Genomic DNA, 144,179 nt, shown 5'->3' on the forward strand with positions numbered 1-144,179 from the left:
TGGGAGGTTAACTGAGTACAGGAGGTTTCGATTCCCACCTCAGGCATCCTCAAAGTGGTTTTCCATGACTTCCCACTTCTCCTCCAGGCAAATGCCGGGATGGTTCCTAACTTAAGGCCATGGCCGCTTCCTTCCCTTTTTCTTGTCTATCCCTTCTGATCTTCCTATCCCCCACACAAGGCCTATGTTCAGCACAGCAGGTGAGACCGCCTTGGCGAGGTACTGGTCCTCCTTCCAAGTTGTATCCCCGACCCAAAGTCTCACGCTCCAGGACACTGCCCTTGAGGCGGTAGAGGTGGGAACCCTTGCCGAGTCCAATGGAAAAACCAATCCTGGAGGTTAAACGGATTATGAAAAAAGAAAGAAATAATATTACTTTGTTTACTAACTACTTTTTACAGTCTTTGGACACACCAAGGTGCCAGAATTTTGCCCCGCAGGAGTTCTTTTACATGCCAGTAAATCTACAGACATGGAGAGGACCTTCAAATACTACCGAATTGAGCCAGAGTCGAACCTGCCAACTTGGGCTCAGATAGCCAGTGCCTCAAGAGTATCAACCTTTCAGCCCAGCTTAAGCAATACATTTTTGCAACAAATGGTCTGTAAAGGAATAATAGCTGAGCCACTTCAAACAGTTTAAGGTCACCATACTACACACAATTAATAAACAGGTAATATAGTATACTAAATAATGCATCATTTAATCACTTAAACACAAAATTTAAACACATTATCTTCTCTTATATTATAATTTCAGAAATAAAGTACTGTATGTACAGTAATCTACATTCAATTAGGTATTTGTTCTGCATAATGAATGAATAATAATTTTTGCATAAAATAAAATTCAACATTTTTGCTAAATTTGATCCAGACTAATCCAGACTAAATGGGGCCAAACAAAGAAGGTTCCACTGTAACTACAGACTCCTACGCCAACTGCTAAACATCATGAAGACCAAACTTCTCCAACAGTCCACCGCAAAGAAACAGAGAAGAGCCGAACAACACGTGACTGCTACAGCAGTCCACTAGCCGTATCGCTCCTTCGTGACCACTGGAGAAATCCACAGGAGTGAAAAGATTATAAATAGACCATCCTTTGTTCAGTCATTTAATAAAAAAGGTTTTCAGTGATACCAGACTGTTTTCATATATATATTTTGTTAGATATGTCAAATACTGCAGCACAAGTACAGGATGTTCTGTCTAGCACTAACATGTTGTAGCACCAAATTTGGTGAGAACTTAACAGCTTCTGATTCATACATTTTTGCCACAAAAGCTATTCTTTGTTAAAATACTGTTGTTGACAACTTGAATGAGATTATTCTTAATCTTTAGAGGGAGTAGCAAGTACATACTTAAACTTTGACTTCACTGATTCCCATTGGAGGAGATAATATTGAACAGTATTATCCAATAGAGTCTTTAAATGAGCAAACTTGTTTGAAATGTCTGTTCACAAACTGATATTGAAGTCTGGAACAATATTCATTCTTTTGAGACATCTCAATGCAAAACAAGGTCTATGTAATAGGACAACGTTAATGGTCCCAAGAGCTGAAACAAAATTTGATTGTAGCAGAAGTACTGATTAGTTCATCAACAGGTGAAACAGTTTTTATTCTGCATACTGATCTAGCATTTACCAGTAACAATCTTCCTTTTACATTAAGAAGACAACTTCCTGTAAAATTTGCATTTGCAATGACCATCAATAAATCACACGGTCAAACTCTGGCAGCTACCTTCCTCAACTAGTGTATGGTCTCAGACAGTTTTATATAACATTGTGAAGGGGTCAATGTTTTGATGATGTGAAAGTTCAAATTACCCATGGACTAGACTACGGTAGATTACTTCCTCATTCAGATGAAATATTAAAAAAACTTGTATAAAGAATCTTTTCAACATACAGTAGATAACCCTTTTGCATAACTGATGCATCCCAAGAAAAAAATGTCAAAAAACATTACTTAAAATTGGTTAAAAATGGAATGGAAAAAGCTCTTTCTGTGTTAGGAAGACCTACACCCAATTGTGTACTTTTGGTCTCCAGTTAAAGAAATAGCAAGAACATCTTTTTGAGAAAAAAAAAAAAGATTAACCACCTAATCAATACAATATTACAATCTATAATGATTATTTATCAAAGAAAAGTGGATATGTTTCGGGTCTTGGAGCCATCATCAGCACACAAACACTTAAATAAGATTAATTGTGTACACACACTTTTGAAAGAAAGATCAAGCATTTACCAGTAATAATCCTCCTTTCAAATGTGTTCATGTGCTTTAATCTTGTTTAAGAGGATGCGTGCTGATGATGGCTCCAAGAGCCAAAACATCTCCACGTTTGTTTGATAAATAATATTTTTAGATTATAATATTGTGTACTGATAAGACAGCTAATATATATAAGCACGATTACCTGTAAAGAACATTTTTGCCTAGAGCCTGTTGCATTTTTCCATGCAATGAGCTTTAATGCTTATTGTATATAAATGTTGTTTTAAAAAGGTACAACAGTTTGAATTTTCCTGAATTAGTGTGGGCCATGAAAAATGTCAGTATTTTGTAATACTACTGCTTTTTATAAATGTTTGTTAATTTGATCTTTGAATATTATTATTATTATTATTATTTTCTATCATTCTGTTTCTTATTTACTAGAAATCAAGTCTAATTATAGCTTATAAGCTCCAGGCAAAAAAACCTGAAAGGAAACTTAAGATTAATTCCTTTAACTGAAAATATATTTTTTATCCTTTTATCCTGAGTGTGTGTGTATCTCCAGAGAGATATTACACATAGTTTTAGTTCCAAAATGTCACTGAGGAGGAAACAAAACAATGTACTTACATGACAACCATTTAAATACAACACATTCAATACAATTCATAATCATAAATAACATATGAAAATTTGTTACACTTAAAATGTATATGAATGCAAAACACAATATTCATTGACATCGGTCATTCTTGATAGCAGTACTGAGGTCATTGAAGTAGGGGTGCATCATTGCATCTTCTGCAGGCATCCTTAAAGCAGGGTTACACACCAGCAAGCGCTGGAACAGCACAATACAAAGTAGGAAGATTTTGCCATTATGATAACTAAGAACTAAGTCATAATGATATTACAAGATATTGTACATGCCATAATACAAAATAGAGAGTACAATAATTCCATCTACCACTTCCAAAGCGAACAACAACAACAACAACAACAACAACAACAACAACAACAACAACAACAACAACAACAACACCAACAACAACAACAACAACAACAACAACAACAACAACAACAACAACAAAGGTTGGGATTATGATACTTTTATGAAGTACATACATATACACTGTAACTGAATTACCTGAATTACAGATAGCTGCCATTTTGGCAAAATGGCACAATGGCCAGCCCAACGAATGGCATGGCATGTGACAGTGAAGTCGTCTGGGCCATGTGAGTAACAGCTGACCACAGGATGGGTAAGACACGACGACTCAGCATAACTGATCATGGCTAAATTGTCAGTGCCTGATATATGGGCCATTTCATCTCCACAATCATGCAGGTACTGGGATTTTCATGGGCCATCATGTCATGGCGGTACCGTGAGTATGTGGATTCCGGCAAAACTACTTGCTTTTATGTATAATTTCTTCCTGACAAGGGTCACCGTCAGCTAGCTCAGATGGCAAGATGAGCCACATTGCAGCAGATCACTAGCAAATTCAATGCTGGACAACTTCAAAGCATGAGCAGCCGTACCATCAAGAACCATCTCCTCGCAATGGGATAGAGAAGCTCCCATTCCGCAGCCGTACTTCTGCTCACCTCAACGTTGTCATAAGACAATGGGCAATGGAGCACCAATACTGGAAGCTTGTAGCATGTAAAAAGGTTGCCTGAGCAGACGAGTCAAGGTTCCAGATGGTACACACTAGAGATTGGCAATGGCCAGGATTCTTAACCTGAAACGTTAGCTCATCCTATGTACACGACAGCTTCATGCTTCCTGTAGAAAATGCTGGAGTAGTTATGCAACACTACTATGCCAGTATTTTTGAGCTTGGATATCTAGAAGTCGAGAGTGTTTCTTCCGATCAGCCAGTGTTTGTCTTTGTTGTCAGTGGATATGGAACATAAGTAATCCTGTTCCAAGAGTGAGCAGTACAAAGAGAATTCCTACAAGATTATCAAATGGCATTGGAGAACAAAGAACAGATTAAAGCAAAACATTAAATGAGAATATTTACATTTTATGAAATGTTTCAAATATACACTAACAGTTTAAGTACAAACTGTGGATCATCTGACAACTTTCTTTCCTTTTACAAATGCTTTATGTCGCACCAACACAAATAGGTCTTATGGCGATTATTGGATAGGAAAAGGCTAGGAGTGGGAAGGAAGAGACCGTGGCCTTGATTAAGGTACAGCTCCACCATTTGCCTGATGTGCAAATGGGAAGCAAAGGAAAACCATCTTTAGGGCTGCTGACAGTGGGGCTTGAACCTACCATTTCCCGAATGCAAGCTGATAGCTACGTGACCCAAATCGCACAGCCACTTGCTCGGTCCTCTGACAACGAAGTCCACTGCGTTATGTTCAGCGCCTAGAATGTTTTGCCATATTAATGTACAAAAGTAATTGAATTCATCTCTCAGTAGACACACTTGTGCCAAATTCAGACCTTCGATGGTACCCAATGAAGCCAAGGACAACATTTTGAAGGCATGTTTACTTTTCTGTACCCTCAATTTAAGACCTTTTGAAATTGTGGAGGGGAAAGGCTTCATTATTCTGAGCTGCTCAGACTGGGAACCATGTATGGAGTTGTAGCTACTGAGCCCATACTACCATCAACAAGTACAGTTTTGCATCAAAACCATAACTTAACCTGAGAAGGGCAACTAAATGAGGCTATTCTTAAGAAACAGTGCTGTTTTACGACAGATATGTGGACTGACAAATACACGGTATGATTATCTGGCAGTTACGTCCCACCACATAGATGTCAGTTGGGCTTTTGAAAAAAAAAAAAAAAAGTGCTTTTTTATGGTTAAATTTCATGAATACAGAACTTAAACAGGGTTAAATATTAGAGATGAATTAGGAACCACCATGGGATGGCATAATATTCATAAGAATAAACTGGAGAATATAATCTTTGTTTCAGACCAAGGGGCAAATATTAAATCATGATCCTCTCATTACAGAAGGCCATCCTGTTCTGCCCACTGCATCAATACAATTCTAAAGCGCATACTGTATTTGAGAGCCTTAAAGATATGTATTTGACTATGGAATGCACGACTCATTTGAAAAAGGGTGATTAGATAACAAAATTAAAATCAACTATAAACATACAGAGACCAGGTGCAATAGCCATGTTAAAATGGTGGAGTCATTTAATGATCAATAAGACTTATTCAAATGTCAAATAACTATTCCTTTAATTGAAATGTTTTTATTTCCATCATTCATTTCCTAGTAAGATATAAATACATACACTGCCGGCCAAAAGTTTCCACATAAGTATTGAACTGTTAAAGAATGGACTGAGAAAAAGAAAACAACATACCTATGCAAGAAATTGACAAATATATACTCTTAAACTAATATTTTAAACTATGTTTTACATTACATCTGAGCAAGAAATAGACAATATGTACACATTTACTCCCACAGATCATCAGAACACATCACTCTCTTCTCATCAAATAAACCCCCCTTTGCTGCAAGTACACTTTTAACTATTCTCGGCATTCTCAGAACAAGTTGTTCTAACAATGAAGCAGGTATACTTTGCCAGGCATTCTGCAAGACGTCCCACAGCTTTTCTGATGAAGTAGGACACACTTTTCGAACTTGCCGATCCAACTCCTCCCACAGCAGCTCAATTGGATTTAAGTCCGAGGATTGGGGGAGGGGCATTCCATTAAAGAAAATTCCCCAGAGTTTTGTTTATTTTGCAAATAATTCATGCAATAGTGGGATGTGTGTTTGGGGCCAATGTCTTGTTTAAACCTGTGTCCAATAAGTTGCTGTCCAGATGGAAGAGCATAACGAGATACGATGGAATGGTAGCTGTTTCTGTCCAGTGTTCCTTGAATTTGGTGCAGTGTACCAACTCCACTGAATGTGAAACAACCCCAAACCATCACAGAGCCCCCTCCTCCATGTTTCACTGTAGGTGTTAGGATGCATTTTTTCGGATGCTGAACGTCAAACATAAACTCGTCGCCATTGCCCGAAAACCTTCAAAACTTGGTTACAGTAATATAATCTGCCATTAAACAATCGTTAAACATATCCGTGCAGGTACATATGTTTTGTCCGGCAGCGTATATTAGAACATGTTTCAGTCTGTGAGACCTCCTTCAACTAATGCAATAATATGAGTATTTCATTAGTTATATTTATTATTATATTTATTTCATTAAATAAACGTATTATTTCATTTGCTGAAGGAGGTCTCACAGAATGAAACATACATATATATGTATGTATTTATATGTTACTAAGCACTGAATGGTGGAAATATAAAACAAACTAAATGAATAATTATTTTATTAGTTAAAGACAAAACATGATATTCATCAATTGCATATTCAAATGTTACCAGGCACCAAAAAGAAAGGATCAATAATGGAAGACTTCAATCAAGGCCTTGCCCAAAGGGTGATTTATGAGACCTTTAAAGGTCAAAGAGACTGAGACCACTTAAACTAGAAGTGACAATGACACAAGAAAAGAGCAACATTTCTGTGGCCACCTTCGCGTCATTTTAAAATGTTATCGTCTGAAGAGAAAGTAGTAGTTTGTTTTAATGTCAGAGAAGATATTTCAGAAGTTAAATGTTAACAGCCTAAATAAGACATAAAAGAACTGTAAAACTTTAACTATATAACTCATATATCAACAGTAATTTTCAGAAAATGAGACAGAAAAACCATCAGAGAAAAAGTCTGATTGACCTTGAATTTGACGAGTGTATTCCAGCTCCTGTCAGAAGCAATAGTTCCCAGATCTATTTTTGCAGCCATTGCCATTAATACTGCAGAAAAAAAGTTATTTCCTGGTGGGGAAAATATGAACATGGGTACTCAAAGTTAGTAAGCTTACCAAAAGAGTTCTGAGCATTCCAGCCACCAGACGTTCAAGCAAAATAAACTTAGTAAGGCAGGTAATGTTGTACAAGAGAGAAGAATGTGATTACGTCTGGAAGTCTTTTATTGTCCATAATAAGGAAGTGAAGCGGCTTTGTCATACAGAAAAGAGTGTTCACCAAACAAAATACCGGGATTGACTGACTATATATTGCCACGCATATTGTACGTCTATGACCGCTTTGCACAATATATTGCACAACTATCAATATTATCTCCACACGATTCTATTTATTGTGCAAACCTGATTGTTGTACAATAATTTGTACAGGTTGCTATCGGAAGGGATCTGGTATTTCTTTTCACATGTGAGTAGAAATTGAACTGTTATAATTTACCATAATCGAGAACTAAACAGGTTTAGGGTGGTTGATTCAGAGAACGCATGGACATGAAATTTAGAATATTTAGGCTGCTTCTTGGTTTTTTTTTTTTTTTTGTTTGTTTTTTTTTTTTTTTTTTGCCTTTTTCCAATTCATCGGAGATAATTGTTTAGAACTAAACAGTTGTTCTGAAAAAGGCTACATATTTTTCACACAAACTGTGTTGCGGTATTACAAATTTGATAAACCTGGGCCTAGAATCCGTAAGATATGATTGATACAACTTGATAAAACTTTTTAATATTAGGGTAAGGTATTGATTCAAATGATCAATTATCTGAAAAATGATTTATTAGTATCGTACGTCTTCATTTCTCCAATTTTTCCCATTTGCTTTATAATAAAAGAGTACAATTGTTAATACGCTATTCCAGAAAAATCTGACAATATAAAGTCTAAATAAAGCTCATTACAATCTTTTCAATCCTAGTCTGCAGTAGAAAACGCTAATCAAAATAACTGTTCACTATGATACTAATCCTTTTATTTGCAAGTGCTTTACTTCCAGTTTCATCTATTTTCTTTCTGGTGTAAATCATGGTGTTCATATTAGAGAAAAATTAGAACGCATTTTCAATTTTTATGTTCTCGGATAATTTTGATTCAGAATGAGCTTGTAAAAGCAGTAATATTTACGATAATATTATGAGAAGGGTTTTACATCTTCAATGATAACATTCTTACTTAAGCCTAACCAGGCGAGTTGGCCGTGCGGTTAGGACCGTGCAGCTGTAAGCTGCATCCGGGATATAGTGGGTTCGAACCCCCACTGTCAGCAGCCCTAAAGATGGTTTTCCGTGGATTCCCATTTTCACACCAGGCACATGCTGGGGCTGACTTTAAGGCCACGGGCTCTTCCTTCCCATTCCTAGGCTTTTCCTATCCCATCGTCGTGATAAGACCTATCTGTGTCGGTGCGACGTAAAATAAATTGGAAAAAATAAAACTTAAGCTTAAACCACGCAGAGAAACTCAAACTAACCCTAGACATTCATTTCATTTTAAGAAATACATGATAGAAGACTAGCACCAGTGTAACAAATATCAGGCAGCATTTACCTAAATCCAAATCGCACAATAATGATAACTTCTGCTCATCCAATGACGTCATTTCATATCCAGAACAAACCAAACCAAACCAAACCAAACCCCATGGCAGAACAGGCCCAAAAGGCCATGGCCTAACAAGCGACCGCTGCTCAGCCTGAAGGCCTGCAGATTACGAGGTGTCATGTGGTCAGCACGGCGAATCCTCTCAGCCGTTATGTCACCGTTCAGATAGCTCCGCAATTGTAATCACATAGGCTGAGTGGACCTCGAACCAGCACTCAGATCCAGATACAAACCTCTGACCTGGCCGGGGATTGAACCTGGGGCCTCCGGATAAGAAGTAGACACGCTACCCCTACACCCCAGAGCCGGCATTTCATATTCAGAAAATGATAAAACACGTATCTGATTACAATAGAAAGATTTCTGCAGTCATTTACTTTTTAAACAATGTGTTCAGCGAATTGAGTAAAATTTGCTGTATACCTAATGACTTATCAGAGAGGAATCATAAGCTATACCTTTCATAGAAAAATTTTATTTCACTGGTTTCCTTTTTTGATGATATTGAAGATTATTGTTATCGGTACAGGAGTTTGTATATATTTAATTTATGTGTTCTCCAGTCTGCTGAGAGACAGGCAAGTTTTATCTCACAATATGTAATCATACTTAAGTTGTAGACTGCTTTTTGAACATGTCTTCTTATTTTCAATAAAGCTAAATTGTAGAGTCTAGGTTTCTCAAGAGACAGATCGTCACGTGATCCTCATCCTTTGAGTCTGGACCTCTTGCCATACATACAACGTCCAAACACATCAGTTACAAACATGACCCTAATATTTAAGTGAGCGACTTGATCATTTTTGAGGTAGCGCTAGTGTTTTTTTTGTAGTAGTGTATTTTTCAGCCTTTTTATTCAGTCTGCTAAAGTGTTTCTTTTTTAGGTGCACCACCGATGGGCTATCCAAAGGATTTGTGTAGATTGCTCAGTTTTTTAACAGAAATACAATATATTATTTTAATATTACCACAGTCTTCATATTATGTATATTTATTGCATGTGTACACAGTAGTCGGTGGAGGCTGTCATTAATTTTGTAGGGCGGATATTTTCATGTGTGCGAAATTTAAGTTAAAGCACAAATTCCATACGATCTCCATGTCAAGCTGAGGAGCGCCCACAACATGGTGGTACGCGCATGAACATGTCTTACCCAGTCACACGCTTCTGCGCAGCCAGCGGTGTGGGGCCTTGGTTTGGAATGATATAGTACAAGGATATGGCATGAAAATTAGTATAAAAAAGAGTGAGGTGCTTATAACCCGAAAGAAGGATAGATCAACAACTGGAGAAATGATTGGTGGGGAACCACTGAAGAAGGTGAGCTTCAAGTACCCAAGTACCTAGGCAGCTTTGCACTGAAAAATAGAAGGAACAATAAGGAAATAAAGTGAGCGGGCTAGACGAGCAGAAACGTTCCACAAAAATGTTAGAAGCTCAGTGAGGAGTACAGTTATCACCCAGAACTTCAAAAGAGGGATAAACCACACATACGACAAGTTTCTCTTATCAGTCGGACAGTGGGTGTGCAGTGCCTGCTTGCCATTGATTATTACCACTCCCTACTCCGTGCATGGCAACAAGCACGGAACTCTCCTCCCTTTGTCTGTGCATAATATAAGATGTTGAAAATATTTTCCTCCTACATCCACACATCTTTGCTGCTGTATCAGGATGATGATAATGATTGTTGTTTAAAGGGGCCTAACATCGAAGGTCAGCAGCCCCTATGCTGTGTTAGGAAATCCAAATTAACATGCATTAGTTAGTCTTCCATAATTGAGGTTATTTCTCTCCTGATATGTTTCCTAGCTCTCCATGCTGAGCTCTTCTAAACCCTGGTTTCCTGTTCAAGACGTTGTAGGATTTTGTTGGCATATGTTCTAATTTATCTGCAATTTTGTTTACTTTTTCCTCACTATTATGATTTTTTTTTTTCACCCGTCATTTCTTATTGAGTCAATTTGTTACAATTTATGAACTTCATTATTAAGTGTCCGCATTGACGCTATCTAATTAAAACCGAGAAATTAGAATCGACAATGGTGAAAATCAGATCAAAAATTAGATGTATGGCTTTTCAGGCATTTGCTCTATTAACCAGCATTTTGTCTTAGGTCTGACACTAGACTCGTCAGAGTGGGATGTGTCAGACCCTACCCACTTATGCTGGGGTGTATGCAGGTGAACTTATCAGAAGCCTCTTATGTGGCACAGTCTCACAACTGCATACGGGAGATAAAACTCCACAATGGAATTAATGCCCGCCTAGCAATTCCAAATGGTAATTCTAAATTCCCATGGAGGGAATTAGATATTTTTCCACCAATAGAGCATATCAAAAATCAGATCAAAAATTAGATGTATGTAGATGTATGTAGATGTATACATCTAATTTTTGATCTGATTTTTGATATGCTCTATTGATGGAAAAATATCTAATTCCCTCCATGGGAATTTATAATTACCAAATGGTGAAAATGATCCTCCTTCACAATAGAGCCTCTTAATGATACAGATCCAGTAATTCCTCAGTAATGATAGTTTACAATAAAGTGTACAATTATAAACTAATATATTAATATAATTTAACTCACCAAATTGTTAAAACATATCAATAACGTGATGTTCACACTAATTATTATCTACAGCACTAGAATATATTAGTACAAGGAGAAGGATAAAATTAAGCCTCTAATATAAAATAATGACATATTGATGGATAATAGATTTTGTGCATACATTTTACATGATAAAAGCTCCAAACTGGAAATGTGGTATATACATGCAGTGGAAGATGTTGTAAATAAACTATAACATTTATTTGTATTGAAAAGGTGGACCCTTTTAAGTTTCCTATCTTCCATTCTCAGTTCAATACGGACAAAAATGAAATTCTTAGATTTAAATATACATGCAGTCTCAGAACAGAATTCCCTACTTTTCTGTCTTCAGAAAAAAAATAATGTGAGAAATATAATATACCTGCAACAAGTCTCTTCCTTTGGAATTAAGTTTTGGTACAACCTGTGTGAAAGACATGCTTGGGTGATACATAGGAAAGGCTTTGTAATCTGGAAGTGTACTGATTCCAGGCCATGTTTCCTCACTAGGTGTTCCCAGAAGTTTAAAGATTCTTTTCAATTGATCATCCACATCTGACCCTGGAAACAATGGTCGCCCAGCATTTGCTAATTCTGGAAAAGATAATATGATCCATATTATAGAAAGTTCACAACAAATTAACACAAGACTGATGCATATTGACTAACTTAGATACAATATTCAACCAATTTTACTGGATCCTGCCAGCTAAGTCACCATTTAAGTTTCAAGCTCTGGAAAACTGTTTAAACACAATAAATACATTTATTACAAACTGTTTATATATATATAAGAGAGAGAGAGAGAGAGAGAGAGAGAGAGAGAGAGAGAGAGAGCAATTTACATATTATTCAGTCAATTATGATAGTATTATGCCAGAATTAATTTCTTATATTCTAATGTTAATTTCTGGGTTATAATAATTAAGGCATTTTGGGAATTTAAATGCCAAAACTATGTACACTGACTGACAGAGCAAATGCAACACCAAGAAGGAGTGGTCAGAACTTTATGCCAATTGCAGGGTAGACTGACGTCACTGAGGTATGCTCATGATGTGAAATGTGCCGCTGTGCTGCGCACGTAGCGAACGATAAATGGGACACGGCGTTGGCGAATGGCCCACTTCGTACCGTGATTTCTCAGCCGACAGTCATTGTAGAATGTGTTGTCGTGTGCCACAGGACACGTGTATAGCTAAGAATGCCAGGCCGCCGTCAACGGAGGCATTTCCAGCAGACAGACGACTTTACGAGGGGTATGGTGATCGGGCTGAGAAGGGCAGGTTGGTCGCTTCGTCAAATCGCAGCCGATACCCATAGGGATGTGTCCACGGTGCAGTGCCTGTGGCGAAGATGGTTGGCGCAGGGACACGTGGCACGTGCGAGGGGTCCAGGCGCAGCCCGAGTGATGTCAGCACGCGAGGATCGGCGCATCCGCCGCCAAGCGGTGGCAGCCCCGCACGCCACGTCAACCGCCATTCTTCAGCATGTGCAAGACACCCTGGCTGTTCCAATATTGACCAGAACAATTTCCCGTCAATTGGTTGAAGGAGGCCTGCACTCCCGGCGTCCGCTCAGAAGACTACTATTGACTCCACAGCATAGACGAGCACGCCTGGCATGGTGCCGGGCTAGAGCGACTTGGATGAGGGAATGGCGGAACGTCGTGTTCTCCGATGAGTCACGCTTCTGTTCTGTCAGTGATAGTCACCGCAGACGAGTGTGGCGTCGGCGTGGAGAAATGTCAAATCCGGCAGTAACTGTGGAACGCCCTACCGCTAGACAACGCGGCATCATGGTTTGGAGCGCTATTGCGTATGATTCCACGTCACCTCTAGTGCGTATTCAAGGCACGTTAAATGCCCACCGCTACGTGCAGCATGTGCTGCGGCCGGTGGCACTCCCGTACCTTCAGGGGCTGCCCAATGCTCTGTTTCAGCAGGATAATGCCCGCCCACACACTGCTCGCATCTCCCAACAGGCTCTACGAGGTGTACAGATGCTTCCGTGGCCAGCGTACTCTCCGGATCTCTCACCAATCAAACACGTGTGGGATCTCATTGGACGCCGTTTGCAAACTCTGCCCCAGGCTCGTACGGACGACCAACTGTGGCAAATGGTTGACAGAGAATGGAGAACCATCCCTCAGGACACCATCCGCACTCTTATTGACTCTGTACCTCGACGTGTTTCTGCGTGCATCGCCGCTCGCGGTGGTCCTACATCCTACTGAGTCGATGCCGTGCGCATTGTGTAACCTGCATATCGGTTTGAAATAAACATCAATTATTCATCCATGCCGTCTCTGTTTTTTCCCCAACTTTCATCCCTTTCGAACCACTCCTCCTTGGTGTTGCATTGTCACTGTCAGTCAGTGTATATGCATGGGAAGAAGCAGACAGCCATTTTCTGAGACATTTCAAACCAGCCTACTTATGTACAAAAGAATGGCTGTATTCTTGGGTAAAACCATGGCCAAGAATATCCTGGTAAACACATTCAACTGCATGTGCACTGAGATGAAAAGAGAAGTAGTTAGGGAAAGGTGAATACCACAGAACGGAAATTTGAAGGCCTGGGTTTATCCAAGTAACTGGTTAGAATGATGTGGATTGACAGAACAGAATGGAAATTTCTATCTGAGTACGGTCAAATAGGCTAATAACAAGAAGTATACGAGGACATACAAAACTAGGAAGCATTAATCTGGGGGGATTATTCTGATTCAGAAGACTCATGATGTTTGTCATTTGGTTATGAATTCTGTGGATATTCATTCTGTTATTCAGTGAACTGTCATGCTGTTACTCATTTGCTGTGGACCAGGATTGTGGTCAGTCTGACATGCTGCCAGTCCTATAATGGTGAAGTTCGAGTGATTATATTTTATTGTGCCAGTGAAGGTCTGACTCCTTGGCTGAATGGTCAGCGTTGAGACCTTCGGTTCACAGAGTCCCGAGTTTGATTCCTGGCTGGGCCGGATATTTTAATTGTCTGATTAATTCTTCTGGCTCAGGGACTGGGTGTTTGTGTTTGTCCCAACACTTTCCTCTTCACATTCATACAACATACCGTACTACACTACCAACCACACAGAAACACGCAGTAGTGATTACATCAATCCATATAGGGATGGAGTCAGGAGGGGCATCAGGTCGTAAAACATGGTCAAATACACACGTGTAACACACTTTGCACCCGCAACCCCACAGATGTGGTAAAAGGAAGAAGAAGTATTAAGAATGAAGGATGGTCTATGGACTTTGCCTCAATTCGGTCACAGTATTAGAAGTATCACACACAAACTATATGCCAGTCTATCGGGATATGTGGAAAGAGCTCGACATACACTATGTGATCAAAAGTATCTGGACACCCCCAAAAAAATACATTTTTCATCTTAGGTGCATTGTGGTGCCACCTATTGCCAAGTACTCCATAGCAGCGACCTCAGTAGTCATTAGACATCGTCAGAGAGCAGAATGGAGCGTTCCGCGGAACTCACGGACTTCGAACGAGGTGAGGTCCACTGTTTCTGATGTGATAATGAAGCGGAAACGTGAAGGGGCACGTACAGCACGAAAGCATACAGGCCGACCTCGTCTGTTGACTGTCAGAGACCGCCGACAGTTGAAAAGGGTCATCAAGTGTAATAGGCAGCCATCTATCCAGACCATCACACAGGAATTCCAAACTGCATCAGGATCCACTCCAAGTACTATGACAGTTCGGCGGGAGGTGAGAAAATGTGGATTTCATGGTCGAGCGGCTGCCCATAAGGCACACATCATGCAGGTCAATACCAAACAACGCCTCGCTTGGTGTAAGGAGCGTAAACATTGGATGATTGAACAGTGGAAAAACGTATATGAGTGACGAATCACAGTACACAATGTGGCAATCCGATGGCAGGGTGTGGGTAGGGCGAATGCCCGGTGAACATCATCTGCCAGCGTGTGTAGTGCCAACGGTAAAATTCGGATGCAGTGGTGTTATGGTGTGGTCATGCTTTTCATGGAGGGGGCTTGCACCACCTGTTATTTTGCATAGCACTATCACTGCACAGGCCTACATTGATGTTTTAAGCACCTTCTTGCTTCCCACTGTTGAAGAGCATTTCGGGGATGGCGAATGCACCTGTTCATAATGCACGGCCTGTGGCGGAGTGGTTACACGACAATAACATCCCTGTCATGGACTGGCCTGCACAGAGTCCCGACCTGAATCCTATAGAATACCTTTGAGATGTTTTGGAATGCCGGCTTCGTGCCAGGCCTCACCGACCGGCATCGCTATCTCTCCTCAGTGCAGCACTCCGTGAAGAATGGGCTGCCATTCCCCAAGCAACCTTCCAGCACCTGATTGAACGTATGTTGCGAGAGTGGAAGCTGTCATCAAGACTAAGGGTGGGCCAACACCATATTGAATTCCAGCATTACTGATAAGGCACCACAAATTAGTACGTCATATTCAGCCAGGTATCCGGATACTTTTGATCACATAGTGTATATCATCAAGTGCATCAGGTTGGATGGCACTTCACATCAGCAGTGGCTATGCTTATCATGAATGGAAAAGTGGTACCTGCCACTACACAAGAGAGGATGGTGAGAATAACATAGCAAGAGTTTGGGGATGTGCTGTCACAAGGAGGTCAAACCTAGGACAGCTCTGGAGTTACCGGAGGTGAAGCTTCAAATCCAGTCATGGAGGCAGCAATCTACTGAAGTGAGTAACTACCCATTACAAAGGTGGGAAGTAAATGGAAATCAATGTGTGTTGAAAGTGTAAATTCTAATTGGTAAAATGTTGATGTGTTTTTGTCTTTTCTTGATAATATATCCAGCTGTTAGAGTCAAACAGTTAATTAAAATTACTTATGGTAGCCTTCTTAGCATGTTTCTACCATTTTCTAATGTTTGCAGGGGGTATTAGGTAATGCCCAGTCAACAAAGTACCACTTTTGCAGCTTCTATGGACACGGCCTGAGATGAACCTTTTATGCCATTAATTATACTTATCATTATTTGTTTTCTAAATTGAGGGATAATATGGTGACCTCTGCCACCCACTTACCTGCACTTTCAGCAAATTATATAAATTATTACTATTATTATCATAATTTATTTACTTGTTTTAGATTTTATTTCACTGCAGGTCACCAAGTGATAATTACCATATTTTCTCACATAATTAACGCCCTTGCATAATTTACGCATCCCAATATTTTGGAGTCCAAAAAGCAAAGCAAAGCAAAGTCACCTCCGTACAGGCCATGAAGGCCCTTGGAGGAGTGGAAGGTAAAGGCTTCCACCATTGTTAACCTCGGCCCGTGATGGGGGTAGAGTGGTTAGCTCTACGCGCGGCCGCCTTTGCCCCCCGGAATTAACCTGGTACTCATTTTTGGTGTAGGCTGAGTGAACCTCAGGGCCATATGCACCTCGGGAAGTGGAAATCTCGTTTCTTAAATTTTACGACTTCCTGACAGGGATTCGAACCCATGTCCTTCCGGGCGAACCGAGCACGCCTTTACAGCCTCAGCCAGGCAGCCCCTATTTTGGGGTCCAAAGTGGATAAAAAGTGGAAATAAAGATGTCAGCTACTCAGGTAGCAGACTTCCTATTGTAAAACCGGGCATTCCAAATACTGCGCAACGTGCTGATATCAACTAGTAGGATGTACTACAGCACTAGTTTACCGAGTTCACTGAGTGACTAATGATGCTCTATTCTAGTCTGGTACAAACATATTTTACGAGTGTTTTGGGTATGGTACATGCGTTTTCCATGATCTCAAAATTGTTTGTTAATCCACAATGAGGAAGTATTCAAGTAACACTGCATCATATAAACTCAAGGTGATCAGTTACGCCAAAACATGTAACGTGCGCTACTGGCGGAAACAGAAACGTGTACTTCAAGCACACTATAATTTTACGCAAAATAATGATAACTGCAAATGAATTGAACCAATCCTCTGTATATTATATTTGATGCATCTTTTAAATGTAAATAAATTGTAAATAATTTTTTAAATATCTGAATTCCTTGAATAATTTATGGTCAATTCCAGGCATCGCATGTTTACATTTGTACATATCTTTTTAACATATATGTGAAACTTGCCATCTAAACAAATTGAGATTTATGCATAATAACGTCTAGATGATACTTAACAACCTCCACAAATTTCATTGTTGTAAACCTGACATATGCGATTTTATCAAATTTTAAACGTAGCGATCGGTGTTTACATGAAACAGACTTTTGACTTTACATATCTTTAAGTTTTTTTCTAAATTCTGCAAACTGTGGCAACTTTTATTGATAATGTGAAGATATTGTTTACAAAAGGGACAAATGTACATTTTGCAAAAAAAAAAAACAACAAATGTGTAAGTTGCGTAATGTCTGCGTAATATAGATAAAGGCGATCGTCGCATGTTTACTTGACAGCGTCGTGGGATTACAGACACGAATCAGTGCTATGGTAACATGGCATGAGGGGCTAATAAATCTTAAACTCCGCATCAAATATGATCACTAAATGATAAAATGCATATTTAATATCACAGTAAGTAATAATAAAAAAAAGGGGTGTGATGACGCAGCAGTCAACCTGCCTGGAACCATCAAGACGGACTGGGTTCGAGTCCTGATTAATGCATGTGTGATTTTCGAGGTGAAAGTCGCATCCGGAGGTTTGGGTTTTGTGTAAAAAATGAGGTCCTGTGGCTTATGATCCTGAGATTACCGGTCACATAAAACTACAAGCTTCATTCCTCCTCCTCCTATTAATAATAATAATAATAATAATAATAATAATAATAATAATAATAAGGTATATAACTACAGATACTGGTAATGACATGTGGCCTACTTAATAAAGTTAAGTGTTTTTATGAATTGTCACACATTTATTTAACACTAATTATAGTGAATGTAAAATGAACTAACATATTTAAAAACAACTAAACATTCAACGCTTAAGTAGCCTACAGTTTGAATGAAAGCTTGGTCAGAAAAAATATAATAAAATTAAAAAACAACACTTTTTTCATTCTGCTTCTAGTATAGACTCATCAAAATACCACTTCCCAAGAGTAAAATGAGTCACCGGCAATTTTTTACGATTTCACTTACATTTAAAAAGCACTCGTCTTTAGTCGGTGGTTCACAAAACAGTTCAGCTTCATCGTTGCACTTGCGAAAATTGGTTACAAAATAAATATCACCATTATTTTCAGTTATGATACAAACATAATATTTCGAATGTTTCTTTCCACTGCATTTTCCAAGTACGAAGTCACCCACTTTAAAAGCAGTATCACAGGGCGGATTTTTGTCATCTGCTTCGATCTTGTAGTCTGGGTGTAGAGAGTGTGTGGTAGTAGTTTCAGAATAATATTTTCTTGTCTGAACTATATATTTTTGAATGGCTACATATAATGAATATCATGTGTTCCTGGTAGAGCACAGAAATGTACTTTGGTTGAATTCCACAAAAAGAAGACCGACCAACTGCGTGATGTGGATATTCTTGTTTAAAACCTTCGTATGTGTTCTGCATTGTGACGCACATGACCCATTTGTTTATTAAAATTTTTCTCCAGAACTGTCCTTTACGGAGATAAAATCTCTTGCTCGAGGAGATGGCCAACTGATATCATCCGGATTGAGAAATATAAAACTTCTTGATTTGGAAGTGAAGACTTCCTGCGCTTGCCGGAGGTAGATGAACTTACACCAAATTTTACACTCAGCACAGAAATAACTTCCCGTTTCTTCCGCGAAAGCACTGGTAAAACGTGCTCCGAACGCTTTACAGCTTTTCCCAATGTTTGTTTGCATTTATAACCAGACGTTAGCGTACTCTGCTCTGCAATCGATGTTGATGGTTGTGTTGTTGGACTTGTAGAACAGGAAGTAACTGTTGATAACCCCTGAAGTTTTTTTCTGAGCTCTATGTTTCTTCACTGATTCTTGTACCTGTTGGCGGTGTACACGTAACTGGGCAGGTGTTATCTTTCTTCTCGCAATACCATTTACAACGTTCCTTATGAGTATTATTAAAGATCACCTCAGTGTGAACACGGATTGCTATTCTAAATTACGTCCTTTACAAGTGAGTGTGACGCAGAAACTGAATCTGCAGGCAGCGCGTTGTGGCAGCAGGGAACTTCCTGGTCGCCTGCTCGCAAGAACACCGTAAACACACAACGTACTTTACTATTAGCTTCGTAAGAATCCACCTGAAATTTTAAATGAATGATATAGCAGCTTGAAAGAATGTGCAGTATTGGCTTTGCATACGAAGTTTAATTGCAATTTTCGTCTACAGAAACTTTTATACCTTTATCGTTGTGTGTTTAAACAGCCTGCAGCAATAAATTTGTTGCTTTATTATACCTTATATAAACTGTTAATAACCTAAATAAGTACTTTACTGTGAAGAGAAAGAGCATTAGAATTAACATTTACTATAATTATTTTCATAACTTTTCATCAAAATAAACAGGAATTCCGAAAACTATTGAGAAATATCAAATTAATGTTGCCTCTACATAAAGGTTTAATTAAGCACACAATTAAAAACTGAAAGACACCAATAAATTAATACATATCATAATATTAATAAAATGTCATGTTTTATCTATCATAAAAACAAATTGTTGAGGTTTATTTTTTTTGCTAGTTGCTTTACATCGCACTGACACAGATAGGTCGTGTGGTGACGATGTGATAGGAAAGGGCTAGGAGTGGAAGGGAGCGGCCGTAGCCATAATAAATTGAGGTACAGCCCTAGCGTTTGCCTGGTGTGAAAATGGGAAACCATGGAAAACCATCTTCAGGGCTGCCGACAGTGGGGTTCGAACCCACTATCTCCCAGATGCAAGCTCACAGCTGTGCGCCCCTAACCGCACGGCCAACTTGCCCGGTTTGTTGAGTTTTATTTTAAACATTACTTTTTCCATCTTGGGTGGACTATTCTCTGGAATCAGCCTTATGCATCCGAAGTTTTCGCCTGTATTTTCGTCAAGAAAGCGTGTTAATTATGCGAGAAAATACACTACATTTAGTTATGATACAAGTATAAATATCATTATTATTATTAACCAGCTGAAGTCCGAATTTATTTTGAACATGTTTGACCCCTGTGACTGAATATTTCTTATGACCGTTGTTCACGGTCAAATTTTTCACCAAATTTATTGAACAACTCATTGTACAATAATGAGTGACTCTTGCTAATGGTCAAATTTTACGGAACACCTGATTTGATAAAACATTTTGTCAAATCATGGTCAAATAGAGCAAGTCCTATTTTCATTAAATTATTTGATACAACAGCCAATTAGAGCAGTGTATGAGATGAAGTAGTGATCTGGTAGCGGGTCTGTGAAGCTCAAGTTGTAAACGAACATGTCAGGCTGGACGAAAGAAGCAGTTGAAATTTTAATTGAAGAGTATAGGAAACATGCGTGTTTATATGCAGGTAAGTCTCCACTGTATCATAACAGGAATGCTAGGGGAGATGCGGAGGCCAAAATTATGCAGGCACTATGTGAAGTCCAGCCAAACACGGATTCTTTAGAAGTGAAGTCCAAGATCAATGGCCTACGAACACAATTCAACAAGGAAAGGTTAGTGCAGTGTTCATCCTTCACTTTATTTCACGATCTGGGAGACGATTGTTCCTTTATTGTAGTTTGTAGTTAGTACTCAGCCTGTGATAAATTATTTGAATGATCTATGTTCTATCTCAAGTTCAGTCTAGCCATTCATAAATAGGCCTATGTTCTTTAAGCAGCAGTAACTAGGTAGGCCTACTGCAGTATGTGTTTTAATGGATTAACATTATGATTTCAGAAATAAAGTTAACAAACTGAACAGTGGAATGAGCTCCGATGATGTATACAGGCCATCATTTGTGTGGTATGACAGACTGATGTTTCTTGCTGACCACATCATGTCAAAAAGTAGCAAATCTAAACTTGACATCTCACAGCTCAGTGAAGATGGATTTATTGAGTCTACAGTCATGGTAAGTGCACTGAATAAGAAGTATATTAATTATTTTATGAAATAAATAACTTGCATTCTAATAATCATTACAATAAAATATCCTATAAAAGTAAAGCAGCATAATTTAAGAAGCAAGTTAGAAAAGTAAGTAGACCTAAATAAAGAAACCTTTCTGAAATATTGTTTATTTAAGAGAACGAAATCACTAATGCTTGGTTCTAAGGTTGCTATTGTATAAGCTGTTCATTAAAATAAATTAGAAGTTCCAGTGCAAGCAACACTTGTAACTGTTTCATGTGAGAAGAAAGGTAGGGGGACTTTAATTTTGGTGCTCCTTAATCATACTGGCGATGCTAGTGATGTTAATTAGTTGAAGTAAAAATTGGCATATGTAATTGTAGGAATAATTTGGTTACCAAGTTCAAACACCTGCATTAGTGAGCTGCATGTCACTTAGATCTATTCAGATTGTGAAATAATACTTTATTATATTTACATATACTATCAGACTAACTAACAAAAGTGAAACAAGACAGGAAATAATGAAATCAAAGAAGTGTTTGTTCTGCCTTCACATTCGGTAGCTATTCACACAGTGTTCTTGCCACTTCACTTGCCCTCTTCCACTGAAATAATCTTTAAAATTATTTCTTATGTTCAGAGGTATTTGAGCTGCTTTGTTTTCACTCTACCTCTCAATTCCTTCCATTGACTGACTGTTCCTCCAGTTTCCATGCTGCAGCCTTCCTTCATTTATATTTTCCTGATCTGTGCTGCTCGGACACATGTAAACTGCTTTGTTCTCTTCCACAAGGAAGTTATGCAAAGCACAGGTGACTTGAACAATAGCTTCATCTTTGTCCACTGAGAGGTTTATTTTACTTCAAAGAACTCTAAATACATTAGCCATAATACCAAAGGCATTTTCCACAACACACCTTTCCCTTCTCTACCTGCAATTGAAAATTTTTTGCTCCATTGTCAATCCTCTTTTGGGAAAGGGTTTCATGATATTTGTGGACTTTTCTTGCTATTCTAGGTCCAACTAACTGGAGCAACTTTTCGAAGTTCCTTTCACTCACTCTCAAGAAATTCCTGTACGATTCAGTGTCCTCTAACCTCAATTAATTCTGGACTAAAGATAACAATCCCCTTCCATCATCCCTTCCGGTCCACCACCTTCTAGCTCTCCTCTTCCTACTGTTTTTTTCTTTTAATAATTGCACATGCAACTATTGCAACTAATTAACTTTAGTAATATTTCAGAATCTAAATTGAATATGCAATGAGGAATAATTGTTCCTTTATTGTAGTTAGTACTCAGCCAGTTGACCTGTGATAAATGATTTAAATGGTTATGTTGCATAACGAGTTCAGTCTAGCTTTTCATAAAAAGGGCCTATGTTGTTTAAGCAGCAGTAACCACATACTGTTTTCATGGTTTAACATTATGATTTCAGAAACAAAGTTACCAAGCTAAAAAGCAGAATGAGCTCTGATGACATATACAGGCCATCATTTATGTGGTACAACAGATTGTTTCTTGCTGACCACATCATGCCAAGAAGCAGCAAATCAAACCTAAACATGTCACAAATCACTGAGAATGGGTGTATTGAGTCTGCGGTCATGGAATGCGTACTCTTTTAGTATATTAAATACTTAAATAAATAAATAAGTAATAAATAACTTGCATTCTGATCATCATCATAAAATGTCTATGAAAATGAAGCACCATAACTGAACTGAAAGTATAAGAAATATTGTGTGAAATGTTTTATACTTAAATGAAGTCACCGTGATTCTACCGGTGCTAATTTTGTAATTGTATAAGTTATTCAATATAATGAGAATTTTTACTAAAGCAACAGGTGTAGAGTTTAATACGAGAAGAAGTATACTGTGAAATTAATCATGGTACTTCTTATTCATATTGGTCCCTACTTTTGATAGTGATGCTAAAGATTACAAGTGAAAAATGCTCTATGCAGTTGTAGGAATAATCTGGTTACTCAGTTAAAACACTTGCATTACTGAGTTGCATATCATTGAGGTCTATTGTTTCTAATAAATATAAGGCACATTCAAGTTGTGAATTATGCATTAGTATATTTACATAGATTATGAGACTAATTAACAATACAAAAACAAAACAAGTATTCCTGGTAGTGAAATCAAAAGTAAGATTTTGTTCTGCCTTCAAAACCGGTAGCTATTCACACAGCGTTCTTGCCACTTCACTTGTCCTACTCCACTGAAATAACCTTTAAAATTATTTCTAATGTTCAGTGGTACTTGAGCTGCTCTGTTTCAACTTCGTCTCTCAATTCCCTCCAGTGACTGGCTATTTCTCCAGTTTCCATGCTGCAGTCTTCCTTCATTTGTGTTTTCTTCATCAGTGCTATTGAGAGGCATGTAAAGTGATTTTATTTTCTTCCAGAAGGAAGTTATGCAAAACACAGGTGGCTTGAACAATAGCTTCCACTTTGTCCACTGACAGGTTTATTTTACTTAAAAGAACTCTAAATACATTAGCCATAATACCAAAGGCATTTTCCACAACACACCTTACCCTACTCTACCTGCAACTGAAAATGTTTTGCTCCATTGTCAATTCTCTGTTGGGAAAGGGTTTCATGTTGTTAGTGGACAGTGGAAAAGCATCATCAGCCAAGAAAACAAAAGGAAACTTCTTGTCACATTCAGGCAGCTGACGACGAGGAGGTATGTTCAGCATTCCATCATGCATTGCTGAAGATAAATCACTATTCTGAAACACGCCCCCCTTCACTTACACGACCATTAGTTCCAATGTCCACATAAATGAATGTATAGGTTGCATCAACCACTGCTAGTAAAATAATGCGTTTTGTGCCCTTGTAATTATATTAGTGTGATCCACTTGATCGTGGAGCTGCAAAATGAACATGTTTCCCATCAATTGCTCCTATGCAGTTTGGAAAGTTCCACTTTTCTTCAAATCCTTGTGCAATTATTTTCCATTTTTCATGTCTGGAATCTGAAATGAAAAATTCATTTCTTACAAGATTTTCAAGGCAGCTCCATGATTACAATGAATGATGACATACAATTAGATGACGATGGAGTATTGATAGTGCAGGAAAATGAAATGAAATGGTGTATGGCTTTTAGTGCCGGGAGTGTCCGAGGACATGTTCGGCTCGCCAGGTGCAGGTCTTTTGATTTGACGCCCGTAGGCGACTGTGCGTCATGATGAGGATGAAATGATGATGGAGACGATACATACACCCAGCCCCTGAGCCAGCGAAATTAACCAATTAAGGTTAAAATTCCCGATCCTGCCGGGAATCGAATCCTGGACACCTGTGACCAAAGGCCAGCACGCTAACCATTTAGCCATGGAGCCGGACATAGTGCAGGAGTCTGACACAGACACACACCTGCTTCCAGTACTAGCAGTGATATGAACCAGCCTCCACAGAGGGAAGGTACAGTTAATACATTAAGTAGCTTAAAATATTATTTTATAGGAGAGCAGGGTTTCATTAATGACATTTTTATAACATGGGGAATTTTTCAGGCAAATCTTCTAGAAAAAGAAATTGAGCTTCACCTGAGGACCAAGTGCTGGCAACTGCTAATCAGGTGTTAGCATCCATGTCAACTTCTGCTTCCAATGCGGAGGAGGCATTTGCGAGTTACATTGCCAATGAACTCAGACAAATTAAAAGTGAAAGACAAACTCCTAACGAAACAAAAAATACAGAGCTTGCTTAGAGGCTCTACTGCAAGAAATAAAAAATGTATCATGAAAGAGTAACTTCCCCTGTATTGTAGCAATATTTTAATTAATAAACATAGTCCTACATGCATATAGTCTTCCTTTAATGCATTGTATTGTGACCATACCGGCACAATTAGTATTTATTTCAAGTGATATGCTTGGTTAGAAAGCAGGCAGCTAGCTCTCTTTGTGTGGATGTTGGGAGTATCATCAGGTTGTGCAATAAGACGCCCGCCAGAGAGGCGCCTTCACCCGCCCACTGGGTGGCTTAAAGAATCCCCGAACTAGGCACACGTCATAGAAGAAGCAGGAGAAGAACACTATTTAGCGACTCCATATTGGAAAACAAATGCCAGCGTACAGCGATGCCAAAGCGATCGGGCTAAATTTGATGCATTTTCGGCGTAAATAAGGCTTGATTAACAAAAATGCACCCGTCAGAGTCGTGTGCTGAATTTTGGTGGAATTATAAAGTCAGGAGTTCTGATAGAAAATACTCTCCAAGCGAAAGGCGTTGGTAAACAACTTATATAACTCCGTTAGCGTACGTACGCCTAGTGAAAAACCAGATGCCTTAGGGTACTCCCTACTTCCCCTCCGAGCTGATAAATTAATTACTGCAGATCCGCCGAACATATTCAACTCCGCATATCATAGCGTACTTGTGCATAACCAAGTCACACAGTCTAGCGTATTGCTAATTTCGACAGGCTGATTTATCCAGGAGCAGTCGAAATAAGAGTGGGGATGAGCTCACTAAACCGCCCCTACCACCGGGGCTAGTATAAGTTTTCTGCACTTCCAGGGAGCTTCAGCATTCGTTGAGGAGCTTTCGACGGGAAACGACGGTCGGTTTGCTATCGAATTACCGCTCCATTGTATACTGTGTGAACAAAGCGGGTGTGAAAATTTTCAGTTTTTTCGCTTATAATTTGTGATAGGCAACAGACGATTACAGTAATGAGATGTACTTAAGATATCGGTTGCAAAATAGACTAAGACTGCGTGAAATATGAAGTAGGATTTTGTATAACAACTACTTGAAAGTACGCAGAATTTCTGTAGGAGAAAATAGAACTGTATAAATCCACGCTGTTTCCGAATAAAGCGCAGGTCGGATTATTAACTGATTAACAATCTAGTGAGGAATGATCCTGAACTATTAAACCATAAAGAAGATAGGGGTAGAGAGTTCTGCATCATACGGATGCTGGGAATGTCCGGCTTAACAGTGCAATTCGGGTAGACTAGCTGAAAGTAGCCGGTATATTCATCTCCATGTAACTGGCAGTGGGTAGCCAAAGAAGTAATAGGAGTGAATGGTAACACGTGTGCAAGAAATTGATAAATTGTGTAAATTACAATCTAATTTCAGTGAGCCGTGTGCTATTAAAATGGATTACGCAAGACAAGATATGGAACTGCTGAACTCCAGGACTCCAGGATCCAACGCCATGGAGTAATCCAACATGGGTAGGCCTCCAGAACCTCCGGACCAGGCCGAAGACAGCAACCGTTGAGTACAAAGTTTTGTTTCTTCTCCAATGCTAGTATTTCCCTTTGTAAATAACAGTCATGAAGTATAGGGTTAAAAATATTATAAATAGGCTTAATCCGCCTGAGAATGGTCGGAAATCCTTTTATTCATTTTGGTTTTAATTAATTAGATATGGGAAGGGAGTGATCCTTTGTGTATGTATAGAATTTGGGACCCCTTTTAGTGGCTACATTTGCATGTTATCATATTTTGTTTATTTAGTGCTGAGAAGGAATTGAGGGGGGAAAAGGAGTAGAATGCTATGTAGATTAATAATGTAGATCTCATCTGAGCAATTGCCTAAGTTACGCAGGGATTAGCGAGGTGACAGAGTCATCAACAAGTGCCCGTATAAAAAGGAAAGGCTTGGGCTAGAATCAGCACTATGTTCGTAAAGATATAGTTTGTTGCATGATAATATAAGTTGTGGCTGTACTGGAAGATGTTCAAGGATTGGAGTGCCGAGGTTTGAACCCCTGTCCCCCACTACACTAATGAGGCCTGTTAGTGTTTTTGGCAGGATTTAATAATTTTAATTAATTTTGATTATTATTATTATTATTATTATTATTATTATTATTATTATTATTATTATTATTATTATTATTATTTTCTTAATGTAACTTGATCAGTGTTTTGATACCGATACATTTCAAGCAAAAGGTTAGAGGATTATTATTATTATTATTATTATTATTATTATTATTATTATTATTATTATTATTAATTTTATATTTTGATCGATGATTTCATGCCGATCCGTTTAAATGGCAAGTTAATGTTATGCCAGGTACACAATCTATACCCACACGGGTGAAATTAGGAGACGTTGTTCTTCGAGGAAAGGCGGTTGGAAGTGTGAATGAGGATACGATTGGAATGTAAGGGTTAAATTCCAATGGCTAGTATAATGAGGGAGTTTTTGATATAATCTGGTTGAATAATAAAAATAAATAGATAATTATTGGTCATAAGGATCGTAATGAGCTAATTTGAGCAGGTGACCCTGCATTAGCAAAATTGAATGATGTTATTGGCTCCTTGAAGGCCGCCTGGGAATGCGGTGAATTAGTCTCGCCGTGGTGCGAGAGGGGGAACGGACTGGGATCCTGATTTATGACCAGAGAGAAAAAGAACTCGCCTTGTTAAGAAAACGTCTTTGGTAGAATGTTGCGTTCTACTGTGTGAAAGAAGACACAAAATTTACGTAAATACTACACACTGTCCATTAGCCTTGATCCGTAAAACAATGTAGAGAGTAACTACTGCACGAGACATGATTAGCTTAGTTAGGGTTTTGCATTACAGCTCCCTGGATGGAGACGACCAGAGTCTCAGGTTCAAACCTCGTGTAAGCACAGCAGGGATCAACAGCTCGCTAAGACAGCGGGTTACAACGGGTTAATTACAGCTATTGTCTTTATTGATACATGTGTTTGATATATTTCTTTTCCAGGAAGTGTTTTGTTTACTTATAATCGATGTCGATTTGAATCTAGACTTCGTGAAAGTCCACTGGTAGTGATTGCAAATGATAATTCGTTGTTCAAGTCTGTTTAATTTTATATGGAAGACTTGAGTCCATTGTTTTTATTTTTCTTCTCCGTGTTTTAGTGACGGATTTCTGATATGGTCAGAATGTTCGGATTAATTATGTTTTAATATTTACTTTAATGATTTCTTAAGTTAGCCGACCATTCAAAAAGCGGACAGTTTTCTTTTGTGTAAATAGAGTAATGTGTAATACGGGATTCAGTCCCATGGAATACTCGCATTGGGGGGAACATGGCTTGTTTTGTTTTTGTGAATATGGTAGGGTCATTTTATTGTGTATGTCGTACTCAAGTGGTTTATGGTAACCGGGGGATAAAACGCACAAAACAATCGCGATAATACACAATACAATTTGTGTAGCATACATCCAAACTAATGTAATAGTTATGTAAGCAATATAGGACACAGGCAATTCAAAGTGATAGTATGTGAAAAAGTGAGATCATATTGATAACCTCTCGGTAATTCTCTGTTTTGGTAGAGAGGGATATGGATATTTACGTCTGTGTCAAAAAGGAAAATTAATTGGATTAGAGAAAGTACCAGTTAACGTTGCCGTCCACATAGATTTTGGTCTGTGGAATGTGGAGGTAACATCTGATGTCAATGGCAGCCCGGATTTTTCCGCTGCTAAAATAAGTGATTGCTTATATCAATTGTGTAAGAAGTATCAAGAGTGTATGTAAATTTTGTATATTTCACCGAGTGAATAGTAAATTGTTCTAAACGATTTCATGCCTATCTATACCGAAAAACATGCATCCAGAATCCTCTTCCGTTCATTGTAGGCCTTTAAGATAGTTTATGTTTGATAGCCTCTATATGCCGCGAACGTTCTTCGGCCCTGAGGAGTCCGTGTTCAGACCTCAGGAATGGGAGAGTAGCTTTGATCTAGCTGAGTCGAATGGTCGATAACTTTTCATGTGAGTGGATTAAGTATACAATCCCAATGAGGAGAAATCAGCACAGACCAAAAAGATCCCTTGACTATCGACTTCCGTGGAGCATGGTCCCATGTGTTCGTGACCCGAAAGGGTTGGTTTGTTGTCACATGGTCCCATGAGTCATGGGGGACGGTGGGAAAGGTTCCAGTATATCTCCCTACATGTTTCAAGGATTATACGAGCCAGGGTACCAAAAGGTATTCTTGTAGCATACATCAGGTTTGTATATGATTCACCAGTGGCAAGAAATCGCAGTGTTACTTGCAGTCTCATTGCAGCTGGAATAGCTTGCCTCATATTTGTATCTTTTCTTGCTATTCTAGGTCCAACTAACTGGAGCAATTTTTCAAAGTTCTTTTTACTCACTCTTAAGAAATTCCTGTACGATTTAGTGTCCTCTAACCTCAATTCATTCTGGACTAAAGATAACAATCCCCTTCCATCATCCCTTCTAGCTACCCAAGGTCTGGTCCACCACCTTCTAGCTCTCTTTTTTAACCACACATGCAACTATTGCAACTAAAGCTGCAATTGGTTTACTATGCACTGATGGCATTTGTGATTTATTCACTGACAACAGAACATACTCATCTGACAGCCAAAAAGCAAAACAATCAGTTTCAGTACTTGGGACATCTCACAGAGGTCAGGCCAAACAAATTTAATTCTGAGTTTTGGCCAACAGATGGCACTGGTATGAGTTTGAAGCAATATTTCGTAAAAGATTTTAGGACATTTTTGTCAAATCTTTTGTCAAATAACTTTACCGTGAGCAAGAGGCTTTAGCTTAGTTCTAACATAAAGGATGACTCCTGGAAAATCAGCACACTCGAATATTTACTGTTTTTAGTTTTATTTATTTCCTAATTTAAAAATAAGTTTAATATGGCCAAACTGACAACCGAACACAACATTTCAGAGGCATCCAAAGTTTTTCTTTGTGTGGTATGTTTTGAAACATTCTTTCAAATAAAAATGAACAAGGCACTTCTTGTACTGGTAAACAGTTTCTGATCTTTTCCTGTTGCCTGTCCATACTTTGCATTTCCAGGATGGCATAGCTTTTGATAATACCAATATAAATGATCCATTACTGGACATATACTTTTTCTATGAAATTTGCCTGCAGACGCAATGGACACTCTGTGGCTGCTGATGGCCTTCCAACAAGAAATCTTTCTGGGAAATGAACAGATTGTAACAATTTTGTTCAGCCAAATTTATTCTGAACTCTGTGAAGTGAGCTTCATGTTGTGTAAATAGTCTGTGAATCGCACTGCTGTTGTACAGGACAACATAAAAAAATAGAAGAAAATTTTCTTGTACCCTTTCCCATACCCTCTCATGACAGGGAAGCAACACAATCTCTTGTCTTGTTTATCCACTCCATCCATGTGTTTGTTGTATTTCACAACTAGTTCGGGTTCCAGGACTTTCTTAGGAATGAACTTCCGCATTTGTCTCTGTGTCACAATTTCTTCATATTCTGGATTATCATGCTTTGGCATGTCTTTCCCATTTTTTTGCATAGTTCCTACAGCATAATTGTCAAACTTTGCTATGATGAGGAAAGAAAGTCTCTCGCTTCCATGTTTCTGAAACACAGTACAATGGCCCCCACCCTTGTACGATTTCCTGGCTGGCACTCTCTCCTTTAAAACCAAGTCAGTTTGGGCTCGGCATTTAAAAAATGCAGTTCACTGGCATTTATAATATTGTTTGGTGCATATGAACAGATTATATGCACGCCTTTTCATCAACTGTCAGCATCGCCAGTGTTCGCGGATTCTACTTCTCCGCACATTCTCTGCTACGTGATATTGTTGCGTTCCTTAAAACGCTGAATACAAAAGAATTATGATTTTACTCAAACTTAGCAAATATGAAGCACACTGTAGACGCACCGAAGTGAGTGAAAGTACGAAAAACTACCCCAGCAGGTTTCGGAAGACACATTCTATCATGACCCGGATAAATTTTGAATTTAAATTACTCTGAAAAATACTAACTTTTTAAAATGTTGGGCAGTTTTGAATTAAAAGTCTGAATTTTGGTAATGGGGACCGACACTGTTCTTCGAATTACGAATTATCCGTATTTCGAATTAAACAGTTTAAATAACATGCAAAACCGTACCTCATGTTTCCGGGAAAGGGAGCTGCTTCGAATTAGGCGGGATTTTGAAGTAACCAATTTCGAATTATCGAGGTTCTTCACTATATATCTTGAATGAGACAATATCCAGTACTGCAGTCACATACCTTGTATATTTTAATTCCAAAACAAGTTATTTTGGAAGGATTGGTCTGTGTATAGTAAAACCTGCAACTAAATGCCATCAACCTTGCAACAATGCAGACTTCCTTCCTAGAGAAAGTACTTTTTCGAAGGCTTGTAGAATCATGTCAATTATAGGCCTAATATTCTTTAATTTGCCACTGCCTTCCACTGATGAATGTAAATATCTAGAAATGTATCCGAATCTGTCACTAGACATTGATTCGCCAAAAACAGGGGAGTATAAAATTTTCTTTGTACTCCAGTAATCATTTAAGTTAGGTTTTGTATTCTGTGACATTATTATGATGAGGGCAATATAAGCCTTCATTTCATATAAGGATACATCTTTCCACGCATTATGACAATCCCTGCCAGCCAGAAATGCATTGCATGCATACTTATTAGTTTCATTTATGATCTCTATCCAGAAATCATCGTCAAAGAATTGACTAAATATGTCTAACCCTGTACCAGATTCAAGCAATTGTCGAGAAATCAATGGATTCATTCCACATTTATCGCTGAAATGGAATTTTACTGGATTATTCAGTTTGTGTGTACAGGCCCAATCACTTGCGCACACAATGCTTTACTCTTCACTATTCTCACTACTTTCACTCAAAGTGCCATCAAAATTACCTTCACTGAATTCGTCACTTATTTCAGTCACTTTCATTTAGAACTCCATTCATTCACTCAGAAAATTCATCAGATTCGATAAAGACTAGTGAAAAGATCATTAGTCTGGTTTGGTTAGGTCCAGCTTGTAACAAGACAACTGGGCATGGACAACAAAGTGGTCAACAGGCCTCTAGTATCCTACACACTTCACAAGGTACAACGCGATTAATTACCCTGCGGCTAATTGAAATGTACCCGTAGCACGCCAACTATTTTAAACTGCGTGATTTTCTCATTTTCAACTAAGGTGGAGCACGGACAACAAAATGGTCAACAGGCCTCTAGTATCCTACACACTTCACAAGGTACAACGCAATTAATAACCCTGTGACTAATTGAAACGTACCCGGCGCACACCGTGACTATTTTAAACTGAGTGATTTTCTCATTTTCAACTAAGGTGGCAGCCTTAGCCAGCCAATAGCAACACAGAAAATAGTGGCAAATTTGAGTTTTACAGTGCCTCCATTTTAATTCTTGTAAATAAAAATACTTCTAGGGTCCGGTTAGTGGGTCGAGGAGAAGCATTGGCGTCAGAAGGCTCGTAGATAGGTTGTGTGTGAATAACTTGTGCACAGTACTCCAGCCTACAAGATCCTTGCTCAAGACTAGCGAGTCTGAATTGCTCGTACATTCTCGCATAACCAGAGCCATCTACAGTTAAAGGCGGAAAGTACGCTTGGCAACGCTGTATCCATCTGTCAAGCGGAGGCCGAGAGAAAAGGGGGCGTGTCCGATTTTGAATGACTTCACCCACATTCACTACATCTAGACCAACACAATGATTGTGATAAATGCACATTCTTCGTAATATGGTACTAAGAAACACACACATCAGTAAACGCATTCACTGAAGTTGGAAATACACATTTTATATGAATAAAAACAAAACACTTTAAGAACAGTACTCACACGCTCGATTATTGTGGAGCTTTGACAGCTTCCTCCGCTTAGTGTTTTTATCCCCACTGCTGACGTAACTCGTGTTCTTCATCTGCTTTCAGCACTTATTTAACACGACATCGGAAAATGTAGACAACAATCTATTGCACCATTATTGTCACGTCCACAATGACGGCGTTCAAACCATAACTGTTGATTGTCGTCTCTTCCTAAAGCAGCTCAGGATAGAGAGAATAGAAACTCTTCATAATTTTCACAAACCAGGTGGTCTTCGTATACCACTGTTCCGCAGACACACACAATGCAATGTGATGGCATCACTAACCCACCTCTCTGAGTTCTTTAAAATAGTGATCACCTGTTTCATTACTCTGCAGGAGACCTAAACAAGTGTCACAGCTTATCCTTCTGGATAATGTCCTCAGTGTATACCTAAAAATATATAGCATATTGCTCCTGACATCTCAAAATGCCAATTCAAAATTTCACATGATAAATATGAGTCTAACTTGTTTATTACTTCCATATTGAGCCCAATAACATCTGCCTTGATGGAATCAGACATTTCTAATTGCCTACAGCCAAACCTCACTTTTCCATACCATCACCACCACCGCAACCCTAGAACACTCTTAATTCTAATTTAGATCTCACTTTCTAGGACTTCTTTCTAAGTTATGAGTATGAAAGTTTCTTGACAGTAAATAATTTGCTTTCACAGTTCCAAACAAAACTTTTTGAGTAAGGTCTAACTCTTTTTCCTTTTAGTGAAAATATTAATAATAATAATAATAATAATAATAATAATAATAATAATTGTTTTACGTCCCACTAACTACTTTTACGGTTTTCTGAGACGCTAAGGTGCCGGAATTTAGTACCTCAGGAGTTATTTTACGTGCCAGTAAATCTACCTATACAAGGCTGACGTATTTGAGCATCTTCAAATACCACCGGACTGAGCCAGGATCGAACCTGCCAAGTTGGGGTCAGAAGCCCTGTGCCTCAACCATCTGAACAACTCAGCCTGGCCCTTTTAGTGCAAAGTACGAATTGTTCCCTTAAACATATGAGGCAAGACAAACAGTGTGCTTTCACTGCTTACCTCACGATACTCTATGAGATTGTGAAGCATTTTCATAGATTTTATTTGTACACATTTTACACTAACACTACAAGAAGTGGTTCTAATATAATTTAATAAATATGCATTTAGTTGAGACAACTTTGATATTTTACCATTTGCTAAACATGTCATTTCTTTTACCAACACCTGATAACTTAACATATTCACACAGTGACATATACAGCGACATATCTTCGTGAATTTTCAGTAAATGGGTTACATTTGGCATATCATCCATCTTCTTGTTTACCCCACTCTACATTTCCAGGCTCCTACCTTCAGGATCTTCTCTTTCAACACTTTTCGATGACAAATATTTTGGCAAATTTGAGAAGATAATTGGACATGCATCAGGGAGAAGCTCATTAGGTTTAGGTTGTAGTATTGTTACGTTGACTTTACTATCACAAATTTTATCCCCTGTTGAAAAACTTTCGTGTGTGACATGTTCTATGCATGAATCCTTCACAGGTTCCCAGTTATCCCGTTTAAAATGACAAATCCATTTTTGTTTTAATTCCTCGTCTGAAGGAAAACTAAATGAGGTAACAAAACTCTTTTTAATGCTATAGTTGTTACGATACATGGGAACACGACATTTTATGGGCATCTGCAAATTAAACAAAACATTTTATTAATAAGCCCAATTCAGTCAGCAACAATCACAAATAATGTTATTGATTTAACATCCCACTAACTACTTTTACGGTTTTTGGGAGACGCCGAGATGCCGAAATTTTGTCCTAGAGGAGTTCTTTAACGTGCCAGTAAATCTACCGACATGAGGCTGACGTATTTGAGCTCCTTCAAATACCACCAGACTGAGCTGGGCTTTGAAAGCCAGCTCTACAGTCCAAGCTATTCAGCCCCAGTTAGCCTTCACATTATTTCGATAATAGGCTCTACGTATGTTTATTCTATCACTTATCTTGTTGTATATACTAGAACGTATTAGTGAATAATTAAACGAAACACGAGACGAAGTTCACTAGACATCAACATACACGGATAGACCCCGCGCTTTCACCTTGGCCTCCACTGGACGTTGCCAAACCTACATGACTCCGGCTTGTAACTGTAGTTGGCTATGCGTGTAACAGGTTGCTGCTATTATATGCTAGGCGGAAGTATTGAGCTGTCTCTTAAATTTAAAAAAAGTTTGTGTTTATTTTTCTTGTTTACGATCGATCCATGCAGGAAAATTGTGGCTGAAGACAAATTAATTTTTTTTACAACCGATGTGATAAAACGATAGTTCGAGGAACGATAGATGCGGGAAAATTTAACATTGGTTTATATGAAACATTTTTGGGACCGAATAAATTGAACGATCAATACAGGAAAACAATAGCTCTGGGAACGATGCATCGAGGTACTACTGTCTAATAGACTAATAAAAAGTATTCGTAAGTCCGGTTTTACTATCATTCCCCACTGATTTTAGTGCACATTTAGTATTTTGTTAGCAATCCTTTTGATTTTACAATGGCCTCAAGCTGCCTAGGCATTGAATGAACTAGCTTGGAGGTGAAGGTGGGCTCAATCTTACCCCATTATTCCAACAGAGCCATTTTCAAAACTGGCTTTGATGAAATATTTATTGTGCTCAGTCTCTCTGTAAGATAAACCCACACATGTTCAATCGGATTCAGATCCGGTGAATCAGGGTTGTGTGTGTGTTACCATATATTTGGGTGAGTTGTATAAAATCCACAGTCGTGTATCAAGGGCCATATGCTTTGAATCATTATCCTCCACGAATACATAATTACCCAGAAACCCCATTTTTTCAGCACTAGATGCTAGATGTTTCCCTAAAATTTCAATATAGTATGTACGGTCCATCTTTCCACCTATGAATTCTAAGGCAACCATTCCAGCTGAGGTCATGCACCCCCAAACCACGAAACCACCTACACCATGCTTCACTGAAGGAAGTAGATGTTTTTTACGAGTTTTGTGTTCTTTTTTTTTCCTCCACACCTTTTCGCCATGTTCTTGAAAAATGGTGAATTTACTATCATCCATAAACATAACTCGATCCCAGAATTCTCGAGAAGCATGTTTATAGCCAGTAGCATATTACAGTCTTTTCTTCCTATTTGCTGGGGTAATTAAAAGTTCTCGCCTGTCATTTCTACAATTATACCCATTTGTATATAAAAATTTTGAATTATGGAAGCACAGATATTAAGACCTCAGTTTTGCAGCATTGATTCTAGGATTTTTTAACTTTCCTGAGAATCAGTCTTTTAGTTCGATTGTCTAGTTTGCATGGACGTCCACATCTATGTGTATTTTTGAAAGATTTTCTCTCACCATACCTGTCAATAATTCCCTGCACTGTAGATCATGGTCTCTTCACAAGTTTTGATATTTCCAAGAGGGATTTACAGGAATTATGAGCTGTTGTTGTTTGTACAACCCTTGTCCCGTTTCCCTACAGAGTCGGGTATGAGGTGAGATGAATCTGTCGTGGCGGGTTTTTATGACCGGATGCCCTTCCTGACGTCAACCTCATCAGAGGAGTTAATGAGATGAAATGAATGACGTGATATATGATAGTAGGGAGAGGGTGAAACCCGGTGTGAGCACATAGCCTACTCCTGTCGAATAGCACCAAGGGGTCTGCTCAAGGCTTAACGTCTCCATCCGACAGACGAATCACCATCAACAGCGTCATATGTCCTCACTCCATATGAGCACTGTGGAGAGGTTTGGAATTTTATCCAGGCTTTTGGCACACAATCTACTGATTAGAAATTGTACACCACCACCTCCCCTGCCCTGCCGGCCAACATTCTGACGGTGAAAATCTTTTCGACCAACGGGACTCGAACCGGCTAACCTCGGTGTCAGACCGTTTAGACTTCAGCGCCTTAACGATCATGGCCACCAGGCAGGCTTATAAGAATTATGAGCCCGATCTATAATTTATATATATATATATATTTATTTATTTATTTATTTATTTATTTTTTTTTTTTTTTTTCAGACAATCTTACTGATTGACTGAACGACTGAAGCACAACTAACTTGGTACAAGACTTGACCTTTACTACTTACCTGGGTTGCAAGGGATCTCATCAAGTACTTTGATGTGAAGAAATACCACCTGCACAAATAATTTTTATGCATCTATATTTCGAATTTATTGGATGATACATTGGTTAAAACAAATATTTCTAAAGTACTGTTGTTATTTCCAGTATGTGTTCATATTCATGTTTTGCAAAATACCAAAATATAGAAAAGTAGTGAAATTTCTAGCGGCCAATGGACAATGCGCGAACTACAAACGAAAAATTGCTTAATGTTTAAGATGTACATATACTCTTTCCCAAGATTCTATCTGCCAATCTAACATACAGCCATTATTCCAGAGAATCAATGGTCTATCAAACTCTCCATCACGAGATCGCAGTGAAACAACCACTTTGTGAAATCATACTTACATCAATGTTGAAATGGTCTGGACAGGTACAGTAGGACCTCGATACATCGTTCCCGGAACTGTCATTTTCCCGTATTCATCGTTCAATTTATTCGCTCCCAAAAATGTTCCATATAAACCAATGTTAAATTTCTTTGCATCTATCATTTCTCAAACTATTGTTTTATCCCATCAATCGTCAAAAAAATATTTGACCTCAGTCACAATTTTCCTGCATGGATCAATCGTACGTAAGAAAAATACAAGCAAAACTTTTTTTAATAAGAGACAGCTCAATACTTCTGCACAGCATATAATAGCGTCAACCTGTTACACGAGAATGTACGAGCGATTCAGAGTTGCTAGTCTTGAACAAGGATCTTGTAGGCTGGAGTGCGGTTAGTAAGTTATTAATGTGCAACCTCACTATGAGCCTCCTTGCGCCAACGCTTCTCCTCGACCCAGTCACCGACCCCTAGAAGTATTTTTATTTACAAGAATTAAAATGGAGGCACTGTAAAACTCAAATTTGCCACCATTTTCTGTGTTGCTATTGGCTGGCTAGTTGAAAATGAGAATCGCGCAGTTTAAAATAGTCACGGCGTGTGCTGGGTACGTTTTAATTAATCACAGGGTTATTAATCGCGTCATACCTTGTGGAGTGTGTGAGATGCTAGAGGCCTGTTGATAGCTTTGTTGTCCCCTGCCCAACTGTCTTGTTACCAGCCGGACCTAACCAAGCTAGACCAATAATCTTTTCACTAGCCTGGTATTGAAACTAAGTTGGCAGCGTCGCATAGTCCGCTGTGACATCGTCCGAGATGCGCCATGTTGAATTTCTAACCTCTGTGACATCATCCGAGCCGTGCCGTGTCGGATCTCAAACCCATCGTTTGCGAAGGGTCTACAGAATCTTTACCCAATTACAGATTATCACTGTAATATCCAAGTAAATCATTAATTTGCAATGAGAGAACTGACCTTAAAAGGTTTTCAATTATTACGAGATGTAGAGAAAAGTGAAACAGCATAAAAGTCACACTTTTTATTTTCATTGCGTATATCATGGTTGCAATATTTTGGTACCGTTAACTTATGTATATATCGTATGAGCATGTTTGGCTCCATGGTTAAATGGTTAGTGCGTGCTGACCTTCGGTTCAAAAGGTCTCAATTGGGTCGAGGATTTTAACTATCCTTGGTTAATTCCGACGGTTTGGGGGCTGTGTGTGAGCGCCGACTTACGCATTAGGATTCATCTTAGATAGGACCGCATTTTTGTAAGCTCGTAGATTGCCAATCACTCGACAACTCAACAGACCTGCAACCGGCTTTGGAGGCCACACACAATTATCATTATTGTTGTTGTTGTTATTGTTATTATTATTAGACTACATGATGAACAATGCTCAAATAGAGTACCCGTAATTTATTATTTTGCTTTCCCCCTATTTTTCATGTCACACTTATTTATTGTTTTCCCGCATCGATCGTAATTTTCCCCCTCCCCCTTGAGAAACAATACATCGAGGTTTTACTATACACAGAGTGGATCAAGAGGATGGCTTGAAAGAGAATTGGAATCAAAGAGAATTACCCGTTGATCAAGAAAAAGACTGATCATTCAAATAAATCAAGACATGGAAAGAAGAGGCATGGATGGTGATGAGACTTTAGAGAAGAAATACAGTAAGAGATGGAGAGTGCTATCACACAGCACATAGGCAACTGAAGATGGTTGAATGAAGGTGACAATGAAGATGACTATTAACATATATGCTAGGGGCTTTACGTCGCACCAACACAGATAGGTCTTATGGCGACGATGGGATAGGAAAGGCCGAGGAGTTGGAAGGAAGCGGCCATGGCCTTAATTAAGGTACAGCCCCAGCATTTGCCTGGTGTGAAAATGGGGAAACCACGGAAAACCATCTTCAGGGCTGCCGATAGTGGGATTCGAACCTACTATCTCCCGGATGCAAGCTCACAGCCGCACGCCTCTACCCGCACGGCCAACTCACCCGGTATGGCTTAACATCAATTCGTCTGTATTTGACATTCATCAAGAAATTCTGTTATTACAAAAATCACATAATTCACAGTAAAAATGTACACATATATAGTAGTTATAACTTTTCATACGTGAGAGTGGTGGTGGTGGTGGTAGTGGTGTTGATTATGGTTTTAAGAGGAAGTACAGCTTGGCAACCATCCTCTATATAACATTAACCTCTTAACTGGGTATTACTGATGTGCTTGATGTAACCTGCCCTGTGTATTTTTTTCAGCAGATTGTTGTTACACGGCAGGATAGGCAGAAAAGTTAGTAATATCATTAATATCATTCATATGTGATACAAAAAGTAAATAAAGGAGTTTTAATTAATTAATTTTAATATTAGAGAAATTTTTAACCATTTTTACATTAACTGCAAGATCATTTACCTGGTTGGAATTTAGGAGTTTGGCCCATATTTTACAGCCGAAAGTTGAAACTAATAAAAGCAAGGGGTATTTATAAAGATCATATCATGCATGTGACATTCTGAACCATTTTTCATTAACTGCAAGGTCATTTACCTGGTTGAAATTTGAGTGTTTTTCATATGTTAGCACCTAAAATCAAAATAAATGAAAGAAAGGAATATTTACGAATTACACTTCATGCTAGTGACATTGTGAAAGATTTTACACTAACTTCACCGTCAGTTACATCATTTACCTCACTACAACTGCAGTTATTTGTCTCAGAAATAATTTTCGAAAAGTAAGGTTTTATGAAACTTTCCTGTTTTGAGAAGTACATAGTGTTTTCTGGCTTATGAACTATCCCCCACAGCATTACAAGTCCAATTAGAGTTTTTATCTTAGTTGGATTTGTATCCACCCAACTTCTCGCTCATCACCTTGTTCTTCATTCTCATTTTCTGAACCACTTTCACTATCAGACTCTCCTTCATATGTATCAAACCACTCATCTTTGGATTTCTGAGAAGATAAATCGCCACAATCATTCTCTAAGTGTTGAATAATCTCGTCTTCTTCGAGAGTTTCGAACTTACGCTTTGAACTAGATGCTTCCATATTTGGCTTACTGTGGCCAAGTAGCACCGTACAGTTGTAAAGTAAAAAAATTAAGCTTCAAGGAGCGTGACATGTGATATTTGCTGTCATCGAGCGGAAAAAACATCAGTTAAGACGACAATACACGACGGGGCAAAGTAGCTCGTCATACCCAGGAGATATTCGCGGTAAAAGACGAGTACGTATATATTCGTCATGCCCATTACCCTGTAATATTCAGCGTACGAATATATACGTCATGCCCAGTTAACAGGTTAACCAGAAAGAAAATAGTGATGGGTCCGACACTTCGAAAAATGAAGGTACAGACCAAAGAAAGACAAAGGCCACGAAGGACGTGAAAATGAAAGACTCCCTAGGATTCTCAACCTAATACCATAGGGGTCGGAAAAAAAACAAAAAACAAGAGTTGACCAAGTGAGACTGGATAAGACATATGAAAGTGAGGAGCATGGCACAAGTGGAAGCAATGCCAAGACTCAGCTAAGGGCCCCATGGTCAACAACACATGCTTTCATGTTAAGAGCCCCTGTGGCCCCTTTTAATCACGTCTTACGACAGGCTCGGGATACCGTGGGTGTTATTCTACCGCCCTCACTCATAGGGGGTCCATACGTAGGTGCTTTGAAAAGTTCTCGGAATGTACTAGAATTATCTTACCTCAGTGGAACTGCTTTTATTTTTCAACATAGTCTCCCTGTAGACTAATGCATTTGGTCCTGCAATGTTCCAATGCCTTGATCCCATCTCGAAAATGAGATTCCTCCAGGCCTGCAAAATACCTCTCCAATTCGGCTGTCAGTTCTTCCCTTGTAGAAAATCTCCATCCACCGAGGAAAATTTTCAGCTTGGGGAATAGATGAAAGTCTGATGGTGCCAAATCAGGTGAATAAAGTGGATGTGGCAACAATTTGTACCCCAGTTCATGAAGTTTTGCCATGGCAATAACACTTGTGTGCGGCGGAGCATTGTCCTGATGAAAGATGACCTCCTTCCTTGCCAAACCAGGCCTTGTTTCGCGTATCTTTTCCTGTAGTTGGTCTAGGAGGTTTGCATAGTATTGGACCGTAATTGTTTGGCCAGTAGGAAGATAATCTATCAGCAGAATGCCTTTTGCATCCCAGAAAACTGAGGCCATGACCTTTCCGGCCGAACGCACTGCCTTTGCTTTCTTTGGTGGTGGTGAATCAGCATGTTTCCATTGCTTTGACTGCTGTTTTGTCTCTGGGGTATAGTAGTGGACCCAAGTTTCATCTGTAGTCACAAACCGGCGCAAAAAATCTTGTTGGTTGCACTGAAAACGGGCCAGACTTTGTTCGGACATTTCCAATCTGGTGCGTTTATTGTCCAATGTCCATCTTGTGGATAATTTTTTCATACCCAATTCTTCGGTTAAAATATAATATACCCATTCAGAAGACATCCCTACAGCTTCAGCAATCTCCCGCACTTTCAGTTGACGGTCCTCCATGACCATTTTATGCACTTTTGCGATAAATTCTGGGGTCGTAACACTTTTTGGCCGTCCACTATGCGGATCATCATCCAAGCTCTCCCGACCAAATTTAAACTCGCTGGTCCACTTGGCAACAGCTGAAAATGAAGGAGCAGAGTCCCCCAGTGTGTTCTGAGAGACGGCATGAATTTCCTTTGCTTTCATACCTTTCTTTACAAAGTATTTAATCACTGCTCAAATCTCAGGTTTTTCCATTGTCACAAATCACTACGCGGGAACAACAACAAAGAGCCGTCACTACCACACTCCTGCAGCTAGAGCACTGACGTGTCACATGTTCACTCACAAGGGATGTGTGATTATTGCGCAGGAACCTCGTTGCTCTAGCACTGACATTTAGCGGTGATTTCGAGAACTTTTCAAACCGTCCTCGTATATGAGAGAGAGATTTTATATATATCACATTGTACTTAAATGTTGTCCATTTAACTTGGGCAGCACATCCTTTGTTCCATTTTGCTGTTTCCTAGTCTGCATTCAACCAAATGATATTTATTTTATTTATTTATTTATTTATTTATTTGTTTGATTTATAATTTTCACAAATTTTTCTCACACTTGATCAGCAGTATTTTCATCATCGGCTAGTACAAGTTTGAGGGTTACTGCAGGAAACACACTCTGCGAGGGTGTGGGCCATGGTGAATTCCATGTCACATGAACACACTGAGGGTCTTCCCTGTTTATAAGATAAGAGTGCATAGATGATCCATGACCTATCCTCTGCCTACACAAAAATATGGCCTCTCTCGATGAAGGCTGGGAAGAGGATCACCAAATGACAGTTGTCTTATTAATTGCTCTCAACCTGTAAGGTGCTCGGATAGCTACCCACTTCGATTTCAGGACGCCAACACGGTTTGATGAAGCAGAGAACAAAAATTCATAGCAGATTTGTTCACAGGTCTAGGTGGTAAATATACTGCTTCCTTCTCAGCTTTATCTGCAAGTTTGTAGCCCATAACCCCTAGGAAGCCACGCACAGGTGATTTGGGTGCCAGCTTCGCACAAACTGGCCATGTCATGAATCTGTTGTACCACGAATCATGTATCAACAGACTGCAGAGAACTTAATGAGTCTGTACATATGAGAAAGTGGCCTTATTCATGCCTCAGTGCAAACTGCAGAGCTTTTAAGATGACAAAGAGCCTGCAGTGTAAAGTATGCTACAAACACTAGGAAGCGAGATCTTGGTACTGACATTACTGAAAATGAATGATCATTCAACATTCTTTCCTATCTTAGAACCATCTGTGAAGACAAGTCCCAAGGACAGATACTGATGAACGAAGTCATGGAAATACCTCCAAAGAATGGAGGCATCTGCGTTCACCTTAGGTCAACAGAGTAGATCTACCCATATATATGTTCGCAGAGCTAATCATGGAGGTACCTCACTGTAAGTCCACTCAAGACAACCGCCGATAGTCACATCCAACTCATGACACGAGCTATCAGTTCAAATCCCAACTGGCCGTGTGGCATTCAGTCTGTTTCCATACCCCTGGTGGTATTGGGTATCAAAGAGGCACTGATAGCCTGGATGTTGCAGCATTTCAAGAATTTTGGCAGCATACTTGAGGAGTATCTGCTGCTGTCTTTCTCGTAAAGGTGGAACTGATGGATGTGGGGCCAGCCTAGTCTCTTATCAAAATTGAGTCCCAGAAACCTGCAGGTGGGACTGATAGCACACAGTTTCCCAAGTAGAGCTCTGGGTCAGGACACACAAGACAATATCAATAGAAGTGTACAATGGAGGTTTTTGCCACTGTGAAACAAAAAACCGTGTTGCAGAGCCCATTTGTTGACTCAGTTAATAGCTTGCAGTAGCAAGTTTGCAAGCCCAGCAGTAGCATCTATGTTGCAGATGGCAAGTGCGAGCAGAGGGACCGACAACACGTCACCTGCAATCTGACAGTAGGTCATGAGACAATTTTTTTTTTTTTTTTGCTAGGGGCTTTACGTCGCGCCGACACAGATAGGTCTTATGGCGACGATGGGATAGGAAAGGCCTAGGAATTGGAAGGAAGCGGCCGTGGCCTTAATTAAGGTACAGCCCCAGCATTTGCCTGGTGTGAAAATGGGAAACCACGGAAAACCATTTTCAGGGCTGCCGATAGTGGGATTCGAACCTACTATCTCCCGGATGCAAGCTCACAGCCGCGCGCCTCTACGCACATGGCCAACTCGCCCGGTATGAGACAAATTAAGTAGTTCGTGAGCTTTAGGGAGAGAAGGGTTTCCAGAAAAGATTAATCAATTCCTCATATAGCATTGGAGAAACTAAGAAATACTGAAATAATGGTCAGTGATTGTGCAAGAGATGTATCTTTTACTGACTGACATTGCACTTCATTTGAAGGCCTTGTTTGTTTCAAGGTCCTTTGTGAATTCTTATTTGCAAGAATGAACTTCATTAAAAATAAGTACAGAACTAGGTTAACTAATGGAACATTTGGAATTGTATATTCAACTTAGTGTTACCAGTTACTCAAAATAAATAATATTGAAAAACATTACGTTCACACTAAGTGATCGTAAACTTTCATATTTTTGCAGCTGTCTGCAGTCTAATTTATTTTAATATGTACATCTCAATTTCCTTGTTTAGAGCTCTTTTATAGTTACAATAATTGACTTTTCAAAACAATTATGCTGGATTGCTATTATTGTTTAAATCGTAGATCGTAGATACTGAGAAGTTCTCAGTATATCACTGAAGCATCTAGACTGCCAACCCTAGCTCTATATTGAACTACTTTACATTCAACTAATTTATAATAAAGGTACTGTCTTGATGTTTACTTACAAACAAACCTATTCTATAACTGGTAAATAATGAAGAAAAATTACTTTCTTTCTTGACTGTGCTGCAATTTTGTGGATACAAACAATGTCTTAAAGTCATACCCCTAAGCTCAATCAGTGCATACCTGCAAATATGCAACCAGCTGACCACATATCAATAGAAGTAGTATACAGCTTGGCTCCAAATAACACATCAGGTGGACGGTACCATAGTGTTACAACTTCGGCTGAATAGCATTTCACAGGTATACCAAATGCTCGGGCCAAACCAAAATCTGCCAATTTCAGCTCACCATTCTGTAACAAAAATTTCTAAATGAGCCATAGTGCTTCACAAATATTTCTCTCTTGATACATGCCTAAATCAATATTATTCACACTATAGTGCTAGCAGTATGCCCGGTTCCTTGACTGGTCAGTGTACTTGCCTTTGGTTTAGAAAGTCCTGGGTTTGATTCCTGGCCAGGTCAGAGATTTAAACTGTGTATGGTTATTTCTCACGGTTTGGGGACCGGTGTTTGTGTAAATCACAACATATCACACTAACCACCACAGAAACATGCAATAGTGAATACATCCCTCGACAGAGGGTGGTTGTCAGGAAGGGCAACCAGCTGTAAACCCAAGCCAGATACAAATGTGCAGCATAGTTCGCACCCATGACCCAACCAATGTGGGAAAAGTGGTAGAAGAAGAAGAAGAAGAAGAAGAAGAAGATGATGAAGTGCTATCAGTATGCAAGTCATGATCAAGATACCTTGTCGTGACTCACCTTGTCCCGAGATGTTCTGGACGATTTGTTCTCCCGAGCGGCTTGGAGAATCTGTGGGTTGGGTGCCCTGAACCATTAAATGAAGTACTGAGTCCCATTTAATATGATATATATTTGAATTCAACTCTGACTTCCCAACTACCGTACATATTTACAATGTCTATTTACAGCATACTTCAGTGATGTGCCTGCTCCGGAAGCTTTTAGAATACTGACTTCCGACCTGGGTAGAGTCTATGTTGAAAACCTGAGAGTTGCCCTCTAGCTTGTCTCTAAGCCTAAGTCCGCATCTCCCACTACTGTCTGAGAGACTAAGTCTTTCCAATATCACTTCTAACGCGGCTATGTCCTACTCCTCTCTCTCATTCTGGATGTAAGCACCTCCAGTCTTACTACCGACGTTCTTGACCTACGTAGAGCGTTCTCCTGTCCAAGACTAAAAGATATCCCTTAAGCCTATGCAGCTTGTATATATATCCTGGTCTGGCCCTTGCTAACTAGTGAGAGGGGGAACTCCCACCCTAGTACTAGTCTACCCCCAACTGGGATCCCTCTCCAGTAGGTGGTGCTATAGTGGTCAATCTCAGAACCACTTATTCTCTGTCTCACTCAGCCTAACTCATATCTCTCACTGAGTGGAATGTTTTGCCATGAAGTGGAGATTTTCCGATGCTCCATCCTTCCATGAGTCATGTATTCTTTCCTTGTCTCTCCCAATGCTAATTATTCTGAATGCTGGATTTGTGCTTGTAGCTAGCCACTGTTCATTTACTCAACCCTTGGTCAGTTTACATAGATAAGATTACAACTCAATAACAAGTTACTCATAAGCCTTCCGTAGCAGGACTTGAAGAACAAGTAATTTCACATATCCAATTCTAAATGTTTCAAATATAAAGTAGCACATTTTACACAATTAATAACCATAATTCTTCTTGTAAGAAAACTCTTTATCCTTTCGTTTATACATTCCTAGTGGTCTCCTGTACTGGGGATCCACTAGTTCAATTCTAATCTCCTTAACTTAATATATGCTATGGGACTTAATATATCTTGGTTCGATTCCCGGCATCGGTGCCATCACGACAACCTCCAGTTTAACACGAGATAAGAGCGTCTCCATACATTTGAAAGATTTTCAAATAAAGATCTTGTCATCACTACTGAATAATAGTTTCATATAAATGAGCATGTGCTATGATTAAATTAGTAGAGCTAACCCATCCAGAGTTTCAGAAGTTCATCATCAGGTTGCTACTTTACAGCAGACAGCTGTGACTAATGCCACAAGGAACAAAGGTTGATATCAATACTGCCAAACAAAATTTACTCATAAAATGATTTAAAAACTTTTGGAAATGGCCAAAAAATTAAATAATGGAATTAATATGCAAACCTCTATTAGGAGGGAGAGAGCGAGAGAGAGGGGGGTGTATTTTTGTTCACTTTGCTAGATATTTATTTGTTCGTTTAGCATATGGCTATTAGTGCCAGGAGTGTCAGAAAACTGGTTCAGTTTGCTTCATGCAAGTCTTTCTATTTGATGCTCCGTGGGCGACCTACGCATCTGGGTGTGAAAAGATAAACAGCTATGGAGAGGGTGAAATCAGGTGCCGGCATACAGCCTACCCTTGTCAAATAACACCAAGGGATCTGCTCATGGCTTAACGTCTTCATCTGATGGACTAATCACCAGCATCATATGGCCTCACTCCACATGAACACTGCAGAACGGTTTGGAATTGAATCCAGAATTTTGGAACGCAATCTAGTGATTACAAATTACATACCACGAACTCTCCTGCTCCGCAGGCCAATATTCTGATAGTGAAAACTTTTTCCACCAATGGGACTCGAACTGGCTAACCAAGGTGTCAGACCATACAGACTTAACGACTTAATGATCATGGCCAAGAGGCGGGCTATACCAGACTTTGATCGTGCAATATACTGTATATGGTGAGAGGCTGAATCAGCGTCTATCACTCAACTCTCAACTGTATAAATGAATCATCCATTTATTTGTTGTACTTAGTGCCATGTACAGTTGCTCAGAAAATGAATGAGCACATGGTATTTCATAAGTTCCTTGCAAGAATGCTTTTCTAAAAAATAACTAAACCTATAGATATAATTTTTGTTTTGGATAATAATAATAATAATAATAATAATAATAATAATAATAATAATAATAATAATAATAATAATAATAATAATTACAGTAGTTCTATTTACATGCTAGTGAATCTGCCAATGTGAGGCTGGCATATTTGAGCACCTTCAAATACCAGCAACTTGAGCTCAGAAAGCCAATGCTCCACCATCTGAGCTATTCAGCTTGTGGATATCAACAGCGTTTGTATCTACATGGTAGATGAATTATATTTTGATAATAATTAAAATTAATTCTGATAAATTATTAAATGAGGGGAACATACAGTACCATGGGCTCACTCTTATTTTCTTTTGACCGACTATACATTCAAGCTTACACGATTTCTTTATCAGAATTATAAACTTTTTTTTTTTTTTTTTACAAGTTGCTTTACGTCGCACCGACACAGATAGGTCTTATGGCAACAATGGGACAAGAAAGGGCTAAGAGTGGGAAGGAAGCGGCCGTGGTCTTAATTAAGGTACAGCCCCAGCATCTGCCTGGTGTGAAAATGGGAAACCATTGAAAACCATTTTCAGGGCTACTGACAGCAGGGTTCGAACCCACTATCTCCCGAATACGGGATATTGGCAAATCATAAGCATGTATAATTATTGCTATGAGTAGCTAAAATTTAAATTCATCAGAACAATGAAGTAAAAGACAAGGAAAGACAAGATTAGAAATGAAGAAAACAGGAAGGTGTCTGGCATCAAAATACCTGTTACCGAGCTTTCAGGTAGATGCAGGGTATAGTTTGGACATGTTATAAAGATGGACAGAACGAGAACAGCAAGAAATTACTTTGACAGACAAGTGAAAGGAGAAAGGCCAGTATGGAGGTTAAGGAATCGAATACACACAGTGAAATCGGAGGTCAGCAAGAGGAATGTCAAGTGGAAGGACATAGAAGACCAGAAACTATACTTTGACAGAAAGAAGTGGCAAGTGCTTCTACATCACAACTGGTAAATGATGATGAGTAACCAAAATTAGTAGGTACACTAAACACTGTTTACAGCTGAGCTTCTCATCTTATCAAGTATTAAACCAATATTTGTCAAGCACTTTGCACACATTCCTTGTATGATATACGTTATCAAAACAAAGAAATTTAGTTTCCATATTCTGTAGAAATAGACTATTACACCAAATTATAAAGCTTGTTACCTTGTTGATGAGTAAGTTCTGAGGCTTCAGATCACGATGAAGTACATTGTGACTATGACAGAATGCTAGACCCCTCAACAACTGATACCTGGATAAACAAATTACAAAATAATTAGTCATACACAATCATACTAACATTTAATGACTTATACATGGAGCATTCATCAGCACTGTCTAAATTACACAATTATCAACCACCACCACCACCACCACCACCACCACCACCACCACCACCACCACCACCACCACAACAAAAAGACCTGATTCATAGAAGGTTAGGAAAGAGTAAGAAGTCCAGTCACTACGTAAGAAGTATTTCTACCAAACCAGTTAGTAATTTTGCAAACATGTCTAATACAATCAGAAAGAATGCTTTCTCAGCTATGGTACTATATACCAACCCATTGCCATTAGTATAAGAGGTAGTCAAATGAAAACTGAACACCCGCTACAACGTGACCATGGAATGGTTTTATTCAAAAGTAATTACCAAAAGTATTAATATATGTATCTCACTGGGAGACAAGACGATCAAGGTTTGTAGAAGGTCGCTGACGGATCCACAACCACACCCACTCTTGCATTTCCTTGTCCGAATGAAACAGACGTCCACGAATGTCTTTCTTCAGATCACCAAAACTGTGAAAATCACAAGGTGAAAGATCTGGCCTCTATGGAGGATGCTGAAGTGTTTCCCAACCAAATTACTGAAGCGTAGCCTTCAGCACATTGGAAGTATGGGGGCGAGCATTATCATGCAACAGGATGACTCTGTCCAAGAGCATTCCAGGGCGTTTTGACTTTATGGCACATCGCAGTTTCTGCAAACTGTCTTCATAGCGCTGCACACTGATTGTGGTTCCGTACCAGAGAAAGTTGACAAGCAGAGGGGCCCTGCAGTCACAGAAGAAGGTCATCATGACTTTATCGGAACTTGTGAGAACAACTTTGCATTTCTTTGGCAGGGAAGAATTGTGATGTTTCCATTGTTGGCTTTGCAGTTTGCTCTCGGGCTCGAAATGGTGGCACCACGTTTTGTCCCCTGTGATGATACAAGTCAGAAAAGCATACTCTTCCTCAGGGTACTGCTGCAGATATTCAGACATGACGCCATTCTCTCAATCTATTGCTCAGTTAAACCAGAAACCCACTGCGCGTAAATTTTGTGGAAATGCAAGTGATCTTTGATAATGGCATGCACAGAGCCATGGCTAATGCTGACACGAACACGAATTTCTTCCTCCGTGATTCATTGGTTTTCCCGGATAAGGCCATCAACCCGCCCTATCACATCAGGAGTAATGGCTCAATGGGCCTGTCCTGGGAGCGCATCGTCTTGCAGTGATGTGCGCCCTTCTCGGAATCACCTATGCCACTTGTGTACACTCGCCATGGACATGCAATGTTCACCATACACAGCAGACATGCGATGATGAGTTTCGCGTACTCCAGAACACTCAGCCACCACAAAACAAACCACACTTCTCTGATCTTCTTTGCTCGTCTCCATTTCTAGTTGGACACACATACTAGACCAGTCTGCACAACAACAAAGACATAACCCAACAACTGCGTGCACCCGTGAGTTGTCACTATGCAGTTCTCCTAACATGGCGATGGCAGAATCGATACGTAACAACAGTGTTGCCACCTTTCGTGCGGAATGTGTGTTATGGCAGGTGTTCGGTTTTAATTTCACTGCCCCTTATATATCCCCAGAAATCTTATCAATTCCAGCTGCTTTTCTAGTTTTCAACTTTTGTTTCTTATTGTAAATGTCTTGGTTATGTTATGGTAGGTAAATTTCAATACTTTTTTAGTATTAGTCAGTTCCTCTACCTGGACATTATCCTTGTAACCAACAATGTTTACATACTGCTGGCTGGATACTTCTACCTTATGTAAATCCTCGCATATACACTCCCCTTGTTCATTAATGATTCCTGGAATGTCCTTCTTGGAACCTGTTTCTACCTTAACGCATCTATACATACCCTTCCATTTTTCACTAAAATTTATATGACTGTTAAGTATCCTTAGCTGACTTGTCTGTTACATTCAATTTCCTAGCAAGTTCCTTCAATTTCTCCTTCCTCGCACAACCATTTCTAACTTTTCACATTCCACTTCCACAACAACTGCTTTAAACCCATCCCAGACTTTATATTTTTATGTACCATTTCCCAACATGGAGAAATACCTTGTGATATACTATGGTTCGCATCTTGATATCATTTTGTGTCACTGTTTAATGTGACATAATTATTTATACGGTAATATGGAGAATATGGAGAAATACCTTGTAATATACATACTATGTTTCGCATCTTGATATAATTTTGTGCCACAATTCAATGGGACATAATTACAACGTATTTATATGGTAATATGGAGAAATACATTGTAATATACTATGCCTCTCTAAAAAGCTAGAGAAACTGGGAAATGCCTTTTGGTATCAGTTTCAATGACTGTGAAATCCTGACATACACCTCCCCGTGGTACAGAGGGGGCAACGGTTGTATATATAGTATATATGTATTATATGTGTGTATTATATAAAGGCAGCTAACGAATGCAGGGACTGAGTGTCTCCCAGTATAAGGAGACCCCCTTCTACCAAATGCCAACGGCCTCCTAGGACGATGGATGAGCGGGTAGAAGGAAGGCCACTCTCTTGCCCTTGGAGTGAGAAACTGCTTCTAAAGACAGAAGAGCCACTAGATGGCATAGGATGAAGAAGGGGAAGGGAACGGGAAACCACTCCATTAAAGACCTGAATGGGTATCCCAAGCACCGGCTGGTTGAGAACCTTGAGTGGTGCAACAATGTCGAGTAAGTGTACCTGCTAAAACTCGAGAAATATTTGGCTGACGGACCACCGGCTGCACATTATAACCAGCAAATCCTATTCTAATAGAAGGGGTGAGGACGAATACCTGGCGCCTTAAAACTGGCACTACTTGGCTAACGTATAGCAACCCCGACAGAAAAGTATCTGGTCCTCCAGGTTGGGGGTTGCACATAAGGTTAACGGGTCTATTACGTTAAAAAAAAAAAAAAAAAAAAAAAGGCTGTTACAAATATCTCACATTTGCCTCGGATGAATAAGAATGAATATCAAAATATGATGATCCTGCAATGGAAATCAGCTTTACGAATAGGAACGTGGAATGTAAGAACCCTGTATAAACCTGGATCCTTCAAAACCCTCAGTCAACAGCTGGAGAAGTATAGAGTGGGAATTGCTGCAATTCAAGAGACTAGATTAGGTAATAAAATGGTATATAGGACATGGAGAAGTATATGCTTTTTAAGAGTGGTAAAGAAACTGGACCCCATGAATTTGGTACTGCATTTTGTGTCCAAAATTCACTAGTATCGTCAGTGCTGTCCTTTGAACATGTGAATGAAAGATTATGCTCTTTGAGGGTACATTCTAAATGGTGTAACATATCACTGGTGAACTGCCATGCCCCCACAAACGACGAGGATGATCACGCTTAAAGACTTCTTTTATGAGGATTTGTTACAACTGTGGAATAAATTACCCAAACATTATGTCAAAATGATTTTGAGTGATTTCAATGAAAAAGTTAGAAAGGAAGAAATTTTTGTGCCAACAGTAGGAAACGAAAGTCTGCATGACGAAAGCAATGGTAATGCTATTAGACTCAATTCCTTACAATGTTATATAGAATCCGCTTCATAATTAGGTACTTTGGCATATGACTGTGTAACTGTGAGTAGTTTTACGCAACGTAAGTCGTGGACGTGGGATTATTTTAAAGAGAACTACATAGCACATTCCGCGCAGCCAGCTGACTCAGTCCTGTATGGTATAATGTCATGTCAGGCTATGTCACATATTTGATTTTTTTTCTTTACCTGTCACCTATGACAAGATGAAAGGTGTTAATTCATACAAGTTATGGAGTATTTATGTGCAGAACTGAGCAAACGGCTAGTTATCAGACGGTAAAGGAAAACTGCGCGTCAACAGGATGTGTCATACGTAGCGCATCTCTTGACCGACTATAGTAGTTTGTGATTCAATTGAACACGACAGCCTACGGCTGGCAAACGAAGCATGTCTGAAGCTATTCTACTTTCTCGAGAAGTACTTGTCTGATTTTCAATATAATCACAGCACTGATTTTGTAATGATGGTAAGTTTAAGCCTGGGTGTAGAAAATAGGGTAGGTCTATTTTAAAAGCAACGTTATTAGCATTATTCGGTAGATACTGACAACCTGGAAAAGTACTGCACATTCAACTATGAACCCTTTAATACCATAAACAAAAGTAAAACAGAATGTCAATATCTCAAATGGGTCACGAGTTATTTGAGGTGGTCATCATAGCTGAATAACCCTGTATAATTTTTTAGTAACTGTAGATACGATGAACACCTACCTGGATACCTCGCAATTGTTGTCGACAGCATAGCTTCTTGCGATGCACAACGGGCCGGGGGTGTTCTTTGTGACAATTTCCCTTCGGTGATAGTATGTGTTTTTAAGTGTCAGATCATCCAAGACATATTTCTGCTGACGTATTTTAGTTCTTTTGAACAAACAGGCAACTGTTTGGGACTGTCAAGGGGAGGCTGGAAAACAGAGGCAGTGCAGCAATAATTCAAAAGTTATTTGCGGGAATCTAACTATAAAGCTAGGTGACCCTGAAACCAATTTCCTATTTGCCACTGCAACCATTCTCAACCCTTGGTTCAAAACGTTGTCATTCACAGATGCACATCGTGCGACAAGCACAATGGAGTATTTGATGACAGAGTATATGGCTCTACTGACCAATACATCAAGTTGAGTATCACATACTTCAGCCAGTGAGCAATGCACACCAACATCATCATCGATATATTTTCGGTATGGCCACCATATGATGCTGTAGTAGCAGCGAAAACCAGAAGCCATAACGTTGTACCTCAATCCTCTAGAATACTGGGCGCTGGAATGAGAGCCGATATCCCACTTTGTATGTTTTAGCCAGGAAATACCTATCCATATCGGCTACATCAGTTCCGAGTGAACAAATATTTCCCAAGACTGGTTTCCTTATAATTTACATAGAAATAGGCTGCAGGGGAAGCTGGTAGGCAAACTTATATATATATATATATATATATATTTTTTTTTAATAAGAATTATGTGGCCAAGACCGGCCGGGAATCAAACCCGGGACCCCTTGGACCAAAGGCCAGCACACTAACCATTTAGCCATGGAGCCGGACTTCTGCGTAGTGTTAAGAGGCGATGTATTTCATGTTGTTTAACCCTTTAATTGGCAGTCGATTACATTTTCAAGGAAACATTTTCAGATGATATTTCTTACACCAGATGGACTTGCTGAATGCACTGATGTGTTGACAAACATGTATTTACGTTGTGTACAGAAATCAGAGAATTGTGCTTGAGAGCAACACTGTCGAAAAGAAACAATCAGTAATTCCGTTAAAATTCCTGTTACTTCAGAGTATAACACTACCACCTCGTTCAGCTTTTAAAAAATAAGAAAATACGGTTCTGTCGTATAGTTGTGGAATTTACTAGTGTTCAAATGAAATGATGTTACAAAGTGATATTTTTGCTGTTTTAAATCACGTATGCTTAGTTTAGGATGGCCCGGTGGAAATGAAGTACTGGAGAAGTATTTTTCAGTAGTAACGGCTTCCTATTGTTATAAACTGTAAGTTACGAAGTGTTCACGATCGGCGGGTGGGCGAACTGCAATACCCACCAGCTCTGCTATTATCAAGGATCGTAAAATCATTTTACGTCGCATTCCACATTAAACGACTCTATAGAAATGGCTTGCTTACATTTCTTAGAAATTCAGTGGTACAGCAAAACAAAAGAGTCTTGTGATATTCCTTAGCTCCTTAGCTGGTGATTTCTGCCACCATTCCTTAAACTAAAAAGGTGTTTAACATTTACCTTTTAGCCATGTCCTCATACAATACAATTAATCTGCACTTGTCTTCTGGCATGATCTAAATTAATATGTAGTTTTCACTGATGTCTCCGTCTGTTTTTCTTATAGTCGTGATAGTGTAGAAGCTGCTTGAAGTATGAGAGGTACAGTTAGTGTCTGTGATTGCTACGAATGGAGTTAGTCATAGGGTCGTCGATGCTGAAGTGGGAAAGGTGTGGCAAGCTACGTCACTTCTCGCCGTACCTACAGTATTATGCCTCACAAATAATAATAATAATAATAATAATAATAATAATAATAATAATAATAATAATAATAATCCACAGCCTCTTTCCAGTCATTCGACTGGGTCAGGAATGGAATGAATTGGGCCCGCTACCGAAGCCTGTCGCATTCTTCTGGGGCAATGGTTAAGTGACTGACACAAGAGATGAAATGATTTTGGAGAGTGTTGCTGGAATGAAATATGACAGGGAAAACGGGAATACTAGGAGAAATCTGCGTCCCGCCTCCGCTTTGTCCAGCACAAATCTCACATGGAGTGACCGGGATTTGAACCACGAAACCCAGCAGTGAGAAGCTGCCGCCTGAACCACGGAAGCTCTCTCTCGCCGTACCTAGTAGGTCTCAATAATAATAATAATAATAATAATAATAATAATAATAATAATAATAATAATAATAATAATAATAAACTGTACGTCTCACTAACTATATTTACGGTTTTTGGAGACGCAGAGGTGCCAGAATTTTGCCCTGCAGGTATTCTTTTACGTGTCAGTATATCTACTGAACGAGGCTGGCGTATTTGAACACCTTGAAATTCCTATGGAATGAGCCGCGATCGAACCCGCCATGCTGGGCTCAAAAGGCCAGCGCTTCTACCGTCTGAGCAAATCAGCAAGGTTTTATTCCTCATTATAGTGCTGTCTGGAGTATTTGGGCATTCTCTAAATCCCAATAACCGCTTTGAGGGGGTCCAGTCAGCACCTGGACTGATGACTTAACTGTGCTCTAATTATTGTCTCGAAAGAAAAAAGGAACTGTCTAAATATTTTAATGGTGCGGTAATCCTCGTGGCTTATATTACCAACGTAAAACGCGGACTATGTTCATTGGTTCGATCCCGAGCTGTGGCGATTATCCTGAGTGTGGTTTCTTCAGATTATTCCATACTTGCTCCAGGAAAATTCTAGTATAGTTGCGGTGGGGATTTTTGTTTTAAGAGGAAGTACACCTAGGAAGACCGAGCGAGTTGGCCGTGCGGTTAGAGGCGCGCAACTGTGAACTTGCATTTAGGAGATAGTGGGTTCGAACTTTACTGTCGGCAGCCCTGAAGATGGTTTTCCATGGTTTCCATCGTCACACCAGGCAAATGCTGTGGCTGTACCTAAATTAATACCACGGTCGCCTTTTACCTACTTCTGGCCCTTCCCTGTACCATCGTCGCCATAAGACGTCCGTGTGACGTAAAACAAATTAAAAAAGGATACCTGGGGAACCATTCTCTGTTGACAGTAATCAGAAGAAATATCCAATAATGAGGGTATCGATGAAAGAAAGTGGGGAACCGCGTTGGGTGTGAAAATGAGACAACTTAGAATACTTCTTGTCGTTTAGTCAGAACGATGGAGTCTGTTATTGCCCGTTTTCTTGATTGGAACCGCAACCTTTCGAATAAGATATTTACTGTGTTGACCTTACGAAGTTCGAATCACACTTCAGACTATTTAACTGTTACAGCCCGCCTGTTGCCGTGAAGAATGGGTGGTGCAGAGTAATGGCATCCAGAGCACTATTTGTGTGTCGGAGTGTTATGAAAAGGAACGGACGAGTTGGCCGTGCGGTTACGGCAGGCGGCTGTGAGCTTGCATCCGGGAGATAGTGGGTTCAAACCCCACTGTCTGCAGTCCTTTCCATGGTTTCCTATTTTCACAGTAGGCAAATGCTGGGGCTGTACCTTAGTTAAGGCCTCGGCCGCTTCCTTCCCACTCCTATCCCTTCGTCGCCATAAAACCTCTCTGAGTCAGTGCGACGTAAAGTCAAATGTAAAATAATAATAATAATAATAATAATAATAATAATAATAATAATAATAATAATAATAATAATAATAATAATAATAATAATCCTCTGCGAACCATGTGATCTTGCCGCGGTGGGGAGGCTTGCGTGTCCCAATGATGCAGATAGCCGAGCCGCAGGTGCAACCATACCGGATGGGTATCTGTTGAGAGACCAGACTAACGAATGGTTCATCAAAAGGGGGGTAGCAGCCTTTCGGTAGTTGCAAGGGCGGCAGTCTAGATGATTGACTGATACGGCCTTGTAATATTACTCAACATGGCTTAGCTGTGTTGATACTGCTACACGGCTGAAAGCAACGGGAAACTACAGCCGTAACCACCTCCCGAGGACATGCAGCTCGCTCTGTATGAATGATGTACTGATGATGGCTTCCTCCCGGGTAAAATATTCCGGAGGTAAACTAGTCCCCCATTCGGATCTCCGGGTGGGGACTACACGAGAGGGGGCGATCATCAGGAAGATGGATACTGACATTCTGCGAGTCGGAGCGTGGAATGTTAGAAGTTTGAATCGTTGTGGTAGGTTAGAGAATCTGAAAAGGGAGATGGATAGGCTAAAGTTAGATGTAGTTGGTATAAGTGAAGTACGTTGGCAGGAAGAACAGGATTTTTGGTCAGGCGATTACCGAATTATCAACACGAAATCAAACAGGGGTAATGCAGGAGTTGGTTTAATAATGAATAAGAAAATAGGGCAGCGGATAAGCTACTACGACCAGCATAGTGAAAGAATTATTGTCGCCAAGATAGACACCAAACCAATGCCCACCACAATAGTGCAGGTCTATATGCCTACTAGTTCAGCGGATGAAGAAGAAATTGAAAGAATATATGAGGAGATAGAAGATTTAATACAATATGTCAAAGGTGACGAGAATCTAATTGTGATGGGAGACTGGAACGCAGTGGTAGGCCAAGGAAGAGAAGGTAGCACAGTAGGAGAATTTGGATTGGGACAAAGGAACGAAAGAGGAAGTCGGCTGGTTGAATTCTGCACTGACCATAATTTAGTCCTCGCCAATACTTGGTTCAAACACCACAAACGACGGCTGTATACGTGGACGAGACCTGGAGACACTGGAAGGTATCAAATAGACTTCATTATGATTAGGCAGAGATTCAGAAACCTGGTGTTGGATTGCAAAACTTTCCCAGGAGCAGACGTGGACTCTGACCACAACTTGTTGGTCATGAAATGCCATCTGAAATTGAAGAAATTGAAGAAAGGAAAGAATACAAAAAGATGGGATCTAGACAAGTTGAAAGAAAAGAGTGTGATGGATTGTTTCAAGGAACATGTTGCACAAGGACTAAATGAAAAGGCCGAAGGAAACACAGTAGAGGAAGAGTGGAGAGTCATGAAAAATGAAGTCAGTAGGGCTGCTGAAGAAATGTTAGGAAGGAAGAAAAGATCAACTAAGAATCAGTGGATAACTCAGGAGATACTAGACCTGATTGATGAACGACGAAACTACAAGAATGCTAGAAATGAACAGGGCAGAAAAGAATACAGGCGATTAAAGAATCAAGTGGATAGAAAGTGCAAGGTAGCTAAGGAAGAATGGCTGAAGGAGAAGTGCAAGGATGTCGAAGGCTGTATGGTCCTGGGAAAGGTAGATGCTGCATACAGGAAAATCAAGGAAACCTTTGGAGAAAGGAAATCTAGGTGCATGAATATTAAGAGCTCAGATGGAAAGCCACTTCTAGGGAAAGAAGACAAAGCAGAAAGATGGCAGGAGCATATCCAACAGTTGTATCAAGGTAACGATGTAGATAATTTCGTTTTGGAACATGAAGAGGCTGTTGATGCTGATGAAATGGGAGACCCAATTTTGAGGTCAGAGTTTGACAGAGCTGTGAGTGACCTAAATAGGAACAAGGCACCTGGAATTGATGATATTCCCTCTGAATTACTGACTGCCTTAGGAGAAACCAGCATGGTAAGGTTATTTCATTTAGTGTGCAAGATGTATGAGACAGGAGAAGTCCCATCCGATTTTGAGCAGAATGTTGTTATACCTATTCCCAAGAAAGCCGGTGCTGACAGGTGTGAAAACTACCGCACTATTAGTTTAGTATCTCATGCCTGCAAAATTTTAACACGTATTATTTACAGAAGAATGGAAAAACAAGTTGAAGCTGAGGTGGGGGAAGATCAATTTGGCTTCAGAAGAAATGTAGGAACACGTGAAGCAATCCTGACTTTGCGTCTGATCTTAGAGGATCGAATCAAGAAGGACAAGCCCACGTACATGGCATTCGTAGATCTAGAAAAGGCATTCGATAATGTTGATTGGACCAGGCTATTTATGATTCTGAAGATGATAGGGATCAGATACCGAGAGCGAAGAATTATCTACAACCTGTATAAAAATCAGTCTGCAGTGATAAGAATCGAGGGCTTTGAAAAAGAAGCAGCAATCCAGAAAGGAGTGAGGCAAGGCTGCAGTTTGTCCCCTCTCCTTTTCAATGTTTACATAGAACAGGCAGTAAAGGAAATCAAAGAGAAATTTGGAAAGGGAATCACAGTCCAAGGAGAGGAAATCAAAACCTTGAGATTTGCCGACGATATTGTTATTTTATCTGAAACTGCAGAAGATCTCGAGAAGTTGCTGAATGGTATGGATGAAATCTTAGGTAAGGAGTACAAGATGAAAATAAATAAGTCCAAAACAAAAGTAATGGAGTGCAGTCGAACGAAGGCAGGTGATGTAGGGAATATTAGATTAGGAAACGAAGTCTTAAAGGAAGTAGATGAATATTGTTATTTGGGTAGTAAAATAACCAACGATGGCAGAAGTAAGGAGGACATAAAATGCAGACTAGCACAAGCAAGGAAGAGCTTTCTTAAGAAAAGAAATTTGCTCACTTCAAACATTGATATCGGAATTAGAAAGATGTTTTTGAAGACTTTTGTGTGGAGCGTGGCATTGTATGGAAGTGAAACATGGACGATAACTAGCTCAGAAAGAAAGAGAATAGAAGCTTTTGAAATGTGGTGTTACAGAAGAATGCTGAAGGTGAGATGGATAGATCGAATCACGAATGAAGAGATACTGAATCGAATTGGTGAGAGGAGATCGATTTGGCTAAATTTGACGAGAAGAAGAGATAGAATGATAGGACACATCTTACGACACCCAGGACTTGTTCAGTTGGTTTTTGAAGGAAGTGTAGGTGGCAAGAATGGTAGGGGTAGACCAAGGTATGAATATGACAAACAGATTAGAGCAGATGTAGGATGCAATAGCTACGTAGAAATGAAAAGGTTAGCACAAGATAGGGTGACATGGAGAGCTGCATCAAACCAGTCTATGGACTGATGACTCAAACAACAACACGTGGCCAAGAAGGTCCAGTTAATTTGCGTTGTGATGAAGATGCCCACATTACTACTACTACTACTACTATTATTATTGAATATTGAATTTTCACGATCACACTGTAATCAAAATCGACTTTCAACCTATAAATTGTGTTATGTACATGCAGTACGTGTTGAAGAGATGTTAAGTACAGAACAAAACTGACTTGATCCACAACAGACGACTTGCACGCTCTCAACAGTGTGATGGCAGTAGTGCTAGACCTGTGGCTTAGATCCTTTCCAACAGAACAAAGATAACCTACGTCATTTGTGTGTGTTTGTACAGTTTTGCATTGAGGCTGAGGATGGCCGGCCAAGGCCGAAACTAGTTCCTAGATTAGAAATGTAATTTAAACATTGCATAATATAGTATTGAAAAGATGGACCATTACAACTTAAGTTTAATTATTAATGTCATGGAAAGAGTTGTAAAATCACGGTCTTAAAAAGAGGAAGGAAACAGTTACAGGTAAATCACATGACATCAAGACCACAAGAAAAATGTATATGATCTGTTCTGCCTATTGCAATGTGTTCCACTTAGAGGGGGGATTAAGCTAACACAAACTGATGTATTGCAACGTGCTACCTTGACTTCAGCTGATCAACCATCACTTAATGTAAGATAATATAGATTGCTGGAAGCACAAAGAGAAGAAATAAGGAAGCAAATCAATAAAATGCTAGAGGTTGAGATAATTTATTCTTCAATTCTATTAGTACCTCAAACAAAAGTATGGATTAATGGTTAATTTCTGTAAGTAAAATGAGATAACAATCGGGACTGGATATCCAATCGAGTTGGTAAATGCCCTTGGAAAGGCAAAATACTTCACCAAATTGTACCTAACTAGTAGTTACCATCAGATGTTGTTGAAACCTTACAACAAAGAGAAAACTGCATTTTCTGCATTAGATAGACATTATGAGTAGGTGCAAATGCCAATGGGGTTGAAGAACACCCCAGAAACTATTATCCATCTTATGAAAGCAGTTTTGGCAAGGTCAGAAGCAATTAAACACATATGTTTTCTTGATAACATAATAATGTTTGGAAGTTCAGTAATGACCATAAATTAGGACCAGATAAATGAGAGTTTTTACGAAGTGACTTTCTTACGATATGTGATTACAGAAAATGGTGTTCAGCCTGAAGAAAGCAAAGTTCAGACAGTAGATTTTCTGCAGTCGTCGAACATGAGGCAATTAAAGAGATTTTTAGGGCTATTGGGATACAACCGTAGTTTCATTCCAAATTACAGTAAGATAGTGGACTGAAAGTCAGGAATTAAAATTCCAGGAATTAAAATAGAAGCTCATAGAGAAGCCAGTGTTGCAATACCCAGACTTCAAAAACCCATTCCTTTTAACTACAGATGCTAGTGGTGAGGCACTAGGTGCCATCTTAACAAGGACAGGTAGGAAAAGATCTGCCAGTAGCCTATGTGAGCAGAATGCTGAACAGGGCAGAGAAAAATTATAGCACAACAGAGTGAGAGGCACTAGCTATAGATTTTGGTATGAAATATTTCCATCCATATTTATTTATCAGGATGATATTTCACAGTAGTAACAGACCACAAACCACTGAAGTGAGTTTTTCAATGTACAAGACCCAGTGTCAAGGCTCTTGAATTGTATGTTTAAGTTAGTCGAATCAATTTTGACATTGTATAAAAGCATAGAAGCAAAATAGCAAAACAGATGCCCAAAGTAGAACCCCCACTGTATCTGAATAGGAAGGTGTGGAACAAGAGGTACAAGTAGTTAACTCAGAGGGTCAATAACCTGAGACATCATGTGAGGAAGAACAAGGTAATAATATGCCAGACCCTAGGTAGTGTAAATAAAAGGATAGGGCAGAGAGAGGTAGAAAGCAAGGATTTCAACTCAGATGATACAATAGTAGAAGAGATGGAGTATGAGGAAGATGAAGATTCATCTGACAATGATAAACAGCTAAACGAGGAAGAGAAGCAGAACATTATAAGAGGACATCATGATTCTCTAGTGAGAGGTCAATGCGAGAACTTGCATTGAGATTAAGGACTATGTCTAACAGGACAGAATGAAGTGAGATGTGTAATTTTATTCGTCCTTTGGGTCAGAAAAATAAAATTACTGGACCTGATGAAAATGTTCCAATGGTAATTACAGATATACCTAATACAGTATTACAGAAAGTTGCACTTGTTGTAGTAGCTCGATTAAATGTAACTAAAGCAGGTAACAGGTACACTTGTTGACACAAAGTGGGTGCGCTGAAAAATACTAACTCCAACTGTACAATGACAAGCATTATCATATGAAATCATGCTATTTTAGTTCCTAGTTCCATATTCAGAGGCAACAAAACATTACTCATATAGAATTTCCCATCATAGCTGGAGTATCTACGAGTAAGGAAAGCAATTAGATAACACAGTTTATTCTTCTTCTTTCTTCTTTTTATACCGCTTTTCCCACACCTGTGGGGATTGGGTGCAAATGGTGTCGCACATGTGGATTTGGCCCTGTTTTACGGCTGAATGTCCTTACTGACGCCAACCTATATGGAGGGATGTAATCACTATTGCTTATTTCTGTGGTGGTTGGTAGTGTAGTGTATTGTCTGAATATGAAGAGGAAAGTGTTGGGACGAAATCAAACACCCAGTCCCTGGGCCAGAAGAATTAATCAAAGGCAATTAAAATCCCTGACCCAGCCAGGAATCGAACCCGGGATACTCTGAACCGAAGGCCTCAACACTTACCATTCAGCCAATGAGTCACACAGATAACACAGTTTATGAACGGCCTTAAATACGAGCAAAACTAATAGGTGTGACATGCATGCCTGTTTGTAAATTGCCGTAGCCCAGTGGAAACGAACTCAGGTTCACAGTGGAAAAATTACTGGTTCGAATGGACCTGGGATGTTTCTTTCCCCACTTTGCCGACAGCAACAGCGATTTGCCCCCACCATTCTTATTACACATGGTGGATCATTCTACTAAAAACTATGGCAAACCAAGGACCTCATATCTGCAAGTGGGAAGTTGCTCTCATTGAACAAATAAATTTAATGGCAAAAGAGGCTGGACAAAGCTATAGCATACCACAGAGTAAGAGTGTATTTTTTATAATCGGGAAATATACGCCAAAATGCTGGCTTGGTTTGCGGTGGGCCCTGAACCAGGAAGAGGAAGATACCTTGATCACCGAGGCCCACTCAACCCTGTTCATGAATGTCATGCAACTATATCAGGCAGCACATTTTCCCAGCAGCTCGAGGACCGCCTTGAGATGCCTAAACGAGCTAGTTGTACAATCCTAGTAAGCAGCTAAGAAACAAAAGCTCACTGATGAGCAAAATATATAGTGTCTTGCGTTTAGCAAAGACAACTTGCTACATAATTAGTCAAATATTTTCTCTGCCGAGAGCATATTTTCACTGGCAAACGATAGGCTGGTCTGTGTGTTTCACTCTTTAGGCATATGACACAGAACTGTAACCTGACTGCCGGACAAAATATAGTGCATACATTGCAACTAATGTGGCAACTGGACAGATGTATTACATCTCAGGCCAAGAGACATAACAAGTCTTTAAACAGCCACAAGACATTGCAACGATAGCAAAGCAAAGCCATCTCCATAGAGGCCATGAAGGCTCTTGGAAGGGTGGAAAGTAAAGGCTTCCACTATCCGTAACCTCGGCACTTGATGGGGTGGAGTGGTTAGCTCTACGCCCGGCCGCCTTTACTCCGAAGAATAACCTGGAACTCATTTTTGGTGTAGGCTGAGAGAAGCTCAGGGCCATGTGCACCTTCAGAAGTGGAAATCTTGTTTCTTAAATTTTACGACTTCCGGACGGGGATATGAACCCACATCGTTCCGGGCGAACCGAGCACGCCTTTACCGCCTCGACCAGGCAGCCCCTAGACATTGCAACGCTATAGAACATAACTCTGCAAGGCCATGTTGTCCTCACACCTGCACGTGTTACAGGCAACAATACCTTCCAGGGGACGCTCGCTTTCTGCGTCGGCAAGAGTACATATTTACTTGGCAAGATTAGTTATCAAAGTGCTTGTTCACAAGTGCAATGCTAGATCAAAGCGTAGATACACCGACAAGGGTACTGTGATTTGTATTTGTTTGTTTGTTAAGAATGAAGTAATTCTCTTTAAGCGTTCACACAGTTAATACAATTTGCAAGCTTTTCAGCCTGTCTTTTCTTTTTTAACAACGTGCTTTATGTTGCACCAACTCAGATAGGTCTTATGGCGACGATGGGATAGGGGTAGTAGTGGAAAAGAGGCAGCCATGGTTTTAATTAAGGTACAGCCCCAGGAGAAACCACGGAAAACCATCTTCAGGGCTGCCGCCAGCAGGACCCACTATCTCTCGCATTCAAGTTCACAGGTACACAATCCTATCTCAGTCTGTTGAGCACACATTTAACACAGAGAACACTATAAAATACCAGTTTAAAAAATCCACTTATAATTGTTCAGTTCGAGGGCGGTCTTTAAACACCTGAACTAGGCAAAGTTACAATCCTGGTGAGTGGCTAAGAAACAAAAGCTCACTGATGATATACAGCCCACTGATGATATACAGACTTGCATTTGCCAAAGACAACTGGCTATATAATTAGTCGAATGTCTATTCTCTACTGGCAGCACGTTTTCCTGAGAAAGTGATGGGCCAGTATGCACATTTCGTCCTATCAGCATATGACACAATACAGCATACATGGCTTAGCACTGGTGCTCAGGCTGAGTATCTGTTGCATGTTGGGGTTGGATCAGCTCATGCGGAATAGGCATATTTTACAGAATCAAGCAATGTGTCGCTGCTGGGCAATAGAGAATATTATGGTCCCTTCTGTACGGGTGCTTTATCCCCCCACCACTGACATACAATTTCAGCAGGCACTGTCTCCAATCTACACATCCCTATTAGTTCAGGAATGGTTCATAAGGCACGGTCATATCAAGCTTATCAACTTGCCTTTTTGTGGTGCAGACATGAATCCCACTGAGAACATGTGGACCAAAACAAAGAAAGTAATGGTGGAGATCTGGCCCAATCAACTGCCAAATACAACAACCACACTGAGATATTACAAGTGCAGCTTGAAATGAGGTGGCAGGTGATAACAACGCTTCTGCTCTAATCGATTCTATGGTCGCACGCCTGGAAGAGGTCGTGCGCAACAGCTGTGAGGGGTCCTCTTACCGAGAGGATTACCCAATGGCCCTTTCGAGGATCACAAATAAGCCTACTCACTGTCAATAATGGCATAATAAAACAAAGGAAGTTACATGACTCACCATATGAGTCAGTGTAGGAAAACATAAAAATATTATTCCCAACCAAGACTCGAACTCTGGACATGTGAGGCAAGCGGAAGAACTCACGATTTAGCACGCGTAGCTACCGCCTTGGTTGACAAGAGTATGTATGTTCAGAAGTATGTAACAACTATAACACGACCAACAGACAAAATCTGCTGCATACATTATGAGTATTGTGGCCACTGGGCAGATATATTATGTCCCATGCCAAGAAAAGTAACAAGTCTTTATACGGTCACAGGACATAACGATGAAATAGAATGCAACTCCACGAGGTCATGTTGCATGTCATATCTTCCCACCTACATGTGTTGCGGGCAACCATACCTTCCAGAGGTCGCTCACTTTCCGTTTTTCAAGTGTACATACTTACTTGCCAAGATCAGATTTCAAAGTATTCAGTTGTGAGTGCAATGCCAGATCAAAGCTCAGATACAATAGCATATTGTGATTACTATTTTTTTTTTGTTAAAACATAAGCTATTATTTTTTTTTGGTGTTGATTCAGTTAATATAACATACAAGCTTCTCAGTCTTTTTAACACGTACATAACACATAGAATACTATATCTTGTTGCCAGGACAAAACCTCCTATGTGATAATGATTTTGGAGATATACTGACCCGCAGCACATACATTATGAAGAGCGAGAATGCCTTGATGATATTCACACAATATTGAACCTTAGATGACAGAACCTTACCAGCCAAAGTTCTAAGCTAAAATATTTCACATAGGAGGTTTTGTCCCAGCAGCAAAGATATGTTACATTGTTGTTTGACAAATTGAAAGGCTTATGACCTATATTAATACTTTTGGCATATCTGGTACTATTATGATAAATCAGAGTGCAACTTGATGGCAGATGTGTACAAGAAATTGTATAGTGTTGTGTTAAGTCACCAGTCCATAGACTGGTTTGATGCAGCTCTCCAAGCCATCCTATCCTGTGCTAACCTTTTCATTTCTATGTAACTATTGCATCCTACATCTCCTCTAATCTGCTTGTCATATTCATACCTCGGTCTACCCCTACCATTCTTACCGCCTACATTTCCTTCAAAAACCAACTGAACAAGTCCTGGGTGTCTTAATATGTCTCCTATCATTCTATTTCTTCTTCTCATCAAATTTAGCCAAATTGATCTCCTCTCACCAATTCGATTCAGTATCTCCTCATTTGTGACTCGATCTATCCATCTCACCTTCAGCATTCTTCTGTAACACCACATTTCAAAAGCTTCTATTCTCTTTCTTTCTGAGCTAGTTACCGTCCATGTTTTACTTCCATACAATGCCACACTCCAGATGAAAGTCTTCAGAAACATCTTTCTAATTCCTATATCAATGTTTGCAGTGAGCAAATTTCTTAAGAAAGCTCTTCTCTGCTTGGGCTAGTCAGAATTTTATGTCCTCCTTACTTCTGCCATCATTAATCATTTTACTACCCAACTAACAATAATCATTACTTGCTTTAAGACTTCATTTAATAATCTAATATTTCCTGCATCGCGTGCCTTCATTCGACTGCACTCCATTACTTTTGTTTTGGACTTATTTATTTTCATCTTGTACTCTTTACCCAAGACTTCGTCCACACCATTCGGCAACTTCGAGATCTTCTGCAGTCTCAGACAAAATAACAATATCATCGGCAAATCTCAAGGTTTTGATTTCCTCTCCTTGGATTGCGATTCCCTTTCAAAATTCCTCTTTGATTTCCTTTACTGCCTGTTCTATTTAAACACTAAAAGAAGGGGGGACAAACTGCAACCTTGCCTCACTCCTTTCTGGATTACTGCTTCTTTTTAAAAGCCCTCGATTCTTATCACTGCAGACTGATTTTTATACTAATTGTAGATAATTCTTCTTTCTCGGAATCTGATCCCAATGACCTTCAGAATCTTAAATAGCTTGGCCCAATCAACATTATCGAATGCCTTTTCTAGATCTACGAACGCCGTGTATGTGGGCTTATCCTTTTTAATTAGATGCTCTAAGATGAGACGTAAAGTCACGATTGCTTCACGTGTTCCTACATTTCTTCTGAAGATATAAATGTTGATTCCCATAGAGAATCTGAAACATTGGTCCCGAATGAGTAAATTTATAATAACAATATAAATGGTCCATTATTGGACATTATAAATTTTCCAGCTAACTCATTCCTGGTTGCCAGCGCTTCACCTCCGTGTGCTAGGTTGGGCTCATCAGTTGGTACCTAGCACACCTACCAAGACGCATGGCTAGTGCATACCGTGGAGGCCACTGCGTAGGCTACTTAGAGCCACTGGCAGTGCCAATGCACTATGAGAGACTTTGTCTCATTACAAAAATTGATGCCTGCTTGGCCATCAGATGATATAAATGTGATTCCCACAGGGAATCTGAAACATTTGTCCCAAATGAGTAAATTTATAATACCAATATAAATGGTCCGTTATTGGATAGATGTCCTAGGTACCAACTGATGAGCCTAACCTAGCACACGGGGGTGAAACACTGGCAACCAGGAATGAGTTAGCTGGAAAATTTATAATGTCCAATAACGGACCATTTATATTTTTTTATTGGTATTATAAATTTACTCATTTGGGACAAATGTTTCAGATTCCCTATGGGAATCAACATTTATATCATTTGATGACCAAGTAGGCATCAATTTTTGGTAATGAAACAAAGTCTCTCATAGTGCATTGGCACTGCCAGTGGCTCCAAGTAGCCTATACAGTAGCCTCCACGGTATGCACTAGTCATGCGTCTTCGTAGGTGTGCTAGGTACCAACTGATGAGCCCCACCTAGCACACGGGGGTGAAACTCTGGCAACCAGGAATTTCTTCTGAAGCCAAACTGATCTTCTCCCAACTCAACTTGTCTTTCCATTCTTCAGTAAATAATACATGTTAAAATTTTGTAGGCATGAGATACTAAATTAATGGTTCGGTAATTTTCACGCTTGTCAGCACAGGCTTTCTTGGGAATACGTTTAACAACATTCTGCCAAAAATCGGATGGGACTTCTCCAGTCTCATACATCTTACACACTAAATGGAATAACCTTGCCTTGCTGGTTTCTCCTAAGGCAGTCAGTAATTCAGAGAGAATGTCATCAATTCCAGGTGCCTTGTTCCTATTTAGGTCTCTCACAGCTCTGTCAAACTCTGACCTCAAAATTGGGTCTCCCATTTCATCAGCCTCTTCTTATTCCAGAACTAAATCTACATCTTTACCTTGATACAACTGTTGGATATGTTCCTGCCACCTTTCTGCTTTGTTGTCTTTCCCTAGAAGTGTCTTTCCATCTGAGCTCTTAATATTCATACACCTAGATTTCCTTTCTCCAAAGGTTTCCTTGATTTTCCTGTATGCAACATCTACCTTTCCTAGGACCATACAACCTTCGACATCCTTGCACTTCTCCTTCAGCCATTCTTCCTTAGCTACCTTGCACTTTCTATCCACTTCATTCTTTAATCACCTGTATTCTTTTCTACCTTCTTCATTTCTAGCATTCTTGTATTTTCGTCGTTCATCAATCAGGTCTAGTATCTCCTGAGCTGTCCATTGATTCTTAGCTGATCTTTTCTTCCTTCCTAATATTTCTTCAGCAGCCCTACTGACTTCATTTTTCATGACTATCCACTCCTCCTCTATAGTGTTTCCTTCAGCCTTTTCACTTAGTCCTTGTGCAACATGTTCTTTGAAACAATCCCTCGCACTCTTTTCTTTCAACTTTTCCAGATCTTATCTCCTTTAATTCTCCAATTTCTTCAACTTCAGATGGCATTTCATGACCAACAAGTTCTGGTCAGAGTCCACATCTGCTCCTCGGAAAGTTTTGCAATCCAACACCTGCTTTCTGAATTTCTCCCTAATCATAATGAAATCTATTTGATACCTCCCAGTATCTCCAGGTCTTGTCCACATATACAGCCGTTGGTTGTGGTGTTTGAATCAAGTATTGGCAAGGACTAAATTATGATCAGTGCAGAATTCAACCAGCCAACTTCCTCATTCGTTCCTTTGTCCCAATCTGAATTCTACTGTACTACCTTCTCTTCCTAGGCCTACCACTGCATTCCAGTCTCCCATCACAATTAGATTCTAGTCACCTTGTACATATTGTATAGATCTTCTATCTCTTCATATATTCTTTCAATTTCCTCATCATCCGTGGAAGTAGTAGGCATATAGACCAGAACTATTGTGGTGGGCATTGGTTTGGTATCTATCTCGACGACAATAATTCTTTCACTATGCTGGTAATAGTAGCTTACCCGCTGCCCTATTTTCTTATTCATTATTAAACCAACTACTGCATTTCCCCTGTTTGATTTTGTGTTGATAACTGTGTAGTCGCCTGACCAAAAATAATGTTCTTCCTGCCAACATCCTTCACTTATACCAACTATATCTAACTTTGGTCTATCCATCTCCCTTTTCAGATTCTCTGACCTACCACAACGATTTAAACTTCTAAAATTCCACGCTCCGACCCGCAGAATGTCAGTATCCATCTTCCGTGTAGTCCACACCAGGAGATCTGAATGGGGGACTAGTTTACCTGCAGAATATTTTACCAGTACATCATTCATACAGAGAGAGCTGCATGTCCTTGGGAGTTAGTTACGGCTGTAGTTTCCTGTTGCTTTCAGCCATGTAGCAGTATCAACACAGATAAGTCATGTTGAATATTATTACAAGGCCATATCAGTCAATCATCTAGACTGTCGCTCTTGCAACTTTCGAAAGGCTGCTATCCCCCTTTCAATGAATCATTCGTTAGTCTGGTCTATCGACAGATGCCCATACGATATGGTTGCACCTGCGGCTTAGCTATCTGCTTCATTGGGATACACAAGCCTTCCCACCGCAGCAAGGTTACATGATTCGCAGGGGAGGAAATTGTATAGAACCTTGAAAATTCAGAAGGTTCACACAATGGCATTCAGACCACAATCTAACAGTAATGTAGAGAAGTCTCACAGAGTACTTTCAGGGTACAGTTAAGCCTTGAATTGTGAACAAAATTCATTCTGTAAACATACATGTAATCTAAGCAAGCTTGTAGTTTTACATCATCATATCATGATCAAAGTCACAGGACATCCAGGTTTATATGGAATCTGAACTATATGGATGTGACTTTTCATTTTAAAAATCCCACATGCATTGCCCAGGATTCGAAACTTGGCCACCTTGGTGAGAAGCCAGTGACTATGCCACTTGGCTATCTGCCCTGCTTGTAATCCAAAGCACTTGTATACATACATACATACATACATACATACATACATACATACATTATCATTATAGACTGTTATGCCTTTCAGCGTTCAGTCTGCAAGCCTCTGAGAATTTACTAAACGTCGCCACAATCCTCGATTTGCAACTAGTGTTGTGGCCTCATTTAGTTCTATACCTCTTATCTTTAAATCGTTAGAAACAGAGTCTAACCATCGTCGTCTTGGTCTCCCTCTACTTCTCTTACCCTCCATAACAGAGTCCATTATTCTCCTAGGTAACCTATCCTCCTCCATTCGCCTCACATGACCCCACCACCGAAGCCGGTTTATGCGTACAGCTTCATCCATCGAGTTCATTCCTAAATTAGCCTTTATCTCCTCATTCCGATTTCCCTCCTGCGATTGTTCCCACCTGTTTGTACCAGCAATCATTCTTGCTACTTTCATGTCTGTTACTTCTAACTTATGAATAAGATATCCTGAGTCCACCCAGCTTTCGCTCCCATAAAGCAAAGTTGGTCTGAAAACAGACCGATGTAAAGATAGTTTCGTCTGGGAGCTGACTTCCTTCTTACAGAATACTGCTGATCGCAACTGCGAGCTCACTGCATTAGCTTTACGACACCTTGATTCAATCTCACTTACTATATTACCATCCTGGGAAAACACACAACCTAAATACTTGAAATTATCGACCTGTTTTAGCTTTGTATCACCAATCTGACATTCAATTCTGTTGGATTTCTTACCTACTGACATCAATTTAGTCTTTGAGAGGCTAATTTTCATACCATACTCATTGCACCTATTTTCAAGTTCCAAGATGTTAGAATGCAGGCTTTCGGCACAGTCTGCCATTAAGACCAAGTCGTCAGCATAGGCCAGGCTGTTTACTACATTTCCACCTAACTGAATCCCTCCCTGCCATTTTATACCTTTCAGCAGATGATCCATGTAAACTACAAACAGCAAAGGTGAAAGATTACAGCCTTGTCTAACTCCTGTAAGTACCCTGAACCAAGAACTCATTCTACCATCAATTCTCACTGAAGCCCAATTGTCAACATAAATGCCTTTGATTGCTTTTAATAATCTACCTTTAATTCCATAGTCCCCCAGTATGGTGAAAATCTTTTCCCTCGGTACCCTGTCATATGCTTTCTCTAGATCTACGAAACATAAACACAACTGCCTATTCCTCTCGTAGCATTTTTCAATTACCTGGCGCATACTGAAAATCTGATCCTGACAGCCTCTCTGTGGTCTGAAACCACACTGGTTTTCATCCAACTTCCTCTCAACGACTGATCGCACCCTCCCTTCCAAGATGCCTGTGAATACTTTGCCTGGTATACTAATCAATGAGATACCTCGATAGTTGTTGCAATCCTTCCTGTTCCCTTGCTTATAGATAGGTGCAATTACTGCTTTTGTCCAATCTGAAGGTACCTTACCAATACTCCACGCTAATTTGACTACTCTATGAAGCCATTTTATCCCTGCCTTCCCACTATACTTCACCATTTCAGGTCTAATTTCATCTATTCCTGCTGCCTTATGACAATGGATTTTATTTACTATCCTTTCCACTTCCTCAAGCATAATTTCACCAACATCATTTTCCTCCTCCCCATGAGCTTGACTGTTTGCAACACCACCATGATGATTTCCCTTTACATTGAGAAGATGTTCAAAATATTCCCTCTACCTCTCCAGTGATTCCCTGGGATCTGTTATGAGTTCACCTGAATTACTCAAAACACTGTTCATTTCCTTTTTCTCTCCCTCCCTAAGATTCTTTATTACTGTCCAGAAAGGTTTCCCTGCTGCTTGAACTAGCCTTTCCAGGTTATTACCAAAATCTTCCCATGACTTCTTTTTGGATTCAACAATTATTTGTTTCGCTCTGTTTCTTTCATCTACGTACAAATCCCTGTCTGCCTCGGCCCTTGTTTGGAGCCATTTCTGATAAGCCTTCTTTTTACGTTTACAGGCTGCTCTCACTTCATCATTCCACCAAGATGTTCGCCTTTTCCCATCTTTACACACAGTTGTTCCTAGGCATTCCCTTGCTGTTTCTACTACAGCATCCCTGTATGCCACCCATTCACTTTCTATATCCTGAACCTGCTTACTGTCTACTGTTCGAAACTTCTCACTAATCATATCCATGTACTTCTGTCTAATTTCCTCGTCCTGGAGATTTTCTACCCTTATTCGTTTGCAGACAGATTTCACTTTCTCTACCCTAGGCCTAGAGATACTTAGTTCACTACAGATCAGATAATGGTCTGTATCATCGAAAAATCCCCGAAAAACTCGTACATTCCTAAAAGATTTCCTGAATTCAAAGTCTGTTAAGATATAGTCTATTATGGATCTGGTACCCCTAGCCTCTCATGTGTAGCGGTGAATAGCCTTATGCTTGAAGAATGTATTCGTAACAGCTAAACCCATACTAGCACAGAAGTCCAGCAAACGCTTCCCATTCCCATTAGCTTCCATATCTTCCCCACATTTACCAATCACCCTTTCGTATCCTTCAGTTCTATTCCCAACTCTCGCATTGAAATCGCCCATTAGCACTATTCTATCCTTGCTGTTGACCCTGACCACGATGTCACTCAATGCTTCATAAAACTTGTCAACTTCATCCTCATCTGCACCCTCACATGGTGAATACACGGACACAATTCTTGTCCTAATTCCTCCCACTGAGAAATCTACCCACATCATTCGCTCACTTACGTGCCTAACAGAAACTATGTTGCGTGCAATGGTATTCCTGATAAAGAGCCCTACCCCAGACTCTGCCCTTCCCTTTCTAACACCCGTCAAGTACACTTTATAATCTCCTCTCTCTTCCTCCTTATCTCCCCTTACCCGAATATCACTTACTCCTAGCACATCCAGATGCATCATCTTTGCTGACTCAGCAAGTTCTACCTTCTTTCTTCCATAAGCCCCATTAATATTGATAGTTCCCCATCGAATTCCATTTCGTTCGCCAAGTTGTTTCCAAGGAGTCCCTCGCCTGTCAAATGGGAGTGGGACTCCGTTACTCCCATAGGTCCGAGGCTTGCTTAAAGTGTTCTGAGCTCGGTAAATTCATGAAGCAGGATGCTGCCCTACTTGCACATAGTCCAAGTGAGGATCTCTCCTCTAACGGGTTATGGACCACCGGTGAATTGTGTAGTCCTAGCCGCCTGAGCACAAGGAGGGCCACGACTCAGAATATGTCCGAGATGCCCACTCCCGTTCCATAGCAACTGGTATCCCGACTCTCAGGACCACTTACTAGGCCACTCAGCCGTTGCCCATGGTTCACGAACTAGGACATGACTACAGTAACCCACAAACATGAACCATAGCACTTGTATATCGAAGCAAATTTTCCCATAAACCACAAGACATAATTGAAATGCAGATGATTTGTTCTACAACCCAGAAATATGATCCACGCAAGAAGTAACTTTCCTACACCTTTCAGAACACGCGACATACTATTTCACATTCCTCAACAATTGCTTTAAACCTATCCCAGAGTCTGTTTACATTTTTATTTACCGTTTTCCACTGATCATAGTTACAAGATTGTGGGCAACTGCAAAATGACCTCAGTAATGTTGTGAAATGTATGTACAGTAGGCAATGGTATGATGATACATGGAGTTAAAAGTCAGATTGCGAGTTTCACAAATAGGAAAAGTTCTCTCAGTTTTAATTACTGTGTTGATGGGGTGAAAGTTCCATTTGGGGATCATTGTAAGTACCTAGGTGTTAATATAAGGAATGATCTTCATTGGGGTGATCACATAAATATGATTGTTAATGAAGGGTACAGATCTCTGCACATGGTTATGAGGGGATGTAAGGGTTGTAGTAAGGATGTAACGGAGAGGGCATATACGTCTCTGGTAAGACCCCAACTAGAGTAATGTTTTAGTGTATGGGACTCTCACCAGGATTACTTGATTCAAGAAATAGAAAAAATCCAAAGAAAAGTAGCTCGATTTGTTCTGGGTGATTTCCGACAAAAGAGTAGCATTACAAAAATGTTGCAATGTTTGGGCTGGGAAGACTTGGGAGAAAGAAGACGAGCTGTTCGACTAAGTGGTATGTTACAGGTCATTATCCTCATGGTTACTCCGTATTATAATTGCTGTGAATAAGTGGTATGTTCCGAGCTGACAGTGGAGAGATGGTGTGGAATGACATCATTAGATGAATATGTTTTAGTGATGTCTTTAAAAGTAGGAAAGATCACAATGTGAAGATAAAGCTGGAATTCAAGAGGACAAATTGGGGTAAATATTTGTTTATAGGACGGGGGGGGAGGGAGTTAGGGACTGGAATGTTACCAAGGGAGATGTTCAATAAATTTCCAATTTCTTTGCGATCATTTAAGAAAAGGCTAGGAAAACAACAGATAGGGAATCTGCCACCTGGGCTACTGCCCTAAATGCAGATCGGTAGTGATGGATTCATTGATTGATTAGTACTCTCATGACCCGGTTTGCTACATCCAGCCTTTAGGCCTAGTTCTTCTTTCTTTAACATTGTGCAAATAAACATTGGGTAAAATATTGTGACATCAGGCACATACCTTCCTTGTTTATAGGCTACTTCTCGATGATTTCCTTCTCAACTTTCACTCTCCTCCTCCTTACTGGTTTCCTCTTCAACTATTTTGTTAACAGATCCCATTACTGCACCAAAGTTACCAAATAACAGTCACAACACTTGGACTTATAAAATAAGAAATTCTTTACACACACTAATGATTAGAATTCTATAGTGAACAGTACTGTACGTATACACTCATGGATTTTGACTATATAAGCGAGCACACTAACTGAATTAGAGCATAGGAGATTACCCATAATTACACAGCATGTGGGAAAGGAAAGGGGACACTGACTTGGAAAATTTTAACTCAACATGAATGAACATTTTATCTCATCATCATTATCATCACAAGTGCTTTATTTGTCATGTCAATTTTTGTTAAATCTTTTAGCTGAAGATGTTCCATACTTGGAACGAAACATGTTCCATTTAGTATTATACTAAGAGATTAAGCTGGATTATGTTATGTAAATAATAAACTAGCTATAAGAAACTGACAAGTATTCAAAGGTGGGAATCTCCTTGTAACATAACCTTAGTTGTGTTGAGCCAATACGGAACAAAATAAGAGATTTATAAGCTGGAATTCATTCTAGGTGAAAAAAATATTTCATTCTAAATTCTGCAAGTACTTTTTTTTTTTTTAACAAACTAAGATTTCCTTTTTATAAATTATGGTGTGGGTTACTGTAGTTACGTCCTAGTTCATGAACCACTCAGCAACGGCTGAGTGACCTAATAAATGGTCCTGAGAGTTGGGATACCAGTTGCTACAGAATGGAAGTGGGCATCTCTGACATATTCTGAGTCATGGCTCTCCTTGTGCTCAGACAGCTATGACTATACAATCTACCGATGGTCCCTAACCCAATAGATGAGAGATCCTCACTTGGATTATGTGTAAGTAAGGTAGCATCCTACTTCACGAATTTACCGAGCTCAGAACATTTTAAGCAAGCCTCGAACCTGTGGAAGTAACGGAGTCCCACTCCCATTAAACAGGCGAGGGACTCCTTGGAAAAAACTTGAGGAACGAAATGGAATTTAATGAGGAGCTATTAATATTAATAGAGCTTATGGAAGAAAAAAAGTAGAACTGGATGAATCAGCAAAGAGGATGCATCTGGATGTGCTAGGAGTAAATGATATTCGGGTAAGGGGAGATAACGAGGAAGATATACGAGTCAAAACCGACTTTCAACCTATTAGATCGTGTTACGTACATTTAGTACGTGTTGGAGAGATGTTAAGTACAGAACAAAAATGGCCAACCAGACACCAGTGGGATCCGAACCCACAACCTAGTTCATGAACCACTCGGCAACGGCTTAGTGACCTAATAAATGGTCCTGAGAGTTGGGATACCAGTCGCTACAGAATGGAAGTGAGGTTGTGGGTTCGGATCCCACTGGTGTCTGGTTGGCCATTTTTGTTCTGTACTTAACATCTCTCCAACATGTACTAAATGTACGTAACACGATCTAATAGGTTGAAAGTCGGTTTCGATTACAATGCGGTCGTGAAAACTCAATATTCAAGACATATGAGATTATCAAGTGTACTTGACGGGTGTTAAAAAGGGAAGGGGAGAGTGTGGGGTAGGGCTATTTATCAGGAATACTATTGCACGCAACATTGTTTCTGTTAGGCACGTAAATGAGCAATTATGTGGGTAGATTTGGCAATTAGAGAAATAAGAATGAGAATTGTCTCAGTGTATTCACCATGTGAGGGGGCAGATGAGGATGAAGTTAACAAGTTTTATGAAGCATTAAGTGACATTGTAGTCAGGGTCAGCAGCAAGGATAGGGGAAGATATGTAAGCTAATAGGAATGAGAAACATCAGCTGGACTTCTGTTCTAGTATGAGTTTAGCAGTTATGAATACTATCTTCAAGCCTAAGGCTATTCACCGCTAGACATGGAAGGGTAGGGATACCAGATCTATAATAGATGATATCTTAACCAACTTAGAATTAAGGAAATCTGTTAGGAATGTACGGGTTTTTCAGGGAATTTTTGATTATACAGACCACTATCTGATCTGTAGTGAACTAAGTATCTCTCGGCCTGAAAGTGAAATCTATCTGCAAACAAATAGGGTAAAAACTCTCCAGGATGAGCAAATTAGAAGTATATGGACATGATTAGTGAGAAGTTTCGAACAGTGGAGAGTAAGCAGGTTCAGGATATAGAAAGAGAATGGATGGCATACAGGAATGCTGTAGTAGAAACAGCAAGGGCATGGATGCCTAGGAACAACTGTGTGTAAACATGGGAGAAAGCAAACATCTTGGTGGAATGATGAAGTGATAGCAGCCTGCAAACGTAAAAAAAAAAGGCTCATCAGAAATGGCTCCAAATAAGGGCCGATGCAGACAAGGAATTGTATATGGATGAAAAACAGAGTGAAACAAATAGCTGTTGAATCCAGAAAGAAGTCGTGGGAATATTTTAGTAATCATCTGGAAGGCTAGGTCAAACAGCAGGGAAACATTTCTGGACAGTAATTAAGAATATTAGGAAAGAAGAGGCAAAAGGAACTTAACAGTGTTTTGGGTAATTCAGGTGAAGTCAATAGATCACAGGGAATCACTGGACAGGTGGAGGGAATATTTTGAAAATCTTCCCAATGTAAAAGGAAATCTTCCTGGTGGTGTCACGAACAACAAAGCTCATGGGGAGGAGGAAAATAATGATGGTGAAATTATGGTTGAGGAAGGGGAAATGATGGTAAATAATTTCCACTGTCATACAGCAGCAGGAATAGATGAAATTAGACCTGAAACGGTAAAGTGCAGTGGGAAGACAGGTATGAAATGGCTTCATAGAGTAGTAAGATTAGCATGATGTGTTGGTAAGGTACCTTCAGATTGGACAAAAGCAATAATTGCACCTATCTATAAGGAAGGTAACAGGAAGGATTGCAACAACTATCGAGATATCTCATTGATTAGTATACAAGGCAAAGTATTCACTGGCATCTTGGAAGGGAGGGTGCAATCAGTGGTTGAGAGGAAGTTGGATGAAAACCAGTGTAGTTTCAGACCACAGAGGGGCTGTCACGATCAGATTTTCAGTATGCACCAGGTAATTGAAAAAATGCTACAAGAGGAATAGACAGTGTTTATGTTTCGTAGATCTAGAGAAAGCACGACAGGGTACCGAGGGAAAAGTTGTTCGCCATACTGGGGGACTATGGGATTAAGGGTAGATTATTAAAATCAATCAAAGGCATTTATGTTGATAATTGGGCTGCAGTGAGAATTGATGGTAGAATGAGTTCTTGGTTCAGGGTACTTACAGGGGTTAGACATGGCTGTAATCTTTCACTTTTGCTGTTCATAGTTTACATGGATCATTTGCTGAAAGGTATAAAGTGGCAGGGAGGGATTCAGTCAGGTGGAAATGTAAGTAAATTTAAGTAAGCCTATGCTGACAACTTGGTCTTAATGGCAGATTGTGCTGAAAGCCTGCAGTCTAATATCTTGGAACTTGAAAATAGGTGCAATGAGTATTGTATGAAAATTAGCCTTTCAAAGACTAAATTGATGTCAGTAGGTAAGAAATTCAACAGAATTGAATGTCAGATTGGTGATACAAAGCTCGGCCAGGTTGATAATTTCAATTATTTAGGTTGTGTGTTCTCCTAGGATGGTAATATAGTAAGTGACATTGAATCAATGTGCAGTAAAGCTAATGCAGTGAGCTCGCAGTTGTGATCAACAATATTCTGTAAGAAGGAAGTCAGCTCCGGGATGAAATTATCTTTACATCGGTCTGTTTTCAGACAGGAGAGAAAAGCTGGGTGGACTCAAGATATCTTATTCATAAGTTAGAAGTAACAGACATGAAAGTAGTGAGAATGATTGCTGGTACAAACAAGTGAGAACAATGGTAGGAGAGTACTTGGAATAAGAAGATAAAGGCTAAGTTAGGAAGGAACTTGATGGATGAAGCTGTATGCATAAACAGGCTTCGGTGGTGGTGTCCTGTAAGGTGAAGGGAGGAGGATAGGTTACCTTAGAGAATAATGGACTCTGTTATGGAGGGTAAGAGAAGCAAAGAGTTGTTGTCTGTACACTGCTCAGAATTTAAAAAGAACCGTATTTCTGTATCGGTCATGTCCACAGTAACAAGGAAATGCACTGTTTACTTTTGCGTAATTTCTGCCTGTATGGATGTACGCACTTCATGAGAATACAGCTGAAGAGAATTTAATGAAAATCGGTATGTAAAGTCGGGGAATGACCCACTACAATCTAGACTGTAAATCATTTTATTCACGCTGAGTGAAATGGTAGTTTAGAAGAAGGTCTAAAATGTAATTCTCAAATATTTATGTTATTAGTGGTCCTATCGATAAATACTACATAACTAAAGTTATATAGAATTAAATTTCCTATCATTTATGTCTTATACATTTCTACCGTACCAGCTACAGCAACAGAAATATTCATGAATTTGTATTTTTGTTGGTAAATTCATATCAACGGCGAGCCACGAAAAAATGGGTAAGAAGAGTTTAATGAAAATTGGTCAATACAGTCGGGGAATAAGAAATGACAGTCTAAACAATAAACAATTTTATTCACCCTGGATGAAATGGTAGTTTAGGGGAAGGCGCCTAAAATGTAATTTTTAAATACCTATGTTATTGGTCCTATCGAAAAGTACTACATATCAGAAGTTATAGAGAGTTATAGAGTTTTATTCATCAACCACTGCATAAAAATTAACTGAAACTCGCCAGAAGTGGCATCCATCATAATTTTTATGTATTTATTTTCAGAAGTGTCTGCATGGGCGCTCTTAGCTTATGTAGCAGTTATATGAGTTGGGAAACCTGCTGGGATAAGGGCACGAGGCGATAGCGTGTTCTCCTCAGAGGGCAATCCAACATCAGAGGGACAATATGTTCAAAGATTACTGGTTAGGTGAGGTTAAAATTATCTTAGAGAGGTTGGGATTTGGTAATTATTGGGAGATAGACATGGTAAAGGGAGAGGCTACAATATGGAAGAGAATCATACAAAGGGTTAAGGAATATTGAATTTTCACGACCGCATTGTAATCGAAACAGACTTTCAACGTATTAGGTCGTGTTGGTGTCCGGCCGGCCATTTTTGTTCTGTACTTAACATCTCTTCAACACGTACTACATGTATGTAACACGACCTAATACGTTGAAAGTCTGTTTCGAAAGGGTTAAGGAGTTTCAAAGACAGTTGTTGGAGTCTGAGTGCAGAAGAAAGGTGACCCTCTCGGTATTTAATATGATAAACAAGGAAACGATTGTAAGGATAAGTAACGTAAACAGAAGAGGAAGAAGAGGGCTGATATGGTGGATGATGGCAATTCGCAAAAAAAAGGGATGGACAAGGGAAAAGGACAATGCAAGATGTCTACTGAATGTGGAAATGAGAGAAGAATTTCATCTCCTAAAAGTATGTAAAGAAACTATAGTGATTAGAAAACATTTTTTGAGTAATAGTGAACTATCAGTATTAACATACATACATACATTATCATTATAGACTGTTATGCCTTTCAGCGTTCAGTCTGCAAGCCTCTGAGAATTTACTAAACGTCGCCACAACCCTCGATTTGCAACTAGTGTTGTGGCCTCATTTAGTTCTATACCTCTTATCTTTAAATCGTTAGAAACAGAGTCTAACCATCGTCGTCTTGGTCTCCCTCTACTTCTCTTACCCTCCATAACAAAGTCCATTATTCTCCTAGGTAACCTATCCTCCTCCATTCGCCTCACATGACCCCACCACCGAAGCTGGTTTATGCGTACAGCTTCATCCATCGAGTTCATTCCTAAACTAGCCTTTATCTCCTCATTCCGAATACCCTCCTGTCATTGTTCCCACCTGTTCGTACCACCAATCATTCTTGCTACTTTCATGTCTGTTACTTCTAACTTATGAATAAGATATCCTGAGTCCATCCAGCTTTCGCACCTGTAAAGCAAAGTTGGTCTGAAAACAGACCATGTAAAGATAGTTTCGTCTGGGAGCTGACTTCCTTCTTACAGAATACTGCTGATCGCAACTGCGAGCTCACTGCATTAGCTTTACTACACCTTGATTCTATCTCACTCACTATATTACCATCCTGGGAGAACACACAACCTAAATACTTGAAATTATCGACCTGTTCTAGTTTTCTATCACCAATCTGACATTCAATTCTGTTTAATTTCTTACCTACTGACATCAATTTTGTCTTCGAGAGGCTAATTTTCATACCATACTCATTGCACCTATTTTCAAGTTCCAAGATATTACACTGCAGGCTTTCGGCACAGTCTGCCATTAAGACCAAGTCGTCAGCATAGGCCAAACTGCTTACTACATTTCCACCTAACTGAATCCCTCCCTGCCATTTTATACCTTTCAGCAGATGATCCATGTAAGCTACGAACAGCAAAGGTGAAAGATTACAGCCTTGTCTAACTCCTGTAAGTACCCTAAACCAAGAACTCATTCTACCATCATTTCTCACTGAAGCCCAATTGTCAACGTAAATGCCTTTGATTCATTTTAATAATCTACCTTTAATTCCATAGTCCCCGAGTATGGCGAACAACTTTTCCCTCGGTACCCTGTCATATGCTTTCTCTAGATCTACGAAACATAAACACAACTGCCTATTCCTCTCGTAGCATTTTTCAATTACCTGGCGCATACTGAAAATCTGATCCTGGCAGCCTCTCTGTGGTCTGAAACCACACTGGTTTTCATCCAACTTCCTCTCAACGACTGATCGCACCCTACCTTCCAAGATGCCAGTGAATACTTTGCCTGGTACACTAATTAATGAGATACCTCGATAGTTGTTGCAATCCTTCCTGTTCCCTTGCTTATAGATAGGTGCAATTACTGCTTTTGTCCAATCTGAAGGTACCTTACCGACACTCCACGCTAATTTGACTACTCTATGAAGCCATTTCATCCCTGCCTTCCCACTATACTTCACCATTTCAGGTCTAATTTCATCTACTCCTGCTGCCTTTGACAATGGAGTTTATTTACTATCCTTTCCACTTCCTCAAGCATAATTTCACCAACATCATTTTCCTCCTCCCCATGAGCTTGGCTGTCTGCAACACCACCATGATGATTTCCTTTTACATTCAGAAGATGTTCAAAACATTCCCTCCACCTCTCCAGTGATTCCCTGGGATCTATTATGAGTTCACCTGAATTACTCAAAACACTGTTCATTTCCTTTTTCCCTCCCTTCCTAAGATTCCTTATTACTGTCCAGAAAGGTTTCCCTGCTGCTTGACCTAGCCTTTCCAGGTTATTACCAAAATCTTCCCATGACTTCTTTTTGGATTCAACAACTATTTGTTTTGCTCCGTTTCTTTCATCTACGTACTAATCCCTGTCTGCCTCGGCCCTTGTTTGGAGCCATTTCTGATAAGCCTTCTTTTTACGTTTACAGGCTGCTCTCACTTCATCATTCCACCAAGATGTTCGCCTTTTCCCATCTTTACACACAGTTGTTCCTAGGCATTCCCTTGCTGTTTCTACTACAGCATCCCTGTATGCCACCCATTCACTTTCTATATCCTGAACCTGCTTACTGTCTACTGTTCGAAACTTCTCACTAATCATATCCATGTACTTCTGTCTAATTTCCTCGTCCTGGAGATTTTCTACCCTTATTCGTTTGCAGACAGATTTCACTTTCTCTACTCTAGACCTAGAGATACTTAGTTCACTACAGATCAGATAGTGGTCTGTATCATCGAAAAATCCGCGAAAAACTCGTACATTCCTAACAGATTTCCTGAATTCAAAGTCTGTTAAGATATAGTCTATTATGGATCTGGTACCCCGAGCCTCCCATGTGTACCCTTATGCTTCAAGAATGTATTCATAACAGCTAAACCCATACTAGCACAGAAGTCCAGCAAACGCTTCCCATTCCCATTAGCTTCCATATCTTCCCCACATTTACCAATCACCCTTTCGTATCCTTCAGTTCTATTCCCAACTCTCGCATTGAAATCGCCCATTAGCACCATTCTATCCTTGTTGTTGACCCTGACCACGATGTCACTCAATCACTGATCTCTATACCTGGATGGCTGGTAGCTTGGGTAGCAGTAAGCCGAATAGAAGATGACTGGCGTCGTAAGATGTCAGCGAGCGCATGGTGCAATAGACCATGAGGAGCGCGCTTGCTTTGTTTATGCTTAGTTCAGTGACGCCAGGCCTCTTGATTGTAGTTTCACGAGTGTTCTGTGCTGTGTTATTGCAAAGTAAATAGTAGTGTATTTTACGAATTTAGGTTCGTTGCCTTGTAGTATGCTTGTGAATTACAAGATTAAATTTAAATATCTATGTGTTTATCTGAAATATGAATGAAGAAACATTCTACGGGGTATTAACATACCGCAGTATTCAGCTTATGGATGTACAAACAGAACCGATCAGCAGAAGGAGAAATCATTTCATCGGGGAGTTTTAATAATTATGTTATTTGCTTTACGTCCCACTAACTACTTTTTTAAGGTCTTCGGAGACGCCGAGGTGCCGGAATTTAGTCCCGCAGGAGTTCTTTTACGTGCCAGTAAATCTACCGATACGGGGCTGTCGTATTTGAGCACCTTCAAATACCACCGGACTGAGCCAGGATCGAACCTGCCAAGTTGGGGTTAGAAGGCCAGCGCCTTAACCGTCTGAGCCACTCAGCCCGGCTCGGGGAGTTTTATACTGTACATAAGAATCTTCCTAGGGTAGTGTTTTGAGTTTTAGGTTTATTGTATCTTATTTCGCATATTCCAGGAGCAAAATGGCAATTAATTTTTGTAGGTTTCCTTTCTCGAGACCCGAACATCTAAGATCATCGATTAGGAGTATCAGGCGGGAGAATTGGGAGCCTTCTAAAACAGCTGTTCTCTGCTCGGATCACTTAGAGGAAGACTGTTTTGATAGAAATGGACAAACTGTACACCTTAGAAGTGATGTACAGCCAACTGTTTTCAATTTTGCTGAACATTAACTGCAAGTAAAGATTTACTTATATATATATATATTTTTATTTCTCATAATTAAACTGACGGTTTCGATAAAATAATTGACGTGACCTTATAACAATCTTAGAAAATGAAGTCTGGAGGAATTCTAGACCTTATTTACATCAGTAATAATTATGGGTTTCAGACACTGGAGTGGTGGGAGAAGGGAAAGTGTCGTGGGTGTTTGGGGCTATTCCATTATACTATTCGTGGTATTTGGGACTCTTTTAACTGGTGTTACATATTTCTGATGATGACTATCAATATCGCTTTGCTAGCTGAATTTAATTAAAGAGGTCTGTAATAGTACATTAAGCTGTAGGTAATGTGATATATTGACTAGTTTTGAATATTTGCTGGTGTTATAAATGTGTACATTTGCTTCAATGATATTTTAATTTGATAATATGCGCGTTATTTCTTGGAAACAGGAAACAGAAATTCATTATCAAGCACCGATTACGATATGTCGAATCTAGGCCTGTATATTGAGCTACGTATATAGGTACATCATTTTAAGAATGCATAATTTCGTGGCATACATGTATACAATTTACAGCAATGTTTCCAGAAACTGGTTTTCACTCGTATTGTGTTACCGATCGCTAATTGCATGTATTCAGCACCTAAGTTAATATTTGCCGGCCGTTATTATACACTCATTTTTATTGCTATCCCGGAGATTACTGACCTCGGAATGACGTGTCAGTGATCCCAATGTCCTTATGCTTTGAGTGAACATGTCTCTATATTTTTAATTATTCCAATGCGCCATTAATTGCGACTTAAAATTGACTATATTATCATTGCTTCCCCATAAGGAGAGCTTGAGGTTGGGTACGCCAACATGGCGAACCGCGCGTTCAACTTGGCGTACTTTCTCCTGCAGCGGAGACCTGCCATCAGCGATCCATGTATAGAGATCAGTGCACTCAATGCTTCATAAAACTTGTCAACTTCATCCTCATCTGCACCCTCACATGGTGAATACACGGACACAATTCTTGTCCTAATTCCTCCCACTGACAAATCTACCCACATCATTCGCTCATTTACATGCCTAACAGAAACTATGTTGCGTGCAATGGTATTCCTGATAAAGAGCCCTACCCCAGACTCTGCCCTTCCCTTTCTAACGCCCGTCAAGTACACTTTATAATCTCCTATCTCTTCCTCATTATCTCCCCTTACCCGAATATCACTTACTCCTAGCACATCCAGATGCATCCTCTTTGCTGACTCAGCAAGTTCTACCTTCTTTCTTCCATAAGCCCCATTAATATGATAGCTCCCCATCGAATTCCATTTCGTTCGCCAAGTTGTTTCCAAGGAGTCCCTCGCCTGTCAAATGGGAGTGGGACTCCATTACTCCCATAGGTCCGAGGCTTGCTTAAAGTGTTCTGAGCTCGGTAAATTCATGAAGCAGGATGCTACCCTACTTGCACATAGTCCAAGTGAGGATCTCTCCTCTAACGGGTTATGGACCACCGGTGAATTGTATAGTCCTAGCGGCCTGAGCATAAGGAGGGCCACGACTCAGAATATGTCCGAGATGCCCACTCCCATTCCATAGCAACTGGTATCCCGACTCTCAGGACCACTTACTAGGCCACTCAGACGTTGCCCATGGTTCACGAACTAGGACGTGACTACAGTAACCCACAAACATGAACCATTATCAGTATTAAGTCAAAAAAAATGATTGTAAAATAAGATGGATGAAGAATGAATTGAATAACCCTAGTAATGTAAGCAACTACTTAGCTGTAGTTAGAAATATGTGTATACGAAAGTTACAGGAGAGGAGTAGTTATAGTAATGGAAGGAAGGAGGGAGATTGTAGTGGTAACCGGTAAAAGCTATATGCACAACTACTCATGTACTGAGAGAGACAGGGGTGTACTCACAGCCAGAGGAGTAGGGTATGGTGTGTGCATAGGCGCTCTCAGCTTATATAGCAGTTATGAGATGATAGCGTGTTCTCCTCAGCTGCCTGAAATCCATGGCGGGGAGAGATAAGAGGCTTGCTCCCTGTTTGGTGATTATCTGTGAATGGGGGATGGAGTTGTCATTTTCATATGTGCCCATGGAGGCACTTGCACAAAAGAATATTATAAGTAGGCTTATCCAGATATCAGTAGGAAAGTCAAAAAATGCTATTTGTCATTTGGTGGCACTAATCAAAAGTAACATAGACTCGCGGTATTCCATACATTATGGTACTATTCACAGGTAATGTAATGCACACATATAACACAGACCTATGGTGTTTCGCACATTGCGGCGCTATTTAAGGCAACGCAAACCTATGGCGTTCCTCACATAAGTGGACTAACCACAGGGACCCGAACTATCCCTCATAAATAGTGGGAACTAAGCATAGGCAAGGCAGAACCATGGTGTCGCTCATCCCATGGTGTTGCTCATAGGTACTCTTTAAGACCCTCATCCCGATTCACACACTGTCGCTACTAATCACAAACCTATGGCGTACCTAACACAGTGGTACTACGCGCAAGTAAATGCGACCCATGATGTTCCCTCCATGATGGTACTAATTACAAGTACTCTCATGGTTCTAATTCGATCATCCCTTGGTCACCACTTTTAGTCGCCTCTTACGACAGGCAGGGGATACCGCGTGTGTATTCTACATGTGCGTCCCCAACCCGCAGGGGGTCATTTCTTTTTGCATCATCATACTATTATACTTCACGTCTATCTTTTTACTACTGTCCAGGTTTGGTATTCATATTTAATAGATACAGATTTCACATTTTATGTTGCAGAGTCTTAGAATTTATAGATATTTGTATTATATTCTTTACAATCTCCCATTTTTATTTAAAGTCAAATCTTTTCAAATATTTCATTATGAGATGTTGTGGGATGATGGGCCCCAAGCTGAATCCAGCATTTAGTGCCACTTACTCGTGCCAGGCTCTTCCTGTAATCCTTCCTATGCTGCCTCCCTCTCGTTTATCGAGTAGGCTACTGTATATACCGTATTTACGCGGATAATACCCGCATATTTTTAAAAAAATTCTGAGGCACGAAATTGTGGTGCGGTTTTATTTGCGTCAAGGTTGCCAACACGCTCCTGTCTCACCTAGTTCTCGATGCTGAATCTACAGTTATGCTTTGTGCAACCATACGTAGGTGGTTTGAAAACTTCTCAGAATGTACTAGAATTAAGTATCTTACCTCGGTGGAACTGCTTTTATTTTTCAACATAGTCTCCCTGTAGACTAATGCATTTGGTCCAGCGATGTTCCAATGCATTGATCCCATCTCGAAAATGAGATTCCTCCAGGCCTGCAAAATACCTCTCCAATTCGGCGTCAGTAGAAAATCTCCGTCCACCGAGGAAAATTTTCAGCTTGGGGAATAGATGAAAGTCTGATGGTGCCAAATCAGGTGAATAAAGTGGATGTGGCAACAATTCATACCCCAGTTCATGAAGTTTTGCCATGGCAATAACACTTGTGTGCGGCGGAGCGTTGTCCTGATGAAAGATGACCTTTTTCCTTGCCAAACCAGGCCTTGTTTTGTGTATCTTTTCCTGTAGTTGGTCTTGGAGGTTTACATAGTATTGCCCCGTAATTGTTTGGCCAGTAGGAAGTTAATCTATCAGTAGAATACCTTTTGCATCCCAGAAAACTGAGGCCATGACCTTTCCGGCCGAACGCACTGCCTTTGCTTTCTTTGGTGGTGGTGAATCAGCATGTTTCCACTGCTTTGTCTCTGGGGTATAGTAGTGGACCCAAGTTTCATCTGTAGTCACAAACCGGCGCAAGAAATCTTGTTGGTTGCACTGAAAACGGGCCAGACTTTGTTCGGACATTTCCAATCTGGTGCGTTTATTGTCCAATGTCACGAGCCATGGCACCCATCTTGCGGATAATTTTTTCATACCCAATTCTTCGGTTAAAATATAATATACCCGTTCAGAAGACATCCCTACAGCTTCAGCAATCTCCCGCACCTTTCAGTCGACGAGCCTCCATGACCATTTTATGCACTTTTGCGATAAATTCTGGGGTCGTAACACTTTTTGGCTGTCCGCTACGCGGATCATCATCCAAGCTCTCCCGACCAAATTTAAACTCGCTGGTCCACTTGGCAATAGTTGAAAATGAAGGAGCAGAGTCCTCCAGTGTGTTCTGAAAGTCGGCATGAATTTCCTTTGTTTTCATACCTTTCTTTACGAAGTATTTAACCACTGCTCGAATCTCTTTTTTTTCCATTGTCACAAATCACTACGCGGGAACAACAACAAAGAGTCGTCACTACCACACTCCTGCAGCTAGAGCACTGACGCGCCACGCGTTCTCTCACAAAGGATGTGTGATTATTGCGCGGGAACCTCGTTGCTCTAGCACTGACATCTAGCGGTGATTCTGAGAACTTTTCAAACCGCCCTCGTAGATGGAAGAAAACTGTCCCCACATGTCATATTTAAATGGAAAACAATTCAAACTTTTAATTCTAAACTGACTTTACAATTTTTAAAAATAGTACCATATTTTACAGAGTTATATCATTCAACATTTCTCCCCGTCACGATAGAACGAGTCTTCCAGAACGTGCAAGGGTAGCTTTCAGCACTTTCACTCACTTCGGTGTGTCTATAGTGTGTTTCATAGTTGAAAATAGAATGAAATTGTAATTCTTTTGTATTCAGCGTTTTAAGCAACGCCACAGTATCACATAGCAGGCAGTACGTGAAAAAGCAGAATCCGCGAAATCTGGCGAGGGTTGGCATTTCTGAATTACTAGATGGCTGTTAATTCGAAATCATGTAATTGGAAGTCCGATTTCTGTATTGCAAAGACTTAGAATTAACGAGGTATACTGTATCACAAAACTAACATTAGGTTTCGCCGGTGTGTCTATTTCAAGTGTTTACATTGCACGAAAAGAATTATCCACCACTGGTCGTGTTACTGTCCAGTAGAAAGAGACCATGTGTGAGAAGTGTTTTAGGCAGGGAGTGGGACAAACTTGTAAGTAATTTAGGAGAGGATTATAGTGATGCAAGAGACAACGAATCTTCCCATCTACAGGGAATCGAGCCTATTGCAAGTACAGATTAATGAAATACCTGGCACATAAGTAGGCCTACTTGCTCATTTTCATGGAAAATATATTTCATAGCAGTGATAATGTATTTTTATCATCACAGGCAAAGCAGCTATATCCGTAAATTTACATGTTCATATTTGCGTAAAGACCACGTGGACCTCGTGGAGAGATACGAAATGTTTGTTTACGCCTATATTACTCTTTGGATGGAAGGAATTTTACATCATTTCAATTTTTTTTTTTTTAATGAGCCTTCCTAAAATGAGGGTGCGGACATTATTCGACGTCGGAGATTATTCGAGTAAATATGGTATTTACGTACCCAATGAGAAGGTCGTAAATATTGTCTACGAGTGTGTGTTGTTAGATACACATACTTGCAGGTCACCTTAATTTAACCATCTTAATCCTTTCTCATAAATCCACTACGAAGAACAGGTACTTTAGATAGTGTACAATGTACATGGAACTCTATAACTATTGATTTAATCAGGTCACTGCCTTCTCTTAACACAGTAAAAAAGTAGGATTAAAACTATATTTATCACTTTTTAATGAAACTGACAAATGAATTCAACATGCCCTATCCTATGCAAGTGTTCAACGTCAGCAAAACTGAGGTGTCCTGGAAGTACATGCCCAGTAGAACAATTTTAATGGTGCAAGAACAGAGGTCCCTAAGTCTAAAATCTTACAAAGGCTATTAGGAAGAAATGCATTCAAAGATCAAACCAGAGATGGTTTTTCACTCAAAACACACTCAAGGGCTACGGAGGATCTGCCTGCTGAATGGTGGTCAAATGAAATGGCATTCATTCTGCAGCTGTGTTCAAGCCCTACATTTGCAATAAACTGCAGTGACAAGAGACAGCAAATGTACCCTTCAAAATTCTCCTGCTTCTGGACAATGTACCAGGACATCCTACAAGTATCACTGAAACTGATGAAAATATCATATTTTTCTGCCATCAAACATCCTGTAATCCTTCCTATGCTACCTCCCTCTTGTTTATCGAGTAGGCTACTGTGTACATATTGTATTTACGCGAATAGTCCCCGTTTATTTTCATTCCATTCATTGAAAAAATATGACACAAAAATGGCAATTGACAGCATTAGAGAGGGTTGGGTAATGTTAAGCAGACCTGCATAAAGAGAGTTTGGAAGAAAATTGGCCTGGAATTTCTGATTCTAGTTATAATGATCCAGGATCAGGGTGTTATTGTAACTATAAGAGTTATTAACTCCCAACAAATTTCTTGCAGGTAATTGAAACTACCAACAGTGACAATAAAATTTCAGCAAAAGAATTATGGAAGAAAGTATCAACATAGTCTCTTTTCCAGCTCCACCTGGCTCAGGATGTTAATGGCATTTTTCCATCTTCCTCTGTTCAACCACTACTGGCGATCCTAAGCTGAGTTCCAGTTCAGGTTCCTTCTTATTACACTGTTCTTGACTGAATCCAAACCCCCTTACCCTGCGCCCACCTATTATTCTCCTTCCTTCAACCTTAGCCTCCATTATCTGTTTCAGCATCCTTCCCTTTTCCATCCTCTTAACATGTACAAAACAACTTCATTTATTTCTCTTTGTCCTTCCATGTTTTTCCCGTCATACTTATTAAAAAATTAATCTCACTGACCTGGATTTTTCTCTCCTGTCTTTTCACTGGTGCCCGGGTCTCTGCTGCATATGTCAGTATGGAACAATAACACATACATAATCTCTTTACACTTCCTAGGTACTTCTTTCTCCCAGCTCAAGTCCATCAGACTCTGGTAAAATGAAATTCCCTGTAGTACAGTTTTACTGATTCAGACTCTGGTAAAATGAAATTCCCTGTAGTACAGTTTTACTGATTTCTATGTCCAAGCCTACATTCTGCAACAGTTTCAAGGTCTTGTCAGCTGACTTTCATTGCAGGCTTACCTTCCCTTTCTCTTTCTTGTGAATACCATTGCACTGCTTCTCTCTATGCTTATTTTCATTTCATTCATCGAAAAAATATGACACAAAAATGGCAATTGACAGTATTAGAGATGTTTAAGTCTTACTGAGTTTTATAGTTTTTCAGTCTGTGGAACCTTTTGAAACAAACACCAGGGTGTAAAGCCAGATTATTTGAACACGTTTCATAAAAGTAAGTAGTTTCACGGCACATTCCTGTCACTTTCCTGTTGCTACACACAGCTTGTTCGTAGCTCGCTGGTCAAGGAAGTGTTGTCTTCCATCCAGTCTTTCTGCTTCTTCCTTGTCTGTGGCAAATGCTGACGAGTGAGACTCTTCGGAACACGATCACCAATCAGCTGCCTCCATAATCTGAGATGGTCCATGGGCTTAGCTCCAAACTTCATGTTCTTGCAGTAAATTATGTACTAATTTAGAATGGCTATTTCTAATCCCCCAAAAAACATTTTCCTCCATCATTTTAAGAGTTTTTCTTATGAATAAGTAACAGAAAAATGATTGGCTTGGTCGGCCCAGCCCATTTCCTTTGTGTAATCGCACACAAAAATTAGCTTCGGTATGTCCTTTCGTTGGTCTCCTCTTCCATATAAGCTCACAAGTTGTGTTGACATGTTATGACAAGTAGACAGCATCAAAACGACACGCATGTACTTCCACCCTAAGACCATAACATTTCTTACACGATAAGACTTTATCTCACCCACTTTCAGTTTCAGGCCCTTTCTTATATCTAGTGGATTTCTTATCCTGCCAGGAATAAGTGTACCAATAAGGTGATATTTCAGTTTCAGAAGTTCCTCAGCCAAGCTGACACTAGTGTAATATCTGTCTGTGAAAACCTTGTAACCTTCCACTGATCCCTGATCCCCCTACTGCAACAGCTAACCTGTCTATCAAATTGCAGACAATCATTGTAGTGAATGGTTTTTCAGCATAATCAAGGTTATTTACAACTGCAGTACCTTTTCCATAATAAGGAATCAAGGAATGGACATACCCAGTAGCACTATCAACCAGAACAAATATTCTTATTCCCCACTTGTTCGGTTTCTTGGGGTTGTAGGTATTGAAACTTATTTTTCCTTTGAAACCAATAGTAGACTCATCTACTGATATATTTTTGCCAGGTACGAAAAATTTGTGGAACTGCGATTGTAGGTATTTCAGAAGGTATCTGATTCTCTGTGTCCTCTTAACGGTTATAGGGCCCAATAGGTATTAGATTTGATCCTGTACTGACTTGTCTAAATCTTGTCAATACACTTCTAATGATTGAAAATTACTTTATTCATTCATACATGTTTCAGGAGCATTATGCATTCCCTTCATCAGTGAAGTCAATTCAAGGATGGGAAAGGGCTAAACTTGGGAAGGTAATGACCATGGCCTTAATTAAGCTACAGCCCCAGCATTTGCCTAGTGTGAGCATAGGAAACTAGGGTAAACCAACTTCACGGCTACCGACAGTAGGATTCAAAACCACCAATTCCTAAATGCAAGCTCACAGCTATACGACCTGAACAGTGTAGCCAACTCGCTTTGTTTGTCAACAAATGATTCACCATTTATTCTAAACCTTGTTCACTATTAAAAGATAAATGGAATACGAACAGATAACATTGGAAATTGATGCAAATGGAAACCAATAACCGAGATCAAGGCATGTATCTTTGGTTTCATCTTCTGACGTAACTTTGATTGACCGTGAGAAATCCAGGATCTAGTTCGGTCGCCTATTTGTGTAGACTATCAGCCATCCTGCACAAGCAGTCTGTTCCCCAGGGTACACCATGAGGAGGTTCAATATCCAGGAAAACTGGCGTCAAAGCTGGAGTTCTGCATGTGTGAAACACCAAGGCATCCAAGACCCCACAACTGGACTCACAGGATTTCATTTGAAGAGACACCAATGGTCTAAACTCAACCGTTTAAGAACAGGCCACGCTAGATGTAATGCCATGCTACATAATTGGGGACTTCGAGAATCCCCTGCCTGTGACTGCTGACCCCCTTTCCAGTCAGTGCAGAGTGCCCTCTGAGAAAGTATGATGGACCAGCCCAAGATATCAGTGCTACACCCTCCTTCTTAGAATGGCTACAGCAAGTGGACACTGATTTGTACAATGTGAACGCTATCAACATTCTTGTCCTTGTATACACTGTAAATTTTCTTTTTTCTTTTGTATACTTGCCATACGATAAATAAATAAATAAATAAATAAATAAATAAATAAATAAATAAATAAATAAATAAATAAGGCATGTATAGTTAGATAGGAGGAACAAAAGAAGGAACACAAACTAGGATGAACATAATGGCAGGCCAGTGTGGGAAGAGAAAGAGCAACAGAAATAGGAGACAAGGAGAAATATGAAAACACAAATGGACAAGGACAATCTCCACATCTTTATATACTGCTGTCTACAAATAGATAGGCATATAGAAGTTGTACTGCTTACAGGTCGCAGTAACCCCAGTATGGATACTGTGCATAATAAATTATAGCTTAGTCAGAACATTAAAGTCTATAATAAATCATTATCATTAGGCCTATACTGTACTGTGAGCATGCTGCTAAGACTTGCATACAAAGAGCCTATCTAGTTGTAGACAACAGTGTATGAGGACATAGAGATTGTCCTTGGTTTTTTTTTTTTTTTTTACATTTCTCCTGGTCTCCTCTTTCTATTGCTCCCTCTTCCCACACTGACCTGCCATTATGTTTGTCCTATTTTGTGTTCCTTTTCCTGTTCCTCCTATCTATATATACATATATATAAAGAGACTGTGAGTTGGTCTATATGTAACGTGTAACCTCAGAAACTACCAGACTGATTTTGAAATTTCTTTCACCATCTGAAAGATATCATTCCAGATAAAATGCGCTACATAATCCTGGAGTATCAAAAGGTTCCCTAGAGAACCATGACTGAAGTGAAAAATGGCAGCAATAATAAAACTTAAGGTTTGTATTATGCCTGTCTGTGGTTTTTCACATAAAAACTACTTGACTGATGGAACTCAAATCTGGCAAGCTTATAGCTGATACCTTTGGTTAACTCACAGGCTACTTAATATCATGCTATCTTTTAAGTGGGATATGTAGCGAAAGAAAATGTGAAGCAAGTTAGAGGAAAACTTACACTTAAGACTCTTAAAACTGAATACTCTGCCTAAATGGTCCACCAAGTGTACCTGAAATTTTATTTCCCAGAAGAAAAATTGTTTTGCTGTGTTTTGGTGCATGCTTTATCTTTGGTCTTTTTGTCTTGGTTTTGTAACCGGCAGTAGGCAAGGGGGCCTGCCAAAAATTCCCCAACCCTGACTTCACATGAGGAACGGCATATGGAGACCTCCCCATGGTGTTTCTCGGGTAAGGCAAAGAGCCATGCAATTTGTTTAAATCTTACAATGTGTATACTACTTCATACACAATTCTGTATACAATATACATTCTGTAGCAAAGCATAAGCACATCAGCTAATGTGTGTGTATATATATTTAAAATTTGATTAGACACTTGTTTGTTCCTTTCCAATATTTATAAGTGAGATTGTTATAGTTTATATACCATGAAGCAGTTACAGTTTCACTACTACAACAGAAATTTGAAGTTTCTAATGTAGCTCCTGCGGTGGATCATTGGCAGAATATCAGTTTCTGGATCTTAAGGTCGAAGCATGATAAAGGTAGTCATAATGTTATTGGCTTTACGTCCCACTAACTACTTTTATGGTTTTTGGAGATCCTCAGGTGCCGGAATTCAATCCTGCAGGAGTTCTTTTATGTGCCAGTAAATCTACAGACACAAGGCTGACATATTTGAGCACCTTCAAATACCACCGGACAGAGCCAGGATCGAACCTGCCAAGTTGGGGTCAGAAGGCCCGCCTCAAATGTCTGAGCCTCTGAGCCACTCAGCCCAGCGTAAAAGTAGTCAGGCTTTTGAAGGGAATATGGAAGTCTATTAAACACCCCATATTGTACAATGTCGACATGTAGAAGATTTATGATTACCTAATATACGTAATTACCTAAACCTAACAGTTCCACTTTTTTCTGTCACTTAGTAGAATAACGTGTAACATAAAATTGGCTCAGAAGAAGCTGAAGTAACTGTAGAAGAGACCATACTAAAATCTAAAAGAATTCTTGAAGCCCTATAGGCATCTCAGCAAATAAAGAGGTTGTTCAATACATGGCCAACAAAACAAATTTCTATCAAAGATGTATTGAAACGTGATCAGTTTGTTTGCAATGAATACTAGACTACAGTTGTAAATTGTTCCAGTAAACGTGTAGTTTCCCTCAAGTCATATAGTTTACAGGTCACAGCTACCCCAGTATCAGTGGCGGCTGGTGGTAACTGAAGCTGGGTGCTGCACCAAAATTTTCAATGTCATTTTTATATGAGAAGCGTACAGAAATAGGTAACAAAAAACTATTATCACCAAGTCGTCGTCATCATCGGTTTGCCCTTCCAGTGAGCCGGGTAGGGTGTTTGAAAACGAGCGTCTTCCAAAGTTGCCTATTCAAAAACATTTCGTTGTCCAAGACACATTCCCAATTCCATCCTCTTCTCTCCACGTCTTCCCTCAGTTGGTCCATCCATCTTCTTCTTGGTCTTCCAGTTGGTCTTCTACCTGTTATTCTCTTTTCCAAATAAGCACATGGTAACCTTGTGCTATTCATTTAAGCCTAGATGACCTACGTCTTTCCTCCATCGATTCGTTTAGACCTAGGTTAGATCGGATCTCATCATTTTTCACATGATCAAGTTGGGTCTTTTGGAGGGCAGTTCTAAGAAATTTCATTTTACAAGCTTGAATCCTACTACAATCCTTTGATGTTAAGTGTGCAAGTTTCCAGAGAATATGTAAGGATGGGAATGAAATATGACTTGTACAGGGTCATTTTTGTTCTTTGTGGGACCTTCTCATCCCATAGTAGGTGTCTAATGATACTGTAAAAGTTAGAGCCTTTGGTTACTCTGTTTGTTATCTCTATCTCAGCTCTGTTATTACTAGCCATTACGCTTCCTAAATAACTGAATTGGTGTACTACTTCATCTTGGTGGTCCTGTTTTTTTATGTTGCATTCTGTATTATGTCTGCTGATTTCCAATGCTGTTTTTGATGGGTTCAATTTCATTCCATAATCATCAAACTTCTTACACCATGCATTCAGATTATTTTGCACTCCCTTCTCTGTTTCATTTCATCCCATATTTCCACATCGTCTACAAACACCAGAGCCTGAAGATCTTTATTACCTTTTCCTTTTAGTTCATTTAAAATGGTATCCATAACTGCTATGAATAGAAGAGGTGATAAGGCACTTCCCTGTTGTACTCCTTTGGTTGTATTGAACCATTCAGAGTGACCATCTCCATTTCTGACACAGCTTTTACAATTAGTATATAGCATTTGGATCTTCCTAACAAGGTACTCCGGTACACCAAGGTTTCTAAGACTTTTCCAAATAGTTGATCTAGGAACATTATCATACGCCTTTTCAAGTTCCATAAACACAATAATTAGGTCTTTTCCTCTTTCCCGGTGTTTCTCTGCCAACATCCTCAAACCTAATATCAGATCTGTTGTGCTTCTTCCAGTCCTAAAGCCATGTTGTTCCTCTTCTAAGATAGGCTCTAGTATATCCCTTACTCCGGCTTCAATTATTTTCTCCATAATTAAGGCCATGTGATAAGAGGGTAATGCCTCTGTAATTTTCACTTTTCCTTCTACTCCCTTTCTTAAAGATAGGAACTATCACCCCTTTTGTCCAATCTTCAAGTATTTCGTTATCCTTCCATATTGTTCTGAGAAATCTATACAGCCACCGTATTCCTGGCAGACCAGCAGCTTTAATCATGTCAGCTGTAATTTCATCAGCTCCTGCTGACTTACCACTTCTCATCCTATGGAGAGCTTGCTCTACTTCTGTCCATGTAATTGGGATATCTTCCTCTATTGTTTTCTGTCCTACATCCTCAACAGAGATCTCTTTACGGCCATTTAGGAGCTTGTCAAAATACTGCCCCATTGTGTCCGTGATATCTTTCATATTGCGAACTATATTCCTATCTGCTGTCTCCAGAGCTCTAATTGCTTCTTTATCTGATCTTTTACTTTTTACTATTCCATATATTATTTTTATACTCCCTTTACTGTCTTCTTCCAGTTTAGTTGTAAATTCTTTCCAACTTTTCTCTTTTTCTTCCCATACAATTTTCTTGACTCCCAACTTTCTGTATCTATATTCCTTTACCATCTCTTCCAATTTTTATTCGGTCGCTGTTGATTCTTCTGTCAGACTTAGCCACATCAAGAACTTTTTTGGCTTTATTCCTTTTCATTATGGCTTCTTTCACTTTATCATTCCACCAAGATGTTCTTTTCTCTCTCACTCTTCTGCTTGTTCTTCCACATATTTTATCTGCGATACCAACCAGACTTGCCTTAAAATCATTCCATTCTTCATTAACTTTCTTTGTGTCTGTTATTGGTATTTTACCTCTGATTTCCTCTTGGAACTGCTGTTTGACTTCCACATCTTTCAATTTCCAGTCTTTAATTCGTGGTTTTTTTCTTCTTGTTTACTTTAATAATAGGTTTGGTGACTCTTAGGTCTGCAATGAGGAGTCTATGGTCACTAAGGCTCTCACTAGGTATCACTTTTATATCATGCACCTTTTCTCCACTTGACCTATCTGTGATGATAAGGTCTATCACTGATCTATACTGACCATCCCATCTGTATCTCGTTATCTTGTGGCTATCCCGTTTCTGAAACCACGAGATCTTCACCAGAAGTTGGTTTCGTGCACATAGATCAAGCAGAAGTTCACCCTCCTCATTTCTATTACCAAATCCATATGGACCAATAATGCCTTCATAACCTGACCTATCAGTTCCTACCTGGGCATTAAAATCCCCAATTATCATTATGTTCTCTTCATCAATGATGTCCTCTAGTTTTTCTAGGAAGCTTGCTTTTTGGTCATCGCTACAACCCTGCTGGGGAGCATAAACTTGGAATACAGTTTGAGTTTCTCCATTTAAGCATATTTTAGCTTTGATTAATCTCTCATTGATGAAGGAGACATCTGTTACACTATCAATGTCTTTATGGAGTATGAAACCAACTCCATTCCTTGCCACTGCAGGATTACCACTCCAGTATAATTTATATTCGTCCTCTAACATTCTTGTGTTGCAACCTTTCCATTTGGTTTCACTTAGCCTTAGGATGTGAATATGTCTACGGTTCATTAAATCCGTGATTTTGTTGCATTTTCCTTTTAGAGTCATAACATTTAAGGTTCCAATCCAAAGCTTGTTTCTATGATCGGTTCTTCTTGTGCATCTTGAATGAACATCGGACATGACATCGTCATTAGTTCCAAGAGTACTTGAAGTATTGTTGACATTTAGAATATGTTTCTTTCCGAGGCTCGTTTCCGCTTTGAAAGCAACTGCATTGTCCTGTACTGACTTGCTAGGCCTAACGTACTAGAGGATTTTCTTTCAGGGTGGTCTCCCTTAGCCTTTGGCAGTCCCCTGCCTCACTGCAAGGCAGCAGCTGATGAATTTATGTGTTATTTCCCACACAAAGGTCTCATCTTATCCAACCTCTGCTCGCAGCTATTGATTTTCCCTTAGTTTGCTTGGTTTGGTATCGGCCGCCAGACCCTCGGCCAGACAGTCACAGGTAGTACCGTCTACTGTCGCATACGATAGCAGAATATATTCTATTAAAACTGAAATATAACTGGTAATTAAAACACAGGAAATAACAGGCTAATTATACAGTATAATTACAATTATTCTTACTAACATGAATTGAAAATTTGCCCTGCTGCTTTTTCACAGATGCAAAATTTTGGTAACATTGTGGGTGGTCCAGAATGGCATACCCTAGTGGCATGGAAAAAAATCACCACTGCGAGAGGAGAGAAAGCAGGAATGAAGTCATCTCCATAGTATGCAATCTAACATGGACATTTGGAATTGTTTCTTGATAGGGGGCATGCTGGTCTCCTGCAACACCCAAGGACTGATACTGGTGAGCGTGCTAGCTGATGCTATACAGAGTTAGGCTCATCCCTGCTAAAATTACATTGCCCCCACGCTGTCCGTTTGGGAGTTACCGTAGCAAATCAAAACCCTTGAGTTTGATTCAAAGCTAGCATCATTTATTGGTCCATTACGAAGCATTAGTACATCAAATGACCAATGATGGTTGATTTTAACATATTTTAGAATAAATGTTAGGTTTATTAAAGTAAAAATTTAGAAGAAAAGATGACAAAATGAAGTATCAAATTACAGGGAGTTGTGCAACACTGCAACAATACCGCCCACTGCCACTGCTCAGCGTGGATACTGTGCAATAATAAAACAGAACATAATAATCATCTTTCAATTCTATGACAGCATATGATCACTTTAGTCAGTCCATTATCCAAGTCTATTCAAAGGGAGGACTTGTGGTCGTCCCAGTACTTTTCCATGCATTCTGCCCTTTCTGGTGTTGAAAATATTTGTGTTGTGAGTTTGTTACTTGTGAGTGCAAAGCAGATGTTTGTGTTATGGATTTTTTGTTTACTTTTACCTTATCTGTTAAGTCTTCTGGAGTAAGGCCAATTTCCTTATTATAATGTAACTTACAATAAATCATTATGATTATACTTAAGGCATAATGCAAGAACTTCTGTAGGCATATATATACCGGGTGGTCCACCAGCCCCTTGCGATCCAGTTTTATGCATCCCTTCACAGTTACTACAATTCTGAAAGACATCGGTCCCTTTGCCTAAACTAGGGTAATATAACGAGATGTGTGTTTACGGGCTAGAAAACAGCAGGAATTGTGAGCACCACTATTAATTCATTATGGGTACCTCGAATGAACCTGTAAAACGAGTACAGATATGCAAAACACGTACTTTAAAACAGGAGATAGACGTAGAGACCAGGAGCACGGTACTGTATAAGCTGAGAAGTAGGCGCCGTAGGTCAAGTGTCGCAGTAGCTCCACGGCAAGCGGGCGGGGAGATTTGTTATAGTGGACAGTGCTCGAGGTACGAGGTTCGAATCCCACATAAGCATTTTTTTTTAACAGCCAGTTGCCTGGAATGTGGTAAGGTTGCATACTTGATAGCTTCCAAGGACTGATTTGTTTATTTGACCCTGTAAAAGACCGCATGTATCATTGCATTAATTATGGTGCTGGGTTGGACGAGGATGTGGAGATGGTTTGTGGCCAGTATAAGCTGGGAAGTGGGTGCCGTAGGTCAAGTGTCGCAGTAGCTCACATGGCTAGCGTGCGGTAGGATGTGTGACAGTTGACAGTGCGTTAGGGTTAGAAGGTTCAAGTTCCATGCAAGTATTTTTTTTTTTAAAGTCAGTTACCTGGGATGTGGCAAGGTTGTATACTTAATACTGGTACTTTTCACAAAGGGCCATTTGTATGGAGCTGGGTTGATAGAGGCTAGGAAACATGTGACAGGATTTCAGTTATCCACGACGTTTAACGCAGCTCCTGCTTGAACCGACTACCTCCATGGTCAATCCAAAGCTGCGCACCTGGGATGTGGTAAGGTTGCATACTTGATAACTTCCAAGGACTGATTTGTTTATTTGACCCTGTAAAAGACCGCATGTACCGTTGCATTGGGTATGGTGCCGGGGTGGACGAGGAGATGATGGTCTGTTGCTAGTTAGCTACGTTGTACAATTTCAATGCTTCATAGACCCCAGGTAGGGCAAAGTATGCCCCATTGGAACGATAACAACATGCAATGGCAGGTAACTATGTAGCCTGCGCGAACTCCCCTCCTTCAAAGCAATTCACAAAACAAAGTTTATTCACTCCCTCGAGATGTATTCCAGCGATGAGTATGTGGATATGGATCATGGAAAAGCTAGAGGGAATGCATACCAGGCACAACGCCTGTACAAAGAACGCTTATCTGGATAGACGACAACCGACAGACATGACATTTCGGAGTGTGGAAAGACGCCTGCGGGATACTGCATCCCTGGGAAGGACACAAGACTGTTCGAGATCCTGTGATGCCTGCTGACGATGAAAAGGTTGTGTTTGACGCTATCCAGCGTAACGCTCATACTAGCATACGGGCCAATGCACAGGAGACGAACATCAGCCGAGCGTCTGTTATGCGGATATTGCATACCCACCGGTTTCCCCCTTACCATATGCACTAACACCATGAGCTCCATGGTCATGATTTCGATGCCAGGGTGGCATTCTGTCAATGGATCCTACAGCATGTGAACACTGATCCTGCTTTTCTAGTGACTCCCTTATTTACGGACGAAGCACGATTCCACAACAATGGAACTGTTAATCGCCATAATATGCATTACTGGAGTGTGGATAATCCCCAATCGGTATGACAGACAGCTTTTCAGGTACACTGGGGCATGAATGTGGAATCATGGGTGATCACCTCATCAGTCCCTGTATCTTTGAGGGCCATCTGACCAGCCAACGCTATCTGCGGTTTCTCCAAGATGAACTACCACCGTTTTTGGAACATGTGCCACTCCTTGACTGCTACCGGATGTGGTTTCAAGAGCTCCACCGCACGTGGTGGTGGTCGTCTGGAACCATCTCCATGCGACGTATCCTGATAAATTGATAGGAAGGGGACGACCTGTCTGCTGGCCCGCCTGATCGCCCAATCTTATCCCCCGGGATTTTTTTTCTGTGGGGCCATGTAAAACAACTGGTGTATGCACAGAAGGCACCCAGTCCTTTGTCACCTTAGACAGAGCATCACCAAGGCATGCCGTCCGCCTCCGTAGCGTAACGGTTAGTGTTATTAGCTGCCGTCCTCGGGGGCCCGGGTTCGATTCCCGGTACTGCCAGGAATTTAAAACTGGCAGGAGGGCTGGTATGTGGTTGAAATGGTACATGCAGCTCACCTCCAATGGGGGTGTGCCTGAAAAGAGCTGCACCACCTCAGGATGAGGACACGAGTTTACTTTTTTTTACCAAGGCATGCCGATCCGTTTTGCCAGAGATGTTGCAATGGGCCAGGCGGTCCTTACAACATGGCGCGCAGCTTTGGATTGACCATGGAGGTAGTCGGTTCAAGCAGGAGCTGCGTTAAACGTCGTGGATAATTGAAATCCTGTCACATGTTTTCTAGCCTCTATCAACCCAGCTCCATACAAATGGCCCTTTGTGAAAAATACCAGTATTAAGTATACAACCTTGAACATCCCAAGCAACTGGCTGTTAAAAAAATTCTTATGTGAGATTCGAACCTCCTACCTCGAGCACTGTCCTCTATCACATATCTCCTCGCCCGCTTGCTATGTGACACTTGACCTACAGCGCCCACTTCCCAGCCTATACAGTACCGTGCTCCCACCTCCTGTTTTAAAGTACGTGTTCTGCACATCTGAACTCGTTTTACGGGTTCATTCGAGGTACCCATAATGAACTGATAGTGGCGCTCACAATTCCTGCTGTCTTCTAGCCCGTAAACACACATCTTGTTATATTACACCGGTTTAGGGAGAGGGACCGCTGACTTTCAGGATTTTAGTAAATGTGAAGGGATGCATAAAACTGGATCGCAAGGGGCTGGTGGGCCACCCGATATACAGACAGCAAAAACACTATCACAATCATGCCAGAGTGTTGAATTCATAAAGTGGCAGGAAACTAAGCCGTGTAAGTTCTGTACTTTTCTAGAGCATAAATGTAAAGTATTAAAAACATTTTATCACAGTACATCTGACTGCTTGTACAACTAAAATTGCAAACACAACAAATGTCGAACTTCGAATTTCCAGTTGATGACAACCAGAATGATATCAATATTTTTCTCATTCATTTATGTACTATTTCAGGCTTTGCTAATCTTCGTTACTATCAGTGCAGTGCCATTTACACTGAAATAAAAGAATGTTCTTTGCAATTAGGATGCATTTCACAGTCTGCTGAAGAAGAATGCTAAAGATTCCAAATGGTAAAATAAATCAAATTTAACCTTTTCCGGTCCAATGTCGAGATGACCTCGACATCATGGTTTATTGTAACTGGTCCAACGTTGAGGTGTACGTTGAGGTCACCTCGACATTGTTTCGTTCTATTTAAGAAATTATTTATTGAAGTTGTTTGACCTGAATGAGGTCGATCGATATCCCCGATGTTTCTAGAGCAAATTTTTGTGCACAAAGGAAGCCATTCTTTTATCTCCATGGAAATAATACGAGATATATGTAGCCGTGTATCGCCATGGTTACCCGCGGCCTGTCAGCTGTATTTTGTTTACATTGAGTAGTGTGCACACGTGTTGTACTAGGCGTGTTTATCTGTGAATGCGAATTCTCTCAGTTGAATTTGTGATATAAAAGCGGCAAATATGAATAAAGGAGATATACATATGCACGTTTATTTAGACAGCAATGAAGATAATTATTCATTTGAATTAGGCGAAGAGTTGAGAACTGTCAAGTGAAGATGAAAGTGAAGTGAACTCCAGCATTGCAAGTGAAATTTCAGCGACAGGACCTGTGCGTAAAAAATCACGGAATGATCCCGGACCATCATATGCTGTTTCTGAAGATTCAGAAGAGGAAGTTCCAGTATCTGCTACAAAAGCAAGAAGACACACGAAGGTAATGAGCCGGGGTGGAGGAAGGGATACGGCACACGGCAATGATGACGCTTCTCAGATCAGTGTTGATCATTTGAGTAACAGTGATGCTGAAAATACTTTCACACGTACAAATGGGAATGCAAATGACAATAGTGTTTACCGGAATGTAACATTTCATGACAGTGAGCCTCCTACACCAACTTATTCATTAGGTCAGAAAACTCAAGTACCGCAGATTCCTCCCAGCTGTATCACTCCACTTCAGCTTTTTATGTTATTTATCACTCCTGCACTGATGACTTTTTTGTAAACCTGAAAGTAATTCACTAGACTCATGTTTATGTGATATAATAATCATAATAATGTTATAATATAGTAACTAATAAAAGATCTGAGTTTAATCTGACTAGGTAAAAATGTGCACAATTAATTTGGACCAGACTGTCATAACATGTGACAGAAAATTGGACTGCAAAGGGTTAATGTCTAATTTAAGAGACATGGGAGCGTACTAGACAAGCAGCCCTAGTAGAAATTCATTTCACAAGCTTGCAGCTGAATTAAAATATTGCCTCAGAGTCAGGAATTTCTTAACACTGCTTATCAAGTCATAAATCATTCAAAATTAAAACGATACAAAATAATAATGATGTGTGGCTTCTGGAGAGTCCTGGTGTAGGTCTTGCGAGTTGACACCGTATAGACAACCTGCATGTGTGCTAGGATGGAGGCCTACTTACGATGAAATCTAATGTTGAAAAGAGCACTAACACCCAACGCCCGAGGCAAAGGAATTAACCAATGAAAGTTAAAATGCCCAACCTGACCGGGAATCAAACCCAGGACCCCTTGGACCAAAGGCCAGCATGTTAACTATTTAGCCATAGAGCCGGACGCTATACAAAATGATAACACAAGAAGGAAAACAGGTAAGCTCTAAAGCTACATTACTACACCAAACTAAGTGTGACCATAACATGGGTTGCAAAAACAAGGAAAAACCACATAGGAAACTGGGATCATTCCAAAGAGACCTGGAACAGAAAGTTATTTCACAAGAAGGTTGACAAATTCAACGGGTTCCAGGAAGACAAAAGCAGCCTACAAGGGACAAGAGCATCTGGTCAGAGGAAAGAAGGAACCTTGGCAAAAATGAAGAAATTTTAGATGAATAACAGACTAAGCAGCAAACCAATTGCATTTTGTGGTCCACAAAAGACCTGTACACTGCAAATGTATCCATCCATGAAGAGTTATAACTGTATCATTACTCCAGCCCTGTTGACAAGACTTTCACACCCGCGGAACGACTGTCGTTTGTTTACACGCTCGCAGCCTTCTCGGGAAGGATGTTGTCAAGCGGCACTGAGTGCAGTCAAACTCTGTACTTAGGAAACGATGGTTAGGATACAACCTAGACAAGACCATTGGTCTGGAGTGGTTCTTGCCGTGTGGACGTTAGGATAGGAACTGAGCAAGACCTGTAATATAGGGACAAGCAAAAGGGGGTCTGGGGGCGTAAACCCCTAGGTTAGAAGCCGTGAAGCAGCCCTAGGCCTCTAGTTTCGTGTGGAAATGCAACTGGTCTGGAATGGTTCTTGCCATGCGGATGTTAGGATAGGATCTGGACAAGACCTATAATAGCCTATAGGAACAAGCAAAGGGGAGTCTGGGGGCATCCCAGGTTAGAAGCCGCGAAGTGGCCCTAGACCTGTTACATTTCCTTGCACTTTTATTGTGCTGGGGTTGGTAACGGATTATAATTGATGATGCTGATGATGCTTGTTGTTTTAAGGGGCCTAACATCGAAAGACATCGGCCCCGGATTACGATTAGCATAATTGATGAGAACAAGATCATGTGCCACTTTACATTAGCCAATAGAAATGCAAGTAGCTATTTCAGAAATGAAAATGGCATGTAATACTCTTCTTTACGTTATAAAAGTAAATGTACTTCTTGGGGCGGGATGGTGGGTTCCTGGACATCACAATGAACACATCTCTCCTCTGGGATGCACTCCAAGTAAGATTTCATTAATTTACACTTACTTATAACATTAGAAATATGTCAACAGGGCTGGAGTAATACCATAATTGTTATGGTGTTTTTCAATGTAACAAAATTAAACAAAACTCTTTCATAAGCCTACAAATCTTGGAGCTTACCACTTACATGAATGATTTCACTATATCAGGATCTATTTCACCATTCAAACTGTCGAAGTATTTCTTCAGATCTTGGTCACAATGTTCAAACACCAGTATCAGCTTTTTGTCACTATGCAAGACATCGTACAAACGAACGATATTTTTATGCTTCAATTCCTTAAGCAGGCAAATTTCTCGAAGAGCAGATGATGGAACACCCTGCAATCACTGCACATAATGAAACCCAAAACATGGTACATAACCTATATTCTTATGTAATACTTCTGACAAAATGTAAAATAAAACATCTAGAAGTTAACTAAATGGAAAGAACCTCATTTATTACACCATGATAAAAAGAAATATTTTAAGGACAAGCACCACCTGTACTAAATTACACATTTACCTCGTCGTCATCGTCCAACCTCACTCTCTTGAGGGCAACAATTTCGTGAGTTTCACGATTTTTTGCTTTAAACACAGTGCCATATGTACCTGAAACGTTAATAAAATACTATCTGCCACAAAAATACAACCAAATAACATCAAATACGATTATAACCTTACTTTCGTACTAATCGTTTCACTACAGTAAATGTAACCAAACATCTTTCCGACTTCGAGTAACTTTACACTTCAACAATAACCGAATATTAGTTTACCTTCTCCTATTTTTTCTAACTTCTCATACTTTTGCATATTCAAAAACACACGCTGGAAAGACAACTGTCAGTGGTCAGTGCATCAACAACAACCCGAGGTCACAAGCACCTAGGAGAATAAAATAAAATACGCATCAATTATTCCTGAAAACTTTAATCAATATCGTAAAGACCAACTATTTATGTTTAAGTTAATAAATTACCTAACTAGAAAGAACAGAGTAAAGCAATATTCCGAAGGAAATCGACCTTCTAGTATTGCAATGGCGTATGGCTTTCAGTGCCGGGAGATCTCAAGATGGGTTCGGCCCGCCAGGTGCAGGTCTTTTGAATTGATGCTCGTAGGCAACCTGCGCGTCGTGATGAGGATGAAATGATGATGAAGACAACACATACATCCAGCCCCCGTGCCAGGCCGGACAGTATTGCAATATTCCATGAAAACAGGAGAATAGGATCCGACCAAACTTGGAGCTAGTATTGATCGTTATGTACACTTCTTGTGTGTATAAAGCCAAGACCGACTCCAATCCTCAGACCCACGGTATCCCCTGCCTGTCGTAAGAGGCGATTAAAAGGGACCCCAGGGGCTCTGAACTTTGGAGCGTGGGTTAGCGACCACGGGGCCCTTAGCTGAGTCCTGACATTGCTTCCACCTTCTTGTGCCAGGTTCCTCATTGTCATCTATCCCATCCGACCTCCTTTTGTCAAATCTTGTTCTTTTCCGACCCCGACGGTATTACGTATGGAGGCCTAGGGAGTCTTTCATTTTCACGCCCTTCGTGGCCCTTGTCTTCCTTTCGCCGATATCTTCATTTTTCGAAGTGTCGGATCCCTTCCATTTTTTCCCTCTGATTAGTGTTATATAGAGGATGGTTGCCTAGTTGTACCAAATACAGTAGTTAGGCCCCATTCACAATGCAAACGTAACCGTAAACTTAACGACGTAACGTAACCGTAAAATTAACGTAAAATTTGTGGTATTCACAATGGAGGAACGTAACATTAACGTAAAGAGTACACAGCAGCCAATCAAAACAGTGCCATGTTATTTAGTACGGAAGTCAGGTTTTGGGCTATCTCGCAGTTTTATATTTCAATAACCCGATGGAATCAAACAACGTGGTAGCGGAATCCATATTACTTCAAACATCTATTGCTTTGCTCCTGGGAGCTGTGTACGCCTACGGTACCTGAAAAGGCGATCTAAACAACGGTGCATAAAATGGGTTCATCCCTTGAATCAAAAAAGGTTATCTCAGGGCGATTTCGGTAATCTACTGTAAGAAATGACCCTCATCAGTTCGTTTTGGACATGCGGATGAAACCTGAACTGTTTGCCTTTCTTACGATTTGCTTCCCCTTTTGTAATAAAAAGAAATGTAAAAGGTCTCCTTTATCGACATCTATGACCGTATCTATCACACCCCGATGAGATATTTGGATCTATTTGTTTGGATGATATCGTTTTCGTAAACTAGTAGTCCGTCATAATGTTAAGAAATATACAGGGACACTGTTTTATTTATGACAGGGATTGTCTCTCGTCCGTTTGCCAGCGCTGCGAGCTTGTCTCCCGCCATTTATTTTGCAGATTTCATTACTACAGGATATTAATTTCCACCTATTATTTTTCGGTACAGCGTATTTGTAATTCTTTTTCCTTCTATCATACATAGCCTATACATAAAGATTATTTTGAAAGAGAATTACAAGTGTTTCGTCGAAAGAAGTCATTATATCGTGCACAACACACAATGTTTACCTCTGCTCTGATTGGCTGGTTCTTAAACTTAACGTAAAATTAACCGCAAGAGCTTGGAGTTTGCAATCCCTTAATTTTACGGACTCGCAGTTAAGTTTACGTCGGCGCATTGTGAATGGATCCATTAGATAAATGGCCGCTAACTTCTAAGTTAACGTTAATTTTAAGTTTACGTTACGTTACGTTTGCATTGTGAATGGGGCTTTAGTCTCTACTGTATTTGGTTGTACTTCCTCTTAAAACAATAATCACCACCACCACTCTCGATCGTTCAAAGATGGCGAATCGAGTAGCCGGACATGTTGGAAATGTGGGTTTGTTATGGTTTGTTGTTGTCTTACGTAGTCGGTGTAATTTCATGAAATTTGACGATAAACGTTAGTTTATTTTTATAATATAATTGTGCGAGTGTATTTATATATATTTAGAATCTGTTATAATACGCGATATGTGAAAATGTTTGTTTTGATCATATTGTGAACCAGGTGGTGGTGGTGGTGGTGATTAATGTTTTAAGAGGAAGTACAACTAGGCAACCATCCTCTATATAACACTAATTAGAGGGAAAAAAAAGGGAAGGGATCCGACACTTCGAAGAATGAAGATATCGGTCAAAGAAAGACAAGGGCCACGAAGGGCGTGAAAATGAAAGACTCCGTAGCCCTCGCAAACCTAATAGCGTCGGGGTCGGAAAAGAACAAGAGTTGACCAAGGGAGGTCGGATAGGATAGATGAAAGTGAGGAGCCTGGCACAAGTAAGTGGAAGCAATGCCAGGACTCAGCTGAGGGCCCCGTGGTCGCCAACCCACGCTCCAAAGTTCAAAGCCCCTGGGGCCCCTTTTAGTCGCCTCTTACGACAGGCAGGGGATACCGTGGGTGTTATTCTACCGCCCCCACCCACAGGGGGATATTGTGAACCAGGTTTAAGTCTAACTATGTCAGTGCCTCTCATATAACTATTCGAATTCGAAATTTGTCTACGGAATAAAACATTAAGAGACGAATGGGTTAGGAATATATACTGTACCGTGATTATTTTGAAGTCGATGACTAAACTGTAGTGTGCATACATCATTTTGAGGATAAGTCTGAGGTTAGGGAAGACTTTTCTCTAATTCCAAACGGTGAACCTATTCGTGTTCCTCCAAAAATATTTAGATAGAACAAACTGTTATGGATGTTGTGATATTCCGTCAGTGTATATGTGATTTTAAGTGTCGAGTGATTTAGATGCAAGTGTATTTTACAATAATCTGTGCTTGTCTTGTCTTGTCTTGTCTTGTCTTGATAATTTGATAGGCTTCACAATAATCTGTGCTTGCCTGCGGAAATGTTGGCTGGATCTTGGAGAATAGCAAAACTTAAAAGTGTGAGAGATGGAGCAATCTGTATACTGTTAAGGCCGGTCTCCACTGATTAACATTTAACACCAATATGTTAAATTTAACATGTTACAATTGACATGTATATTGTAATTGTGTCTTCCAATTGCCTTTGCATGTTAATTCAGAATGTTGAGGTTAACACTTTTAACATGTTGGCGTGTTTTCCGCTCCAAGTGGAAAACATGTTAAGTCAATTCGTTGTTCGTGAGATGTCGACACAGCTTCGGCAACTTCCATGCAGTTTCCATGTCAACAGATAGCCAGACGACGCAAACGACGTCCTTCTCGTGAAGTAGGTTTATAGTTATAACACTCCGCTATACTCATTCTCTTTGTTATAAGCTCAAATACAGTACGCGCACATGTGTCGTTCTCTCTGCACTATACTAAAATTTATAGTCAGAAATGGAGTGGAGCAAGGAGATTATTCTGGACTTAATTAATTAATGATATAATAGAAATGCCTTGTTTGTGGGTTGTCTCATCAAAGGAATACTGATATAAAGCGAAGAAATCCGGCAGTTTCCAGGAACTCAAAACTATCTATAATTGTTCCCGAGTGCATCGAAAGAAAACTAGCGTCCCTCCGCTCTCACTACAGTCGAGAATTGTAAAACGTTTAGAAAAGTCGGGGGCGGGTGCGGACGAACTTTATACTTCACAGGGGTTTGCTTTTGAAGCAATGAGCAGGATGAGGGGAGGAAATGTGCCTAATAAAACTGCATTTCTAAATCATAATAAGAAGCAACAGTGGCAATAAGGAAGGCCAAATCCTCTTCATCTGTTTTTTTTTTTTGCGAGTGGCTTTAGGTCGCACCGACACAGATATGTCTTATGGCGACGGTGGGATAGGAAAGGCCTAGGATTTGGAAGGAAGCGACCGTGGCCTTAATTAAGGTAAGCCCTAGCATTTGCCTGGTGTGAAAATGGGAAACCACGGAAAACCATCCTCAGGGCTGCCGACAGTGGGATTCGAACCCACTATCTCCCGGATGCAAGCTCACAGTCGCGTGCCCCTTGAGCACACGGCCAATTCGCCCGGTAATCCTCTTCATCTGAGTCCATTGTCCTTGTTTCAACATACTAGAAACCACCTAAATGTATTACCACAAATTGATATCTTGAACTACCTGTACATAGAAAAAGAAAGTCAAGTTTAACATGTTTATTAAGTGTGGACACAATGTTAAATGAAACAGTATTCAACAATTAACATTTAACATGTTGATGGTGTCACCAGTTAACATTTAACAGTTTTAACATTTAACATTTTGTTGTTAAATATTAATCAGTGGAGACCGGCCTTTATGTTAGCATTACCAGGGCCGTTCATTGGGTTTACATAATCATTTCGGGTGTAGTTGGACTGAGTGGCTCAGGCGGTTAAGGAGCTGGCCTTCTGACCCCAAGCTGGCAGGTTCGATCCTGGCTCAGGCCGGTGGTATTTGAAGGTGCTCAAATACGTCAGCCTCGTGTCGGTAGATTTACTGGCACATAAAAGAACTACTGCAGGACTAAATTCCGGCACTTCGGTGTCTCCGAAAACCGTAAAAGTAGTTAGTGAGACGTAAAGCCAATAACATTATTATTTCGGGTGTATTTCCCTTTCATGGCGTGCTGAATATAAGAAATTGTCCACCATTTCTAAACTAAGGCAACAAATTATGTTCTCGTGAAAGCGAATAAAATGAGGAATCTCGCACAAAAATTGATTTTGAAACATTCTAAATGATGATATAAATATCATTTTAACAGTTTTATCGTGGATTTTCATCTATCCAGCGAAGTGAAATTTAAGAGAAAACGTTACTTGACTAAATGACATTTCTAAATAATCAGCTTGTTGTTCTCTTTTCTAGTAGAATATGTGTGATTCTAGTCGATCATATGTGGTACGTTCCTGTTGCCGAAGCGTTTTCATACGTGAGAAAAGTTATGTTGTTACATTTACCACGTTAAATTGCCACCATTTTACGTGATATTTTCGCGTTAGCCAATCCCAGCATTCCGGCTACTTCGGCCGCCATGTTTTTTAATATTACGGTCTGAGGATTGGAGTCGGTCTTGATAAAGCGTTCCAACCTTAAATTGCAGTACAGCGTAGATGGAGACAAGGCCGGCTCCAATCCTCAGACCGTAATATTTAAAAAAAACATAGCGGCTGAATTAGCCGGATTGCTGGCATTGGCTAACACGAAAATATCACGTACATATTATATAAACGGCGGTATTTAATATGATAAATATAACGTCGTAGGGAAAATCACTTTTACACGTATGAAAACGCTTCGCCAACAAGTACGCACCACATATAATCAACTAGAATCACATATATTCTACTAGAAAAGAGACCAACAAGCTGATTATTTAGACATTTCATCGCCAAATAACACTTTTTCTTAGATTTCACTTCGCTGAATAGATGAAAATACCTGATAAAACTGTTCAAATTATATTTCTAACATCATTTTGAATTTTCAAAATAAATTAAGGTGCGAAATTCCTCTATTTATTCGCTGTCATGAGAACTGTGAAACATAACTTTTTGTCTTAGTTTTGAAGTGGTGGATAATTTCTGAAATTCACCACACAATTAATGGGAAGTACACCCGAAATAATGCATGCATTTTTACGGGTTTCGGAAACGTCGAAATGCCGAAATTTAGTCCTGCATTAGTTTCTTTACGTGCCAGTAAATCTACCGGCACGAGGCTGACGTATTTGAGCACCTTCAAATACCACCGGACTGAGCCAGGATCGAATCTACCAACTTGGGATCAGAAGGCCAGCGCCTTAATCGTCTGAGTCACTCAGATCAAGTACACCCGAAATGATTATGTTAACCCAATGAACGACCCTGGTAATGTTAATATAATATTGACATATGGCATAACAGCACTTCACACAATGATAGTAACCTTAGTAATGAAACGTTCAGACACTAAATATATAATAGGTTTTTACCCATTAAAGAACATGAATGCAAAACCTCTATTGACTAAACATTGATATTTAACCACATGGACGAGCTTCAGTTCGGCGCAGTCTGCCTGATAACAGACAGCCACAGTATGAATCGGAAGGTGTTGGTAGTGTAAAACCCTACGTTACAAACCCAGCTAATCCCTCTGTCACTATTTCTTTTGTGTAACAGTATACAGATTTCTCCATCTGTCACACTTATAACTTTTGTTATACTCCAAGACCCAGCCAAACATTTCCGCAGGTAAAGCACAGATTATTGTAAAATACACTTGCATCTAAATTACTAGACACTTTGAAGTACATAGACGCTGACGGAATAACACAATATCAATTACATTCTATCTAAGTTAATATCTTTCGAGGAACACGAATAGTTTGGAAGTAGAGAACTGGCTTCCCTAACCTCAGACTTACCGTATTCTCAAAATGATGTGTGCACGCTACAGTTTTGTCATGGACTTCAAAATATTCATGATGTATATTCCTAATGTATTTCTCTTCTAATGTTCTATTCCGTAGGAAACTTAAGAATAGTTGTATAAGAGGAATTGCAAAGTTAGACTAAAAATTGGTCCACCTAGTGCACTCATGTTCTTTAATGGGTAAAAACACGATCAAAACAAGCACATTCTCACATTACTGCGTATAATTAATCAAATCAAATCAAAATCTCTTTATTTGCAAATGAGGTGTCTACCTCGGTGGCAAATAGTACACTAAAATACATTATTGTCAAGCACTAAATTTTAAATTAACAGGAGACGAATAAAATTTTCCTAGAATACAATATTATACAATTTACGCTAATAACTTTTTCTATTAAACACACACATCATCTTTAATAAATTTATATTGTTTACAAAATTCTACTTATAATATCTTACAAACATAGTCAACTCATATACAGTACGGTATGTGAAATTACTTCTAATAATACTATACAACTGGTATAAGATTAAAATTAACATTGAATTTATTTACATATTTATATTTTACCCATTTTGGAACCTAAGTAGCATAACGACCTGCTGCGTCTTAACCAGAGCCCCTTTTGCCACCACTTTTCAGAGTTCGTGAAGGGCCTTCACAGCTACCGTAGCGGTCCCAGGGCCCTCGAAGTCCCCACTGTACTTCACCCCTACAGGCAGTCCCCTACTTGGGCTGTCCAAACTCCTTAGACCAGGGGATGGAATTAATTCAATCACACACATTTATTATTTACAATATCCTGCACTGGTCGAATGCCCTCTAACATTTAATTTATTATCTCTGTTGTTGTTTATTCTCTTCTTGAATATCTGTACAGATTTTGGAAAAGGATCAAACACTACCCCTGGTAAACTGTTCCACTCCTTCACGTCCTTCCCAATGAAAGAAAATTTACCCCAGTCGCTTCTGCTAAAATTCCTTCTAATTTTGTACTTGTGGTCAGTTCTACCAATATAATTATTTTCCAACCGAAGCCTCTCACGGATATCTCCCCATGCTTCTTCTCCTGTATAGGCTCTATATAATCCTATAAGTCTACTTTTCTCCCTTCTCTTACTTAAAGTTTCCCACCCAAGTTCCTTTAACATTTCTGATACACTACTTTTTCTCCTGAAATCCCCTGTTACAAACCTTGCTGCTTTCCTCTGCACACCATCTAGTTCTTTTATTAGGTATTCTTGGCGAGGATCCCAAACACTATTTGCATATTCCAATAATGGACGAACCATACTTAAGTAACATTTTTCTTTTAATTCTTTGTTGCATCCTTTAAGTAGCCTCATTATGACATGTAACGATCTGTATGCTTTCCCAACAACGTCATCAACATGACCCTTCCAGTGCAAATTACTTTCAAATCTCACACCTAAGTATTTGCACTTGCCATCTTTTGGGATAACTACCTCATCCAAAGTATATTCAAATTCAGTTTTAAAGCTCCTGTTTGTAAAAGTTGTAACAGTTGATTTGGCTCCATTAATCTTCATATTATTTTCTTCAACCCATTCCTGGATACTGTCAATGTCCCTTTGTAATTCTGAACAATCCTCAATGTTATTTATATCCCTATAAACAATTATGTCATCTGCATACAATCTTATTTTCGATGTTATATTGTTCCCTAAGTCATTTGCGTATATTAAGAAAAGTAACGGACCGATTATACTACCCTGTGCAATTCCCTTCCAGACTTTCTCTTCCTGTGATATATTATTTCCTACTTTGACTTTCTGAACCCTTGAATTTAGAAATGTTATTATCCAACGTATAACCCTTACGTCCAATCCTATTCCCTCCAATTTCTTTAATAATATTCCATGTTCCACTCTATCAAAGGCTTTGGAAAGATCTATGGCTATGCAATCTAACTGGCCTCCTGAATCTAACTGATCTGATATGTCCTGCTGAAATCCCACCAGTTGTGCCTCGCAAGAAAATTTCTTTCTAAATCCATACTGGCTCCTCATGAACCAATTTTTATCATCACATATCCCTCTGATGTACTTTGCTATTAAACTCTCCAGTATTTTACAAACTATACTGGTCAGGCTGATTGGTCTGTAGTTCTCTGGTTTCCTTTTATCACCCTTTCCTTTATAAATTGGTATTATTATAGATTCCTTCCATTCCTTTGGTATCACACTATTATTTATGACATAGTCAAAGAGAAATTTTAAATAAGGCACTATATACCACCCCATTGTCTTTAATACCTCCCCAGTAATTTGATCACTTCCTGCTGCTTTTCCTTGCTGAAGCAGTTGGATTTCTCTGAAAATATCTTCATTTGTGAATGAGAAGCTTCTTGTTTCCCTCCGTGTCTCTCCCTCTCTATCTTCTGTTACGGTTTCCAAGTCCTGACAATCTTCTACTGAATCTCGGAATTCCCTACTAAAGAGGTTTGCTTTCTCAGTATCTGTTAAATAGTGTTCACCCCCTTCTCCCACCATTGTAGGAATTTGGATTCCTTTTCCTTTTTGATTCCTAATATATGAATACAGCTTTTTCCATTTCCCTTTGTGGTCATTACCCTCTTGAAGAATGCCATTCATATAATTCTCTTTTGCTTCCTTTTTCACTCTATTCAGTTCCCTCATTAGTTGTTTTCTAGTTTCTCTATTCTCCCTACCTTCTTTGATTTTCCTGTTTACTATTCTACATTTTCTTTTTAATTTTCTTATTTCCCTTGTGTAATAAACAGGGTCTGAGGTCATTTTACCCTTCTTAACAGGTACAAATCTCTTCTCTCCTTCCCAAATTATTCCTTTAAATTTAGCCCAAAGTGTATCCACATTATTCCCTTCACTTATCCAACAACTGAATTGTGATTTAAGGTAAGTCCCAAATTCATCAACTTTAGTTTTTCTGTATAATTTCTTGTCTTTTGTTACCCTCTTATTAAGCATTTTTGGTACGAGTCCTACATCCATTATTACAGCCTTATGGTCACCTATTCCTTCAATTACCTCAGTTGTATCAACAATTTCCCATGGTTTAACCAAGAATACATCTAGCAAGTTATTGAGACGAGTTGGTTCTTGTACTACCTGTGTAAATCCTCCCTCCCAAATTAACTTATTTGCCAGTTTCTGTTCATGGGCTTCACTTGCAGCTCCATTCCATTCAACTTCAGGCAAGTTTAGATCTCCCCCAATTATTACCGTATCATTATTGTTTTTATGAGTATAATCTATTATTTTCTCAAATATTTCCATATCTCTTTCCTCTCTTCCAGGCCTATATGTTCCTATAATTCCCACCTCCTTCATATTATTACAAACTAATTTTATCCCTAATATTTCATCCCTTTCATCAGTAAACCATTCATGCGAACAATAAGTTTCCTTCACCAGAATAAATACCCCTCCTCCTTTTTTATCTCCTCGGTCTCTACGATAGACTGTATACCCTTCTGGAAATACTTCTGTATTACCCACCCCTTCTCTCAACCACGATTCCACTCCTATCACCACATCCGTCTCATAAGATTCCATCAATGTACCGAATTTTAATTGTTTATTTACTACACTCTGACAGTTTACCAACTACACTCTGACAGTTTACCAATTACAGATCTTATGTATCCACTGAGTCATATAAATACACTCGCACACTTATATTCTACAAAGAAACTAACATTTATCGTCAACTTTAATAAAATTACACAGACTACATACGATAACAACAAACCAAAACAAACCCACATTTCCAACAATGCCGGCTACTCGATTCACCATCTTTGAACGATCTAGAGTAGCATTAAGTTCTGAGGATTAGAGCAAGACCGACTCCAATCCTCAGACCGTAATATAAAAAACATGGCGGTTGGAGTAGCCGAATTGCTGCGATTGGCTAACGCGAAAATATGACGTACACAGGCGGTAATTTCACATTACAAATGTAACATCATAGGGAAAACCACTCTTGCACGTACGAAACCACGTCGGCAACCACTGCCCATCACATATAACCAACTAGATGTACATATATTCTACTACAATAAATGGAAAACCCTAAAATAAAAAAGGAACAGCAAGCTGATTATTTAGAAATTTCACTTAGTCAAACAAACACTGTCTCTTCAATTTCACTTCACAGGATAATGGAAAAAGATTACAAAACCGGTTAAATAATTATATAACATCATTTTGAACATTTAAACAAATTATGGTGTAAAATTTCTCAATTTGTTCCTATGCATGAGAGTTAAGAAAGCATAACTTTTGCTCTGAGGGAATCAAACATTTTAACAAGAATATTACAGAGCAAAGTGAATTGGTGAGGATGTGGGGCTGGAATATTCCTGGAATGAATCAAGCTAATGTTTGAAGGTGAATGGAGGTAATCAAGCCAGCCAAGGGAAATGGGTGCAAATGTTACAGAACAATAAATGAATGTAAAATATGCTTTAGGCCTACCTTATTTACTGCTGAGTTTTAATGCCTTACGTTTGTTCACTTGAACTCCAAGTTCTTCAGTAATTTTCCTTTTATGTTCCTGGTTCTCAAGTTTCTTTGCCAGTTCCCTGGACACATTTTTATCATGCAGCACTTTTGAATAGTTATTAACAAATATGTTAGCAAACACTTTCACACATTTCTTGACAATTTTTATCAAAGGCACACCACAACTGCATTCATCACTTACATTGCTTATATTGCTCTCTATAATCTGTACACCTAATGTAATCACAGCATCTCTCTGATTTTCTAACTTTAAAAATGCAGGTTCAAACCTGCTGCTAATGAGTACCTGAAAAAGTCTATAAATGTCACAACATAAACACATCAAAAAAGATGAAGGACACTTCAAACCACCCCTGTTGAGTTCACTGAAGTAAGATAGAAGATCTCCCTTGTCACAATTGATGATCAAATCATCTTCAGATTGTAATACTTGCTTACACTGTGTGCACTTTCCACTTTTCTCTAACTTTAACAAAACCTTCATGCTCGTGTAACTTGCAATACATACAATTATTTTTAGTGTCTCAAGAGAAATCGACACTAAAGGTGTTTCATCCAAGGCAGACTGAAATTTGTCCAAGTTCTCAACTATTTTATCTTGGCTGAAAGTAACTGTCAGATCCTTGAGAGTAAATTCCCCCAACTTTGCAGAATGAAGTTTTAACAAACTTATCACCTTGAGTCTTCGTTCAGATTCTAGCACTTGTTCTACTGAGACATTATATGTGCAGCCACTTAACCTTCTATACGCTCCGAATCTGCCCTCTAAACTGTCTGTCTGTAGCTTACCTGTCAGAATGTAGGACCATTTATATTTATCGAAAATATATCTGCATAACTGAACAACTGCAGTCAATGTGTGCGTAAAAGCTAAGAATGTTTCATTACTAAGTTTACCCTCATTGTGTGAGGTGCTGCTATGCCATATATCAACATATGTCTTAATAGTTCCTAGAAAGACAAGCTTAGCATCACCAGGGCCATTAATTGGGCTAGCATCATCATTTCGTGTGTATTTCCCTTTCATTGGGTGCTGAACATTAGAAATAGTCCACCACTTAGAAACTAATTTTAAAAACTGGACAGTCGCCTCAGAAATAGTGACACCCTCACTTTTAAGCATATCCAATGCCACTGTGTTTTTTGGTATCAAATATACTCATAGCAAGAGCAACATTCTGTCTCTCTATAGCAGTGGGATACAGTGCCTTTCTTGATAAGTTTGGAGCCAGTTTTAATATCATATTTTTTTCAGAATGGAACAGGTCTCTAATATCAGATAACTTTGCCTCAACATCTGTGTACTGAAAAGTAGATTGGTTTGCAGTAGAGTGTAGCAAGCTTTCTATTTTTGGAAATATCTGCTCAGTGTTAGGAATGACAAAAGTTTGACTGGGTTGATTTAACCAATTATTTCTTACACATTTCAGCAAATGTACACTGTCGAACAGAAGAAATAGTGACCTGGAAGGATTAGCTGGGTTTGCAATGCAGGATTTTAGAGTACCACCACCCAAAAGCTCAAACATCTTGCGATTTATGCTATGGTTATCTGATATCAAGCAGACTACATCAAATTTAAGCTCTTCCATGAAGGTTAAGACATCAATAGTTAGAGTCAATAGAGTTTTTGCATTCATGTTTCTCACAGGGAAAAGACCTATTACATCTTTATTGTCTGAATGTAAAGAGGACAACATGAAAGCCTGAATGGTAGTGGCAGAGTCACCTCCTGAGCTATTTTCAGCCATTCCTATTATTTTCCCTGCTTTATAACTGAGTTTAGAATTGACATAGATCTCATCCAGCAAAATAGCAACAACTTTCTCATCATCATTCAGGAGCTTACTTTTTCTCTTAAAAATGACTTTTGCAAAGGGCCGATACCAGAACTGTTTGGACCTATTTTGGACAAGAACTGTCTCAGATAAACATGGTGAGGTAGTGTCATTATGTTTGTTCTTCTCAAAGATTGATAAGCCCCTGGATGTGAGTAAGAAATACTTGCAGCCCATATTAAAAGATCAGCTGAATATTTAATTTGACAAGAAAGAGCAAGTTCCAACTGTTCTAATGCAAACTTTATCTTTCCAGCCCTCTCTACATTCACATCAGCATCAAGTAGCAAGCCCTCCTTTGTAACATTTATCAGTGCAGTTACCCTTTCAGAGAGGGATACATTTTCCTCATTATAATTAGCAAGACAACTCACCAGATTCTCCAGTTTGCTCCATCTATCACACTTGTAGGTTTTGTTTCCATTAGACTCCAAGATCCAGGCAAACTTTTCCACAGGCAAGCACAGATTCTTGTAAAATACACTTACATCTAAATCGCTGGACACTTTAAAGCACACAGACACTGATGGAATATCTCGATATCCATTATCATCTATTTTAATGAAACTAACATAGTCTTCCTTTACAATCGTTGTGAATGGATTTACCTGCCTATTTTTAATTTCAAATAAAAAAGAATCAAAATCTGCAATAGTATCCTGTTCACACCATTCATTAAAATTATCCTCATCTCTCTGTAATATCTTCTGCACACGTTCTTCAGGATCTTTTCTTCCTTTACTTAGCCTGACTGTTAGATATGATGGTTGATTAGGGAAAATGGTGGGGTAAGCATCATTACTTAGTTTTGGATATTTTCGAGGAACACGAATAGGTTCTCCATTTAGAACTGGAAAAACATCTTCCCTAACCACAAACTTATCCTCAAAGTGGTGTATGCACACGACTGTTTTATCATTTACTTCAAAATTGTCACGGTGTATACTCCTAATCCACTTTTCTCTTAATGTTTTCTCCTTAGGAAACTTAAAAATACTTGTACGAGAGGCATTCGTGTAGTTTGATTTACAACCCGGCACACAGCATGAGCGACCCATATTAAAATAAACACCTTTTCACATTACTACACATAATTACATATCATGAATGTCCACTGATTCATATATACACTCCCACGCTAAAATTCTGCAAATAACCTAACGTTTATCCTCAACTTTCATGAAAAAGCACCTACTGAACACGATCACAACAAACCAAAACAAACCCACGTTTCCAACAAATTCGGCTACTCGATTCGCCATCTTTGAGCAATCGAGAGTAGCATTAAGGTCTGAGGATTGGAGTCGGTCTTGATTAGAGTCGGTCTTGATGGTGCGCGCTGTTGCGAAATCGACTCGTGAAGATCGCGCTCGAGTGTGACTCAAACAGGGCGTCACATTTCCACATTTTTCGTTTGTAATTTTGTAATTTTAAGTTCATTCATTCATAAATTGATATTTGTAGGATGGTAAAATAAATTCAACCTCCCTTATCACTGCCGTTGCTCTCAGACAATGGACGTACACCTTCTATCATTTCTGCAAGGTCTGGTGTTCTCGCTTTCGATGAACTGGGTTCGGGAGATGAACTTGAGGATGATCCGGACGATGAAAAAAGTCTTATTAAAATCTTTTCATCGTCGACATCGTCCTGTAATTCGTCTGCTTTCCACAAATCTCTTTCATTCTTCTTTACTTTTTTCATGTTAATCTTTCCAAATGTCACCGTAATGTTCTTATACGCAGCGGTTATTAAATTTTCCATATCATTTTTCTTGAATGATACCGGTACGTTATGATACCGGATGTAGTTTTTCACCTGGGATCACACCATTTTAATAGGGTTTAACCCGCAGTGATAAGGTGGGAGACGTAGAATCTGCCGACCTGCCGCTTTTGCCATTTCATCTATTTTCTCTGCTTATCATACAGAGCCCTATGCTGAGAATAGATGTGCAACAATTCTCACTTGAGCATCCCGTACCCAAAAGATATGTGTTTTTTACGTAACCACTGTATGATGCCATCTTTTCGCCAAGAAGCCACCGGCAAAGGTTCCAACTTACGGGAATGATAAGCGGCATTATCCAGCACGATCACGGCACCGTCGGGAGTGTTCGGCAACAGTTGTTCCGAAAACCATTTCTCATAAATTTCACAAGTCATTACCTCGTGGGCGTCCGCCATGATTTTATGGCATAAAAATGCTAGTTCAGCATTTGGAACAAAACCATGTTCATTACCCGCGTTGACTAAGGCGAATCGCGGTCCTCGGCTTTTCAGTGGCCTAAGTCCCGAACTCACCCCTTCAATGGCGGACTACCGTGCACTTTTCACTGTCGTATCCTTCCATTCTTTTGTCACTGTCTGCCCAATATTTACCCAATATTCATCTGCTTAAATTATAGCTTTATTTTGAACCCTCAAACGTTTTATCTCCCTAAGATATATGTGACTCCAGTTAATAATTTCATCAGTTTCAAAGAAAGCTGCTTTATTACCACGACTTAAATAACGGAAGCCTATGTCATGCAAGAAGCGATACAACGTAGTTTTGGAAAATCATGGCAAAGAATCTTCTCCATTTACCCGACTCAAAATCACGTTCAATGTTGGTGGTATGTTAGCAAATAAAAGAGAGTGAACCACCCGACGCACTCCACTTTGCACATTTTCATATTTAATTTTCCTTGCATTTTTCTGCCATCCTTCTCGTTTTTGTGCCTTTTTGCGGGAGTTCGCAATAGACCATGGGTGTTTTCCTTCCTTATAACATAGATTGTTCTTTCGGAACAGCCTGTAGCTTTAGCTGTTTCACAGACTGCGCTAGTCACATCCACAGTCTTTACAAAAAAAAAAAAAATCCAGGACACTCATAATAATATTGCGTTCTTTTCCCCTGAGTTTACCTACGGAACGTTTCTTTTTAATTTGACGATCCATTGTACATCCTTCTGCACTTTTTCTTCGAACTAAGAACCCCCGCACGAGCACGAACTTACAACTACACAGACTACACAAACACAACAAACACAGTCCACTTGTCCTCAAGAACTATGAATTTATCACTGACCTTTATTTAATCAATCTTATAATACAGATTAAATTAACACCACTGCACACGGCTGTCAGTATATTTAAAAGCTCCCTAATTTCATCCAATATATTAACGAATGGAATTTTCATGGGAATTTTGTTACCAGCTCCTTTCTGCCTGATTCAGAGTGTCTCAACCGACCTAACTCGCCCTGGTGACCGACATGAGATTTACAGTACGACACTACATGAAATATAACATCAATTGACGCTGGGCAGTGTCCATTTATTTTATTGCTACCAAGCATTTTTTGATGGCGCAGTTCATTTCATCTACATTTCAAATGACCGTCTCTGTGGCATCGATAGGAACATTTCGCTGAGTCATCAATCTTTCGAATGTATTTTGACCGCCATGTAACAAATTCACACAATACATCCTTTTCTGTTTTGGTTTCCCAGCCTTTAAATTCTTGTTCGTTTGAAAATTCTAAAAGTTCAGACTTCACTGGAATGTCATGATCACTGATAAAATGTTGAACAATTTCGTCTCTAGTTCCAAGATCTCGTACACAAAGGGGGCATTTCACTTTCGATTGAGTTTCAGAAATCTGGTTCCTATGCTTTAAATTTTTATGGCGATTCAAACTGAATGTATTATTTGTAGTAAAAGGGGACCAAATCACACTGAAACTTGGGACAGGAATTTGAATGTTTCGATCTAACATGACTGTTTGAGTTTATCCTATAGGCTCCGTGCGTATAGCACTGTGCTGCTGCGGGTGGATACTACGAGAACTACTTAGAGTCATCTTTATCAACAGCTCACCATAAGATGGAATATGTGTGACGTTTACATGCATTTATTCAGGGCTGTCTTCAGATTATTATATTTTAATGTCACAACGTTCCGACAGAATGACGTGCGTGTTCTTGGCTGCATTAATAGATAACTTACTGTAGTACAGAGCTTTCATTCACGACCTCACCGAATGGATTTGAAAAGACGGTGGATCTTAGCAGTAAATCGCAGGAAGTGATTCAGGATTTGTACATTCATGTAATACACAACAACTCTTTACACAATTTAAAGGTTAACAATTACAAACAAATTATTATAGCAACGTTAAATTTCAAAGTAAGCTACAATAGGCCATCTTTTTTTTAGAGCACACACATCCTATTAACATAATCTTAATAATAGCCATAATAATAATAATAATAATAATAATAATAATAATAATAATAATAATAATAATAATAATAATAATAATAATAATAATAATAATAATAATAATAATAATAATAATACTGAATAAGTTGGATGTCAACACCAACATCTACAAGACCATGCAGAAGACGGTGGTCATTGCCACGACTGGAATTGTACGGAAAGTTATGGGTTCAAATTCTACGTAAAACTGTAGTGTAAATTAAGGTTTATTCTGCTTTGGTTTCGCAAAATACGTACAAATGCTTGAATAGCATTACCACGAAAGTGTGCAAAATAAATAATAAGAAGAACATACCGTATTGTACTATAAACCACAATGTGAAATTTTATAGTATTCTGTTACAACCTCACGAAATTGATTTTAAAAGGCAGTTGAAAAATATAGGCTAATTATAGCCCTCCATTACACAATATCAATAGCTCGCAGAAATACCGCATTTTACATACCTAAAGTTCTGTTCTCGTCCCCTGAACATGAGCTGCATATACCCTCATGTCAATCTTAAATATCTGTCTGTATCGGGAATCAAGCCCGGGCCCCCGATGGAGGAAACTAGTAGCACTAACCGTTATATTACAGAGGTGTTCGCGATCATATTATAAATACAGACACAAGAATTTATTGGCAACGTTAAGATATTCTGATATTTTCAATTGATCCAACATCAAACCTGTGCCTTTTTATCGGAAAACATCTAAGCTCTTCTCCTTGTTGTATTTCTCTTTCCCCGTTTTTGAGATGCGAGGTCCAGACCATTCACAGGATTCATCAGTACGCGAGGTGACATGTTCTGAGTAAACTGTATAAATAACAGCAGAAATATGTTTACATTTCATGGAAATATTTTTATTCTTTTACCAAGGCCTTCCTCGCACCGATAACCTACGCTAACATGATATCGTATTAGAGATAGACCAAATATATTTTTCTGAAGACAGCATTATTGAATGTGTACATGAAAATTATTCTCATTATCGCTGCAAATAATACATAAATTACTATGTTGCCTCTATCGTGAAATGGTAGTGTCACTAGTGAACCAACGTTTTTCTCTTTTCATACTGTATTTACAGTTATTCGCTCTGTTGCTATTTCCTGCGAGCAGTTTTTCTTGTAAATTTAATACATGACCACTTTATGGAAGTTTGGAATAATTTGGCCGATTGTTGCATAAAACACCCTGAAATCCCACTGCTATTATTTAGTCGGCCTTGGCAACACTCGGTGAAACGATAGAGATATGTGAGCGGTGATCGCATTAACTTACAATGTTCGCCACTCGCAGCGCAGCGGTGCATTTTTTCCAGCAGCGCACGGAGCCTATAGTTAAAATCTTTGCTGCACATATCGCACCTGAATTTCTCCATTGTAAGAATGCTGCGGAACTGGTTTGTCACCTCCAGTTACTAATTAGAAGACTCTAGATCGTTATCTCTATATACCGTACCTACTTCACTCATCAATAATTCTCAACAATAAACAACAACGCCTCAGCGGGACACCGTGCCTATAAAACCAGCTGTAGGCACCAATTCATGTGAAAAGACGCGCCAGATAGAATGCCAATGTTCTCTCTATACCAGTGGCGGCGCGTGACTTTTACAGTAAGAGAAGCACATATCATAAGCTAAGAAGATATATACAGTAAAATAAACATAACTCACGTTGTCTTGTGCTATTTAAATGCTAATTCCATCCGCCTCTCCTTCTTGACGAATTCTTCTATGACAAGGCTGTAGAATTCTTCTTCATTCTTTGATGACTTCAATTTTAGTAACGTCTTCTCAATCGAGAGTGGAGACAATTTCGAGAGCCTCTGTAGTCCCTGTGTGTTTCTGCAGTAGGTGTGGATTTCTTCGAAGTGCCGAAAATGAACGTTCGGCACTAGCACTGGACACTGGGATAGTTGAAATCAACGCACGTAACTCGCTCAGTCATTTTTGAAAATATGTACCTATTTTTCTACCAGCTGAGGATTTTTTTGAATCGTCATATTTTGTATAGGCTACCCGAGATGTACAGTAGCCCGCTGGTTTTCTGATTCAACATACTGTTAGTTAAGTTATTGTGTCAGTCGGCTCACTTACTGTCAAAATATGATTAAAGTCTTGTACAACGATGTGACATATGAACTGAGGGAATACTGAGCCGTTCTTCCGAATATAAAACAGGTACTTTTGAGTGGACATGAGCATGACTCATAGTCATAGGGCAGGCTAGAGTCGAGTTTGATTGTCAAATGTCAATTAAGTTATAATACTAAGATTCATTAAACTAATAAATAGTATAACCCAATAGCCTACCTACTTACTAGCTATTTCAGAATTACGTTTTGACTATTTTTGTAACACTGCAAGTAAATCCACCTCCCTGTAAGAGGAGGACAGTGAATGCAAGTGGGTATTATTTTCAAATGAGCTGAGCTCGAGAGTCCATTATGGCATACGATTATTTCAGTGTACCATGGCTCTGTATGTATTGCTTCAGAGGAAGTTCGGCTCCCCGCCAATGTCCAGTGTACCGATAATGAACCGTGTGTGTGTCTCACTGATCCGCGACTGCGTACGATTCTTTTCGTGTGCCATGGCTCACTGTATGTCTCGCTGCAGCGAAAGCTCGGCTCTCCGCCAGTGTCCCGTGTGCCGATAAGGAGCTGTGTGTATCTTGAGTCTCACTGAGCCGTGCTCGTTAACGATTCTTTCGGTGTGCTATGGCTCACTGTATGTCTCGCTGCAGTGGAAGCTCGGCTGTCCGTCAGTTTCCAGTGTGCCGTTAAGCAGCCGTGTGTATCTTGTGTCTCACTGAGCCGTGTTCGTTCACGATTCTTTCGATGTGCCATGATTCACTGTCTCGCTGCAGCGGAAGCTCGGCTCCCCGTCAATATCCAGTGAGTGCACCACTCAGCACTGTTCGCTGGGAGTAAGCTGAATCGTGTGCCGTGAGCTCGCCGTTGCTGCGATTCTATTCACTCGGACACTTGAATGAATCGACACACTGCTTCCAATCATGCATTCAGTAGCCAACACTAGTACTAGGAATGAAAGTGCCAGCCCAGAGGATGAACTGACTATTCGAGAATCGCCCTCTTGTGATGAAAGTGTAGCTGCTTTCAAGGAACTGCGGAATCCTCTCAAGAGAAAACTTGACAGTGACGTGGAAAAGAGAAAGTTAGAACTTCGAGAACATTTTGAAACAATTCTCGCCGAAATCCAGTCACCTGATCATGCAAACATTGTTGAAAATCAGCTTAAACCTATAATTTCAATTATCCGTGCCCAAAATAAAGGGACAATACTGACTCCATCGACTTCATCACCTTGCGCAATCAAGTTTCAACTTCAAAGAAGACAGTTCTCCACGAAGAAGATCCATAAAAAGACACCGTTGAGTTTATCAAGACCTACCGATAGCGAGCAAGAAACTTTTGCTGCCAATTTATTGCTACGCTGATTTGTTTAAAGTGTAAATGCGTGAGTGTACATAGTGTATGTTACCGTACTGTACATGTGTGCCTGCATGCTTGAGTGGGAGACATAAATATCATTTAAGTAAGAATGTTCATGTGTACGTGATAGGTGAAGATGAGAGTGAGACTCGTGTGTAAATATCGTACTGAAGCATAATCACTTTATTTTGTTATTTTCAGATCTGAAGTGCTGCTGAAGTATACGTGGAGGTCTGGAAGACGAAAAAGGACTATTAGGTAAGCTCTATATTACGAAAGCCATAAAAATGTGTACTAGTTAATATTTTTGTAGTTACGGTATTGCAATTTTAGTTACGCTATTGGTTTGCCATTCCCACTGAGGCACGATCAGTTTATTTTATTACTTTAATAGGTTGACATGCTGTTCATATTTATACTAGGATATGCCTTGAAGGAGCAAATTCGTTCAGCTCTACATTACAAAAGCCATAAAAATGTAGGTTACTACCTAGTAACTATAGTCTCAGTACTGCCTTGCCATTCGGTATTGAATTTTAAATTACAATGAAACAACGTAATATTTGAATACTGCCTAATATTTGGATACTCATATTCCATTACTATCGCAAGGCGCCCCCACTACTTTTTGAAGGAGCGCTAGCAGAACTGCCGAATGACTCCACCCGAGCACAGCCGAGTATAGCCGACAGATCTCATCCGAGCGTAGCCGAGTGGCTGCACATTGTCAGGCCAAGACCAACTACAATTATTTACATCAGAACGTAACCCAGAAAATAACATGGTGGACACCGGTGGGCGACATGAGAGGTTAAGGAGAAGATTGAACGTGTTTATTCTGAGTCACCTAAAGAAAACATCACAAGTCGAACGTCTTGAAATGCAACTCATTAACTCACAATATGAATAATTATGCACCAGAAGCAACGCTATAACGTACTTCTATTGTAAATCTAATTTTAATTTCAGTGGGAATATAACGAAGGGAGAATTATTTTATCAACGTCAGGTTGAAACAACATACGCACACACACACATTATAAAAATATTTCACATAGAAAACTCCGGACAGCAAACAAGATAAATAGATGTCAATGAATAACATTATTAACCTTACATGATATACCATGCAACATCATTGTTAATCACAACCCATTATGCAAAACATGCAAACAAATACATTTTTAGAACAAATTTTCAACTCTCCAAAATCCACCTGAATTGTAGAGTAGGTACTGTGATATTTCTATGATACTCCTGAACATCTAAAGCACTAGTCACCTTAAAACTCGCCGGAATTGATGGCACATCATCCTATTGTTATGTATAAAATAAAGGAGGTAATCCTCATTTCAACTCACGAGGAATGGGGTTAGGTTTCGTTTACGTACCTCCGTTGTAGAACACTGAAAATAATTCAATTGCACCATTTTTGTACCCGTTTAAAATGATCTTCTTACCTCAGTCGTAATTCTGGGTCACACTTTTTCGGATTTCTTCTGGGACTGATTTAATTGTGTAATTAGGTACCGTACGTTGGCTGATTTGGGAAAATGCTAGGTTAAGGCATAGTTACATAACTTCGGAAGTTTGCGTGGCACCAGAACTGGATCAACACCTTTTACGGGTTTAATATCTTCCCTAACAATAAATTTGATATCAAAATGATTAATGCACACAACACTGGTATCACTTGGTACAATGTTTCCCTATGAATGCACTTAACCAATTTACCTTAATATTAAGTCTTTTGGAAATGTGAACACTGAAGCTTTTACTCTGTCCCTATAATTGGACTTTCATCCTGGCAGGCATTACATACCACCTACCTGATTGAACGATACACATACGACACAGGCAAGGGAAAATAAAAAGAAAACATGTTCTGAGAAGAATATGAGGACAATAACCTTACTGTATCATTATCACCACCGAAATTGCTCGAATAAATAAGCTTTTTAAAAACAAACAGATCCTTTCGGCAGTGAAAGAGGCTATACAGCCTTTTTAATGTTATAAATAAGTATAATTTTTTATGTATAATACCGGTATTCATAATTTCTACATATTTGGTAACAACACGAATTCCACTAATCAAAATAAACAGAAGCTAGCACTCCAATTGCCGCTATTATGAGGAGTTTCGATATGTTGGTTAAGGTCTGAGGTATTGTAGTTGGTCTTGGTCAGACGCTAGACAGAAGTGTTGTGTACGACCGTTGCCTACGAGATCGAGATAAGTAAATGCCTCTGCATGCGCGGTCTTTTCAAGTACTAAATTGGCAGACAGAGGACAGAGGAAGTAACGGATGCCATCAAATCACTGAAGAACAACAAAGCACCGGGCCCAGATCAGATATGCAATTAGCAACTAAAAGGAGCCGTGGCCTCCCCCATCCTAGGAGCAACCTGTACAGCCTTGTTTAATGAATGTTTGCTCCAAGGATGAATCCAGAAAGTTGGAGAATCTCCACAGTTAGACTACTATAAAAAGGTGAAGGGGACATCAGTGATCAGGAACCAGGATGACGGTTTCAGGGAGGCCAAGATGGGGCGGAAGGAGAAAAGGAAAGGGGAAAGGGAAAGATCTCAAGACTCTGAGCCACAAGGCCCAGCAAGGCGGGGTTCGAAAACATAGTACCCCATCCGAAAGCTCCACAGACACATCGATAGACGCAATTATGCCACCACCAACAACATTACAAAATACAAACACGAGGCAGACTCATCAGAAAATACCTCAGCCACCACAACCAACAAAACCAACCACGCGTAAGGGGTCACACCCCCACCCCTTACGGTTTACACCAACGACATAAATCAAATAGAAATGGAGCTTCTCAAAGAGCTGACACATGAGCAGAGAAATATTATTTCTCCAAGCCAAGAATAAATGCACATGAAGCAGTCCGGCTACATATGTCCAGCTACGAAAGATATGAAATCGCCATGAATGTGGTGAACGGGCTTAATATCAAATTCCTAAGGATATTGCCCAACGCCACAGTAAAGCGATCCGTAGTGAGAACGCCAAACAACACTTACGAGCCGAAGGATACCCGGTTTCCGTTGCAAGCCCAGCGTATCAATGCGAACAGGAAACCGGCCAGCCAAAGGCTGCCTCTTCCTGGTTGCCGTGGCGAACAGCCCAGGAACGGACAACCTGCGGAGAATGCGGATACTCGCGATTATGCTGGTGACAGTTGAGCCGTACTGCCCCCCAGCCACTGGCCCCTAATGTGGAGAGTACGAGAGGCATGGGCATTCAGCGGCAGCCTGCCAGCTGGATAACAGATGCTGCAGATGCGCCGCCTCCCACTTGTCTCGCGACTGGCCCCACGGCAGCGACCCCGCGTACTCTAAATGCGCCAACTGCGGGGGGGAAACACGCGGCTAATTTTAAAGAATGTCCCAGCCGCAGGGAATACGAAGTCGCTTTTCAAGGCAAAGGGCAAAAGGGAGACAAGCGTGGCGCCCCTAAAGCCCAAGCAGGCGCCTTAGGCACAGACCCCACAGGCAAGAAGTACCAAGGCCCCTCAGGCAAAAGGGACCCCTCAGGTCCCGCAGGCCCCTCAGGCAAAAAAGGGCCAAACTCAATGCCCCTCAGGTGGAGGCAAATTCAACATGCAACCCCAGGGACGGAGGGTAAACACAACCCCGTGCCCTCAGACCAAGCATCCCCACCGCCGCCCAAGGGAAAAACCTCCAACAATAACAGAAAGAAGAAGGCCCTGCCCCGTACAACTAATAGAAGGCAGGTTAAGCCCACGCAAGCTGCCCCCGAGCTGCCCCATGCCCCGCCCCATGCCAGCTCCACCCCCCGCAGGGAACCTGCCACTAGCAAACCGGCATCCGCGGCACCGCCCCAAGCGCCCCCCCCCCCACTCGCGGCACCACAAAAATCTCACCCATCTTACCACCTACAACTGACACTCTAAAACAGGTACAGCGGTCAGAGGGGAACACGGCGGGCAGGACGTTCAAGGAAAGGATAGACGAAATTCTTCCATAACTGGAACTTAACCACAATCATAACCACTGGAGTTTTGATGGCCAATATGTTGGCCGCGGCCCTATCACTGCCATGGCTAGGGGACTTAGCGAATGCGATCTCCGACCCCCTAACCCGAGATGGCTGAACAACCCAGCAAGGATAATAATAATGACAATAACAGAAAGAAGAAGGCCCTGCCCCGTACAACTAACAGAAGGCAGGTTAAGCCCACGCAAGCTGCCCCCGAGCTGCCCCATGCCCCGCCCCATGCCAGCTCCACCCCCCGCAGGGAACCTGCCACTAGCAAACCGGCATCCGCGGCACCGCCACAAGCGTCCCCCCGCCCTCGCGGCACCACACAAATCTCACCCATCTTACCACCTACAACTGACACTCTAAAACAGGTACAGCGGCCAGAAGGGGAACACGGGCTTCGAGTACTAATATGGAACTGCCAGGGCGTCAGGAAAAGAAAATACGAACTCGAAGCCTTCCTAGCCGCGAACACCATGCATGTAGCACTCCTAACAGAAACTTTCCTCCCACCAGGGACGAAGTTCACCATGAGAGGCTACAAAATGCACAGAAGCAACAAGGCTAACGGAGTTGGAGGGTAAGGAAGGACACCAAACATATGGAGGTGGACATACAAGAGCTGGTCGAACTCGAGGCATGCGGAATTGCCATCCCAGTGTGAGTAACACTCATAAATGTCATAGTTTCTGTTAGGAGTGCTACATGCATGGTGTTCGCGGCTAGGAAGGCTTCGAGTTCGTATTTTCTTTTCCTGATGCCCTGGCAGTTCCATATTAGTACTCGAAGCCCGTGTTCCCCTTCTGGCCGCTGTACCTGTTTTAGACATAGAAGCACTACAAAGGCTAAATCGAAACACGATACAAGGAGGGGAACTAAACTCGAAACACTCCAGATGGGGCTGCCTGAGCCCTAACTCAGCAGGCACAAGGCTGTATAACCACATGTTATCCCAGGACTATGAACTAACCGTCCCCAGCAAGCCCACGTTCCTAGCACCAAACCACCAAACGGACAGATCTTCGACATATTGAACATAGTCCTACTGCGACATATTCCTCAATGGCATAGCATAACAGTAGTAAACGACCTTGGGTCGAGACACCAACCAGTGATATATACACTAAATGCGAACCCAGAGGTGAGGTATATGAGAACAACCCCAAGCGTCGGATGAACTATAAAGCAGCCAACTGGGGTAAATTCGAACACAAACTAGACACACTTCTACAGAGAAGCGAGGGCGTGCTATTAGACAGCACAGCCCGAATTTACGAAGCAGTCAAAACTCTAGTAGAAGGAATTCAGGCATCCGCAACAGCGAGCATACCAGTAAGCAAACACGAAGAATACCCTAATTTCGAGATTCCAGCCCACATTAAGGAGTTAATACGCAAGCGCAACAACCACAGACGTAACTGAGCACGGCACCATCGAGACTACGACCGCGAAATGAAAAACAAACTTAACCCAGAAATACACACACACAACTACAGGAATGCAGGTCGCGAGATCGGAACAACAAACTGCGTCTATTCGACACAAACACCAGGCCTGTGTGGACCTTAGGGAGACACTTCACTCGAGAAACGCACAGCATCACTACTATTAAGGGACCTAACGGTCCGGTACACGAGAATCGTGCTAAAGCGGAAGTCATAGCGGACTCGCTTGAGGCGGCATTCACTCCGAACGAAATACTATCTGACTCCACCTTCACCAAGCAAACTGATCAAATTTACCAGAGTTCCTCGAAAACGCACCTAAGCCGGAGGTTAAGAGGACAAATATATAAAAAGTTAAGTGGATTATAGGTCATGTTGACCCCAGAAAGGCGCCTGGCCCAGATGAGATCCAGAATATTATAATTAAGAAATTAACCCTCAAAGCCCTTACACTGCTCACCAGTATCTTCAATGCAATGTTCAAGCTCCAGTACTACTCTGAACAATAGAAGAGGGCTAGGATACTTGTATTTGGAAAACCAGGCAAAGACATGTCAGACTCAAACAATTATAGACCCATCAGCCTTCTGGACGCCCACAGTAAAGTATTAGAGAAAATACTACTGAAAAGGCTAATAGGGCATATCAAGGAAAAAGGAATAATTCTCAATCAGCAATTTGGCTTCAGGAATGGGCATTCTTCCCCACAACTACTCACGCGATTCATAGAACACGCTACCAATAAACGAAGGGACACGGTCTCGGTATTCCTTGACATCCAGAAAGCATTCGAAAAGTCTGGCACGAAGGCCTTCTAGCATAACTAATAGACCTCGAATTCCACCCAGGCTATCTGGAGGGCGTTCCAAGTCGACGTACACAACACGCTGTCAAGCACGCGAAGGATCGGAGCCGGCGTAGTCCAAAGGTCCCTTATAGGCCCATCCTCTTCGTCCTATATACAAATGACATGCCAAAGCGGAAATTACTACCACACACCTCTACGCTGACGACACTACTATCACAGTCCAACACCCACAACTAGCGTGCATTCGGCAGATGCTACAAGTAGCACTGCGAACTCTCAAGCCATGGCTAACGAAATTGCGCATCAATGTCAATGTCGACAAGTGCCAAGCTATGCTGTTCACAAGAAAGAACAGACGCACACACAGACCAGTCAACATCAAACCACTGAAACTGTTTAATAAGGATATAACATGGCATGACAAAGCCAAATACCTAGGAGTAGTCCTAGATACAAAGCTTACCATGCTGCACCACATCAAAGACATCAAGGGAAAGGCACACATAGGACTCAGCCAGCTATATCCAATACTGAGCAAGAAGTCCAGTATAAACACGAACGTAGGTATAAACATGTATAACGCCTTAATTAGGCCAATAATCATGTATGCAGCCCCTGCGTGGGGGTACACAGCAATGACGGACATGGATAAGCTGGAACTAATACAAAATAAATGTATTCGAGCAGCGGCTAGACTCCCATTCGACACCTCAATACGCCAACTTCGCGCTATTGCGAAAGCCAGCTTGATTAGGCACCGCATTCGTAAACAAACATTCAGAATGTACACCAAGTAATGGAGTAACGAGATCAACCCACTAGTAAGTGAGATATGACGCTACGACGTTGATCTTTACACCAAGTACCCCACACCAAAACACATTCTGTTCAGCCACAGGGTTGGGAGGAGGAAGGCCGATAGACAGCCCCCTCCCTAAGCTGACACCTATACATCACACAAACACACACTGCACTACAGACATCATGTAACTCTGTAAATATGTTCCTTTGATCACAGCTGTCTTTATCCTCAGGGACACAGGCGAGGGAAGATTGATAAGAAACGCAACACAAGAAGACGACGGCAACACAGCCAGACTGCCAAGGGAGAATCAATCCACCTGACCGCCGACAGAGACACGGGAGCGGAAAACCAGCCCGCGCCCTATAACGAAGACAGCAGTACTAATATATTAGTTATTTGTGTTATTTTACTCTTATTTAGGTAGAACCCTGGACATGAGAGCAGGCAAGCAGGTCGGCACTCCAACGAACATCTTTATATATATATTGTACTAATAATCTTAGTATAATCTTAGAATAGTTACAGATCTGCAGTGACAGGTGTGTCCCAACAACACCGCATGAGAGGGACATCGCCAGGCGGAAGAATATAGCCCCTTACACCACGTAAGTCTTAGCTCTTATCCCCCTTCTCCAAACGGAGACTTGGCACCAGGGACCACTAGCTGCTGGGCAATTGGACGACCCTGTGGCCCAAAGCCCAGAAGCTAGTGGACCCGAGTCGATCCGGCTGTGACAAGAAGGATTGATCCCCATAATAATTGACAATGGCAAGGAAATGGTCATGATTGTATGACACATTTTCCTAACTAACACAACGTCTGGACTTTTCCAGCCCACATCCTTGCATGTGCAATCAAAGGATGTCAGGTTTTACATGTAGGCTCTTTCTCTTTCTGCCTACGTGGTTTTCCCTGACCCTTAATACCACGCCTTAACACCGCCTTACAAACACAAACTCCTGCCGTGGTAGCGAGTCTAACTCGGAAACCGGCAGATACTATTTGTATAACTTCCCACTCTTACCTGCTATCTCTTCTAATTAGAAATTAATAGCATGTCGGAGGCAATGTAGATTGAGCTGATTGCCACGCGGGGGAGCCGTCTCAGCAGCCCCCTCCCCTCCCCCTGGGGACAAATAATTCAGTGATCCGGATACCGACAGAGGCATCGCGCTGTAATGTTCACTTTATAAAGTACTGACTGCCATACTCGTGAAGCGTTTAGTAAAGATGATAGATGACAGAATACCAGAGTTACAATTTGGTTTCCGTCAGGGAAGATCGACTAAGCAAGCTATTGAATGCCTTCAGAATGAAATTCAAGAGCCCCACAGAGTGAAAAGAGGCAAACTACATGCAGTGTTTATTGACTACACCAAAGATGATAGGGAAAGACAAGACTTGTGCGTGACATTCTCCGCGTAAATTATGTAGAGATTGACGACAACATCACGAAGTCAGACCGAATGCAGCAAACGAACGGAGTCCTCTAAGTCTCGTACTGTTCAGTATAACCACAGCCGATGTGGCCAATGCCATAAGCACGGCAGGAGCACAACTGTAGCCTACATTTATGCAGACGACATGGCGTTGGTGTCTAACTCGAGACAATGCATACAGGAAGCCCTTAACAAATTATCGATATGGGCTAAAGAAACTGACATGTGCACAAACTCATCCAAAACAGTATATATGGTATTTAGGAAAGGAGGGAGGTGGGCCTCTGAAAACATTATATATCTAAATGAAATACCGACCATGAAATTGAATAACTTTAAATACCTCAAAATGATCTTCCAAACACATGGGAACGTTTTCAGCCTTCATATAAATATCAGGATAATAAAAGCTATCACAGCAATGCATGGCATTCAGTATATAAACAGAATATCTCTCAGATCAGCCATGCAGATATTCAGAGCCAAAATAACCCAAGTAATAACAAATGGATTGAAATATATACGGGGACACTCACAAAAATCAATTTGAAAGACCTTGAAAGAGTGAAAGTGAAGAGTGCAAAGGGAAAAATTTTGTTTGTGAAGTTAAACGCCAGGTCAGTGGACATAAATTACCATCTAATAGATAAGTTGGTCTTATATTATAACATATGCAAGGTGAATTTACTATCAATGGAAGCGCTAATCTAGTCACGTGTGAATGTCTAACATTTTGGTAGAAGGCTAGGATTCCTCCAAGGGATTTGCCTCACTGCAGGAAAACACAAAAAACAAAAAACTTGCAAATAAGTGTCCATATAACGACAAATACTCAAAGACGAGAGCGTAAGTTTTTTGCAAATCTAAATCTCTTCGATGTTGCCCACAATAATGCTTTGAACATGATATAATTAGTAACGTGCGGCCTGTCCTTTTCCCCTGGCCTTTCATACATTCTGCAAAGGTTTTATGATAGATAAATAAATAAATAAGTAAATAAATAAATAAATAAATAAAGAAATAAAGAAATAATTGGCAGAATAGCAGTAGTTCAAATACCGCCGCCGGATATCGGGCTAGCCCTCCATTCCTCAGTACGATTCCAATTGGCATTTACGAGTTAACTTGCACATAGAAGCACATTACAAAGATAAAACATTGCGTATTTACAGGAAAGTGATATTTCTATAACGTTTAATAAAGAAACATAAAATATATCACACAGGAATTCAAGAAGAGCTCATACGAGTCAGATCGTATAGTTGCGACTGGAAAGTAGGGCCCGACTAACAAGGTGACCTGAGAGGTACCTGTGCTCTTTATTCTTTATGTCTGCATCTATATTTACATTTTCACCTTCTCAAATTTCATTCCTTGTACTGTCTAGCCCACCTCTCTGCCTCGGGTAGCAAACCCTGTGGGCGGGGCGGTAGAATAAGAGCCATGGTAGCCCTTGCCTGTTCTAAGAGGCGACTATGAGCTGCCCAAGGAGCTCTAAAATTGAGAGCGTGGGTTGGCAACCACGAGTATCTTAGCTGAGTCCTCACATTGCTTCCACTCACTTGTGCCACCTCCACACTTTCATCTATCCTATCCGACCTCCCTTGGTCAACACTTGTTCTTTTTTGATCTCGACGGTATTAGAGCATTCGAGGCCTAGGGTATCTTTCATTTGCAAGCCCTTCGTGGCCCTTGTTTTTCTTTGATCGATACCTTCATTTTTCGAAGTGTCTTATCCGTTCCATTTTTTTCTCTGATTAGTGTTATATAGAGGAAGGTTGCCTAGTTGTACTTCCTCTTAAAACAACAACAACCACCACCACCACTCTCTTCGCTCTATCTGTACGTCGCTTGGAACATTTGTATTTGCCTGCAAGAATGCATTTCCATAGCTTCTTTTCTTGGGCAGCTTACATGATTTATTATGACTACTACTATTGTGATGAAAATACGATGGAAATATTGAAAGAAGCATTGGAATTGAATTGGGAAGAAAGCAGAAATGCTAAAGCACGTGCTTCAAAATGTTCACTACATAGTGGTACTACAGATTTCGAGGAAGGTTGTCACATGCAGTTTTTCTCGTCACACCGACGTGATATAATTTTGACCCATTTTCTCGTAATTTTGTATTTGCTGGGAACTCATGGAAAGAAATTCCGCTACCTTTGTGAAGTTTACTTTTGCAGAATGGTATACAGCCATAAACAATGGTTTAGCACGCGCAATAAACATCCTGTGAATAGAATGTTTACAATAAATATTCTTCTCTTCTTTCTTATTTTTCTACAGCTTTTCCCATACCGTACTTGTGGGGTCGCGGGTGCGAACTGTGTTGCGTATGTGGATCTGGCCCTGTTTTACGGCCGTATTCCCTTCGTGTCGCCAACCTTATATGGAGGGATGTAATAACTGTTACGTGTTTTCTCTGGTGGTTGGTAGTATAGTATCGTGTATCAAGAGGAAAGTGATGGGACAAACACAAACACCCAGTCCCCGAGCCAGAAGACTTGAATATCAAAATCGCGATTAAAATCCCCAACACGGCTGAGAATCAAACTTGGGACCCTCTGAATCGAAGGCCTCAATGCTGACCATTCAGCTAAGGAGTTGGACGTTTACAATAAATATCCTTTCGGCGGTAAAAACAGAACTTCGTATATTTAAAACAATGCACCAAGAATTATCTTAAACTTACGTTTAAATAGAAACTATATACTCCCTATAAGCTGAATACACAAATCAACATATCATTATTTTTAAGGTCTACCTGACCTAAAAACTCACTAACTCGACTTTTTGCTTCACAATGTCCATATACGTCTGTGTTAAACTGTGGAGGACCAACACGAAGTCTAGCGGCGAGCCTGGAACTAGAACGTATTTCGCGCTGTGTAAGCTGCCATGCGGAAACCTGATTACTGATCACGTAGGCAACGGTACAACCAAGTAGAGATGGGAATATCGAATGTTCTAAACTATCGGTTGACTATCGAATGTAAGTTTGTAACTGTTCGCTATCCTACTTTTCACAGTTGAGGAGAAGAACGTTAATAGCTGGGGACACATGAATATAAACTATATGCGGCTTGCCCGTAAATTGCCACGCAAGTAGAATATTAATTATCACTCCATAGTTTCCCATTTCTCTATGAATTTTATGGGCGCCAGCTTTACAGTTTTAAACAAAACTGTACAGAAAAATTTATATTTAATACCATAGAGACTTCTACTTAAATCACAGGGGTAGGATTTTAAATAATTAACCATTAAGTATCGCTTTGAGAAAGGAAATTAACGCAATATCTAGTCAAATGAATTTATTAAACAAAAAATGAGATGAGTCGGAAAAGTACCTTTTAGCTTGGAGGGAATTAATTTAACGTTACTGTAATTTAATGTTGCTTGCATTGTCTAATTGTGGCTCACCAATTGTAGCTTCCGTTGAGGTCATCTGTATTCCGTGGTTACTCGTTCCACTTTTCTCGTTGCAGACTGGCTCTATGGACATCCTTCCTTCTTTCTGCGATATGTTTTGGGCTACCTGGACTAGCACTCCCTAATTGCCTAGTCTTTAAATTTGGCATTGGCCCTATGCTTGTGAAAACTGAACACCGTTAATCGTATGAGGAGAAAATTCAGTGTTGTGAATTTTTCCATGTTATCAGAAATCTTAATCCAACTTAGATATTCTCCTGATATAATACAGACTTGTACCAAGTATTGTGGACTTGAACTGACGTAGTTCTTCGTCCAGAATAATTATATAATATATCACAAGCCGTATGCATATTTCGTCTCACCCTGACCCGAAAACATCACAGCAGCTACGTACTGTGTCTTGAAGTGACAACTCACTGTCCCAAAATAATAAAGTAGTTGTGTTTTTGAGAATTGCTCCGCGCAAGATAATATACGCGATCTCTACACACTCTTGGTAACAGCTCCATACCCAGTCTCAATACAACGAAGCATCTGATTCGTTGATCTCATATCATATCTACCCTCTCTTCATTCATCACCCGTAACCAGTAGGCGTGTCGATGATGTAGTCTCCTAGCTTGCTAGCCTTGCACGCGGGTCGCTGTATAGTACAGTACTCATGAGTTAAACCCAATGACTCAACATAACTTCTCCGCTTCAAGAATAACTTTTCCGTGTACACAATATGAGATGAAATGACAAAAAATCAGACTGAACATACTGACCATATTTACAGTACATAATGAATTCCTATCTTATAATTTAAATAACAAATGCTGTTCTAGTATATACAATATGATTCCAAAATCTTTATCTAGAATTGATTGAAGTTAAATTAGTATGTGTTAATGAATAATTTCCGAAGACGGATAATCTTGATATAGAGTGATATCCAGTAATAGGACTGTACAATAATTTAGAATGGCTGGAGAAGCCTGGACGGTTACATACGCCATCCTGTTATTTACAAATATAACATACACTGACTGACAGAGCAAATGCAACACCAAGAAGGAGTGGTCAGAACTTTATGCCAATTGCAGGATAGACTGACGTCACTGAGGTATGCTCATGATGTGAAATGCGCCGCTGTGCTGCGCACGTAGCGAACGATAAATGGGACACGGCGTTGGCGAATGGCCCACTTCGTACCGTGATTTCTCAGCCGACAGTCATTGTAGAACGTGTTGTCGTGTGCCACAGGACACGTGTATAGCTAAGAATGCCAGGCCGCCGTCAACGGAGGCATTTCCAGCAGACAGACGACTTTACGAGGGGTATGGTGATCGGGCTGAGAAGGGCAGGTTGGTCGCTTCGTCAAATCGCAGCCGATACCCATAGGGATGTGTCCACGGTGCAGCGCCTGTGGCGAAGATGGTTGGCGCAGGGACATGTGGCACGTGCGAGGGGTCCAGGCGCAGCCTGAGTGACGTCAGCACGCAAGGATCGGCGCATCCGCCGCCAAGCGGTGGCAGCCCCGCACGCCACGTCAACCGCCATTCTTCAGCATGTGCAAGACACCCTGGCTGTTCCAATATCGACCAGAACAATTTCCCGTCGATTGGTTGAAGGAGGCCTGCACTCCCGGCATCCGCTCAGAAGACTACCATTGACTCCACAGCATAGACGTGCATGCCTGGCATGGTGCCGGGCTAGAGCGACTTGGATGAGGGAATGGCGGAACGTCGTGTTCTCCGATGAGTCACGCTTCTGTTCTGTCAGTGATAGTCACCGCAGACGAGTGTGGCGTCGGCGTGGAGAAAGGTCAAATCCGGCAGTAACTGTGGAGCGCCCTACCGCTAGACAACGTGGCATCATGGTTTGGAGCGCTATTGCGTATGATTCCACGTCACCTCCAGTGCGTATTCAAGGCACGTTAAATGCCCACGGGTACGTGCAGCATGTGCTGCGGCCGGTGGCACTCCCGTACCTTCAGGGGCTGCCCAATGCTCTGTTTCAGCAGGATAATGCCCGCCCACACACTGCTCGCATCTCCCAACAGGCTCTACGAGGTGTACAGATGCTTCCGTGGCCAGCGTACTCTCCGGATCTCTCACCAATCGAACACGTGTGGGATCTTATTGGACGCCGTTTGCAAACTCTGCCCCAGCCTCGTACGGACGACCAACTGTGGCAAATGGTTGACAGAGAATGGAGAACCATCCCTCAGGACACCATCCGCACTCTTATTGACTCTGTACCTCGACGTGTTTCTGCGTACATCGCCGCTCGCGGTGGTACTACATCCTACTGAGTCGATGCCGTGCGCATTGTGTAACCTGCATATCGGTTTGAAATAAACATCAATTATTCGTCCGTGCCGTCTCTGTTTTTCCCCAACTTTCATCCCTTTCGAACCACTCCTTCTTGGTGTTTCATTTGCTCTGTCAGTCAGTGTATATGAAAATAACACACTACATCAATACGGCTGATACATACATCATTATATCCAATAACTCTTAATAAAAACATACATAATCAAATCTTGTATCTCACTGTAGAGTGTCTGTCCCAATGATACCATATAACATAAGTAATAATTCCTGCCGATTTTCTTACGAAAGTTTGTCAGCAACACTCATACTATTTACAACCTAACAACAGGTAAATAACACTATCTTTGCATATCACCATCAAAGTGTTCTGCAGTTCCAGGTTATTATAATATATAAACCACTCACACACGTCATCACACGTGGCTTACCTCTCTTAGATGGCATCAAGCAATTTCTTCTTTTCATTGCAAAAAATATACTTAGAAAATTATTGCATTCATTTCCTTCTGCAGTTTCAATAAATAATTCCCAAGTTATTCAGGGCTTCTACAATAGCGTCAGGTCTAGGTTCACAACCTATACATGAATTCACGTTTTCTGCTAGAAATGAAGCATCAAATGTGATTTCTGGGGTGAAGAAAGCACTTTGCAAATTAAAGACCACCAATGTAATATTATGTAATATTCCACATCGACATGATTTAATTGAATGGTCTTGTGTAAATAAGTTAGTTGATGATACAAACAGGCGGCTACAGAAAATTGTCAAATGCTTTCAAAATACAGAAATAATTGATATGAGCAATATGGATCGAGGATATTTCACAAATCATAGCATTCATCTTAGCAGAAGAGGGAAAAAGCAGCTATGTAATATGATAAGAAAGAAAATACAACAGACTCCAGGAACAACTATCAGGAATAATGCCATACCACTGCTGTTCGATAAAGATGAGGAAGTTGTAGAACATTTGCAGGTAATGAAAGTAAGAAGAGTTGAGGAAGTAGTTGAAGTGAGTGCTACCACTAAAGAAGGATGCCTGGAAGAAGAAAATCAGCTGAAAGGGATTAATGTGATTCTACCACAATCATCGGTGACACCAATACCAGAAAGCATCGAGTACTCAGGGAAAACTTGTGAGGAAACCATTAAGATCGTCAGTAGCAGTCAGTTGGATGAACGAGGAGAGGTGTTACTGGAGAAGTTGGATGTTGGAGCACCAACAGGACGAACTGAAGGAGGGCAAGCTAAACAACCAGAAATAAGAACGTCAAGTAGGACAAGGAAACGACCAGTATTACTAGAGCAGGATTGTTTAAGGTAAAAGGTAGCAATATTTATAATCTAAAGGGAGAGCTAAATTTGTTCCACCAGAATGTTCAATCTTTAAGGAATAAAATTCTAAGTATGGAGGTTCTGTTGGCAGATAACCTACAAGGGTATGATGTTTTATGCTTAACTGAACATTGGTTGATAGAGGATGAGATTTCAAACTTTGTATTAGAAGGTTATGCTCTTGCAAGTAAGTTTTGTAGAAAGAAAATGAAGTGTGGAGGGTCATGTATATACACTGACTGACAGAGCAAATGCAACATCAAGAAGGAGTGGTTCGAAAGGGATGAAAGTTGGGGAAAAAACAGAGACGGCACGGACGAATAATTGATGTTTATTTCAAACCGATATGCAGGTTACACAATGCGCACGGCATCGACTCAGTAGGATGTAGGACCACCGCGAGCGGCGATGCACGCAGAAACATGTCGAGGTACAGAGTCAATACGAGTGCGGATGGTGTCCTGAGGGATGGTTCTCCATTCTCTGTCAATCATTTGCCACAGTTGGTCGTCCGTACGAGGCTGGGGCAGAGTTTGCAAACGGCGTCCAATAAGATCCCACACGTGTTCGATTGGTGAGAGATCCGGAGAGTACGCTGGCCACGGAAGCATCTGTACACCTCGTAGAGCCTGTTGGGAGATGCGAGCAGTGTGTGGGCGGGCATTATCCTGCTGAAACAGAGCATTGGGC

General features: G+C 40.1%; 1 protein-coding gene across 1 annotated transcript; it reads right to left on the reverse strand.

The window, feature by feature from the left end:
* Nucleotides 1-2,792: 2,792 nt before the first annotated feature.
* Nucleotides 2,793-107,694, reverse strand: Cdk5 (Cyclin-dependent kinase 5). Its single transcript, XM_067137653.2, has 8 exons — nucleotides 107,430-107,694; nucleotides 107,227-107,335; nucleotides 106,971-107,059; nucleotides 106,590-106,783; nucleotides 49,048-49,135; nucleotides 45,076-45,247; nucleotides 11,672-11,883; nucleotides 2,793-3,078 (listed from the first exon to the last, which is right to left on the reverse strand). The coding sequence occupies exons 2-8, from the start codon at nucleotides 107,261-107,263 to the stop codon at nucleotides 2,971-2,973; spliced, it is 900 nt and encodes a 299-aa protein (XP_066993754.1). The 5' UTR covers nucleotides 107,264-107,335; nucleotides 107,430-107,694; the 3' UTR covers nucleotides 2,793-2,970.
* Between the last annotated feature and the right edge of the window lie 36,485 nt (nucleotides 107,695-144,179).

The sequence above is a fragment of the Anabrus simplex genome, chromosome 1, assembly GCF_040414725.1.
Source record: "Anabrus simplex isolate iqAnaSimp1 chromosome 1, ASM4041472v1, whole genome shotgun sequence".
In the NCBI taxonomy this organism is placed as follows: Eukaryota; Metazoa; Arthropoda; class Insecta; order Orthoptera; family Tettigoniidae; genus Anabrus; species Anabrus simplex.

Excerpts from the sequence above, each read along its gene's own strand:
- Cdk5 (XM_067137653.2), bottom strand. The coding sequence starts at position 107,263 with ATGCAAAAGTATGAGAAGTTAGAAAAAATAGGAGAAG. Across the intron at positions 107,060-107,226 it reads GTTAGAAAAAATAGGAGAAG|GTACATATGGCACTGTGTTT; the intron begins GTAAACTAATAT and ends TTAACGTTTCAG. Across the intron at positions 3,079-11,671 it reads AAGGAAGAGACTTGTTGCAG|CGCTTGCTGGTGTGTAACCC; the intron begins GTATATTATATT and ends GTGCTGTTCCAG.